At 43.1% G+C, this 108,347-nt stretch overlaps 4 protein-coding genes across 7 annotated transcripts; 2 read left to right on the top strand and 2 right to left on the bottom strand.

Moving 5' to 3' along the window:
* Positions 1-2,421: 2,421 nt before the first annotated feature.
* On the top strand, positions 2,422-38,609 carry LOC139537773 (protein Shroom1-like). Of its 2 annotated transcripts, none has more exons than XM_071339539.1 (8): positions 2,422-2,614; positions 28,030-30,782; positions 30,944-30,996; positions 31,318-31,947; positions 33,480-34,073; positions 35,143-35,248; positions 36,144-36,416; positions 36,766-38,609. In XM_071339539.1, the coding sequence occupies exons 2-8, from the start codon at positions 28,167-28,169 to the stop codon at positions 37,018-37,020; spliced, it is 4,527 nt and encodes a 1,508-aa protein (XP_071195640.1). In that variant the 5' UTR covers positions 2,422-2,614; positions 28,030-28,166; the 3' UTR covers positions 37,021-38,609. The 2 variants fall into 2 exon arrangements, with proteins under 2 accessions (XP_071195640.1, XP_071195639.1); XM_071339538.1 differs by having other exon boundaries at positions 33,477-34,073.
* LOC139536737 (uncharacterized) lies at positions 23,941-25,682 on the bottom strand. Its single transcript, XM_071337334.1, has 2 exons — positions 25,627-25,682; positions 23,941-24,934 (listed from the first exon to the last, which is right to left on the bottom strand). The coding sequence occupies exons 1-2, from the start codon at positions 25,680-25,682 to the stop codon at positions 23,941-23,943; spliced, it is 1,050 nt and encodes a 349-aa protein (XP_071193435.1).
* An 8,358-nt stretch (positions 38,610-46,967) lies between the features above and the next one.
* Positions 46,968-49,629, bottom strand: LOC139537788 (ankyrin repeat domain-containing protein SOWAHA). Its single transcript, XM_071339570.1, has one exon. It carries the CDS (start codon positions 49,343-49,345, stop codon positions 47,903-47,905), a length of 1,443 nt encoding a protein of 480 aa, XP_071195671.1. The 5' UTR covers positions 49,346-49,629; the 3' UTR covers positions 46,968-47,902.
* Positions 49,629-92,231, top strand: LOC139537787 (septin-8-A). 3 transcript variants are annotated; one of them, XM_071339566.1, is made up of 11 exons: positions 49,629-50,293; positions 62,328-62,442; positions 62,736-62,931; positions 63,780-63,966; positions 75,752-75,913; positions 76,851-76,947; positions 79,044-79,212; positions 80,236-80,368; positions 83,303-83,472; positions 88,789-88,872; positions 90,111-92,231. In XM_071339566.1, the coding sequence occupies exons 1-11, from the start codon at positions 50,264-50,266 to the stop codon at positions 90,271-90,273; spliced, it is 1,506 nt and encodes a 501-aa protein (XP_071195667.1). In that variant the 5' UTR covers positions 49,629-50,263; the 3' UTR covers positions 90,274-92,231. The 3 variants fall into 3 exon arrangements, with proteins under 3 accessions (XP_071195667.1, XP_071195668.1, XP_071195670.1); XM_071339567.1 differs by lacking the exon at positions 88,789-88,872; XM_071339569.1 differs by lacking the exons at positions 88,789-88,872; positions 90,111-92,231 and adding an exon at positions 85,620-87,879.
* Positions 92,232-108,347: the final 16,116 nt, after the last annotated feature.

Genomic DNA, 108,347 nt, shown 5'->3' with positions numbered 1-108,347 from the left:
AAACATATCCACAGCCAAAGAGCTGCATCTGCATGGTTACTTTCTCTGTAAGTTATTTAACAATATTGTTGGGTCCTCAGCATTACAGCGTGTGTTTAACTATAACAAAGTATTCACAGTAGTTTGTATAGCTCTAGTGTACAAAAGCTCTTAAAATAATTAGCTTTCAACCCACATTTCTCTGGTTGGAGAACAGTAACCCTTTTGTGCCAAGGGAATAGACGCTGATGTTCAGATGCTATGTTCACATTTCCCTATCATATAAAAGCCCAGTACATCAATGGGGCTGTGCTCCCTGCCATCCAGGACCTATATATCAGGTTGTGTGAAAGGAAGGCCCGGAAAATCGTTAGACTCCAGCCACCCAAGCCATAGACTGTTCTCTCTGCTTCCGCACGGCAGGTGGTACCGGTGCCTCAAGTCGGACACCAACAGGTTCCTGAACAGCTTCTATCCCCAAGCCATAAGACTGCTGAATAGCTAACAAAATGTCTACACAGACAATCTGAGTTGACCCATGTATTGTATTTTTTGCACTGTCTTTATGCACATTCCCAGGACTCTACACACTCAAGCACACTGACACACACATAACATACACACACATTTATACTGAATACACACACACATACAATCATCCTATATTCTGCTGCTACTCTGTTTATCATATATCCTGATGCCTAGTCACCTTACCTTACGTCATTGTAAATAACAATGTTCTTAACTGACTTGCCTAGTTAAATAAAGGTTCAATTAAATGACCCCTATACATTTCTACAGTGCCTTCAGACTTTTTTCAGACCTTGACTTTTTTCACATTTTGTTGTGTTACAGCCTGAATTTAAAATAGTTTAAATTGAGAATGTGTGTCACCGGTCTACACAAAATAACCCATAATGTCATGGAATTATGTTTTCAGAAATGTTTACAAATGAATGAAAATGGATAAACTGAAATGTCTTGAATAAATAAGTATTCAACCCCTTTCTTATGGCAAACCTAAATAAGTTCAGGAGTAAAATATTTCTTAAGCCATATAAGTTGCATGGACTCACTCTGTGTGCAATAATAGTGATTTCTGAATGACTACCTCAGGAAACTGCTCAGGGATTTCACCATGAAGCCAATGGTGACTTTAAAACAGTTACAGAGTTTAATGGCTGTGATAGTAGAAAACTGAGGATGGATCAACAGCATTGTAGTTACTCCACAATATTAACCTAAATGACAGTGAAAAGAAGGAAGCCTGTACGGAATAAAAAATATTCCAAAACGTACATCCTGTTTGCAATAAGGCACTAAAGTCAAACTGTAAAACATGTGGCAAGGAAATTAACTTTATGTCCTGAATACAAAGCGTAGTGTTTGGAGCAAATCCAACAGCAGAACAATAACCTAAAACACAAGGCCAAATATATTCTGGAGTTGCTTACCAAGATGACATTAAATGTTCCTGAGTGGCCTGGTACAGTTCTGACTCAAATATGCTTGAAAGTCTATGGCAAGACTTGAAAATGGCTGTCGAGCAATGATCAACAACTAACTTGACAGAGCTTGAATAATTGTAAAAATAATAATATGCAAATATTGTACAATCTTGGTGTGCGAAGCTCTTAGAGACTTACCCATAAAGACTAATTGCCAAAGGTGATTGTAACGTGTATTGAGTCTGGTGGGAATACTTATGTGGGTGAGATATTTCTGTATTTAATTTTCAATAAATGGTTTCACTTCGTCATTATGGAGTATTGTGTGCAGATAGATGAGTTGAAAGAAAAACATCTATTTAATCAAATTTGAATTCAGACGGTAACACAACAAAATGTGGAATAAGTCATGGGGTATGTATGAATACTTTCTGAAGGCACTGTACCTCTACCACTCTAGTATCTCTGCACATTGTAAATATTGTATTGGAACTGACCCTGTAAATATCTTACTTCTCATGTTCTTATTTTTCGTGTGTTTTTGTTCTACCTTATGTTATTTTTAGTAATACATTGATATTGATTACTACATTGTTGGGTTTAGAGCTAGCAAGAAAGGCATTTGACTGTACTTGTGCACGCAACATTAAAACTGGAAACCTTGACTACAGTTGTTTTTTTGTTATGGTGTGTAAGAAACCTGCAGTCATTGCTTATTATACAAACATCCCATAGGCATTTCATAAAACCATTCGCTTTTATAACCTATTTATATGGGTTGGAGATAAAGAACATCTAAACTAACTCCCCTTTATGTTTGAATAAGTTATTTGAAATAAGATAGTTCAATTCTAAGTCATACTTCATGACTTGCAATCAATTTGTAAAGGGAAGATTTAATAAAAGGACTAATATTCAGAAAGCTCCGCCCACTCATCTGCCCATTGGTTGGGCTGGAATTCTATTACCTTTCAGACTTTGCTGTGTGGCTGTTAAATGTAGCCAGTAGCTATACGGGAAGCGTATTAGCTGTGGTTTGTTCCTCAAAAACCGTTTGTCGATTTATTTCATATTTGAAATGAGGGGAAACGGTTTTGTTTTTATTCAGTTTGAGTCAAAAAATAAGAAGGTGAATCATACCTGAGCGACGCAAGGATTCGCAGATGCCTTCAACGTCGATCACCCAGGTATGTGTGTTATTATGAAGTTTAGCAGGTGTGCCGGTTTCGCTGTACTCTCTACCAACCTGTTACAGTTTCGGTCCTGGTCAGGAAATTCTTTGCAGGTTAGCGGTTTTCGTCATGAATCTGGTTCTGGAGGCAGCTCTGCAGAGTGGTCACTAGTTGGCACAGCCACAAAGTCTTAGAATCTGATATTTAACCTAACCATACAGTTTGACTATAGCTCCCAAAAATGACACTTGTTGTATCATCAGTTGTGAAATGCTTTCGGGAATATTTCCCAAACTGTATATACATAAATATAATGTAGCGTTTTAGTTATAGTGATGTTTATTAAATCGTGAAATTACAGAACTACATTGTGTAATTGTAACCATCCAAGTAAAACTTTTCGTTTTATAGCTAGGCAGATGTCTTACAGTATTTTCAGATCTGCTAATGTGGCTTTTTAATAAGACCGAGATCATAGCCTGATTGATAGCACTAAGACATTTGAGATCGATAATTCATTGTGCAAAGGAAGCATATTTGTAATAGTCTGGTTGACACCAGCTCTCGAGTAGTCACGTGGTTCGCGTCAGCCAGGCTATTTGTAAATCACCCCAAAACAATATATTGATCACCGTCACTATACCATTTGCTTATTTGGGGTTCACAGCGAAGCTGTTATTGTTAGACTTTTTTTTCCCTTGACATGGTCAAATAACTGAAGCATAGATTGGTAACTTTTTTCTTCTTCTAATTTGCCACACAAAAACAAGAGGCCATGAGTAAATTCCAGACACGAAACTACCTTGAACTTTCTTCATACTGGACACAGACATAAAATGGTATCCACAATTACAGAGTAAGCCTGTCCGATGGCTTACACAGCCTACCCACCCGTGAGTAAGTGTGGTCTCTGACGGGTAGGATTAGGGCCACGATCTGGAGAGCTTGGTGGGGTAAAGCCTCACCTTCAGTTAGCTCATTTTTTAATTCTGCACCCCTTGCCCGTAGGCCTGGACTATGATCCAGCTCATCTAGGTGAGTGTATGGCGTGTTCTGGTTTGTTGTCTGCTCTGCTATGTGCAGATCCACCTGACTACGATGATAGAGGGAGCCACCGACATCTACCAGGTAAAAACATGGTGCAACTCTCTGTAGGCATGTGCCCAGCCTCCAAAGTCCTGTGTGGTCTCCCGGCAGAGGTTTCATCCATATCGTTTCACCCACTTTCACGGCCCCTCTGCATTGCAGGGGCGGTTCCTCCTGCAGGCAGAGGAGGGTCGCTAGTGATTGGAGCCACCTGGGCTCTGGGTATTTAAGCTGCTTCACTAATCACCTCTCTCTCTCTGCTCCTCCAGGTATGATCCTGTTTTGTTTGTTCCTTTGTAGTTTTGCATAGTTTTCACTCAGTCATGTTCACACACACAGATTCACACATCCATGCACTTTACATACACCTTACATTATGATACTTCCACACCTCATTCATTTCTTTGTTTAAAGTTAATAGTTTTGTTTAGAATAAAGAACCTTTTTAATTGGCCTATAGGCCAATTAGAGGTTCTTTATTCTAAACAAAACTATTAACTTTAAACAAAGACAAATTAATGAGGTGTGGAAGTATCATAATGTAAGGTGTATGTAAAGTGCATGGATGCGTGAATCTGTGTGTGAATCTGTGTGTGAACATGACTGAGTGAAAACTATACAAAACTACAAAGGAACAAACAAAACAGGATCATACCTGGAGGAGCAGAGAGGGAGAGAGAGAGGTGATTAGTGAAGCAGTTTTTTATACCCTGAGCCCAGGTGGCTCCAATCACTAACGACCCTCTGCCTGCAGGAGGAACCGCCCCTGCAATGCAGAGGGGCCGTGACACCCACCTCCAGCTCTGGTAGGTCTCGAGCAGTCCGGTCGTAGAAGCACTTAGAGAGTTGCTTTCTGTGGCGCCAACCATGACGCAGGGCTCAAGTAGCTTGTTAGCTATGAGGATTGTAGTCTTCAGACGTTTGGACAGAAGGTGTTGCGCTGGGCTGCTGTTACAGTGTTCCTCCACTGTAAGATGGCTTTCCAGGGGTCGTTGCTGTCACACAAGGCCTTGGATAACAGGTTTTTATCAGGGGTTGTTGCTGCCACGCAAGGCCTTGGGTAACAGGTTTTTATCAGGGGTCGTTGCTGTCATGCAAGGCTTTGCGTAAGAGGTTTTTTGTAATCTTGACAGCTGACTCTGCCTTGCCATTTGCTTTTGGGTTCCTTGGAGGGGAGGTCACGTGGTCAAACTCCCATTCTGAGGCAAAACGCTTGAACTGTGCAGTGAATTGTGGGCCATTGTCCATGATGACCTTGTCAGGCTGACCTTGCCTTGCAAACTGCACCTTTCAGTGCTTTATGACCGTCTCTGCAGACAAGTCAGGGAGCAGTTCAATTTCCCAAAAGTCAGAGTAGTGATCAACAATGAGAAGATATTCAGTCACAGACAAAAGGACTAAGTCCATGCTGATGATTTGCCAGGCTCTTGTGGGCAGTTCATATGACATCATGGTTTCCTTTTGCTGTTCATGAGCGTACTTGTTGAATGTGGTACAGCTGCTGACAACGTCTTTAGTTTCTGCATGCATGTTTGGCCAGTATAATGTTTCATGTGCCTGGCGATTAACATGTGTCACCTCAAACGTGACTGGAGTGTATTCGAGCCTGGTTCCTCTAGGTTTCTTCCTAGGTTCCAGCCTTTCTAGGGAGTTCTTTCAAGCCACTGTGCTTCTGCATTGCTTGCTGTTTGGGATTTTAGGCTGGGTTTCTGTACAGCACTTTGCGACATCGGCTGATGTAAAAAGGGCTTCATAAATAAATTTGATTGATCTCTGGACGTAGTGATTTGGGGATAATGACCATTTTGTTCCTGCTGTAGCAAACAGATAAGTGGCCTGTACGTTGTGCTTTTGCCCTGCTCAGTGTGTCGCTGATGTACATCTCTGGTCCTGACGACCTTCAGGCTGTAGTTTTGCAGAGTCAGGAGTATGCTTTGAAGCCTCTTGAACGCCTTGAGGAGAGGTTTAGTGATTATGGCAATGAGTGGTTTGTGGACAGTTTCAGCGTTGATCAGCTCTCGACCATATCAGTAGTGATGTAAGCGATGGCAGGAGAAGACAATGCTGAGGCACTCTTTCTCATCGGGCTAGCTTTCCTGCATAAGACAGCATCCAAGTCCACTTTGGCTGGAGTCATTCTGGATTGTGACAGGCGTCGTAATGTAGTAGCGCAAAACTACCATGGATGAAGTCAGAGATTTCATTTCCTGCACCGTGGCCTCTTGTTTGGGTAGCCAGTGCCATGGTGTGTCTTTGTCCAGCAACCGGCGCAGAGGCTCATGGACTGCCGATAGGTGTGGCATGAACTTTGCAAGATAATTTGCGAAGCCGATGAGACTCTGCACTCGTTTTGCATCAGACGAGTTTGGCATGTTGACGATTGCTCTGACTTTGTTTGGGTCCGGCTTCAGGCCTTTGGCCGAGAGAATGTGGGCATGGAAGTGGACGTCTTAAACCGTGAACTGTAGCTCTTCAGGCCAATGCGCAGCTTAACTGATCGGCAGCACTCCATCTGTGCCAAGTCATTCTGGATTGTGACCGGCGTCGTAATGTAGTAGCGCAACACTACCATGGATGAAGTCAGAGATTTCATTTCCTGCACCGTGGCCTCTTGTTTGGGTAGCCAGTGCCATGGTGTGTCTTTGTCCAGCAACCGGCGCAGAGGCTCATGGACTGCCGATAGGTGTGGCATGAACTTTGCAAGATAATTTGCGAAGCCGATGAGACGCTGCACTCCTTTTGCATCAGATGAGTTTGGCATGTTGACGATTGCTCTGACTTTGTTTGGGTCCGGGCTTCAGGCCTTTGGCCGAGAGAATGTGGGCATGGAATCATGCCCACATTCCCTGAGGATTCTGATGCAATCTGCTGCTACTGGTAATTGTGTGGCGAGTCAGACTGGCATGAGTTGAGGCACACCTTCCCCATCGGATTCCATTACAACCACAATCGTTGTGGGAAGCTCGATGGTGATAGATTTTGGCCTGCCTGTTGTCCAACCAAGGTCCACTGTTGCCCAGGCGCCCGTGTCCAATACATCAACTCCCTCCTGCCCACCGTTCAAGCCAACTACTCTAACATTGGCAACATTGTCACTCGCATAGGATTTAACAGCATTCGCTTTCGGCGAACTGAAGGACGACTACAACATTTCTTTGAACACCCTTGTTTGCACAGGGAAGAGAACAATCATCTCTGACCCCCTGCCGTGCTATAGAAACGGTTCGGAACGTTACAGCTACTGCGCTGCCAAACCCAGACCGTCAGAAACTCTATAAAGACAGGAAGGTCTTCTTTTGTGACTATTTTGACTTGCTGTGGGAGAACTCTTTAAAAGAGATGGGATTCACGCTAACTGCAGGGCTCCAGGATTATCTCCATCAACATGGTGAACTGTTTAAGAGACTTGATGGTGTGGGATTGGTAACATTCCTGTCCTCCCAGTCACTATAACAAACAAAGGACATGGAAATCGTATTATATACCAGAGAAATAGAAGTGCAGTAAATTAAAGTAACCCAATCTATGTTCCTTTTAACTGTAAGCTCCGAGGGTATTGTCTGCTGTCTGTCAAGGAAGAAGCCCACTGTGGGCAGCCCACTCGGTACCATTGACTCAAAAGGAAATGTCACTGACATGTCTACCTCAGAATAGCACTAAAAACCAATCAGCCTGTTACAAGTGCTTAGCAAACTTTTGGGAAAAATTGTTTGATCAAATACAAAGTTTTTTTACAGAACTTATTGACAAGACTTTCAGCATGCTTATAGGGAAGGACACTCAATGTGGTCGGCAACGGGGTTATGGATTTGCATCCTCTGCCTTATTATGGATTGAGAGTTGCATATCTAATAGAACACAGAGGGTTTTTGTTAATGGAAGCCTCTGAGACACTTAACATAGAGCAAGAGGACAAGTACGCCTCACAAGTCCTCAACTGGCAGCTTCATTAAATAGTACCCGCAAAACACCAGTCTCAATGTCAACAGTGAAGAGGCGACTCCGGGATGCTGGCCTTCTAGGCAGAGTTCCTCTTTCCAGTGTCTGTTCTTTTGCCTATCTTAAGATTTTATTTTTATTGGCCTATTTTTATTATTCTTAGATTTGCAAAAAAAAAAGCCATATCTCAGACTGGCAAATAAAATCTTAAGATGGGCAAAAGAAAAATTACACTGGAAAGAGGATGAAGCTGCCAGTTGAGGACTTGTGAGGCGTCTGTTTCTCAAACTAGACACACTAATGTACTTGTCCTCTTACTCAGTTGTGCGGGGCCTCCCACTCCTCTTTCTATTCTGGTTAGAGCCAGTTTGCGCTGTTCTGTGAAGGGAGTAGTACACCGCGTTGTACGAGATCTTCAGTTTCTTGGCAATTTCTCGCATGGAATAGCCTTAATTTCTCAGAACAAGAATAGACTGAAGAGTTTCAGAAGAAAGGTCTTTGTTTCTGGCCATTTTGAGCCTGTAATCGAACCCAAAAATGCTGAGGCTCCAGATACTCAACCAGTCTAAAGAAGGCCAGTTTTATTGCTTCTTTGATCAGGACAACAGTTTTCAGCTGTGCTAAGATCATTGCAAAAGGGTTTTCTAATGATCAATTAGCCTTTTTAAAATTATGAACTTGGATTAGCTAACACAACGTACCATTGGAACACAGGAGTGATGGTTGCTGATCGTGGACCTCTGTACGCCTACAGTTGAAGTCGGAAGTTTACATACAGTTAGGTTGGATTCATTAACTCGTTTTTCAACCACTCCACAAATTTCTTGACAACAAACTGTAGTTTTGGCAAGTTGGTTAAGACATCAAGTTGGTCATCATCATTTTTCCAACAAATGTTTACAGACAGATTATTTCACTTATAATTCACTTTCACAATTCCAGTGGGTCAGAAGTTTACATACACTAAGTTGACTGTGCCTTTATAAACAGCTTGGAAATTCCAGAAAATTATGTCATTAGAAGCTTCTGATAGGCTAATTGACATAATTTGAGTCAATTGGAGGTGTACCTGTGTATGTATTTCAAGGCCTACCTTCAAATCCAGTGCCTCTTTGCTTGACATCATGGGAAAATCAAAAGAAATCAGCCAAGGAATTGTAGAGCACGTCTGGGACCTGTTGGATTGGAGGGTGAGGGCTGCCCCCCCCCACCAGAAATGTCCAGGAACTTGCAGGTGCCTTGGTGGAAGAGTGGGGTAACATCTCACAGCAAGAACTGGCAAATCTGGTGCAGTCCATGAGGAGGAGATGCACTGCAGTACTTAATGCAGCTGGTGGCCACACCAGATTCTGACTGTTACAGCCCCCCCCCCCCCCCCCTTTGTTCAGGGACACATTATTCCATTTCTGTTAGTCACATGTCTGTGGAACTTATTAAGTTCGTCTGTTGAATCTTGTTACGTTCATACAAATATTTACACATGTTAAGTTTGCTGAAAATAAACGCAGTTGACAGAGGACGTTTCTTTTTTTGCTGAGTTTATTTACAGTCACTGTGGGGACGATGTCGTCAATGCACTTATTAATGAAGCTGACTACTGATGTGGTAAACTCCTTAATATTAATGGGTGAATCTCTGAACATATTCCAGTCTATGCTAGCAAAACAGTCCTGTAGCTTCGCATCCGCTTCATCGGACCACTTCCCTATTGATCACGTCACTAGTACTTCCTGTTTAAGGTTTTGCTTGTAAGCGGGAGATATGATTTGCCAAATGGAGGGCAAAGAGAGCCTTGTTTGGGTTTGTAAAGTGATCTAGAGTTTTGTCGCCTCTAGTTGCACAGGTGACATGCCGGTAAAAAAAAAAACGGATTTCAGTTTCCATGCATTAAAATCACAGGCCATGAGAAACGCTACCACTGGATATGCATTTTCTTGTTTGCTTATGGCCCTATACAGCGCGAGTGAGAGAGAATAGGAGGAAGAAAGACCACTGATTTGAACGTTAGATGTCAGTGGAAATGGAGGGCTGCAAAGCAGTGACATGAGAAATGGAACTTCACTGTGGACATGTGACACGAGGCTTGACCCTGCAGATCACATGAAGGGTCCTTTGGGTACAAAGGTGGCTCCATGTGTGTGGCTCTCATGATAACCTAAAGAAACACAGGTCTCGCACTGATGACTGATAATCTCACCTGGCAGGGTCTTTGTTTACTCCATGTACATTTGTTCCACGAGACATAAGAACCCTTTTTTTTTTTTTTTATCACAAAGGGGATTTGACAACAAGCCAGCCTTAATCTAGATGAGAGCCTGAGTCCTACGGCAAAGGGGAACTATGATTTTAAAGATGAGGAAGGGCTGCAGGGATCTTCAATGAGACACAGACTCTTTTGAGAAGCACAGTGCTCCCTGAGATAACTGTAGGTTGTGGTAGACTTTCTCCTGTCTCCCAAGCGTGTATGGCATGTCAGACATCCTGGTCTCCTCCAGCGTGCCTCTGTCAGTCCCAATCTCTCTCGGGGAGGTACACTTAACACTGCACTCTGGAGAAATTTCCCCATACTGCACCTTGTCAGAACCAAGCAAGAATCAGCAAGAGCTGCCGTTAGGGTCTGTCATATTCCTGCAGTGAGGTGTCATGGAAGTGAGATGACTCGATATCATCCTCAACACACAAGACCATTTTGGACAGTTACATTGATCCCCTATCATCATTTGAGTGAGTTTATTACAAATCTAGTGGCTGCTAGTAGAGCACTCTTAACAACTGTCGTAATCAATCTTATCTTGGTTTTCCTCCTTATGCCAGTCAAGTAATGTGCAATGGCAGATGCCGTGAGTACATCAATATTGTGTCAACCATGTCATCAAAGACCCGGTCCATTATACATGTTTCACAAACAAGCAGCCTTCTACATTCCACTCTGTTTCCAATAGCTAATCTTCGCTTCTTCTAACTCTAAAGGAGAACAATCACCAAAACGATTGTCGGTCTGCACAGTACAGGGCCGTTTGTTTGCTTGCTGTCGGCGCGGTGTGTTACAGGGACCACCCACCATTAGCGACCGATAGACGTCATTTTCGCCCTTTTCTAAATATAGAATCTGTTTGAACTCGGTTTGCTTTTAAAAGGTAGGAAGCATGAGTTTTTACTCACCAATGGAACAACAGTGTGGTCAAATACTTAGTAACTTTAGTTGTATTCATGATCTGGTTACCTATACTTACAAACAGTTATGTTTTTGGGTTATTACATATTTATTAACCTACGGATATCTTCTAAACTACCCACAATGCACTATTTCTTGGATGGGCCCCAGCCATCAATTTATTAGTCTCTGCTCTCTCTTTGCTTTGATCCGTGGTTGTGTTTTTAGTAGATTTGTGTTAGTTGTGTTCAAGCTGGTCTCCAGTAGTTGGGCTCTAGCTTGCCGACCATATCCGTGGTGGTTGGCTAGGCTAATAGCTACGCCACATGACCAAAAGTATGTGGACACCTGCTCCTCAAACATCTCATACACGCTGACATGGTCGCCAGGTGTACGGTGTTTCCTCTGACACATTGGTGTGGCTGGCTTCCGGGTTAAGCGGGCATTGTGTCAAGAAGCAGTGCGGCTTGGTTGGGTCGTGTTTCGGAGGCTCGTGGGTCGTGTTTCATGGCTCTTGACCTTCGCCTCTCCAGAGTCCGTACGGGAGTTGCAGCGATGAGACAAGACTGTAACTACCAATTGGATACCACGAAATTGGGGTGTTAAATATATAAGTAAAATATAACGCTGCTGGGTTTTCTCATGCTCAACAGTTTTCCGTGTCTATCAAGAATGGTCCACCACCCGAAGGACATCCAGCCAACTTAACACAACTGTGGGAAGCATTGGAGTCAACATGGGCCATCATCCCTGTGGAACGCTTTCGACAGCTTGTAGAGTCCATGCCCTGATGAATTTAGACTGTTTTGAGGGCAAAAGGGGGGGATGCAACTCAATATTAGGAAGGTGTTCTTAATGTTTTCTACACTAAGTGTATTATGCACATAGCTACCTCGATGACCTCACACCTGCACATTGACTCCGTACTGGTACGTCGAGTATGTAGCCATGTTATTTTCTACTTCCTGTATATAGCCATGTTTTCTACTTCCTGTACATAGCTATGTTATTTTTACTCTTTATTGTTATTCCTCGTCAGTATTTATGTTTTTCTAAATGTTTTATCTTTTAACTCTGTTGGTAAAGTACCAGTTAAGTATTTAACTGTTAGTCTACAACTGTTTACCAACAACGTGACAAACTCAATTTAGATTTTATTTCCCCCCTATTTTTCTAACCTCTTCTCATCTGTTGTCTCGTTTTCACTTCAGGTTACACAGTTCAGGCGGTGTTGCATTGTGGTAATGCTGTGGGGTGAAGTTTAATCTCTTTATGGGTTCTGTTTCACAGCCTTCTCCCTCTCTTTGCCTGGGCTCTGTATGAAGGAACCCAGTCAAAATTAGCCACGGTGGCAGACTGCACACAATGGAGATTACAAATCACTTGACTCTTCAGAACGATGGTTAAGATTTTTTATTAAAGAAGCCATTATGTGGCTTGAAGGAGTCTAATTTCATCATATGATGGTTTTACAGTGGAGTTGGCGGCATACAATGGGAATAAATTGAGAATCAGGACTGTGGTTGGAGGTGGAGCTGTAATTAAGGGGACACCATTGTCATTTTTTCTGGAGTCTGATTGTGATGGGGGTGTGATTAAGCACAGCTTTATCGCTAATGAATAAGTACTATTGAACAGTGGCCAACTGAGCACAAGAATCCCTGCTTATATCCTCGTGACGAGTGGCCAACAATCGCAGGAATTCTGCTTCTCATCAGGAAGCAGACTGACGATGTAAAAACAGCATGTCAATATGTTGAGACAATACATTGAAGTCCATCCCATTATGTCATCCGTTGTCAAGAGGAAAGAGGTCTGTTTCAGCCATCGAAAGGAGGGTCCGTTTGAGTTGTAGCTGGAGGATGTCACCTGGATGGACAACAGTTGATGGGTACCCTGAGCGACTGGACTTCTTTCTTGTTGTTGTTGATGAAGGCTAGGTAGGGTTACCCTGCGCCATTTTACCATTAGGGCTGTTGGGATTTACACTAGTATTTGTAGTCCCATCTCCCAGTGAAGATGTTAAATGGAGATATATGACATAATACAACCTGTACCAGTAGAGCCTATTTGCTGTACCTGTCAGCTTTATCAAGCACATTTCTTTCCATGTGTGCAGTAATTGCCACTGCTAGTGCTCCTGGCTAAAGAGGCCACTGCTAGTGCTCCTGGCTAAAGTGTCCGTGATAAGGAGTGGGTGCCATGAATGCGATCATGCACATGCCATTGCAGCGTTAACAAAGAACACCCTGTCAGACAGCCACCGGACCAGAGGTTGTCACAACTTTGATTTGGGTTTCTGTTGTCCTCTGGGTTTCACTGACTAGGGACACAGTGGAATTGAATCATCTAATCTCTCTTGAGGATTACATACATGGTTGTGTTAAAGAGGTCTTGGTGTGTTGTTAACAATGTAACCGTTGTGTTATTCCGTTCTTCAAAAGTACATTATTGTTTTACATAGCTTTCCTTTACCACCTCCTGAGAGTGAAGGAGAGGTTGTCATCCCGGGCCTAAAATGGCTGTCTCTGAATACAGGTTATTGGAGGGAGCTAGACAGTGACCTTGATCTCCTGGCAATAAGGGGAAAGGGGGACACCTAGTGTATTCAACTGAAATGTGTCTTCCGCATTTAACCTAACCCCTCTGAATCACAATAAGGTCACTTAGGCTGTGTTTACATAGGCAGACCAATTCTGATAATTGTTTCACTCATTGTTATTTTGACCAATCAGACCAGCTCTGAAAAAGATCTGATGTGATTGGTCAAAATACCAATTTGTGGGGGGGAGCTGAATTGGGCTGCGTTTACACTGTGTAAACACAGCCTAGCACCTTGCCCAAACCGGCTGCGCACGTGCGCTATCGTGCGCTATCGTGCATACATTTATTTTGCCCACACCAAACGCGATCACGACACGCAGGTTAAAATATCAAAACAAACTCTGAACCAATGACATTAATTTGGGGACAGGTCGAAAAGCATTAAACATGTATGGTAATTTAGCTAGTTAGCTTGCACTTGCTAGCTAACGTTAATTTGTCCTATTTAGCTAGCTTGCTGTTGCTAGCTAATTTGTCCTGGGATATAAACATTGAGTTGTTATTTTACCTGAAATGCACAAGGATCTCTACTCCGACAATTAATCCACACATAAAACGGCCAACCGAATCGTTTCTAGTCATCTCTCCTCCTTCCAGGCTTTTTCATCGTTTAAATTATATGGTGATTGGCATCTAAACTTTCATTGTATTACCACGACTACCGGCAAAACAGTTCGTCTTTCTATCACCCACGTGGGTATAACCAATGAGGAGATGGCACGTGGGTACCTGCTTCTATAAACCAATGAGGAAATGGCACGTGGGTACCTGCTTCTATAAACCAATGAGGAGATGGGAGAGGCAGGACTTGCAGCGCGATCTGCGTCAGAAATAGGAATGAGTTCGATTTTAGCCCTTGGCGTCGCAGACGCTCGCTGGCGCAATAATTGAATAACATGGATTTCTAAATTTATTTTGCGACGCTCGCGCACGCGATGTGTCCGGTCTGGTCAGCATGTAAGGCTCCCACCTCTGACAAAGGAAAATGTGAAATCCCAAATGTGATGTACTATTGTGAAAGTGATTATGGTGAATGTGCCAGATTTGATCATATTTGGGAGCTCTCTCCTCTTGTCAGAAATCTAGGCTACTCCTATTTTAGCTTTCCTACTTTTGGTATTTTATTACTTTGTCGTGAAGGGAGAACTGCAATTACTAAATGCCTTCTGCCTTAAATCTTGGCTCACTTTGACTGCAGTCTCTCTGTTAAAAGGCCTGCACATTGAATATGCTTCCAATTACCACCTGTATTGACCAATGTTTCGATCCACAAGGATCTTCGTGAGGTCAAACTGTTGTTTTAAAATGTGCAGTATACTTCATTATCCCCGTTTTTTTTAAGGGTGTGCGTATGACCATCTGTATTACATGTAATCATTAAAACTAGGCCTGTAAGGGCTTTTGTCAATCCCATAACGGTATCGAACCTCTTGTCTTTTCAGTTTGCTGCATCTAGCGACTGGAATGAGCTGCAACTAACACTCAAACTGGACAGTTTTATCTCAATCTCTTCATTCAAAGACTCAATCATGGACACTCTTAATGACAGTTGAGGCTGCTTTGCGTGATGTATTGTAGTTTCTACCTTGCCCTTGGTGCTGTTGTCTGTGCCCAATAATGTTTACACCATGTTTTGTGTTGCTACCATGTTGTGTTGCTACCATGCTGTGTTGTCATGTGTTGTTGCCTTAGGTCTCTACGTAGTGCTGTGGTGTCTCTCTTGTCGTGATGTGTGTTTTGTCCTATATTATGTCATTTATTTTTAATCCCAGCCCCCGTCCCTGCAGGAGGTCTTTTGCCTTTTTGTAGGCCGTCATTTTAAATAACAATTTGTTCTTAACTGACTTGCCTAGTTAAATAAATGTAGTGTCATAGCTTTCACAGTCCTGCATTGGCATAATTCATTTCCCCTCCCACTTTGGCTTAATCGTGGAACGTATCATGCATATTCGTCCAACTGAAAGAACATTGCTTCTAATGGATGATAAGTATACCATTTAATGAGGAAAATATTGTATTTTGTGAGAGCTAGTTACATATTTTACATAGGACATATTTCTTCCACAGTCTATATACAATCTCTAATGTGATAATTTGATGAGCTCTGATAGGGGCTTCTGTCTCTAATGGGTTTGGGTGGTGAGGTAAGATGTTCTATCTAGGAGTATCCTATTCACTGACTAGCCTGTCATAAATTCTCTGGGAAGTCAGGCATACTACGGCAGGCACAATGGCAGGGTCTGGGCCATCGGGGGGGGGGGGGTTGTGTAAATGCTCAGAGACCGCTATAGAGAGGACTCTCCCATACTTTCTGAATTGGACTGGTTCTGTAGAGGCTATGGCACAACATTGTCGTAGGAAGGAGTTTGGGAAGGACGGGACTGCTGTGAGGTCTTGAGAAAAAGACAAGCCAGCAGAGCAACTTTTTTCAGCCTCCTGTCAGGAAGTGGTTCCACTGCCTGCCGTTATTTCTCCCCCCTCACACATTCCGTAGCTTCTGTCACTGCTGTTGTGTCACCTCTAGTTCATAAGTAACGTGCTTCTACACCTGCATTGCTTGCTGTTTGGGGTTTTAGGCTGGGTTTCTGTACAGCACTTTGAGATATCAGCTGATGTAAAAAGGGCTATATAAATACATTTGATTTGATAAGGTTATGCGTAATGTTGACGCTGTCATTATTTATTTAATCCAGTGTATGAAATGGTGAATGATCTGCCCAGGGTTGTGTGTTCTTCAGCGTTTCACCGAACCAAGTGAAGACACCATTGTACTTTCTATGTTTCCCTCAAGATGGCCTAATTCTGTGTGGCTGGTTGACACAAGTCCTATAGGGCTAGGTTGTTACCCTAAATAAACACACTGAACATGGCCTGCCCCGCAGCTTCACATTGTTTCTACTGAGTACAATGTCTAGGTTTACCCCCTTTGTAGTGTCATATTGCTAGTTTTCTGCCTCGGGCTCTTAATACAAATTTAACTCTATATTTTTCTGTACATGAAAGTAACAAGATGTAATAACTGACATGCCTAGTTAAATAAAAAAGGGTTAAGAACAAATTCTTATTTACAATGACGTCCTAGGAACAGTGGGTTAAATGCCTTGTTCAGGGGCAGAAAGACAGATTTGTACCTTTTCAGCTTGGGGATTTGATCTAGCAACCTTCCGGTTACTGACCCAACGCTCCAACCACTAAGCTACAGCCCTGCTCTTGTTTCATCCATAAGCTCTGGGGGAGGAGGCTTTACAAGTTAATGTTTGACCAGCTTTGGGATGAGTCAGAATGCTTAACTGTGGTATTTTTGTAGTGCAGAATGTTCTAACTTGCTCTCTGTGCTAAAAAGGTAAAATATCAACTGGTACTGGGCACTCATACCAGTGTGGACAGGGATTGTCCCACAGCGTCAAGCTGTCCCCCGCCATGCTTGGTGGGCACATTCCAATATTAATTTGTGAGAATGTGGTGCTTATTAGAGCCTGTTAGCCTGTCACTATCACCCAGGGTCTGGTGACGTTTTGTGGACGGCCTAGTGACATTTCCCACTGACTGCTCTGCAGTAACTGAATATCTCCACCTTTTCACAAAGCTCTTCCTCTCAACGTTTGTTTGATTTGTCTTAACGGTGACATTCTCTCTCACCTTGGGACCTTGAGGAAAGTCCTGGAACTAAGGATAAGCAAATCTGCATCTCCAATTTCTTTGTGTCTCTTAATGTGTGTCAGGGTTTTTCCCTTGTTGACACCCATTTTTGTGAGGCCACAGTTGTTGGGCCCATTCTCGACCTCGGCACTAAAATGGAGGTCATGCTGAAAAGAATACGTATCTGAAATGCACATACACGGGCTTGCAGTCAAATGTTCTTCCTGAGGTTTTTAACCCCTCCCTAATAAGCAACCTCCCTCTCTCGCTCTGTCTTTCCCTAATTAAACGCCTGTCTATGATTGGGTGCAATGGAGATTAGTTGCCAGGTATAAAATGGTTTGTTACCATGTGAAGTAGACTAAGTATGTCCTGAATGGTGCCACATACAGTATAGCTGCCATATAGTTCATTGGGAAAGTATTCAGACCCTTTTCCACATTTAGTTATGTTACATCCTTCTAAAATAGATATTTTTTAAACAGCCAATTGTTGACATATTTGCAAATGTATTACAAATAAAGAACAGAAATATCTTATTTATGCATCGCAGTGCTTGAGGCGTTACTAGAGACCCGGGTTCGATCCCGGGTTATGTTGCAGCCGGCCGTGACCGGGAAACGCATGAGGCGGCGCACAATTGGCCCAGTGTCTTCTGGGTTAGGGGAGGGTTTGACCGGCCGGGATGTCCTTGTCCCATCGCGTTCTAGCGACTCCTGTGGCGGGCCGGGTGCATGCACTCTGGCACGGTCGCCAGTTGTAAGGTTTTTCCTCCAACACATTGGTGCCGCTGGCTTCCAGGTTAAGCCAGCAGTGTGTCAAGAAGCAGTGCGGCTTGGCAGGGTCGTGTTTTGGAGGATGCATGGCTCTTGACCTTTGCCTCTCCCGAGTCTGTACAGGAGTTGCAGTCTTGTCCCATTGCGTGAAATTGAGCCCAGGTGCATCCTGTTTCCATTGATCATCCTTGAGATGTTTCTACAACTTGATTGGAGTCCACCTGTGATAAATTGATTGGACATGATTTGAAAAGGCACACACATGTCTATATAAGGTCTCACAGTTGACAATGCATGTCAGAGCTAAAACCAAGCCATGAGATTGAAGGAATTGTCCGTAGAGCTCCGAGACAGGATTGTGTCGAGGCACAGATCTGGGGAAGGGTACCAAAACATTTCTACAGCATTGAAGGTCCCCAAGAACACAGTGGCCTCCATTCTTAAATGGAAGACGTTTGGAACCAGCAAGACTCTTCCTAGAGTTGTTCGCCCGCCTAAACTGAGCATTCTGGGGAGAAGGGCCTTGGTCAGGTAGGTGACCAAGAACCCGATGGTCACTCTTACAGAGCTCCAGAGTTCCTCTGTGCAGATGGGTGATCCTTCCAGAAGGACAACTATCCCTGCAGTACTCCACCAATCAGCCCTTTATGGCGGAGGGGCCAGACGGAAGCCAATCCTCAGTAAAAGGCACATGACAGGCCGCTTGGAGTTTGCCAAAAGGCACCTAAAGGATGCTATGGGGATGTTTTTCAGCGGAAGGGACTATGAGATTAGTCAGGATCGCGGGATAAATAAAAGGCTAAATAATTTAACAAGGCAAGTCCGTTAAGAACAAATTCTTATTTACAATGACAGCCTACCCCAGCCAAACCCGGACAATGCTGGGCAAATTGTGCGCCACCCTATGACCCTCAGCCTGGTACAGCCTGGAATCGAACCATGGTCTGTAGTGACACCTCCAGCATTGAGATGCAGTATCTTAGACCGCTGCAAAGATGAATGGAGCAAAGTACAGAGAGATCCTTGATGAAAACCTGCACCAGAGTGCTCAGACTGGGGCGAAGGTTCACATTCCAACAGGACAACGACCCTAAGCACACAGCCAAGACAACACAGGAGTGGCTTCGGGACAAGTCTCTGAATGTCCTTGAGTGGCCCAGCTAGAGCCCGGACTTGAACCCGAATGAATATCTCTGGAGAGAACTGAAAATATATGTGCAGCTCCCCATCCAACCTGACAAAGCTTGAGAGGATCTGCAGATAAGAATGGGGGAAACTACCCAAATACAGGTGTGCCAAGCTTGTAGCATCATACCCAAGAAGACTCGATGTTAGCGCAGTGTGCGCTAACAAAGGGGGGCCAGGTGCACGGTGTTTCCTCCGACACATTGGTGCGGCTGGCTTCCGGGTTGGAGGCGCGCTGTGTTAAGAAGCAGTGCGGCTTGGTTGGGTTGTGCTTCGGAGGACGCATGACTTTCGACCTTCGTCTCTCCCGAGCCCGTACGGGAGTTGTAGCGATGAGACAAGATAGTAATTACTAGCGATTGGATACCACGAAAATTGGGGAGAAAAGGGGGTAAAAAAATAAAAATAAATAAATAACGCTAAAACACAGTCTTGGAGAAGAAAGTAAAAGTGCAATATGTGCCATGTAAGAAAACTAACGTTTAAGTTTCTTGCTCAGAACACGAGAATATATGAAAGCTGGTGGTTCAATATTCCCAGTTAAGACGTTTTAGGTTGTAGTTATTATAGGAATTATGACGCGTTGACTTTCTCTATACCATTTGTATTTCATATACCTTTTTGACTATTGGATGTTCTAATAGACACTTTAGTATTGCCGGCCTAATCTCAGGAGTTGATAGGCTTGAAGTCATAAACAGCGCTGTGTATCAAGCATTGCTAAGAGCTGGTGGCAAACACAGTAAAGTTTGAATGAATGCTTACGAGCCTGCTGCTGCCTACCACCGCTCAATCTAATATCAAATCATAGACTTAATTATTATATAATAAACACAGAAATACAAGCCTTTGGTCATTAGTATGCTCAAATCCGGAAACTATAATTTCGAAAACAAAACGTTTATTCTTTCAGTGAAATACGGAACTGTTCCGTATTTTATTGAACGGGTGGCAACCCTAAAATATTGCTGTCATGTCATAATTATGTAAAATTCTGGCAAATTAGTTCAACGACCCAGGTGGCCCAAACTGTTGCATATACCCTGACTCTGCATGCAATGAACGCAAGAGAAGTAACACAATTTCCCTAGTTAATATTGCCTGCTAACATGAATTTCTTTTAACTAAATATGCAGGTTTAAAAAAAATAATACTTCTGTGTATTGATTTTAAGAAAGGCATTGATGTTTATGGTTAGGTACATTCTTGCAACGATTGGGCTTTTTTCGCGAATGCACTTTTGTTAAAACATCACCCGTTTGGCGAAGTAGGCTGTGATTCGATGATAAATTAACAGGCACTGCGTTGATTATATGCAACGCAGGACAAGCTAGTTGACCTAGTAATATCATCAACCATGTGTAGTTTGTTTTTTATAAGATAAGTTTAATGCTAGCTAGCAACTTACCTCGGCTCCTTGCTGAACTCGTGTAACAGGTGGTCAGCCTGCCACGCAGTTTCCTCGTGGAATGCAATGTAATTGGCGTCCAAAAATGCCAGTGAACATGAAATTGGCCCTAATCGGCCAGGCCAACTTCTAGTCTGAATACTTATGTAAATGTGATATTTCATAACTTTATTTTTATTTTTATACATTTGCAAACATTTCTAAAAACCTGTTTTTGCTTTGGCATTATGGGGCATTGTGTGTAGATTGAGGGGGGGGAAACATTTTTAATACCTTATTCAACCTTATTCTAAAATGTAACAATGTGGGAAAAAGTAAAGGTGTCTGAATACCTTCTGAATGCACTGCATCAGTCCCACATCAAGTCACTGCAGGGTCTTAAACTGCATCAGTCCCACATCAAGTCACTGCAGGGTCTTAAACTGCATCACTTAAAATGTTGATTTGAACTTGCCTTTCAGTGTGTGTGTGTGTGTCAATACTCAATACAATAGTCATGTGCATACTTGCACAAAAACATGTAGATGTGCTGGGTCTGTCAGAGTGGTGGATGTTAAGAATAGCCCTGCTCTCCTGTGTTTGGCCTTTGACTCATTCAGTTGGTTGACAGGTGGGAATGGCAGCAGGTCACAGAGGTGACCATAACAACAGAGCACCTAACACCACCCCTTAGACCAGACGCTTCCAGCATGAACCAAAATATTAAGCATCACAACCAAGTTATCATCAGATAAATACACACAGGCCACTATCATACAGTAAAAAAGCCTACATCTCTAGACTAGCTGTGAGTTTGCACTGTTGACCATTTATTCTTTTTATTTTTTTTTCACCTTTATTTAACCAGGTAGGCAAATTGAGAACACGTTCTCATTTACAATTGTGACCTGGCCAAGATAAAGCAAAGCAGTTCGACACATACAACAACACATAGTTACACATGGAGTAAAACAAACATACAGTCAATAATACAGTGAAAAATAAGTCTATATACAATGTGAGCAAGTGAGGTGAGATAAGGGAGGTGAAGGCAAACAAAATATATATATAAATAAATAAAAATATAAAAAGGCCATGGTGGCGAAGTAAATACAATATAGCAAGTAAAAAAAATATTTAAAAAACACTGGAATGGTTGGTTTGCAGTGGAAGAAAGTGTAAAGTAGAGATAGAAATAATGGGGTGCAAAGGAGCAAAATAAATAAATAAATACAGTAGGTAAAGAGGTAGTTGTTTGGGCTAAATTATAGATGGGCTATGTACAGGTGCAGTAATCTATGAGCTGCTCTGACAGCTGGTGCTTAAAGCTAGTGAGGGATATAAGTGTTTCCAGTTTCAGAGATTTTTGTAGTTCGTTCCAGTCATTGGCAGCAGAGAACTGGAAGGAGAGGCGGCCAAAGGAAGAATTGGTTTTGGGGGTGACCAGAGAGATATACCTGCTGGAGCGCGTGCTACAGGTAGGTGCTGCTATGGTGACCAGCGAGCTGAGATAAGGGGGGACTTTACCTAGCAGGGTCTTGTAGATGACCTGGAGCCAGTGGGTTTGGCGACGAGTATGAAGCGAGGGCCAGCCAACGAGAGTGTACAGGTCGCAGTGGTGGGTAGTATATGGGGCTTTGGTGACAAAACGGATGGCACTGTGATAGACTGCATCCAATTTATTGAGTAGGGTTTTGGAGGCTATTTTGTAAATGACATCACCGAAGTCGAGGATTGGTAGGATGGTCAGTTTTACAAGGGTATGTTTGGCAGCATGAGTGAAGGATGCTTTGTTGCGGAATAGGAAGCCAATTCTAGATTTAACTTTGGATTGGAGATGTTTGATGTGAGTCTGGAAGGAGAGTTTACAGTCTAACCAGACACCTAGGTATTTGTAGTTGTCCACATATTCTAAGTCAGAGCCGTCCAGAGTAGTGATGTTGGACAGGCGGGCAGGTGCAGGCAGCGATCGGTTGAAGAGCATGCATTTAGTTTTACTTTGATGAAAGCTGGTGAAATGGGTCTAGATGCTTAGCAGTCAGGCAATGAACATAATGTCATAGCATCTGCATGACCTTGCTCTGACACAAGTGAGCCACAACTAACTTCTAGGCCCAATGTATTTGGAAATTAAAACAAATGTTTGGTTGTTTGGGGCCTGCAATAGAGGGGAGAGGATGGAAAATGGTGTTGGGGTCCTCCTGGTTGTCGGTCTTTGAGTGTTTGGGCGAGAGCAGCACCCACCCCTGCTGCTTGGCTGCTGTCCATGTGCCTAGGACCCTGGGAATGAATCGTGCCTGGGCCCTGTCTTTCTTTGAAGCCAGCGAGGAATGCATGGCCTTTTTTTCCCAGACAGCACTAGCTATCTGCGGTGAAATGTTCCCTCTGCCACAGAGCTCATTGTGCATCAGCAAGGCGGACAGACGTCACAGGCATGCGATCGCCGCCTCTCTGCTTGGTCTTGGGGGGAGAAGGACTCTTTTCTCTGGAACTTTTCTTTACATCTCCTCCTGGTAACTTGTTTTTTTGTTTTGGTCCTTCATTTTCCTCATTAGATATTTTCTAATCCTAATAGTTTTATCTAAAAGTCAAATGTTTAACTTGGACTTTTTTTTTCTTCTCTCATATGGAATCAAAAACGTGAACAACAAATTGGTCAGTGGATTTGGTAAGTTGTTTCCGTCTGGTGCTCTTCAAAGAGAATTCTGTTTTAGATCTGGTATGAGTTGAGGTGACTCTAATTGAAGTCACTGTGATGGTTTATCCAGCAAATCAGTTCAGTTTGCTGGTGTGCGTGTTAGTGTATTTGTCTGGGACATTCAACCTCTGTCCTCTCTGTACATTTTGTCACCGGCTGTCCTTCCCATCAATTCCACATGAGCGCTGGCCTGTTTGGTTCCGTTAATGTGTTCTAGCTAGCAGTTCAGGACTGGGGAGAAGCCTGGCAGGCCCAGGCAGCCGCTGCACATGGAGAAACAGGTGTCCCTCCACAACACACACAAACAAACCCCTTTTAACATCACTAACTAGACCTGGGAGGTCCGTATACGTGTGCATGTATGCCTGGTAGCTGGAGATTTTCATACAGTCAGCTGCAAACCAGGGGACTAGGGTGAGATCTATCACACTTTGGGGTGTGGTGTGACGTAGAACAAAGCTACCTCAGCCATTTTGAATGGTGGTTATTTGACCAATTTGTTTGTTTATCTGTGTTGGCCTATGAGGGAGTGAACCCTGGTCGGCATGGAGGACTGTGGTGCTCATTGGCTTGTCTTTGTGTTGGCCACACTGATCTGTTTGTATGTGTGACTGTAATCACCAAGAGGCCTGCATTCTTCTTAGTCTACCATCACCCCACATTAAGGCCGCCTGTTGGTGGACTTTATATCATTATTTTGATGTTGGGTAATATCTGTATTGTAAACACCATTTTGGGCAGAAAGACAAGTTTCACTGTTACTGAAAGCTTAGTGAATCTCTTCCGTTGCAGGAACATAAACAAGGCCAACATGAAACGAAAAATATTTAAGTTATTGGAGAAAGTTATTTTGGAACTTCTTATTGCTTCCTGCTACAGAATGAGGAAAATGTCCTTGATTGTTATCAGTGAGAAATTGGATGGTTGAGGGGCAGCTCTCGAGGGGAACTGGGGGGGGGGTCTTGGATGGTTGAGGGGCAGCTCTCGAGGGGAACTGGGGGGGGGGTCTTGGATGGTTGAGGGGCAGCTCTCGAGGGGAACTGGGGGAGGGGTCTTGGATGGTTGAGGGGCAGCTCTCGAGGGGAATTGGGGGGGGGGGGGGGTCTTGGATGGTTGAGGGGCAGCTCTCGAGGGGAACTGGGGGGGGGGGGTCTTGGATGGTTGAGGGGCAGCTCTCGAGGGGAACTTGGGGAGGGGTCTTGGATGGTTGAGGGGCAGCTCTCGAGGGGAACTGGGGGAGGGGTCTTGGATGGTTGAGGGGCAGCTCTCGAGCGGAACTGGGGGGGGGGATCTCGGATGGTTGAGGGGCAGCTCTCGAGCGGAACTGGGGGGGGGGATCTCGGATGGTTGAGGGGCAGCTCTCGAGGGGAACTGGGGGGGGGATCTCGGATGGTTGAGGGGCAGCTCTCGAGCGGAACTGGGGGGGGGGATCTCGGATGGTTGAGGGGCAGCTCTCGAGGGGAACTGGGGGGGGGATCTCGGATGGTTGAGGGGCAGCTCTCGAGGGGAATTGGGGGGGAGATATTGGATGGTTGAGGGGCAGCTCTCGAAGGGGGGGGGGTCTTGGATGGTTGAGGGGCAGCTCTCGAGGGGAACTTGGGGAGGGGTCTTGGATGGTTGAGGGGCAGCTCTCGAGGGGAACTGGGGGAGGGGTCTTGGATGGTTGAGGGGCAGCTCTCGAGGGGAACTGGGGAGGTTCTTGGATGGTTGAGAGGCAGCTCTCGAACTGGGGGGGGGGGGGGGTCTTGGATGGTTGAGGGGCAGCGCTCGAGGGGAACTGGGGGGGAGGATCTCGGATGGTTGAGGGGCAGCTCTCGAGGGGAACTGGGGGGGTCTTGGATGGTTGAGGGGCAGCTCTCGAGGGGAACTGGGGGGGAGATATTGGATGGTTGAGGGGCAGCTCTCGAAGGGGGGGGGGGGGGTCTTGGATGGTTGAGGCAGCTCTCGAGGAGAACTGGGGGGGGGGGGGATCTTAGATGGTTGAGGGGCAGCTCTCAAGGGGAACTTGTATTTTTATAAAATTATATTAAAACAATAAAATAAACCACAGATTACTACACGGGCTCCTAAGTGTTGCAGTGGTCTCTGTGCAAAAGGCATCACTACAGTCCCTGGTTCGAATCCAGGCTGTATCACATCCGGCCGTGATTGGGAGTCCCATAGGGTGGCGCAATTGGCCCAGCGTCGTCCGGGGTAGGCCGTCATTGTAAATATGAATTTGTTCTTAACTGATTTACCTTGTTAAACAAATACGTGTTTTTAAATCCTTTCTGTATCTAACACCAAACACTCAACATATTATATAATTTCAGTTTTTAAAACCTTTTAATGTGGTCAGTATGTTTTTCATTAGGTCTAGTCATTCAAACACATAAATTGAGTACGGTGTATGTGCTTGGTTGGTTTCCAGATAAGTTAAACCAACACACAGTGATACATGCAGTGCTCTAGTTGTGGATAACCATAAAATAGTTATCACACACATGACTAATCCCCAAATACAGTATGTTTGCAAAGTAGATATGGAATTCCAGGCATTTTCTGTGTGCTGTGATGTACACCTCAAAGTTGTAATTAGGGTCTGGTTTCACAGGCACCTCTAACAGGTGTTCCATGCTGTACAGTGCATTCGGAAAGTATTCAGACACCTTGATTTTACACATTTTGTAGATTACAGCCTTATTCTAAAATTTATTCAACTGTTTCCCCCCCTGAATCTACACACAATACCCTAAATAACAAAGCAAAAACGGGTTTAGACAATTTTACTAATTTATTACAAATAAAAAAAATATTACATTTACACAAGTATTCAGACTCTTTACTCAGTACTTTGTTGAAGAACTTTTGGCAGTGATTACAGCGTTGTCTTTGGTATGACGCTACAAGCTTGGTACACCTGTATTTTATTCTTCTCTGCAGGTTTCCTCCAGACGTGGTGCTTGGCATTCAGGCCAAATAGTTCAATCTTGGTTTCATCAGACCAGTGAATCTTGTTTCTCATGGTCTGAGAGTCTTGACTCCAAGCTGGCTGTCATGTGCCTTTTACTGAGGAGTGGCTTCCGTCTGGCCTCTACCATAAAGGCCTGATTGGTGTAGTGATGCAGAGATGGTTGTCCTTCTGGAAGGTTGCTCACCTCCCTGACCAAGGCCCTTCTCCCCCGATTGCTCAGTTTGGCCGGGCGGTGGTTCCAAACTTCTTCCATTTAAGAATGATGGAGGCCACTGTGTTCTTGGGGACCTTCAATGTTGCAGAAATGTTTGGGTACCCTTCCCCAGATCTGTGCCTCGACACAATCCTGTCTCTGAGCTCTACGGACAATTCCTTCGACCTCATGGCTTGGTTTTTGCTCTGACATGCACTGTCAACTGTGGAACCTTAAAAGGTGTGTGTGTACGCCTTTCCAAATCATGTCCAATCAATTGAATTTACCACAGGTGGACTCCAAGTTGTAGAAACATCTCCAGGATGATCAATGGAAACAGGATGCGCCTGAGCTCGTTTTCGAGTCTCACAGCAAAGGGTCTGAATACTTATGTAAATAAGGTATTTCTGTTTTTCTATATTAAATAGTACCTGCAAAACACCAGTCTCAACGTCAACAATGAAGAGACGACTCCGGGATGCTGGCCTTCTAGGCAGAGTTGCAAAGAAAAAGCCGGATCTCAGACTGGCCAATAAAAATAAAATCTAAAGATGGGCAAAAGAACACAGACACTGGACAGAGGAACTCTGGCTAGAAGGCCAGCATCCCGGAGTCGCCTCTTCACTGTTGACATTGAGACTGGTGTTTTGCGGATACTATTTAATGAAGCTGTCAGTTGAGGACTTGTGAGGCGTCTGTTTCTCAAACTAGACACACTAATGTACTTGTCCTCTTACTCAGTTGTGCACCGGAACCTCCCACTCCTCTTTCTATTCTGGTTAGAGCCAGTTCACACTGTTCTGTGAAGGGAGTAGTACACAGCGTTGTACCTGATCTTCAGTTTCTTGGCAATTTCTCGCATGGAATAGCCTTAATTTCTCAGAACAAGAATAGACTGACGAGTTTCAGAAGAAAGGTCTTTGTTTCTGGGCATTTTGAGCCTGTAATCGAACCCAAAAATGCTGAGGCTCCAGATTCTCAACCAGTCTAAAGAAGGCCAGTTTTTATTCTTCTTTTATTCTTTGATCAGGACAACAGTTTTCAGCTGTGCTACGATAATTGCAAAAGGGTTTTCTAATGATCAATTAGCCTTTTTAAAATTATAAACTTGGATTAGCTAACACAACGTGCCATTGGAACACAGGAGTGATGGTTGCTGATAATGGGCCTCTGTATGCCTATGTAGATATTCCATTTGAAAAATCAGCCGTTTCCAGCTACAATAGTCATTTACGACATTAACAATGTCTACACTGTATTTCTGATCAATTTGGTGTTATTTTAATGGACAAAAAATGTGCTATTCTTTTAAAAACAAGGACATTTCTAAGTGACCCCAAACTTTTGAACGGGTATGTATAAATATTTTTTGGAGTACTGTTAAATGAATATAGGGAATAGGGAAACACTGCACCCCTGATAGAAATGTGTCCTATCCAAGTGTTACACCGTAAAAAAAAATATATGTATAATTATGAAATTGTATGCAGAAAAACCCTGCAATCCTCTGAGAACTTCTTTAATTGCGTGTAGATTAAAGGCTCTGTGGTTGTACCTTTTGATCTAGCGGTGTTGTTGCCCCAGTTGACATGCCATGTTGAGAATCTAACACAAACATAGTATTAGTAGTCAACACAGTCCGCTACGCTGAGAAAGCAGCTCATTTCCTATGAGTTTTCTGTTGGCAAGAAAAAACTATATTTGGGTTGGGTTTTCCACACCTCCCAGCTGTAGGAGGAGGAAAAGGAGCATGTTAAATAACATTTAATTTCTGTTAAGATAACCCTTCTGTTTTTGCTCTTCTTTGTTTTCCAAGAGTTATTCAAGAAGCACACTACTGAAGAATCTTAGAAGGCAGAAAATGACCCTGAGTTCTCAAGTGAAAGACTGAAGGTGAATGTGTCAGTGTCACCTCCATTTCACCTGTGTCCACGCTTCAGTTTCCAAAGCCAGATGGATTCCTATAATTTAAACTTGGAGAAAATGAGCAACCTGGACCTGCACCCTCTGAGCCTACCATTGAGTCGGCTCTCCCCAGCCAAGTCCACCAGCAGCATCGACCAGTTCACATACCACCACGGCAAGGGCGACTCGGCCTACAGCTCCTTCTCTGGGGGCTCCAACGCCCCAGACTTCCTTCCAGATGACCTCCAGCACCACAGCCTGCACTATGCCGACCTGAAGTATGTGAAGGCCATCTACCACCCCAACGTCCTCGACTCTGACGCCAAGAGCATGGATCAGCTCTACCGCTCCATGGAGGCCATCTCAAACCAGTATCGAAACAACAATGGCTGCCTGAGTGCAACACAGTACTGTGATCAGAATCAAGAAAAGCCGCCACTCCCTCCTCAGCCGCCTCAGCCCCCCGACCGCCTGGACAGCTTCATAGCCACAAGGAACCTGGAGAACTGCAGGGCGCAGCACAGTCCCGAGGGCCAGCTGGCAGACAGGTCTCCTCCACGACTCCGGACAGCTAATCCTGATGCTGCCTGTCTCAGGCCTGACCTAATCTATGGTCGTCGGGCCTCACAGCCCTTTCACAGGGACCCAGTCAACTCTGACCACACGGATATGAACCCTGAGCAGCAAACGTCAGCAAACGTCTTAAGCCGATCACCCCCTCGCACGAGTCAGCCTGAGCAGCACCCTAATCAGCAGGCTGGTAGTGCCGGTGGCGGCCATTCGGAGAGTCACCGTAAGAGAGTGCAAGAGCCCCGCGGGTCCCTCCTGCCGGAGCCACCACAATCTGCCATCCCCTTGCATGTGGCACAGAACATGGTCAACAGCAGCATCCAACACAAGGGCCAGTTCTACTTCGTTACAGGTGTTTGTAAGTCGTCAGAGTCCAGTCTGAAGCATGGCTCTCTGTGTGTGTCAGAGGAAGGCAGTGAGAGCCCTGTGTCCGAGCCTGTGGACAGGGAGAGGTTGCACAGCACCATGGACCACATGTTCAGGAACACCCAACAGAGGCACTCTATCACCCATGACACCACAACAACCGATGTCAGGGAGTTTTACACCAAGAGTCAAGATATAAACTCCAGAAGCCAAGATGAGGCGAAACAGACTCAGAGTAGGATTTCATATGGCCCCTCTCACATTTTAAACCAGCGCTCCCGCAGTTCCGATGCTTTACAACAAAGTCTCAAGGTCCAGAGCAGAGAGATCGGCAGGCATCACAGCCCCAACCACCACATCTTCTCCTGCGGCCCAGAGGAGAACTGTCCGCTGTTATCAAATTCCCACAACCAGGAAGTCCCTCCACCAATCAGCATGGGGCATGCCACCCACCACAAGAGAGACGAACAAGTCAACGCAGGGAGGAGGCGGCCATTAGGAGGCGTTGCCAGCCAGAAGATCAACAAGGAAAACACCCCGCTGCTGTACCACCTCACTGGAGCCAACAGGGCGGCCCTAAATTTGAATTTGAAGCCCAAAAATGACATTGAGGTCGGTATGCAAGGTGAAGATGCAGGCCTCAATGCTGCTCATCAGGAAAGGCAAGCTCCCGTTAGCTGTAGTGATAGGACATCACAGGGTGAAACATCCAAGGAGGAGAGCGCGGAGGCTATCACCCACCCCTGCAACACGCTGGACGACTCCTTTAAGAAGTACTACAAGGAGAAACTGAAGGGGGCCCAAGATAAGGTCCTCAGGGAGACCTCCTTTAAGAGGAGTGACCTGCAGCTGTCCTGGCCCCACAGAGGGAGGCAGAGGCCTGAGCTCAGGCCCACGGTACTTCACACAGTCTCCTCTTCACAGGACTCTGAGACCTCAGCAGACACACTCACCCCCTCCCCAACACACTCCGAGGGGACAGATAAGGAGGACATAAAGGAAATGCTGAAGGAGGTTGAGAAAGAGAGTGTGGTGGAGGACTGTGAAAAGGAGAACGGGAAGCCAGCGAACGTTGCCCAGCCTCAGTTGGCTCGTATCGGGAGCAGGAGGCGTCTGACTCCAGAGCAGAAGAAGCTGTGCTACTCAGAGCCGGAGAAGCTGAACCAGCTGGGTGACTCGGGTGAAGTAGGATTGCTGGTACTCTCAGGCGATGAGGAGGAGCTGGGAGAACAGGGCCTGGTGGCAGCTAGGAGGAAGATGTTTGAGACCAAAGGCAGGGCCCTGTCCACCTCCAGCCTCTCCAAGACCTCCCTGCAGCACCTCCATCACAAGGCCCTGGTGGCCTACATGGAGCGCAAGACGGGCCTCAAGGTGGCTGAGCCCCAGCAGCCTGCCCCTCAAGCCTCTCAATCCCCCAAACAGAGGCACTCCATGGCTGGGAAGCCATCTGACTGGGGTCCCAAGCCTCAGTCTGGGAATAAAGGAGGCCCCAAGAGGAAGCTGTACAGGCCCCATTCCGCTGGATGCGTCCTGGACTCGACCTCCAGCTCCATGAAGTATGCCCAGTTCAGCTCCTCTCAGTCCGGAGGTCATTCCCACCAGGCTAGCTGGAGAGAGTCACCCAGCCCCTCTCAGGGGAAGTCTGCCTCTGAGGAGAGTCTTCTGGACCAACCAGAACCACCTGAGTTGTTCAGAAACCACTTCACCTCAACACCTCATGCATTTCAGGTAAGCCTCATCAGTACTCTTGATATTATTGCATTTAAAATAATTTAATAGGATTTGTAGGATTGTATTGAGTTTTATAGAGGACCATGTCACTTTACTGAATGTAACACAGATGTTCAAAGGGTGTTATGAATGGGGATTCTTGGTATGTTTGGCTACAGGGTCACAACTACATGAATGATCCATCACCAGTCAATACTATGGACACGTCCAGGTATGTTGCCCTCGATTGTTTGTGAAAGTGGGAGTATCTGCGCCTGTAAGATTTACTGTATGCCATGCTGTTGAACATGGATGTTTTCTCAGATGTGATTTATTGCAGCACTGAACGTGAACACCCATATACCAACATTCCATTCTAAACTTCATTTCAGCTATGTTCAGGGAGTCTTTTTTTCATCAGCTATGTTCAGGGATTATTTTTTTCATCAGCTATGGTTAGGGTAAGATAAAGGCATAGAATATCTGAGTGGAACCAGGAACGTAAATCTCCAAAGCATCTCTAGCTCATCACAATCTCTGTATAACTTTTCAGTGCTCAGACTCAGAGGCCAGTGGATGAGGAGAGTGTGGTGGTAAGGAGAGACCAAGCGATGTTAGTCCCTGAGGGTCAGCGGGTCCGGGTGATGGGTCGGCGGGTCCGGATGGTGGTCAAGCGGGGAAAGTCCATGGAGGAGTTGGGTGTGTCCCAGGTCAGCAGCTCCTCAGTACTCAGTAAGAGCTCGGAGCAGCTCCACCGCAGGCAGGGGGCCCCAGGACCAGTCCAGGAAAAAAGCAGCGTATCGTCCTTCAGCGAGAGCCAGGAGAGAGCCCAGGGGCAGACCCAGAGGAAGCCCCTCTTCAAGCAGGACTCTGCACCACAGCTGGGCAGTAGGGAGAAAAGTAGGGAGATGACAAAAAGCACCAGGGAGTCCACTACGGCTAACTCCCCAGTATCAAACACCTCGTCTCAGGTCAGGGCTCGTTCAGATGGGTCCCCTGGATCATACAACTTTGTCCCTTTGGTTAAAGAGGTGGTGGAGACCACTGGGCTCTCCTGCGATGTCCCACTCCCACCGTCCCCTAATGGTCAGCAGTCCAGTGAGAGATTGGTCAAGTCCACCTCAACTTTTCCCTCCATACATACCCATCCCAGGGGCACTGGCGAGAGCAAGACTGGCTCCAAGTATGTGACTATATTATGATAAAGTGACCCTCGCTCTCCAAACAAAATTCTCATTAAGTCAATGTTAATGTACAGTGCCCTCTACTTATATTGGCACCATTGGTAAATATGAGCATAACGGGCTGTAAAAAAAAATGTCTTTGCTGTTTATCCTCTTGGTCTTCATTCAAAAAATCAAACCTTTTTAATTGAAGTAAAATGATTGAAAAAAAAGAAATGTGAAATAAATATTTTTCTCCAAAACATGTGTGCCACAATTATTGGCACCCATAAAAATGATTATGCGTAAAATCTAACTAAAGTATATTCACATTCTTATTTTATGTTTTTAAGTTCACTTGAGTGATTAGGAATACTTAAGTGGTAAGCCATGACATCCTGTTTCACTGGGGTATAAATATGAGGTGACATACAGGCCAAGTTCCCATAGGCATCCATCACTATGCGAAAGAACCGAGAATAAGGTAATGATGTGCGACAAAAGGTTGTTGAGCTGCACAGATCAGGAAATGGCTATGAGAAAATTGCTCAGCGGTTGAAAACACACATTTCCACTATCAGGGCAATAATTTAAGAAGTTTAAAGCAACTGGAGATGTTAACAATCGGCCTGGAGAATTGCAGACGTTAGTTGGGTCTTGGGGTCAGAAAGTCTCAAACTACAATCAGACGCCACCTACGTAACCACAAGATGTTTGGGAGGGTTGCCATAAAAACAAACTCAAGCGCCTACAGTTTGCCAAACGTTACTGGAACTTTCAATGGGACCAGGTTCTATGGTCAGATGAGACCAAAATAGAGCTTTTTGGAAACAAACACCAGAGGTGAGTTTGGAGTAGACCGAAAGATATCCATGCAGAAAAGTACCTCATCCCTACTGTGAAGTATGGTGGTTTATCTTTGTTGTGGGCATGTTTTTCTTCCAAAGGACCTTGACAACTTGTTAGGAAACATAATATCATGGACTCCAAGTACCAGCAGATATTAAATCAAAACCTGACTGCCTCTGCTAGGAAGGTTTAACTGGGCCTTGGTTCGATCTTCCAGCAGGACAATGAACCAAAGCACACCTCCACATCAACACAAAAATGGTTCACTGACCACAGAATCAAGGTTTTGCCATCCCAGTCCCCTGACCTAAACCCCATAGATAACCTGTGGGATGAGCTGAGGAGAGTCCTAAAGCGGGGACCTCGGAGTCTGAAGGATCTGGAGATTCTGTATGGAGGAATGGTCTCAGATCCCTTGCCATGTGTTCTCCAACCTCATTACCCATTACAGGAGAAAATAATTGTGGCACACATATTTGAGAAAAATATTTGTTTTATGTTAAGAATTTATTTTTAAAAGTTAGACTTTTGTGAAGATTTTGAATGGAAAGACCAAGAAGATAAACAAACAGATTTGTTTTACAGCCTGTTTTGCTCATATTTACCAAGGGTGCCAATATTAGTGGAGGGCACTGTATAAAGTAACAATGGCTATTGATCACTGTTGATATTCCGTTTTCTAATATCTCTCTTATTCCAGCAGTGTGAAAACTGCCCCTCCTATACAACACACTGTGGAGAGAGAGCAGTCAGTGGACGAGCCCATTGAGACTCCTCAGCCCGAGGCCTCTCAAGAAGTCTCCCTGAGCTGTGGAGTCACCACAGACCCGACTCTGTGCGTCATACCACCTGAACCAGGGAGCCAAGTGGAGGACGAGGGCCCAGCCCTTTCTGATAATCTGACCGCGGGAGAGACTCCAACTCTAGCCCGTGCTCCAGCAGCTAGTGAGCCCCTTACAACTTCCTCCACCACACCAGTCCCTGACACCTGCCAGAGTGGAGAGGGCCAACACCCAGGAGAAGACATGGAAACCAAGAAGGAGGAGGAGGAGGAGACCCCAGCAGGAGAGACGGCGAGCCCAGAAAAGACACCCACCACCGAGGAGACAAAGTGGAAAGAGCTGGTGGAGGTGGTGGTCACAGCGGACCAATCGCTGGCACGGGTGCTGTACCCGTTGACCAATCGTAAGACGGCGCTGATGCTGATGGAGCATCTACTGTCAGAAGACACTCTGCTGATGGAGGAGCACTATAAGAAGAAGCAGAGAGACAGCATGACACTGCATGCTGCTGACGGGTGAGTATCTCAGTGTTACGTTGTACTGTTCAGGTGTCTGATGGCCACGTCCTGGATCAGCAGGTGTTACGTTGTACTGTTCAGGTGTCTGGTGGCCACGTCCTGGATCAGCAGGTGTTACGTTGTACTGTTCAGGTGTCTGATGGCCACGTCCTGGATCAGCAGGTGTTACGTTGTACTGTTCAGGTGTCTGATGGCCACGTCCTGGATCAGCAGGTGTTACGTTGTACTGTTCAGGTGTCTGATGGCCACGTCCTGGATCAGCAGGTGTTACGTTGTACTGTTCAGGTGTCTGATGGCCACGTCCTGGATCAGCAGGTGTTACGTTGTACTGTTCAGGTGTCTGATGGCCACGTCCTGGATCAGCAGGTGTTACGTTGTACTGTTCAGGTGTCTGATGGCCACGTCCTGGATCAGCAGGTGTTACGTTGTACTGTTCAGGTGTCTGATGGCCACGTCCTGGATCAGCAGGTGTTACGTTGTACTGTTCAGGTGTCTGATGGCCACGTCCTGGATCAGCAGGTGTTACGTTGTACTGTTCAGGTGTCTGATGGCCACGTCCTGGATCAGCAGGTGTTACGTTGTACTGTTCAGGTGTCTGATGGCCACGTCCTGGATCAGCAGGTGTTACGTTGTACTGTTCAGGTGTCTGATGGCCACGTCCTGGATCAGCAGGTGTTACGTTGTACTGTTCAGGTGTCTGGTGGCCACGTCCTGGATCAGCAGGTGTTACGTTGTACTGTTCAGGTGTCTGGTGGCCACGTCCTGGATCAGCAGGTGTTACGTTGTACTGTTCAGGTGTCTGGTGGCCACGTCCTGGATCAGCAGGTGTTACGTTGTACTGTTCAGGTGTCTGGTGGCCACGTCCTGGATCAGCAGGTGTTACGTTGTACTGTTCAGGTGTCTGATGGCCACGTCCTGGATCAGCAGGTGTTACGTCACTGCACCTGGATAGATTAAAAGACACGTGTCCATGTAAAGACAAATGCATGGCTAAAGATGCATGGACATTATTCCAAGGTTGATCTCATCCATATACATCAATATCACTGTGTGTGTCTTCCTAAAGCTCTAAAACAGTGGATGATCCTGAAGCACCTCCCACATCTCCTGTTGATGAGAAAGTCCAACCCCAACCAGAGCCACTAAGCAAGATGGATGTCACAGAGAAGAAGGTAATTTAGCTCTGCATTTTTGTTGTTGTTGTTGTAATAGAAGTGTATTTACTTGATCTCTTCCAGTTGATGTCATCTGAATCAGTGGAGTCTGCCGAGGGGAGAACGGATCATAATAATGTCTGGAACGGAGCCAATGGAATGGCAGCAAACACCTGGAAACCATGGAAACCATGTGTTTGATAACATTCCACTTTTTCTGCTCCAGATACCAACCTCATGTGATCTGAATATCATCAGGGCCCAGTTTTTCAAAAGTTTTCCAATCGGATAGGATTAAAGGTTAGAATTGGGTTTTTCAAAACTGAAAAGTTATATTCTGATCCTCTGGATAGGATAACGATTTGGTAATCCAATCTGAGCTTTAATCAGGATTGTATGTTTTTTTTAAATATATATTTTTATCAACCTTTATTCATGTAGTTGAATCAGCTTTGTTTTGTTGAGTTGGAAAGTAGTACCACAACCTGCCCAGTAGATGGCGAGGTGGAGGCCTGTTCAAAACTGAAAATGTGGATTGTGTGATATTGTGGTGTCTGGGTCAGAAAGGATCCTATCGGGTTATTTCTCAAACTGGCTCAAAATGCCAGATGGTGCTGATCTTGGATAGCAAAAAAGAGGATTACAGAATCTGTATCATTCTGGATAAAACATTTTGAAAACTGTGCCCTGGATGCAGTTTAACTATGTTTGGCATCAGCTTAACGTCTGACCAGATTATTGAGATGCCAGAAACTGTCAGACTCCTACCTTATATCCTGTTTGTTTTGAGTTGACCGTGACAAGCCTTATGTCTCCTCTCTTTCTCTTGCACAAATCACACACCCACAAGCAGACTGTATTGTAATGTATAGTGTTCTCTCTCAAACTCCCCAATTCCCTCCCCTTCCTACAGAGGCTGCTAGTGGCATGTATTGAGGAGCGCCTGCTGGCCTTGGGGGAGCCCCGTGGTGCCCTGCAGGTGGAGGTGGAGGAGAACGGGATGCGTGGCGAGGCCGTGGAGGCCCTGGTTCGGGAGCACTGTACAGCGGTGGAGGTGGAGCGCTACAGCCTGTTCGTAGGAGACTTGGAGCGCGTGGTTAGCCTGCTGCTGTGTCTGTCCGCCCGGCTAGCCCGCGTGCAGAACGCCTTGAGTACCGTGGACCAGCACACAGACGCAGAGGAGAAAGTGAGAGAGACTGTAGTCATGCTTTGAACAGATGTGCATTCAATAGGCTCATAGTTGAATTATTTTCTGTGAATTTCACATTGACTGTCCTGTTTATTGAGTGTGTTTTAGTGCATTGTATTTTCTGCTGCTATCAGCAGTGCTGGTATTTACATTGAGTCACTGAAACTCAACCAGTTTCCATGCACATTTCTATCTGCCCTGCCCTCTGTTGACCTAAAGAAATACTGCACCATGAACAGCAAAACGCCTTTCCATTTACACTACTAGTACACATTGGATAATGATTAAACATTTTAGGGAATGTTGTGCTTAATTTCATCCAATCTTTTTTTTTATCCCTTGGCAGGATTCTCTGGACAGCCGTCACCGTCTACTGTGTAAGCAGCGGGAGGACGCCAAAGACCTGAAGGACAACCTGGACAGACGGGAGCAGATGGTGTGTAACTTCCTGTCTCGCTGCCTGACAGCCGAGCAGCTCCAGGACTACCGGCGCTTCGTCCAGACCAAGGCCTCGCTCCTCATCAGGATGAAGGACCTAGATGAGACGCAGCGTCTGGGGGAAGAGCAGCTGGAGTCCCTGCTCAACACCCTCCCTCCATGAGGACCACCACTAGGTCCCCACTCTACTCATCTCCCCCAGCCATCCATCACCTCTCTGGGCTTATAGAGCCCTGAATCCCCTCTGCTTCCTCCATCCTGGGTTGTTACCAGCCAGCACAATCACATGGGTGTCCATATGTATAGTATGTATAAGGAATATATGTGTCTTAGAAGGGTGTTGAAGTTAGGACTACAATGTGGAATGTCCTGTACATCACCTTTTATCACTTTTCATTTCATGTCCTTTTCACCTCTGCCTGCAATTTAAAAAAACATATATATATATAAAATAAGCTTTAGGATTGTATTCTGGCCTTGTGGTCTTGTTCATCATTCATACTAGACTGTATGTGTCTGTCAGAGCCTGAAAGAGGGTGATAAATGCTGTATATCTGTCAAAATAAGCGGTAGATTTAATCTCCATATATTTGTAGTTTTTTTTTTATGCATTTAAAATGAAGGCACTATAGATAAAAACCAAAAAGGTGAATGAAAAAAAAGCACTTTGATATGTAACTGCACATTTCTGTTTTCTTTTGAAAATACTTATTTCAAGCGCTAAGCTTACTCCAGCCAATGTTATTTTTTTCAACTGATTTGTAGAGGAATTTTCCGCCTTATGGGGTTTTATATGGTACATAAGCACATTCAACGAGGCCGATTATGTACAGTATTACCATTGCTATTTAGGCTACAGTCATGTATTGTGGTCTCATGATGACAAAGTTCCACTAAAGAGGTAAACCTCTTTAAAATGAAGCATTTCCAATCCAGATTATTTGCTTGAAATATCCTTTGTGTCTCACAAACTATGCTGACTTTAAATGATTCAAAATGAAATGCCCAAGAACCCTGTCGGTCCTCTACCTCCTTCCACCAGATGTTTTTATTTTTTAGGCTGTCTCACTGCACTCAAGAAGCAGTGGATCTGTTCTCGCTCTAATAATATGGAATCCCTATGGTGGTCTTCAATGTCAGCCTTACCCAGAAAAAGCCCTCATGAGGGAGCGTATTTATTTGTTTTGACTTGTGTGGCATTGCACTACAATAAATCTTCATTTTAGACATTATTTCCATAATAATTAATGTCTTGTGTGATGTCGTTCTGTTTCGATATGATCAATGTTGTTGTTTTAATTTCTATTGAATATTTGACCAAGTGAACGCACAGAGAGCTGTTATTATTCTGTGTTTAATGATGATCCAGCAAGGCTTACTTGCAGCACTCTGATATGTGTTCATTGTGAGGGGATTAGGATGAGAGAAGCCTTTTCCTGTTGCGTAACAGTACCGTGGGTTTTCTTTGTGTTTGGTCCTTGTTTGTTTTCCCAATCCTATTAATTTACAGATAAATATTGTATTGCTCTCCTCATAATCTACATACAGCTAGTTGAGAGAATGCCAAGAGTGTGCAAAGCTGTCATCAAGGCGAAGGGTAACTATTTGAAGAATCTCAAATGTAAAATATATTTTGCTTTGTTAAACACTTTTTTGGGTTACTACCTGATTCCGTATGTGTGATTTCATAGCTTTGATGTCTTAACTATTATTCTAGTTGTAATAATAAAGGAAAAACCCTTGGAAAACCTACTCATTCTTTTGGCTAAATCAAGCACACAGCCATGCAATCTCCATAGAAGAAAATTGACAGTAGAATGGCCTTACTGAAGAGCTCAGTGACTTTCAATGTGGCACCGTCATAGGATGCCACCTTTCCAACATGTCAGTTTGTCAAATTTCTGCCTTGCTAGAGCTGGAAGTACTGATAATGTGAAGTGGAAATGTGTAGGAGCAACAACGGCTCAGCCACAAAGTGGTAGGTCACAGAACAGCCTAGTGCTATAGTGCGTAAAAATGGTCTGTCCTTGGTTGCACACTCCACTACCGAGTTCCACACTGTCTCTGGAAGCAACGTCAACACAATAACTGTTTGTCTGGAGCTTCATGAAATGGGTTTCCATGCCTGAGCAGCTGCACACAAGCCTAAAATCACCATGGTATAAAGCTCGCAGCCATTGAACTATGGAGCAGTGGAAACGCGTTCTCTGAAATTATGAATCACTCTTCTGACATTGTGATGGACGAATCTGGATTTGGCAGATGCCAGGAGAATGCTATCTGCCCCAATGCGTAGTGCCAACTGTAAAGTTTGGTGGAGGAGGAATAATGGTCTGGGGCTGTTTTCCATGGTTTGGGCCAGGCCCCTTAATTCCAGTAAAGGGAAATCTTGGGGAAGGCCCTTTCCTGTTTCAGTATGACAATGCCATTGTGCACAAAGCGAGGTGCATACATAAATGGTTTGTTGAGATCGGTGTGGAAGAACTTGACTGGCCTGCTCAGAGCCCTGACCTCAACCCCAGCGAACACCTTTGTGATGAATTGGAACGCCGACTGCGAGACAGGCCTAATCGCCCTACCTCACTAATGCCCTTGTGGCTGAATGGAAGCAAGTCTCCGCAGCAATGTTCCAACATCTAGTGGAAAGCCTTCCCATAAGAGTGGAGGCTGTTATAGCAGCAAAGGGGCAACCAACTCCATATTAATGGCCATGATTTTGGAATGAGATGTTCACTTTTGGTCATGTAGTGTACATGTGCTCATGTACTATATCAAATAAAATGGTATTAATCACATGCGCCAAATACAACAGGTATAGACCTTACAGTCAAATGCTTACTTACGAGCCCCTAACCAACAATGCAGTTTAAAAAAAAATACGGATAAGAATAAGAAACAAGTAATTAAAGAGCAGCAGTGAAATAACAATGTGAGACTATATATCACGTTCACCCATGTGTGGATCTTCTGTTTGAGGACTCCCTCAGGCAGTGATGGTAGCAGAACTGAAAATCCAGTTTTGAGCAACAACAAAAAAGACATTCAATGTACTGTTTATCAACAGAATGGTGTGAATTGTTTTGTGAAATGTCAAATGATTGGAGAGAAGAGAACGCAAACATACATTTCCACAAAATATTAAGATTTATACGGCTCAACTCTCACCCTAAACATTTCTTTGGAGATTTACGGCGATGTCCATTTCGGTTTGGTAAACAAACTTTGTACAGGGGACGGCCTCAACGGTTAAGTGAGTGGGACTCTGCCTCAGACGTCTTGTTTCTATGGCCTGAAGGAATTCCTGAGGCATGCGAAAGACCAATGGTAGGGAACAGAGAGACAGCATAGGACCAACAGAAGTGCACATTCTTACGTTTAACAGACCCATGCTATTTCCTGTTATGTATGTAAACATGCGTTATTGTTTAACTTATCACTTTTATCCATTTGTCAAAACGTTTTTTCAAATCCCACAAAAGGGCTGTTTTTGAAAGAGGTATTGTTTGTTTAGTAGGGGTAGGGTTTTGTAACTGAAACAGAGACCCTATTAAAGAGAGAGATGATCACAATGAATGACACGTTCATTGGTTTTCAATCAATCCCAGTCTTGTGATGACAATGAGCCTTTGTACTTGCATTTCCTCTGGCTGTCTTCATTGTGTCTGACTGACTGTCGCCTCTCTGTTTTGTGTTTTCTTTGCCTTGTGGAGAGTGCTTCATTTGTTGCTTGGAATTTTGAATTCCATGATGTTTGTTATATTGTGAATACATTAAACTTTCTCCTTCCACCAAACCGTGAGTTTGCTATCTCTAAATAAAAATGTCCTGAAGTACATTTGACTAGTTTAGACGTTTTGAAACAACTCGAACAGATTCACACTGTTAATAGAAGTTAATAACAGTTATTGCTGTATCTCTTCCATAATATGTTACATGTTATATGGAGAGAGGCTGTGTTGCTCTAATTCAGTGGGATTGGATCGGCGTGTTGAAGAGAGGCATCGCCCCATGTTCTCTGGCCTCGTTAGCATCTCTGCTGGAATGCTACCAAGTTTGTTAGTGAACAACAACAAATGCCTATTATGAGGTGCTGAATGTCAGAAAAAAAATCTGGATTTTTTTGGGGCACGTCACTCTAGAAACCAAGGGGAAGGAGAGACACCAGAATACACCAACCACTATCTCACTTCCCATCACAAAGTACCTTTCATCTGACTCCCACGGTTACCAGAGGAGATCACACTAAGCGTAGACCTACGGTAGCAAACAGGACATACAACTAACTGGGATTCTGCACTGACAAACACAATGCATACAAGGATGGCAACACCTGTGTGATACAGTACATTTCAGAGACTGAGATCTCATATTCAAGCTACTGGGGGTGACGGTTGGACTGTGGGTAGAGGTCCAGTGAATGGTGTGTATTAAACAGCACCCAGTACTGTGTCCTTCTTGCCCCTGGCCTTGCTGCAGTGGAAACATTTGCTCTGACCACGGGGTGAGAACTGGCTTGGCACAGAGGGAGGTGACATCATGAAAATGCCAGGAACATAGCTTGTGTAAGCCTGTTCACTTCTCATCTCTTCAGCCTCAGGGTCCACGCTCAGTTAGCTGAATCACAATCTCGTGCTGCCTGTATGAAGCCACGAAACCAACAGGGAGACATTTCACATGCTGATATTTGGGATTCCTGAGTTCAGTAGATGGTTGTATCTACAGTGCCTTCAGAAAGTATTCATACCCCTTAACTTATTCCACATTTAGTTGTTACAGCCCAAATTCTAAATAAATGTAATATATTTGTTTCTCACCCATCTACACACAATCCCCCATAATGACAAAGTGAAAACATGTTTTTAGAAATATTAGCAAATTTATTGGAGAAAAAAGACAGAAAAGGATGGATACATTTACATAATGTGTACCTGGAAGAAAATGGGGGAGGGTCATGTTTTTTAATTTCAGTTAAGGGGAGGGTTGAGTATTTTTTTTAAATCTAGTCCAGGAGAGGGTCATGCCATTTGTAATTGATGAAATGTCAATATTCCTCAGTGTTTTAGAATTAGTTGCTTATTAGGCTATATATCGATGCCACCCCTAATCTCTGAATCTCCACTGGGCGCACAATATCAAGTGCACCTATAAGCTATTTAGTGTGGTCTCAAATGATCCATAGCCTATAGGCTAAGAAGTGCATGCTCGAAGAAACACAGAGCAAAGTTATATTTCTAAGATAGCTGCTGGGATGGTGTAAATAAAACTAGGCTGCATTAAACACTGCAATGGATATTCCAAACCTGAGCCCCGGCCTGCTCTGCTCTTCTGATCAAAAACTTTTTTGTGTGCTGCCTAACCAATGGCTTTGCTGTGTAGGACTATGGTGGCAGTTCAGGAGGAGAGTCAAAGGCTTGTTGATTCGGCTTAGTCTTGCGTGGGGACTAGCCTATAGCCTATGTTTTGTTCAGTTTGATAAGGAGAGCCAAAGATTAGAAGAGGACCGGAGGTCAACTTTGATAGCTTGCTACTTCTATAATTTTTTAAATTAAAAACAAGATGTTTATTGCCCATGATGTAGGCCTATTTATCAGAGTTATTGACCTCAAAATAAACCAGATTTGAGTAAATTACGTTGTGGTGCTGAAACTTGAAGCAGCAGCCGTGCCACAATCAATCAGAAATGGACAGCTCATGGTGCTGAAAGTAGGACAATTCGAGTAGGCATAATTCATTTCAACCATCTTCATTTTAATTAGACTTTACTAACAACAAGAGGGCTTTGTGTTGGAGCCTATTTATTCCTATTTAAGAAATAAGAGCTAGGCCCATCGTTACCTGTTCGACAGACGGCAGGGAAGGGCAGTTAAGTTAAAACCAAGACTCGAATTAAGGGAGTATGAGAGGGTATGCCATAGGCCTACTTTTTATTGTAGAAAATTGCAAAAAGCACAGGCCTACCCCTAGTTAGCTGAAGACTTTGATTAATATAAAACGGATCCGATTATATAATGTGATCTATAACAGCGCTTTGGTCCGCGATGCTTTATGCTGGAAACAAGCAATAAAATACTTGGGAAAGACATGATTCCGATGCATATGGGATATAATTGTTTCACTTATTTGACATTCAGAGGCTGAGACAAACAATTGACTTTGCTTGGGAAGTAATCGAATTCTGTCACTATCATTTGATTAAGTTAGGCTATTCGATTTCTGTACAATAGAAGATGTTTAAACCCAGACCTATTTTAAAGAAACACTTGTGACCTTCTCTCGTTGGGTTCAGCCACGAAAGAAGAGTAGCCAGCAGTTAAAGCTTCCATTTTTCTGTTTCGGTAGACCTACTCTGTCTGGAGTGGAAAGGTAGGCCTACTCTGTCTGGGGTGGAAAGGTAGATCTACTCTGTCTGGATGGAAAGGTAGGCCTACTCTGTCTGGGGTGGAAAGGTAGGCCTACTCTGTCTGGAGTGGAAAGGTAGGCCTACTCTGTCTGGACTGGAAAGGTAGGCCTACTCTGTCTGGGTTGGAAAGGTAGACCTACTCTGTCTGGAGTGGAAAGGTAGGCCTACTCTGTCTGGGGTGGAAAGGTAGATCTACTCTGTCTGGAGTGGAAAGGTAGGCCTACTCTGTCTGGAGTGGAAAGGTAGACCTACTCTGTCTGGAGTGGAAAGGTAGGCCTACTCTGTCTGGGGTGGAAAGGTAGATCTACTCTGTCTGGAGTGGAAAGGTAGGCCTACTCTGTCTGGAGTGGAAAGGTAGGCCTACTCTGTCTGGGTTGGAAAGGTAGACCTACTCTGTCTGGAGTGGAAAGGTAGGTCTACTCTGTCTGGAGTGGAAAGGTAGGTCTACTCTGTCTGGAGTGGAAAGGTAGGCCTACTCTGTCTGGAGTGGAAAGGTAGACCTACTCTGTCTGGAGTGGAAAGGTAGGCTACTCTGTCTGGAGTGGAAAGGTAGGTCTACTCTGTCTGGGGTGGAAAGGTAGGCCTACTCTGTCTGGAGTGGAAAGGTAGGCCTACTCTGTCTGGAGTGGAAAGGTAGGCCTACTCTGTCTGGGGTGGAAAGGTAGGTCTACTCTGTCTGGGGTGGAAAGGTAGGCCTACTCTGTCTGGAGTGGAAAGGTAGGTCTACTCTGTCTGGAGTGGAAAGGTAGGCCTACTCTGTCTGGAGTGGAAAGGTAGGTCTACTCTGTCTGGGTTGGAAAGGTAGGTCTACTCTGTCTGGAGTGGAAAGGTAGACCTACTCTGTCTGGAGTGGAAAGGTAGGCCTACTCTGTCTGGAGTGGAAAGGTAGGTCTACTCTGTCTGGGTTGGAAAGGTAGGTCTACTCTGTCTGGAGTGGAAAGGTAGGCCTACTCTGTCTGGAGTGGAAAGGTAGGTCTACTCTGTCTGGAGTGGAAAGGTAGACCTACTCTGTCTGGAGTGGAAAGGTAGGCCTACTCTGTCTGGAGTGGAAAGGTAGTTCTACTCTGTCTGGGTTGGAAAGGTAGGCCTACTCTGTCTGGAGTGGAAAGGTAGGCCTACTCTGTCTGGAGTGGAAAGGTAGGCCTACTCTGTCTGGAGTGGAAAGGTAGGCCTACTCTGTCTGGAGTGGAAAGGTAGGCCTACTCTGTCTGGAGTGGAAAGGTAGGCCTACTCTGTCTGGAGTGGAAAGGTAGGCCTACTCTGTCTGGAGTGGAAAGGTAGGCCTACTCTGTCTGGAGTGGAAAGGTAGGCCTACTCTGTCTGGAGTGGAAAGGTAGGTCTACTCTGTCTGGAGTGGAAAGGTAGGCCTACTCTGTCTGGAGTGGAAAGGTGGGCCTACTTTGTCTGGAGTGGAAAGGTAGGCCTACTCTGTCTGGGTTGGAAAGGTAGGCCTATTCTGTCTGGGTTGGAAAGGTAGGCCTATTCTGTCTGGGTTGGAAAGGTAGGCCTACTCTGTCTGGGTTGGAAAGGTAGGCCTACTCTGTCTGGAGTGGAAAGGTAGGCCTAATCTGTCTGGGGTGGAAAGATAGGCCTACTCTGTCTGGAGTGGAAAGGTAGGCCTAATCTGTCTGGGGTGGAAAGATAGGCCTACTCTGTCTGGGTGGAAAGGTGGGCCTAACTTTTGAAAGTACCAAGCTCAGAATCCTAATGATGTCTCAGATTGAATTATTTGCTAACAGAGACAGTTTTGATGCAAACAAGACACTGATTTAGCATTGGAGAAATATGATAAAGTGAATGATAAGATGAACACGTAGGCCTATCTCTTTATCCATTCTTAGTAATTTCAGGAATTTGTGTGGTATTAAAAAAGATTCTGCTAATATGTAAAATGACATAGAATTGCATGAAATGTTTAGAAAAGGCCTTGCCATTTAATGTTTGCCATGTAGTGCTTATACGATGAAGAACAGTTTCTAACTACATATCTAAGGCTCTGGTCTGTCCAAGAAATGAGGGTAAACGGTAGGTATGTTCTCTGCTATCCACTTTGTTTTAATTATTATTTTGGGTATAGGGGAGGGTCACTTTTTTTCAAGTGTTCAGGAAGGGTTTAGATAAAATATATTTTGCTGAAGGGAAGGCCATCCATTTTCATTTCAGACAGGTCCGATTTTCTCCATGTAATCCTTATTAGAAATAATGTTCACTCCCTTAGAATCACATTTGTCAGTGATTACAGCTGTGAGTCTTTCTGGGTAAGTCTCTAAGAGCTTTGCACACCTGGATTCTACAATATTTGCACATTCTTCAAAAAATTCTTCAAGCTCTGTTAAATTGGTTGTTGATCATTGCTAGACAGCCATTTGCAAGCCGATTTAAGAATAAAATGTAACTAGGCCACTCAGTGCCGTCTTGGTAAGCAACTCCAGTGTATATTTGGCCTTGTGTTTTAGGTTATTGTCCTGCTGAAAGGTGAAATTGTCTCCCAAAATCTGTTGGAAAGCAGACTGAACCAGGTTTTCGCCTGTGCTTAGCTCTATTCTGTTCAGCCACCACCATGCTTGAATATATGAAGAGTGGTGCTCAGTGATTTATTAGATTTGCCCCACATAACACATTGTATTCTGTACAGCCTTCCTTTTTTCACTCTGTCATTTAGGTAAGTATTGTTTAGGGGATACCTAGTCAGTTGTACAACTGAATGTTTTACGCATTTAACTCAACCCCTCTGAATCAGAGACGTGCGGGGGTTGCCATAATCGACATCCACGGCGCCCGGGGAACAGTGGGTTCACTGCCTTGCTCAGGGACACAACAGATTTTTACATTGTCAGCTCAGGGATTCGATCCAGTGACCTTTCGGTTACTGGCCCAACGGTCTAACCACTTGGCTACCTGCCGCCCCAGGAATAACTACAATGTTGTTGATCCGACCTCAGTTTTCTCCTATCACAGCCATTAAACTCTGTAACTATTTTTAAGTCACCAGTTGCCTCATGGTCAAATCCCTTACCGGTTTCCTTATTTTCTGGCAACTGAGTTAGGAAGGACGCCTGCATCTTTGTAGTGACTGGGTGTATTGAACCACCAGCCATGGAGTAATGAATAACTTCACCATGCTCAAGAGGCTCCCGAGTGGCATAGTGGAGCTAGAGCTGTCACTTCAGACCCTGGTTTGCTTCCAGGCTGTATCACAACTGGCCGTGATTGGGAATCCCATAGGGTGTCGCACAACTGGCCCAGTGTTGTCGGGGTTAGGGTTTGGCTGGGGTAGGCTGTCATTGAATATATTTCATTTTTGAATTAACCTTTACTTAACAAGGAAAGTCAGTTAAGAACAAATTCTTATTTACAATGTCTGCTTTTTATCTATACCATTAGGTGCCCTTCTTTGTGAGGAATTGAAAAACTTCCCTGGTGTTTTTGGTTGAATCTGTTTGAAATTCACTGCTCGACTGAGGGACCTTACAGATAATTAAATGTGTTGGGTACAGAGATGAGGTAGTCATTCAAAAATCATGTTATACACTATTATTGCACACAGAGGGAGTTTGTGCAACTTATAAGTGACTTGTTAAGCACATTTGTAGTACTGAATTTATTTAGGCTTATAACCAAAGGGGTTGAATACTTATAGACTCAAGACATTTCAGCTTTACATTTATATTAATTTGTAAACATTTCTAAAAACATAATTCCACATTGGGTATTGTGTGTAGGCCAGTGGCACAAAATCTCAATTTAATCCATTTTAAATTCAGGCTGTAAAATAACAAAATGTGGAAAAAGTCAAGGGGTGTGAATACTTTCTGAAGGCACTGTACATCAAACAATGTTTTTTTACTAACACTAACAAATTACATTATTACTAAAGTATCTATTGTATAAGACATGGAAGAAAGACAAGATGCATGTGACTTGAAAATCACAGATAAATATTTCATAGTATATCTTTGCATTTCACCAAATCAATCCTTTAAACAATGTATCAATATTCACTCATCATAACACATTCATACTACAGGAATCTTAAACAGCAAGGCCACATAGTATTGTTCACTTTCATAATTATTCAGTACTGCGGCAACCTCTTCAAACAAATGTGTTTCTTAGACAGAAAATCTATCTAAAAAGATGACACAAATGACAACCCCTAAGAGTGAAGGCAGTGTTAATGTCCAGACATGAAGCCATATTCATCTCTTATGAAAAGGTTTAGTACAGGGACACATACTTTAATGTGTTAATGGATTTTTTTTATCTGCTGGATCTGCTGAAATTGATGTTAAATCCCATCGAGCAAAAAATGCATTACCTCGTATATGAAGTCATGCATTAACTTATTCAACATTAACACGATTAGATACATTATAAATGATATTGATTACATGACACAGAGAGAGTAGCACATTTGATACTATACCTTCCATACTAGTAATATGTGTTTGTTTGATTAAAAAAGGAGTAATGAAATTATGATGGTTGCACTTGTTGATTTATAAAAAACAAAGTTCAACACAACTGAATGTTCCTCTCATAACCCCATATATTTGTATCTATATCAGAGTAAAAACCCTGAAAAGCTAAATAGATTTTATGCAAAATATCAAAATGTTTTATTGTATTTCACATCAGACTCATGTTACTTAAATGCATCTGAGGTCTCTCTGTGATTGGATGAACTCTCATCTCTCTCATCCCTCGGGTCGACACCCAGCGAATAGACAGAGGGTCTTTGCTTGTGCTTTTTCTTTTTCTCCACATGGGGATTGAAGAGGCGACTTATCGTATGCAAGCCTTTGGAGAGTTCTGGGAAGATATCTAGCTCCTCCCTTTCCGGTTGGAGAACTTCCTGGGGCTGGACCTTAGGTTCACCAAGCAGCTCCCTCACCTCAGAAGAAATCCCTTTGCGCAGGTAGTGATATGGCTTCTTTCCACAATTGTCCCTTATATTCACATCCGCTCCGTATTCATGCACCAGCATGGCCAACACAAACTCCTGGTCATGCAAAGCAGCAATGTGCAGTGGCGTGTACCCTCCATATGTTCTGGCATTGACGTCGAGGTCCATTCCACCTTGCCTGGATATGTTGATGATACTACCCACCATCTCACTGTTACCACACTTGGCCGCCCAGTGAAGGGCTGTGAGGCCGGACATGAAGTCCTTCTTCTCTGCCAGCTGTGTGTCTCTGAGGAGCAGGCCGTACACCCGTCTCCAGTGTCCAGCAGCAGAACTCACCAGCCACTCGTGCTCTGCCTCTTCCAGGGGGACTGTGGATGTGTACTTGGGCTCTTCAGAAGGTTTGGTGATCTTGACAGCCCTCCTTGGTAGCGGAGAGCTTAACCCCACACTCCTAGTGGATGGGCTTCTCTTGGTTCTAGAGGAGCAGTGTGCATCTTGGTCAGTGGATCCAGCTCTCTTTGGAGGGCCATCATCATCCTCAGATTTGAGTTTATGGATCTCTATTCTGGTCACGTTTGGAGGCATTCGTAAAGGCAGTGCAAATGGCTTCTGCACACTAGGGTTCTTTGTCTTCCCAGGATACACAGCACCCCCAGAGGGGATATATTCTCTCTGCGCATCAGAAGTATGGTCTAGGTTGAAATTAAGTGACCTTTTTGGTTTGAAATCCACTTTTTCTTTAAATGCCAGCTCTATAAATGAATGCATGTCACTGTCATTTGAGACGCATTCACCGACACTTGTAATAACAGGTTCTTGGACCTTTTCAGAACTTATCTCACTTCTTCCATTTTGAGAATGTGCATTGTTCTCGCTGTTCCATACAGGTGAGGGTTCACCTGGCTCGGGGACCTCTTCACTTTCAGACTTTTGAACATCCTCTGTTTCTTGTAACAAATGCTGATATGCTTTCTTTAGTACAATATACCTGACATCTTCAATTTCTTTCACGACAGCAACAGTGTTCACAAACCTTTTGAATAGATCCCTGTTCTGTTTCTTCTCTGCGGGATCAGTGCAGTTCAGGGAATCTTTGAATTTAGTCAGCAACTCGGAATTCTTCAACTTCCCCCCTTCTTCTATCAACAGCGAGATAATAGCTTCTTGAGTCAAATCCATTTTGAGCACCCTACAACCAAAAATGTCAATTCAGAAGGAACAACCGAAAGTGAAAAGTCTTATCATACATATAATCCGCGATACCTGTCAAAAACTATACCTTCGCCCTACCTGCAGTTTCCGGAGACACGTGGCATTAATTTGAATAATGTATGCAGACTTCTGTCTTGGGGCGGTGCTCAGAGGTGTCCTGGGGAGTAGACTGTAGTCGTCTAACATTAACTGTTACTCATTATTCATTAACTGTTACTGTAGCTAACAAAAAGTTACCCCGGAGTAGCTGACCATTCTCATATTTATTTCACATATCATATGCATAGAATGATAAACATTGATACAATTATGCGTTACAATATTTAAGGAAAAGGCGATACAATGTTTCAAAAAGAAATGCCAGGTTACACTGTTTCAAGACCTCAGACCTGGCTCACATCACTTTTTCTGAAGTGGTGTAGAATGCGAGGAATCGTTTTTAGGCAATATTTTTTAGGGTTAATGTCTCGATATTCACATTTTGTAACTCAATATAGGTTAATCGTTTTTAAAGTACCCAAAACAAAACGTTGACTTTAAAAAGGCAGCTAAGGCTCCGCAAACTACAAATCCCATGAGTAACCTACGAGGCAATATAGTTCATCGATGGCTTTTCATATCATCAGCGCGTAAACGTCAATGATACAGTAGTGCAAATTGTCAAAGATGATTTAATTACAACCGTCAGAACGTTCCATATTTTCAACGCGCAGTCCTGTCCTTCTGGATTGTGTAGCTCCGAAGGCAAATGGGAGTTTCCAGGAAGTAGCCATATTGGAAGCGCAATCAAGCTTGTTCCACTGTGTCAGCTAGCTTACAGAGAGAGTGAGACGAGGGCAGTTTCCTTTCGCCTAGCTCGGCATTAAAACACATACATTTCGCACCATGGCTGCTACGGACGTAGACATATTTTCTGTAAGTACACACTGATATAATGTTCCGCCTATGAGTAATATACAGCTATATAACGTACATTATAATTATTCCTGGAAGTGTGGACTATCAATAGGGATTCACGTTGGTTGGTCCTGATGGGGTTCTGCTCAGGATATGGATTATTAATTATTTGCGAGCTTCTGAATGAATAGGCCTACATATAGAGGCATCGATAGTTAATACCGGCAGTATAAAATGTGCATTGGTATCATTCCTCATTGAGTTGCACCAACTGTTTATTGGTGCTCATATAGTCTACCACCGTATGGTACAGACAATTGTAGTTTTCCCATTTCTCCTATGTCAAACATTTAGCCTACCCCACACCGGCTACAATGTAGCAACATTGTTTTACTAATCATTAGTTGTTTTTTTGTTTTACGTGGTTCCTTTGAAAAACAAAGGTGTTGACATGTGGTTACATTTTAACTTCCTGTTTAAGCAGTCTAAAATTATGCTTATAGGCTAACCAACGTACTAACTATGTCAACGTTGTGATGGAGATTTAGCTGCTATTTACTCACAGCAAGTCAGTCTAATAATTTGAAGAAGAAACAAGGTTGGCATCTTTCTGTTCAGTAATTCAAAATACTCAGAACATAGCCATTTTTATGATTTTTTTCCCAATTTATTTTTGTTCATCGTTTAATTTAATATTTTATTTAACTAGGCAGGTCTTTTAAGAACTAATTATTATTTACAATGACGGCCTACCCCAGCCAAACCCTAACCCGGACGACGCTGTGCCAATTGTGCGCCACCCTATGGGATTCCCAATCACGGCCAGTTGTGATACAGCCTGGAATCGACCCAGGGTCTGTAGTGATGCCTCTAGCACTGAGAGTGCCTTAGACCGCTGCGCAACTCGGGAGCCTTTGGTCTGAATACAACACTAAACCTAAACCATGCTTATGATTGCATGTATGATAGTCAAAAAATGATGCCACAAAGACTACACAAGATGGTGTGATAAGCATTTTCTTGCTTATAAAAACAAACGAGATCCACAGTGTTAATTCACTTTTAGCGAATCCATATGGAGATTCCTTGAGTTGTTGACTTGGACAGTAAGCACTATGATTCTGGGATAAATAGATGAGCCACTCCTTCAAATTGTCACAACATTTGTTTTAGTGAAGGGAGATAATTCACCATCAAGAGAGATAACACCCCCCAAATTACAGATTGCATGCTGACACTGTACTCCCCAAAGGCTCTATTGTATTGCCCAGTAGACAGTGATTACAGAATTAAATTATTGCCTAGATTTTAGTAGGGGATGCACTGAAATTAGTGTGAGGGAACACAGTAGCATTCCCATTGACTATCCAAGTTTTAGAAGATGAAAAACAATTGAGGCAATGTTGTAGGCTTTTTTTTGTACGCAGGACTTTGTTTAAAGGGCACTCTGTTCTTTGTGACTGGTTTTTGATAGTGAGGATGTCTGGTTGAACACAGCAGGGTGCACATAGCTATGGGAAACAATCAATGTGTCCAAACAATAAAAGGAGTAGTAGGGGTGCATCGATTGTATTCTACTATAGAGATCTATTTTGGCCTTGATTCATGTAATGAATTGCCCGTAGCCGCTGTAGCATGTTTGATTCTTACTGACCCCTAAGAACATCAGCTGTATCATGAGGCCTACATGATATTCATGCAATTAGACCCAAACACATTGCCTTGAGGTGGAAGGTATGCTTATGAGTTTTATTGCCACAATATTCCTTGGAACGTAGTTAATTTTGCCTTAAATTTGTATAATAATGGCTTTATTGATACATATGATACTAGATTCAATGATATGTGAAGTACCACAAGTTAGTGTGAGATTTTTTGTTGTTGACATGAGACAATCTCTAAAGAAAATCATCCGCTTGGAAAACCAGTACCATTATTGTCTTGGAAATGTACTATTTCTTCGACACTCTTATATCCCCATTTCAAACAGTCTCTGGATAAAGATTGTGAGGACAGCTTCTTGTTGTTGCGTCATCAGTCTTTTATTTACCACAGGACAGTCTGGAGGCAGGGCTGTCACATCCACTGTCGGAAAACCTGGATTAGCTCAGGCTGTGTGTATTGGGAGTCAGTGATCTGTGTTGTCTTGTGGAGGCTATCACTCCCCCTCCGATGTTATAGCTACACATGTGCTCCAATGAAAATGTGCTTTGTGACCCGTGTTATAATTCTCTCCATTTGTATTTTGTGACACCTACAGATTGGTGTGCTTCTGTCTCGTAAAATGGCCTCTGCTGGCTCTTGTCTTGTTTCTGTTTTTCCTGTTGGGCAGAGGCGTGTGACGGGAGACAGACGGAGAAGTTGCTGTCAGACAGACGGCTCTGTGCGCGAGTGTGTTTGATCAAAAGAAAAGATGGACTTCTCTTCTGTCTCTTTCCTTGGATGCCTGGTGCCATGCGATGACCACAATCTTAACCATCTACATATGTACTGGCAAAAAAATAAATGTTAAGATTTCTCCATTAGACTCAGTGCCAGTAGCAGTAGCAACAGCAGTAGTAGTAGTAGCCTTGTGGTTAGAGTGTTGGGCCAGTAACCGAAAGGTTGCTGGACTGAATCCCCGAGCTGACAAGGTAAACATCTGTCATTCTGCCCCTGAGCAAGGCAGTTAACCTACTGTTCTCTGGGCACCGAAGACAGTGATGTCGACTATGGCAGCCCACCGCCCCTCTGATTCAGAGGGGTTGGGTTAGTCAGTTGTACAGCTGACTAGGTATCCCCTTTCCCCTAGTAGTAGCAGCGCTAGTAGTAGCAGTAGCAGCGCTAGTAGTAGCAGTAGCAGCGCTAGTAGTAGCAGTAGCAGCGCTAGTAGTAGCAGTAGCAGCGCTAGCAGCAGTAGCAGTAGCAGCACTAGTAGTAGTAGCGCTAGTAGTAGCAGTAGCAGCGCTAGTAGTAGAAGTAGTAGCACTGGTAGTAGTAGTTACAGCAATTTCAGCACTAGTAGCAGCAGCACTAGTAGTATCAGTAGTAGCAGCACTAGTAGTAGCAGCACTAGTAGTAGTAGCAGTAGTAGCAGCACTAGTAGTAGCAGCACTAGTAGTAGTAGCAGTAGTAGCAGCACTAGTAGTAGCAGCACTAGTAGTAGCAGCACTAGTAGTAGCAGCACTAGCAGTAGTAGCAGCACTAGTAGTAGCAGCACTAGTAGTAGTAGCAGTAGTAGCAGCACTAGTAGTAGCAGCACTAGCAACAGCAATTTTAGCACAAGCAGTAGCAGCAGCGGCACGAGCAGCAGCGGCACGAGCAGCAGAACTAGCGGTAGCAGTAGTAGTAGCAGCAGTGGTAGTAGCAGTACTAGTAGCAGCACTAGCAGCAACAACACTAGCAGCAGCAATTTCAGCACTAGCACTACTAGCAGTAGTAGTAGCAGCAGCAGCACTAGTAGTAGTAGTAGCGGTACTAGTCGCACTAGCAGCAGCAGCACTAGCAGTAGTAGTAGCAGCAGCACTAGCAGTAGTAGCAGCAGCACTAGCAGCAGCAATTTCAGCACTAGCACTACTAGCAGTAGTAGTAGCAGCAGCACTAGTAGTAGCAGTAGCGGTACTAGTCACACTAGCAGCAGCAGCACTAGTAGTAGTAGCAGCAGCACTAGCAGTAGTAGCAGTAGCAGCAGCACTAGCAGTAGTAGCAGCAGCATAGCAGCAGCAGTAGTAGTAGCAGTAGTAGTAGCAGCAGTGGTAGTAGCAGTACTAGTAGCAGCACTAGCAGCAGCAACACTAGCAGCAGCAATTTCAGCACTAGCACTACTAGCAGTAGTAGTAGTAGCAGCACTAGTAGTAGCAGTAGCGGTACTAGTCGCTCTAGCAGCAGCAGCACTAGTAGTAGTAGCAGCAGCACTAGCAGTAGTAGTAGCAGCAGCACTAGCAGTAGTAGTAGCAGCAGCAGTAGCAGTAGCACTAGCAGTAGTAGTAGTAGTAGCAGCAGTAGTAGTAGTAGTAGCAGCAGTAATAGTAGTAGCAGCAGCAGCAGTAATAGTAGTAGCAGCAGCAGCAGTAATAGTAGTAGCAGCAGCACTAGCAGTAGTAGCAGCAGCACTAGCAGTAGTAGCAGTAGCAGCAGCACTAGCAGTAGTAGTAGTAGTAGCAGCAGCACTAGCAGTAGTAGCAGCAGCACTAGCAGTAGTAGCAGTAGTTGTAGCAGCAACTTCAGCACTAGCAGTAGTTGTAGCAGCAATTTCAGCACTAGCAGCACTAGCAGCACTAGCAGCAGTAGTAGTAGTAGTAGCAGCAGTAGTACTACTAGCACTAGCACTAACAGCAGTAGCAGCAGTAGTAGCAGCACTAGCCGTAGTAGTAGTAGCAGCAGCAGTAGTACTACTAGCAGTAGCATAGCAGTAGTAGCAGCACTAGCAGTAGGGAAGAGAGGGAGGGAAGAGATGATAGGATGGAAGAGGAGAGAGTAGTGGGGGAGAGAGCGAAGGTTGGGACGGCGCGATACCATCCGAGTAGGGGCAGTGTTGGATGAGAGCGAGAGGGAAAAGGATACACGGTAGTGGTCGGAGACTTGGAGGGGAGTTGCAATGAGATTAGTGGAAGAACAGCATCTAGTAAAGATGAGGTCAAGCGTATTGCCTGCCTTGTGAGTAGGGGGGGAAGGTGAGAGGGTGAGGTCAAAATAATAATAAGCTATAGACTTGTTCATGAAGGAAACATTTAATTGCTGGGAGTTTATACATGGAGTGTGCGACTCTTTTTTTTGATAGTAGTAGTAGCAGTATTGACAGTGATAGTAGTAGAATTAGTAGTAGCTGGAGTGACAGTAGTAGTAGTGACTGTAGTAGTCTTAGTAGTAGTGACTGTCTTAGTAGTAGTGACTGTAGTAATCTTAGTAGTAGTGACAGCAGTAGTAGTGACAGCAGTAGTAGTAGTAGTGACAGCAGTAGTAGTAGTAGTGACAGCAGCAGTAGTAGTAGTAGTAGTAGTGACAGCAGCAGTAGTAGTAGTAGTAGTAGTGACAGCCGCAGCAGTAGTAGTAGTAGTAGTAGTGACAGCAGCAGTAGTGACAGTAGTAGTAGTGACAGTAGTAGTGACAGTAGTGACAGTAGTAGTAGTAGTGACAGCAGTAGTAGTAGTGACAGTAGTAGTAGTAGTAGTGACAGTAGTAGTAGTGACAGTGACAGTAGTAGTAGCAGTAGTGACAGTAGTAGTAGTAGTGGCAGTAGCAGTAGTAGTAGTGACAGTAGTAGTGACAGTAGTAGTGACAGTAGTAGTAGCAGTAGTAGCAGTAGTAGTAGCAGTAGTAGTAGCAGTAGTAGTAGTGACAGTAGTAGTGACAGTAGTAGTAGTGACAGTAGTAGCAGTAGTAGTAGTGACAGTAGTAGCAGTAGTAGTAGTGGCAGCAGTAGTGGCAGTGGCAGCAGTAGTAGTAGTGGCAGCAGCAGCAGTAGTAGTAGTGACAGTAGTAGCAGTAGTAGTAGTGGCAGCAGCAGCAGTAGTAGTAGTGACAGCAGCAGTAGTAGTAGTGGCAGCAGCAGCAGTAGTAGTAGTGACAGCAGCAGTAGTAGTAGTGGCAGTAGTGACAGCAGCAGTAGTAGTAGTAGTAGTGACAGCAGCAGTAGTAGTAGTAGTAGTGACAGCAGCAGCAGCAGTAGTAGTGACAGCAGCAGTAGTAGTAGTGGCAGCAGCAGCAGTAGTAATAGTGACAGTAGTAGCAGTAGTAGTAGTGGCAGCAGCAGCAGTAGTAGTAGTGACAGCAGCAGTAGTAGTAGTAGTAGTAGTGACAGCAGCAGTAGTAGTAGTAGTGACAGCAGCAGCAGTAGTAGTAGTGACAGCAGTAGTAGTAGTGACAGCAGCAGCAGCAGTAGTAGTGACAGCAGCAGTAGTAGTAAAGGTAGTAGTAGCAGTAGCAACACTAGTAGTAGTAGTCGCAGTAGTAGTGACAGTTTGTATGATGGCAATTTGCATATACTCCAGAATGTTATGAAGAGTGATCAGATGAATTGCAAAGTCCCTCTTTGCCATGCAAATGAACTGAATCCCCCAAAAACATTTCCACTGCATTTCAGCCCTGCCACAAAAGGACCAGCTGACATCATGTCAGTGATTCTCTCGTTAACACAGGTGTGAGTGTTGACGAGAACAAGGCTGGAGTTCACTCTGTCATGCTGATTGAGTTCGAATAACAGACTGGAAGCTTCAAAAGGAGGGTGGTGTTTGGAATCATTGTTCTTCATCTGTGTACCATGGTTACCTGCAAGGAAACACGTGCCGCCATCATTGCTTTGCACAAAAAGGGCTTCACAGGCAAGGATATTGCTGCCAGTAAGATTGCACCTAAATCAACCATTTATTGGATCATCAAGAACTTCAAGGAGAGCGGTTCAAATGTTGTGAAGAAGGCTTCAGGGTGCCCAAGAAAGTCCAGCAAGCGCCAGGACCGTCTCCTAAAGTTGATTCAGCTGTGGGATCGGGGCACAACCAGTACAGAGCTTGCTCAGGAATGGCAGCAGGCAGGTGTGAGTGCATCTGCACGCACAGGGAGGTGAAGACTTTTGGAGGATGGCCTGGTGTCAAGAAGGGCAGCAAAGAAGCCACTTCTCTCCTGGAAAACCATCAGGGACAGACTGATATTCTGCAAAAGGTACAGGGATTGTACTGCTGAGAACTGGGGTAAAGTCATTTTCTCTGAATCCCTTTTCCGATTGTTTGGGACATCCGGAAAAAAGCTTGTCCGGAGAAGACAAGGTGAGCGCTACCATCAGTCCTGTGTCATGCCAACAGTAAAGCATCCTGAGACCATTCATGTGTGGGGTTGCTTCTCAGCCAAGGGAGTGGGCTCACTCACAATTCTGCCTAAGAACGCAGTCATGAATAAAGAATGGTACCAACACATCCTCCGAGAGCAACGTCTCCCAACCATCCAGGAACAGTTTGGTGACGAACAATGCCTTTTCCAGCATGATGGAGCACCTTGCCATAAGGAAAAAGTGATAACTAAGTGGCTCGGGGAACAAAACATTGATATTTTGGGTCCATGGCCAGGGAACTCCCCAGACCTTAATCCCATTGAGAACTTGTGGTCAATCCTCAAGAGGAGGGTGGACAAATAAAAACCAAAAAATTCTGACAAAGTCCAAGCATTGATTATGCAAGAATGGGCTGCCATCAGTAAGGATGTGGCCCAGAAGTTAATTGACAGCATGCTAGGGTGGATTGCAGAGGTCTTGAAAAAGAAGGGTCAACACTGCAAATATTGACTATTTGCATCAACTTCATGTAATTGTCAATAAAAGCCTTTGACACTTATGAAATGCTTGTAATTATATTTCAGTATTCCATAGTAACATCTGACAAAAATATCTAAAGACACTGAAGCAGCAAACTTTGTGATAATTAATATTTGTGTCATTCTCAAAACTTTTGGCCACGACTGTAGAATTAGTAGTAGTAGTGACAGTGGCTGGAGTGACAGTAGTAGTAGTGACAGTGGCTGGAGTGACAGTAGTTAGTAGTAGTGACTGTAGTAGTAGTGGTATTGATAGTAGTAGAATTAGTAGTGACAGTGGCTGGAGTGACAGTAGTTAGTAGTAGTAGTGACAGTAGTAGTGACAGTAAATGTCGTGGTAGTAGCTGCAATAGTATTGGTGGTAGTAGTAGTGACTGTAGCAGTAGTGACTGTAGTGGTAGTAGCATTGGTGGTGGTAGTAGTAGTGTCAGTAGTGACAGTAGTAGTGATATTGACAGTAGTAGTGATATTGACAGTAGTAGAATTAGTAGTAGTGACAGTGGCTGTAGCATTAGTAGCTGCAATAGTATTAGTGATGGTGGAAGTAGCAGTGATGGTGGTAGTAGTAGTAGTAGTAGTGATGGTGGTAGCAGTAGTGATGGTGGTAGTAGTAGTAGTGGTGGTAGTAGTATTAGTAGTAGTAGTAGGAGTGATGGTAGTAGTAGTGATGGTAGTAGTAGTAGTAGTGATGGTAGTAGTGATGGTGGTGGTAGTAGTAGTGATGGTGATAGTAGTAGTGGTGGTGGTAGTAGTAGTGATGGTGGTAGTAGTAGTATTAGTAGTGATGGTAGTAGTATTAGTAGTAGTGGTAGTGATGGTAGTAGTAGTGGTAGTAGTATTAGTAGTGATGGTAGTAGTATTAGTAGTGATGGTAATAGTGGTGGTAGTAGTATTAGTAGTGATGGTAGTAGTGGTGGTAGTAGTATTAGTAGTGATGGTAGTAGTGGTGGTAGTAGTATTAGTAGTGGTGGTAGTAGTATTAGTAGTGGTGGTAGTAGTATTAGTAGTGGTGGTAGTAGTATTAGTAGTGATGGTAGTAGTATTAGTAGTGGTAGTATTAGTAGTGATGGTAGTAGTATTAGTAGTGATGGTAGTAGTGGTGGTGGTAGTAGTGATGGTAGTAGTGGTGGTGGTAGTAGTATTAGTAGTGGTGGTGGTAGTAGTATTAGTAGTAGTGGTGGTAGTAGTATTAGTAGTGATGGTAGTAGTATTAGTAGTGGTGGTAGTAGTGGTGGTAGTAGTATTAGTAGTGATGGTAGTAGTATTAGTAGTGATGGTAATAGTGGTGGTAGTAGTATTAGTAGTGATGGTAGTAGTGGTGGTAGTAGTATTAGTAGTGATGGTAGTAGTATTAGTAGTGATGGTAGTAGTGGTGGTAGTAGTATTAGTAGTGATGGTAGTAGTATTAGTAGTGATGGTAGTAGTGGTGGTAGTAGTATTAGTAGTGATGGTAGTAGTGGTGGTAGTAGTATTAGTAGTGATGGTAGTAGTGGTGGTAGTAGTATTAGTAGTGGTGGTAGTAGTATTAGTAGTGGTGGTAGTAGTATTAGTAGTGATGGTAGTAGTATTAGTAGTGGTAGTATTAGTAGTGATGGTAGTAGTATTAGTAGTGATGGTAGTAGTGGTGGTGGTAGTAGTGATGGTAGTAGTGGTGGTGGTAGTAGTATTAGTAGTGGTGGTGGTAGTAGTATTAGTAGTAGTGGTGGTAGTAGTATTAGTAGTGATGGTAGTAGTATTAGTAGTGGTGGTAGTAGTATTAGTAGTGGTGGTAGTAGTGGTGGTAGTAGTATTAGTAGTGATGGTAGTAGTATTAGTAGTGATGGTAATAGTGGTGGTAGTAGTATTAGTAGTGATGGTAGTAGTGGTGGTAGTAGTATTAGTAGTGATGGTAGTAGTATTAGTAGTGATGGTAGTAGTGGTGGTAGTAGTATTAGTAGTGATGGTAGTAGTGGTGGTAGTAGTATTAGTAGTGATATTAGTAGTGATGGTAGTAGTATTAGTAGTGATGGTAATAGTGGTGGTAGTAGTATTAGTAGTGATGGTAGTAGTGGTGGTAGTAGTATTAGTAGTGATGGTAGTAGTATTAGTAGTGATGGTAGTAGTGGTGGTAGTAGTATTAGTAGTGATGGTAGTAGTATTAGTAGTGATGGTAGTAGTGGTGGTAGTAGTATTAGTAGTGGTGGTGGTGGTGGTATTAGTAGTAGTGGTGGTAGTAGTATTAGTAGTGGTGGTAGTAGTATTAGTAGTGGTGGTAGTAGTATTAGTAGTGGTGGTAGTAGTATTAGTAGTGGTGGTAGTAGTATTAGTAGTGGTGGTGGTAGTAGTATTAGTAGTGGTGGTAGTAGTGGTGGTAGTAGTATTAGTAGTGATGGTAGTAGTGGTGGTGGTAGTAGTGGTGGTGGTAGTAGTATTAGTAGTAGTGGTGGTAGTAGTATTAGTAGTGGTGGTAGTAGTATTAGTAGTGGTGGTAGTAGTATTAGTAGTGATGGTAGTAGTGGTGGTAGTAGTATTAGTAGTGATGGTAGTAGTATTAGTAGTGATATTAGTAGTGATGGTAGTAGTATTAGTAGTGATGGTAATAGTGGTGGTAGTAGTATTAGTAGTGATGGTAGTAGTGGTGGTAGTAGTATTAGTAGTGATGGTAGTAGTATTAGTAGTGATGGTAGTAGTGGTGGTAGTAGTATTAGTAGTGATGGTAGTAGTATTAGTAGTGATGGTAGTAGTAGTGGTGGTAGTAGTATTAGTAGTGGTGGTGGTATTAGTAGTAGTAGTGGTGGTAGTAGTATTAGTAGTGATGGTAGTAGTATTAGTAGTGGTGGTAGTAGTATTAGTAGTGGTGGTAGTAGTATTAGTAGTGGTGGTGGTAGTAGTATTAGTAGTGGTGGTGGTAGTAGTATTAGTAGTGGTGGTGGTGGTAGTAGTAGTGATGGTAGTAGTATTAGTAGTAGTGATGGTAGTAGTATTAGTAGTAGTGGTGGTAGTAGTATTAGTAGTGATGGTAGTAGTATTAGTAGTGATGGTAGTAGTATTAGTAGTGGTGGTAGTAGTGATGGTAGTAGTGGTGGTAGTAGTATTAGTGGTAGTAGTATTAGTAGTGGTGGTATTAGTAGTGGTGGTAGTAGTATTAGTAGTGGTGGTGGTAGTAGTAGTGATGGTAGTAGTGGTAGTAATGGTGGTAGTAGTGGTGGTGGTAGTATTAGTAGTGGTGGTGGTGGTAGTAGTAGTGATGGTAGTAGGGGTGGTGGTAGTAGTATTAGTAGGGGTGGTGGTAGTAGTATTAGTAGTGATGGTAGTAGTATTAGTAGTGATGGTAGTAGTATTAGTAGTGAATGGTAGTAGTATTAGTAGTGATGGTAGTAGTATTAGTAGTGGTGGTAGTAGTATTAGTAGTGGTGGTAGTAGTGGTGGTAGTAGTATTAGTAGTGGTGGTAGTAGTATTAGTAGTGGTGGTAGTAGTAGTAGTAGTAGTGGTGGTAGTAGTGATGGTAGTAGTGGTAGTAGTGATGGTAGTAGTGGTAGTAGTATTAGTAGTGGTGGTAGTAGTAGTAGTAGTGATGGTAGTAGTATTAGTAGTGGTGGTAGTAGTGATGGTAGTAGTAGTAGTAGTGGTGGTAGTAGTGATGGTAGTGGTAGTAGTAGTGGTGTCAGGATGTTGCTGATGGGTTGTGTTTCAGTTCACTGAAGCAGAGAGACTTCAGCTGGGGATGGAAATTAGTTTTTCAGGTCAGGCCTACTCTACTGCAGGTCTCTGTCAGTCTGTCTGGTTCAAAGATCCAGGTTTTGCCCTTTTTTCAGTTCTTTGTAATTTGTGTAATATATTCTCACAGATGAAGCAAGGGACTGTACAAAGTTTCCCATAAAGGAGCATTTACATTTTTTGGCACTGTTTACGCTCAGCTATTTCTCTGTGATCCAGTGATTCACATGGGAAGTGTTGTTTTCTTACCTACAGACTTTTTTTATACTTTGTACTCCTATACTGACCTCTGTCCTTTACTATATAGCAAGGATGGATGCCTCTGTCTCAGCTTTTCTGACGTAATTCAATCAGAGTTCATATCTGGGGAGTTTGTGTCCACGTCCTCAGTTTTGCACGATCCTTGAGATGACACACTGGGGCAGGTTTTGTGTGTGCATTTCTTTTGTGGCCCTCAGTCGATTCTAGTTACACATTGGCCTGCCTGCCTGCACCGCTCAGGTCTCAGGCTGTGTCCGGTGACATCAGCTCCCAAATATGCAGCCTTAGTGGGAAAGGCTAAGCCAGACATGCTGGGATGGACCCATTGATCTCAAGGTGCTATCCATCTGAGATGAGCAAGATGAGGGACTACATTATTGCTTCCCCACAAATCACCCATAATTAGAGATGTGCTGTTCACATGAGAGTAGCAGGCTAACTTCCTTTGCGGGGGACAGATTTCTTTGGTATGACCTCAATTAATCCGAAGTCATTTGACTGTTGGAATCTCTGGTGCCTGTTCTCAGTGCAGAGATGTCAGCTCCTGTTTTGAAGGATTTTTCCACCAACCTCAGCTCCTCGGCCAGAGGGCTCATCTCGTAATTGAAGGCACATTATGAAGAGCTACATGTCTGTAGAATTAATTATAAGAACATTTCATATGCACAGGGAAACAATTTAGCGTGGCAGTAGTATTCCATAATCCTTAAGTCCTCGATTCAGTACTACCGTCCATTTACTCTGTGTTTTCCCCCTCGCGTATCTCCAGCTTTGCCGTCATTTTTGATTTGTTTAATCTTGTATTTTTTTCAGAATGAAGAAAAGCGTAATCTCAGTTTGGGTGGCCATGTTGGTTTTGACAGCCTTCCCGATCAGTTGGTCAGTAAATCAGTGACACAGGGTTTCTGCTTCAATATCCTCTGTGTAGGTGAGTATCGAACCACATGGTAGTACACTAACAGTAACACTGTGTGTCTCACGGGCTGTATCCCAAATGGCACCGTATTTCCTACTATATTTAGTGCACTACCTATAGGGCTTTGGTCAAAGGTAATTCACTATGTAGGGGATAGGGTGCCATTTGGTATGCAGCCAGGGTTGTTTCTGCCCTTGACTCAAAAGAGAACAAATGACTTTGCTGCTGTGAAGAGGCTGTAATCAGAATGTCCCTCCTGAGAGTTACTGAGACCTAACAACACTTTTCTCTCTCATGCTTTCTAGGGGAAACGGGTATTGGCAAGTCGACGTTAATGAATACGCTTTTTAACACAATGTTTGAGAATGAGGAGGCCAGCCACTACCAGAATGGCGTGTGTATGCGGCCCAGAACATATGACCTTCAGGAGAGCAACGTCCACCTCAAGCTGACTATTGTGGACACTGTGGGGTTTGGGGACCAGATCAACAAAGAGGAGAGGTAAGCAGCTGATGCTGAGAATCAGATATTCAGCTGATAAATAGTTGGAAGTATTGAGTCTCTTTTATCATGTGCATACTCTCCCAGTGCATGATAATATGCCATCTTTTGGAGTAAATTGCTTACATTGCCTGGAATGTAGACAAGACGAGCACAGTTAAACTGTAATTTTGAGGACTTGATCTCCCCCCTGAATGGAGGGGGGTGTAGAATGATGATGAGGAGGACATTCTTGGTTTGAACTACAGCGGTCGGACTGAGTGTTTGTGTAACCTCCGCAGCAAGAGGGCTCACACCCCCCCTGAATGATACAGTGGGAGGAACAGGCCGTAACTCATCGTGTTTGGGAAAATACTGCTGCAGCGAAGCATCCCAAACAGCCTTTTTAAAGGTCATCAATGATGCATTTTGGGAAAATAGCTCAGAGATGTAAAGAGGGGAAGGTTAAACATTGTACATATGTTCTTGGAAAGCCTCCATATTATTTACCTTCTCTCCAAGCTACAGTATAATGATGGACACAGGGATGGCTAATACTTTAGGTTTTTGATTTCATCTGATTTCCAGGGTTGATCAGTGACTTTCTATGTTATTTGTCTCACTTCATCTGTAGAATGCTAGACTAAACACACTGGCATATTAAATGTTCACCTCTGTGACCTCTTAAGTATTTACAATTTGTGATACTTGATAGTGTAAGGTCAGATTAACCTGAGTAGATGCAGGTTATTTCTGTACACACACAGGCATCTGATATCCCCACTGGCAACTTTGAAAGAAACAATGAAAGAACATGAGATACTGGGACCAAAATGTCAACCCAATAACCACTTATTTTATTTTTTCAGTTATAAACCGATAGTGGACTATATCGACACACAGTTTGAAAACTACCTCCAGGAAGAGCTGAAAATCAAGCGCTCCCTCTTCAACTACCACGACGGGAGGGTCCACATCTGTCTGTACTTCATTGCTCCCACGGGGCATTCGCTGAAGTCTTTGGATTTAGTTACCATGAAGAAACTGGACAGCAAGGTAAAGGATCACTACCACCAATGCCTTATGGGCAAAAAACAGACACCATCCTATTGTTTGACTTGTATAGATGCTGAAATCCTTTGACTGGTGTGGATTTCTCACAGTGGAATAGCTAGCTCTTCATGTTGGGGTGGGGACCAGCTGACAGACATTCAAGATCACATGTTATTGGATGGTTCAGGTTCATATCGTTCCCTATTATATTTGGCAGACTGCTTAAGCAAGTATGTTTGTTGTAACTTACGCCTATGAAGATCATTGTATTTCATGTGAATAACTGAGTATTGGGCAGCAGATCCATAGTTTAGGATAATTTTGATTTCATTTAGCTTTTACGTTGTTAAAATAGGCCTACCATTTATTTTTTCCAAAAATATACACTCACTCAAGTAATCTAATACTAACCTCCGTTTGGATATTTGATTAATCGATTAACCGTACCCATCCATAAAATTGACTGTGGTCTATTGGAAACACATGAATGATCATTGCCTCAATTAGTGATCTGGTGCAATGAATCTTGTCACTTTTGCAGTTTAAGCATGAACGAGGGTGAGGGAAAGAGAATGTCACTAGTAGTGCAGTCAAGTTTTATTGACCCCAAAGAGGGCGGGTGAAATCTGTGAAATACTCCGACTGACACTTGACAAACCTGACAATACATCCAGTACTCCAACTCCTATTACGACCCTACCAAGCTCATATATCAGGCCAGTTGTATGGCCTATAAAGCTGTTCTAGGAATGGTGGAGAGGAAATGCCAGGCTTGTTTGTGTCTAGAAATGCGATGACTCATATCAAACAGATGGTATGGTTATGATAGGGTTGGGCGTTATCCAGATTTTCATACCGTCATACTGAGTGTACAAAACATTAGGAACACATTGTAGTTGTCATACTTCCAAAATCACATTGTTGTCACGTCTTCCTTGGAGGTCTGGAGAATTTAGCAACACCATTTTGAATAGTCCGCTTGGAGCGGATGTTACATTTTAAGAACCCTCCCCCCATACGCCCGTTGAATGGTTATTTTTTATTTTATTATTTATTTGTATTATGAACAAAGCAAATACAAACATGTACATAAACCTAACAGACGGGTATTGCATATCAAATACATTTTCATTTTGTCAAAGTTTTATGGTACGTATTGCTTTTTTGTTTTTACACTTACTGATAGAAATGATCTTAAATAATGTGAAGAGAGGTTTGTTCTCTGCCCACTTCATTTTATGGATAACTAATCTGCCAGGAAAAATAAACAAATGAACAATGAAAGTTAAATAATTTGGATCAAAATAAACATAATATCAGAGTCTCTCAAATTAACATTAATAGTCGTTTCTTTTAATATATAATCTTCTAACTCACGCCAATCATCTGACATAAGAACAGTCCCAAAATAAATGGTCAAGAGTTTCTGGGTCACAAGCACAAAATACAAATTTGTTATCAATAGCTATTTAGAATCTGTGTATAATAAAGGTCTTTACAGGGTAGATTCTATGAATGAGTTTGTATGATACTTCTTTCACCTTATTAGATATACAATATTTACCAGATAACAACAAGGCTGCATTCCAGGTCACTTGTCCTAGGGCTGCATTCCAGGTCACTTGTCCTAGGGCTGCATTCCAGGTCACTTGTCCTAGGGCTGCATTCCAGTTCACTTGTCCTAGGGCTGCATTCCAGTTCACTTGTCCTAGGGCTGCATTCCAGTTCACTTGTCCTAGGGCTGCATTCCAATTCACTTGTCCTAGGGCTGCATTCCAGTACATTTTAGCAGAGGGAATAGCAAAATTTTGACACTTTTTCTTATATATATGTTATTACATTTATAGTTCAAAATGTAAATTTCTTCTAGTTGTATTGAGGCTACAAAATCCTCAACAGTTGCGCTTTGAGTACTGTTATATTCTCTTAAAAGAAGAATAGCACCTTTTAGGGACAGCTCTAACAACAATTTGATACTCCTCAGGAGTGAATGTAACGTTGTGTGTTCTCATGAGTTCTGGATAATCATATAGTTGTCCATCGTTATTCAATAATTGTTTAACCCAAATAATGTTGTTGTCAAACCAGTTCTGGAAAAATATAGACTTGTTTTTGTATTTTATGTCTTTATTATTCCAGATTGTTTATCTATGTGGGGGAAAATTATGTTTGTACTTGAGGTTCCAAGTTAGAAATCAAATGTTATTGGTCACATACACGTGTTTAGCAGATGTTAATGCTTGTGAAGAACTTGTTTATGAAAGTTAGCAAGCTTAATAGGGATCTTACCCACATCAAAGTTGCATTTGAGTAAGAATTCTAGACCACCAATCTGTTGGAATGTTAATTTAGGGATTATATTCCAAATGCAATCCTTATTTCCTAAATAGTTTTGTATCCACTTGATCTTAAAGATTATATTAGAGGTTTTAAAATCCAGAGCATTCAACCCTCCCTCACTTTGGGTGCTACATATTACCGCTTTTCTTAAATAGTGAGGTTTATTCCTCCATATGAAGTTAAATAATTTAGTATCAACCATTTTAGTTACATCCAAGGGAGGTATACATTTATCTGGACAGACCTTCAGATTTTGACAAAAGTACATGTCCAGATAAAGAAAGATCTCTTAATAACCAGGAGTAAAATCTCTTTCCAATTTTCTCTACAATAGGAGAGACATTTAAGTTGGCCCCTTCTTTCTGATCTTTGCTAACTTTAATACCAAAAAAATGTGATCACATCTTTTATAGGGATATTACATACTGAGTTTAAGTCACATCTTTTCAACGCAAATGATTCACATTTCCTAATATTCAGAGATAAACCAGATTTGAAAATATTGACCAAAACCCAAAAATCTCAATGCAACAGGCCATGCAGCTACAGATCCATTATGTTTTATTGTTTGTTTGTTGTCCCAGTATTAATCATTATGATAAGTCTATGAAGTGTAAAGGTCAAACAGTGTTGCATGAGTCTCAAAAATGTGAGTATTACAGAAATTAGGCCTTGTGTCATAGAAACAGGCAGGAACCCTAAATCAATTGCCTCCTTAAAAATATTTATAGATTTCACTAAATGCCATCATTCCCTGGAGATTTGTTCTCTTAACTTGCTGATACATTTTTTTTATTTCATGAATAGAAATAAATTCATCACAAGACTTTTGGAAGTCTTCATCTGTTCATTTTAAATAGTCTTTTACAGAGTCTAGAAAGGCAGATATGTCACTAGTAGGACAGGCGAAAAGATGACCATAGAATTTTGAAACATATTTTGAAATATATCTTTGGGGTTTTCATTTTCTTTGCCATCTATATTGAGTTTATGAATAGAGGTAAATTCAGATAAAAAAATTCTCTCTCTAAATTGCTAAAGTATTTAGTTTTTTTCACCTTCCTCCAACCATCTCCTTGATCTTACAAATGGCCCTTTTACTCTCTCTTCAAACATTCGGTCCATTTCTAGTTGTAAAGAAAATAACTGACCCTTTCCTTCTTCACCAAGGTCCTCCATAGAGATTAGAGAAAGTATTTCAAACATACGTTTATCTTCCCTCAATCTTTTAAGTTCAGCAATTTCTTTACCTCTCTTCATGGCTGTTTGTCTTATTTCATACTTCATTAATTCCCAGTTTTTCCCATGAGACTTAAATAGTTGGGCTTTCCTCCAATTGTCTTGTATAATATCTTTGGCATCCATCTTGAAATGATCATCTTCCAACAGTCTACTATTGAGTTTCCAATAACTCTGATTCAGTTTAACTTCAGATCCATTCATATTTAAAGATAGCAATATAACTTTATGATCAGTAACAATTGATGCTTCAATGGATACCTTGACTACAGTGTTATCTAATGAATTATAAATCAACCAGAAGTCAATTCTTGACTGTCTGGACATGTCCTTGTTACTCCAAGTGAAGTCCTTTTTATCAGGATATTTAGAGGGTGGTATGTGTTCGTCACTGTTTTCCAACCGGGTAGGACACATTTTGTATAAAGTTGTTTTGTATGCTAGCTAGTTTTCACATTGGAGGAAAAATTGTATTCTGTTTTGCCAGAAGTGTGCTTTATTATACACAACATCGAATCAATGAAGGCATTATAACTCCTCTGCTTGAACACTCTATTAAAGAAAATATACATTTTGTTGTGTCTAGCTACAGGCTATGGTACAAGTTTAGTGTATTAATTGTGGCCGACAGTCTGCGATTTATTGAAAGTGGAGAAATCAATGGTAATAGTAGTTCTCTGAAGTCAATAATCGAGGATCAGGTTCGTGTTCTGAACTCTCAAGGAATTGCTGCTGTTTTCACTGGTCAAAGTGAGATGGACGAGAAAATTGCCAAGGGTGAATACACGATTGTCTTCCGGTATCCTGAAACTTTTGTTGGCTCAGAGAAATGGTGAGGCCTACTTCAAGCATCATTGATCTGCGAGCGTCTCATTGGAATGGGTGTCGATGTGGTTCAATGGTGAGTTATTTGTGTGGAACTAAAATGTGTTGAGCATCTTTTTGGCTAAGTTGACTAAAACTGTCTCATCGATATCGGGAGAGAGGAGGGGTGATGGAGGTGCAGCTATGTGGGGAGAGCAGGAGAAGGGGATGTGGGTTGGGGTGGGAGACATGCCATGTGTTTTTATTACCATGTGGTGTATGTGTGTTAGAGGTCGACCGATTATGATTTTTCGACACCGATACCAATTATTGGAGGACCAAAAAAATTGACAACAGTCTGAGCACAATTCCCTTACTTTTCTGAATTGGGGGGGATCCGCTCTGTCTATCATCACTGATGTTTTTGGGGATGATGAACACCTTGAGTGATGATTATTATAATGACGATTCAGTGTTGGGACAGCTTGGGGCTTTTGCAAACATGACTGAGTATACTACATGAGTCCTTTTAGATGCTATGTTGAAAAACACTGTAGGTATTGTCTCATCTGCTTAAAAGACAATATTATTGTTGTGGAAACAGGCCCTTTTGCCATTGAGCTGTATGGAATAGTAGAATGTATGCCGTACACACACACACACACACACACACACACACACACACACACACAGTACATTTTATAATTTAGCTTAAAGATTTGTTCTAATACACATTTTCAGTTGGGCCCTATCTAAAGTATAGAGTGGGTCAAGATGTAACCTGTCACCCATAGTTACTTGTTTATAAACTGCATTTCGTAACCTTCACTTTTCTCCTTCACTTGACTTCAATAAATAATCCAGATTTGGAAACATCAATGCTCAGATGATTGTATGACTTTATTGTAAATTAGCTTGTAGTTGCCTTTTTTGGATGAAATAAGTAACAACTTGAAAAGTAGAAAAGGTGTGGGCTTTCCAGTGTTGGCCCAGAGAATTTGGAAAAGGCTAGACTATAGCAGTTGTTACTGCTCTGACACGCTTTACACATCACAGCCCATAAAACCTATTCCTATATACAGTTATTCAGATAGGAACAGCAGGAAGAAAGTTAACTGTACATAACATTGTAATAAAAGTAATTACACAAATCATAAAAAAAAAAAAGGTACATAGAATATTTTCAGTTAAAGTAATTACACAAATAAATGCAACAAAGAATGTAACGTTATAAAAGTAAATATAAGTTTTGTGCATCTACATTGTCATTGGTGACAGTACTACATGTTTCCTCTTGTATTACTTCTCTGACTGTGGCATATAACATAATGTCCATTCTAGGGTCTCAGCACTACAGCTGAAATCAACTGTCAATGTTTGTGCCTCTGTCTGCGATCCAAACGAGCACATGGTTTATTCTTCTCTCGGTTTAAGTTGGGTTTGTGGTAGCTGATCCAAAACACTATATGGTTGATATCCTCAGATCTACTTGAGATTGAGTGCTTTCCAGACTCTGGCTTCAGCTCACAGTCTTTATCAAATCGCTGCATGAGGTCTGTCTGCTCTCTGACGGTCCTGCTGACTTTTTATGTCAAACTGGACATGGGATGATGTTGGATGAGGTCTTTTGTGAGGCGCACATGGTTTTAGCAGTTCTTTCATCAAATACTTTGTTATTGCGCTAGGCTGATTTACTTGTATTTGTGGTGTGGTTTTCATATCAGCCCCTTTGGTCTTCCAACCTCACCTGCACGGTTTTTACCAGTTTTTATCTGCACTGTTTTGTCTTTCACTTTTTCTGTGGTAAAAAAATAAAAATACAGAAGTACTGTAGTTGTAACCGTGACCTTACATAAAGGGAAAATAAGGTTTTAATATCTGAAATGGTCGTCATGCATTATGCAACACATTTTCAATAATTAACTTTGTGCAACATAAAATGGGCTTTATCAGTGACTTCATTGTCAAGGAAAAAAACAAACTGCATAAATTATCTAGGCTACAATTGGTACTATTATCAACTGGAGATATTAAATGTTAAATAGATATTAGATATTAAATACAGACGTGAGCCTGTATGACTTATGCAACACTGTTTTCGACCTTTACACTTCATAGACTTATCATAATGATTAATACTGGGACAACAAACAAACAATAAAACATAATGGATCTGTAGCTGCATGGCCTGTTGCATTGACAAAAGTGAGTTTTAGATAGACAGACATGTTGTTCCAAGGTAGAGCATTTACTTGACCTATCCGCTGATCACTTTAGTTGTCACCTACAACCCATGATGCACCAAAAACCGCTGCTTGTAGTGATTCAATTCAAAAAGTCCGGTCGCAATAAAGGCAATTTCCCTTGCAAAAGGCTGTTTGTTCCTGTTACAATTGTACGTTTCACCACAAACACGGCATACATCAACATATTTTGATGTTGTTTCAATTGTCGATTTCATGGCCGTCCTCACGCACTGTTGAACCTACGACACTAATCTAGTGAGCACCTCCGTCCAAGTAAAGAATTTGATTGGTTTGACATGTTGCGAGGCTTCACTGATTCACACTAGGTTCCCTTTTTTAGCTGATTTTGTACCATGGACTTCACCAGGCTTTGCGGGCGTACCCCACAAAGTATTGGGACAGTGACACATTTTTTGTTGTTTTGGCTCTACTCCAGCACTTAGTCATTGTATCATTTCAAATTTACATTTACATTACATTTAAGTCATTTAGCAGACGCTCTTATCCAGAGCGACTTACAAATTGGTGCATTCACCTTATGATATCCAGTGGAACAACCACTTTACAATAGTGCATCTAACTCTTTTAAGGGGGAGGGGGGGGTTAGAAGGATTACTTTATCCTATCCTAGGTATTCCTTAAAGAGGTGTGGTTTCAGGTGTCTCCGGAAGGTGGTGATTGACTCCGCTGACCTTGCGTCGTGAGGGAGTTTGTTCCACCATTGGGGTGCCAGAGCAGCGAACAGTTTTGACTGGGCTGAGCGGGAACTGTACTTCCTCAGAGGTAGGGAGGCGAGCAGGCCAGAGGTGGATGAACGCAGTGCCCTTGTTTGGGTGTAGGGCCTGATCAGAGCCTGAAGGTACGGAGGTGCCGTTCCCCTCACAGCTCCGTAGGCAAGCTCCATGGTCTTGTAGCGGATGCGAGCTTCAACTGGAAGCCAGTGGAGAGAGCGGAGGAGCGGGGTGACGTGAGAGAACTTGGGAAGGTTGAACACCAGACGGGCTGCGGCGTTCTGGATGAGTTGTAGGGGTTTAATAGCACAGGCAGGGAGCCCAGCTAACAGCGAGTTGCAGTAATCCAGACGGGAGATGACAAGTGCCTGGATTAGGACCTGCGCCGCTTCCTGTGTGAGGCAGGGTCGTACTCTGCGAATGTTGTAGAGCATGAACCTACAGGAACGGGTCACCGCCTTGATGTGAGTTGAGAACGACAGGGTGTTGTCCAGGATCACGCCAAGGTTCTTAGCACTCTGGGAGGAGGACACAATGGAGTTGTCAACCGTGATGGCGAGATCATGGAACGGGCAGTCCTTCCCCGGGAGGAAGAGCAGCTCCGTCTTGCCGAGGTTCAGCTTGAGGTGGTGATCCGTCATCCACACTGATATGTCTGCCAGACATGCAGAGATGCGATTCGCCACCTGGTTATCAGAGGGGGGAAAGGAGAAGATTAATTGTGTGTCTGCATAGCAATGATAGGAGAGACCATGTGAGGATATGACAGAGCCAAGTGACTTGGTGTATAGCGAGAATAGGAGAGGGCCTAGAACAGAGCCCTGGGGGACACCAGTGGTGAGAGCACGTGGTGCGGAGACAGATTCTCGCCACGCCACCTGGTAGTAGCGACCTGTCAGGTAGGACGCAATCCAAGCGTGGGCCGCGCCGGAGATGCCCAGCTCGGAGAGGGTGGAGAGGAGGATCTGATGGTTCACAGTATCAAAGGCAGCCGATAGGTCTAGAAGGATGAGAGCAGAGGAGAGAGAGTTAGCTTTAGCAGTGCGGAGCGCCTCCGTGACACAGAGAAGAGCAGTCTCAGTTGAATGACTAGTCTTGAAACCTGACTGATTTGGATCAAGAAGGTCATTCTGAGAGAGATAGCAGGAGAGCTGGCCAAGGACGGCACGTTCAAGAGTTTTGGAGAGAAAAGAAAGAAGGGATACTGGTCTGTAGTTGTTGACATCGGAGGGATCGAGTGTAGGTTTTCAATCCAATGACTGTCAGCTTTAATTTGCAGGTATTTTCATCCATATAGGGTGAACCACTAAAAAAAAGTACAGCAGCTTTATGTACGTAGTCCCCCCATTTTAGGAGACCAAAAGTATTGGGACAAATTCACTTATGTGTATTAAAGTAGTCAGAAGTTTAGTATTTGGTCCCATATTCCTAGCACGCAATTACTACATCAAGCTTGTGACTATAAACTTGTTGGATGCATTTGCTGTTTGTTTTGGTTGTGTTTCAGATTATTTTGTGCCCAATAGAAATTAATGGTAAATAATGTATTGTGTCATTTTGGAGTCACTTATATTGTAAATAAGAATAGAATATATTTCTAAACACTTCTACATTCATGTGGATGCTACCATTATTCCAGATAATCCTCAATGAATTGTGAATAATGAGTGAGAAAGCTACAGACGCACAAATATCATACCTCCAAGACATGCTAACCGCTCACCATTACAATTACAGGGGAGGTTAGCATTTTTTGAGGGGATATGTTTATGAAGAGTCTTGGTGGTTCCAAACTTCTTCCATTTAAGAATGATGGAGGCCACTGTGTTCTTGGGGACCTTCAATGTTGTAGAAATGTCTGGGTACCCTTCCCCAGAGCTGTGCCTCGACCTATCCTGCCTCTGAGCTCTACGGACAATTCCTTCGACCTCATGGCTTGGTTTTTGCTCTGACATGCACTGTCAACTGTGGGACCGTATATTGACAGGTGTGTGCCTTTTCAAATCATGTCCAATCAATTGAATTTACCACAGGTGGACTCCAATCAAGTTGTAGAAACATCTCAAGGATGATCAATGGAAACAGGATGCACCTGAGCTCAATTTCGAGTCTCATAGCAAAGGGTCTGAATACTTATGTAAATAAGGTATTTCTGTTTTTTATTTTGAATGCATTTGCTAACATTTCTAAAAACCTGTTCTCGCTTTGTCAATATAGAGTATTGTGTGTAGATTGAGGAAAAACATTTTATTCAAGACATTTCAGAATGAGGCTGTAGAAAAAGGCTGTAACTTAACAAAATGTAGAAAAAGTCAAGGGGTCTGAATACTTTCGAAATGCACTGTATAGAAGTTTGGAACCACCAAGACTCAGAGCTGGCCAAACTGAGAAATCGGGGGAGAAGCGCCTTGATCGGGGAGGTGACCAAGAAACCGATGTGGAGATGGGAGAACCTTCCAGAAGGACAACCATCTCTGCAGCACTCCACCAATCAGGCCTTTATGGTAGAGTGGCCGGATGGAAGCCACTCCTCAGTAAAAGGCACATGACAGCCAACTTGGCGGTTGCCAACAGGCACCAAAAGGACTCTCAGACCATGAGATACAAGAGTCTCTGGTCTGATGAAACCAAGATTGAACTCCTTTGCATCAAGCGTCACGTCTGGAGGAAACCTGGCACCATCCCTACGGAGAAGCGTGGGTGGCAGCATCATGCTGTGTGGATATTTTTCAGCGGCAGGGACTGGGAGACTAGTCAGGATCGAGGGAAAGATGAACGGAGCAAAGTACAGATGAAAACCTGCTCCAGAGCGCTCAGGATCTCAGACTGTGGCGAAGGTTCACCTTCCAACAGGACAACGACCCTAAGCACACAGCCAAGACAATGCAGGAGTGGCTTCGGGACAAGTCTCAATGTCCTTGAGTGGCCCAGCCAGAGCCTGGACTTGAACCCGATCTAACATCTCTGGAGAGACCTGAAAATAGCTGTGCTGTGACACTCCCCATCCAACCTGACAGAGCTTGAGAGAATCTGCAGAGAAGAATGGGAGAAACTCCCCAAATACAGGTGTGCCAAGCTTGTAGCGTCATACCCAAGAAGACTCGGCTGTAATTGCTGCCAAAGATGCTTCAACAAAGTACTGAGTAAAGGGTCATAATACTTATGTAAATGTGATATTTTTTTATTTTTAATACGTTTGCTAAAATGTCTAAACCTGTTTTTGCTTTATCATTATGGGGTATTGTGTGTAGATTGTATATTTTTAGTCCATTTTAGAATAAGGCTGTAACCTAACAAAATGTGTAAAACGTTCAGGGGGTCCGAATACTTTCCAATGCACTGTATACTGTGTATATAACATTTAGTTTTTTTTAAACAGTATTGAAAATCATACGGTCTGTATTTTTAAATACCCCTGTATAAATCTGGATATCGCCCAAGTCTAGGCCAATAACTCAGCCAACAGCATGGTAGCTTACCTCAGCCAACAGCATGGCAGCTTACCTCAGCCAACAGCATGGCAGCTTACCTCAGCCAAAAGCATGGCAGCTTACCTCAGCCAACAGCATGGCAGCTTACCTCAGCCAACAGCATGGCAGCTTACCTCAGCCAACAGCATGGCAGCATCGCTCTCTGAGCTGTCACTAATGAGCCATTTCACAGGGGACACAGGGCAGACTGAAAATCAGCCTATATGTCTATGATGTAAAGCAGACCGGCAATGGGGTTTAACTTCTACTTCCATAAAGACTATTGAGGCGGAACGGTGACAGTTTCACAGCACTGAGGGACCTATACCTAAAATAGAGTATTGTAAGGTGCTCTTGTTTAGGGATGAGATGAGCCTCTGCTGTTTTACCTCAATAGACTTTGTGTAAAGGACGGCGGCATCTATGCAAAACAACCATGACATCTGCTTTGTAGCAAAATTCTGCTGAATGGTTACATCAAATAAGGCCTCCTTTTTGACCCTAACAAATTGTCTCTCATCACCTCCTGGCTATAGGACGTCAGTGACTTTAATCTATGATAATTATCTACATCGTCCCAGTACTCTGAGGAGCCAAAGCAATACTGTCACATGAATGTGTTTATTTACCATCTGTTTTAGTGCTGAGATGGGACCCCGTTCAGTTTGTTTTCTTAATTGCTGTTTGTTTTATTGCTCTGTGTGGGTTCGACTGAGATCAACCCGGCGTGGTTGCATATGGCGACATTCAGTACTTCAAGTATTTGTTGATGATACTCTGACAAATTAAGATTCTCTGATATGCATTGATCTTTAACTTTAAGATACAACCGCCATGAAACCTTTTTCTAAATCATAGCAGAATTTCTAAAGATGTACAATTTGTAGAAAAACCTAAAAAGCAAACCAGATGGAGTTTATCCTAATGGCCAGAATGATCTCCTTTCTCTCCTTTTTAGGTGAATATAATCCCCATCATCGCTAAAGCCGATACAATCTCCAAGAGCGAGCTCCATAAATTCAAGATTAAAATCATGAGTGAGCTGGTGAGCAACGGAGTGCAGATCTATCAGTTCCCCACAGATGACCACGCAGTCACAGAGATCAACTCCTCCATGAATGTGAGTCACTCACTCACTCACTCACTCACTCACTGTTTTTCCCTCACTATAGGAATATATGGTTTTAATAGCTGCACATAGTTTCCTCCCTTTGAAACTTCCTCTGTGTACTGCATTGATGGAGAACTGGTAGAGCAGCAAATCAGTTGATCCGACAGAGAACTGGGCTGGTCTGTCTGGCCTGTGTAGTGTCTACGGGACCCACCCTATAGCTCTGTGTTCAGGCTAGATGACCTCATTACCTGGGCTCTAGACAGTTCTGGCTTACCACTTCATTCTTGAGGTTGCTTTGGTGAACGTGTTTTTCTCATGATGTAGGATCTCACTGGCCAAAGTAATTCTGGGAGAAATACAGAACCATATTATTAATCAGGCCAACAAGACATGGCCATCTTGCCTCCTGAGTGGCGCAGTGGTCTAAGGCACTGCATCGCAGTGCTAGCTGTGCCACTAGAGATCCTGGTTCGGTGCACAATTTGGTCCAGCATCGTCCTGGTTAGGGGAGGGTTTGGCCGGCAGGGATGTTCCTGTCCCATCGCACACTAGCGACTCCTGTGGTGCACAATGCACGCTGACACGTTCGCCAGGTGTACGGTGCTTCCACCGACACATTGGTGCAGCTGGCTTCCGGGTTAAGCGGGCGTTGTGTCAAGAAGCAGTGCGGCTTGGCTGGGTTGTGTTTCGAAGGATGCACGGCTCTCGACCGTCGCCTCTCCCGAGTCCACAGATGGGACAGGACTGTAATTACCAATTTGATACTACAAAATTGGGGAGAAAAAGGGGTAAAAAAAATTCAAACATGGCCATCTGTCTAAGCAGTTAGACCTGCCTAATATGTTGACTAAGCTGTAAGGAAGGAGTGTAACCTGTGTGAGAGACAGATTGTTGTTTGAAAGCAGCTTCTGGTCAGAGCTGTTGACCTTTTGAACTCTTTCAGGCTCACCTCCCCTTCGCTGTGGTGGGGAGCGTCGAGGAGGTTAAAGTGGGAAACAAAACGGTGAGGGCCAGGCAGTACCCCTGGGGAGTAGTACAAGGTGAGTATCTCTCCTCTTTCTGTACCTCTTGGCTCCTCTTTCCGTTTCAGGAGAGAACTGCTGCTCAGACAGAGTCCCTAGTGTGTTGGGGAAATGGCATAGGCCGATGAATGCACTATTGGTAGTATTACTACAGGGACACTGCTACAGTACTTTGTGTTGCTTTGTTTATAGACGTTCAGCTGTGGTTGACAGGGACTCTAAACATTCTAATTAGATTATGTCACAGGGCACTGCTGGTAGAATATTTGAACCCAGCTGGGAGTTTTCAGATTCAGAACGGTCTCTCCATTATCCTGTGCCCGTTGTTTCCATTCCCCAATCCTCCCAGGACAGTGGTCTAGTTTTATTTATAAACCCGGTCTCGTAGGAGAGCATTCCAATAAGTCGTTCCATGTCATTTCAGCAAACTATGACGCCCACCAACTGATTGTTCAAAAATGGTTTCTGTAGTTAGAAACAAGTAAGATTGGCATTCCTAGAAACATTATTTTGTTGAAATGTAGTTTTATATCAGAGAAATTAGGCTAATTGAATGCACCCATATAATATTCAATAAATATAGTACACAACATCTGATTTGGACTCAACTGTTTACAACCAATGAATAAGACATTAGGAATCCATTTTTTGTCAAAAGCCACCCACGTACCCCCCACACTCCATGCCAATCCCACCTCAACAACCAGTACACAGTATCAGTTCTCTGAATACATTACATAGTATGTAGATGCAATACTCCAAGCCACAGCTTCATTATACTTGTCAAACATGGAGAACTGATACTGTATACTGGTTGTTGGTGTGGGATTGGTTGTGGAGGGTCTGGTCCGTGGGTGGCTTTTGCCCCCCCCCCCTCCCCAAAAAATGTATTCTGTCTTACTCATTGGTAGGAAGAAGTTTGGTCCAATTTGGATGTTGGTACTATATTTATTGAATATTATCTGAATCCTATAAATTCAAATGGCCAATTCAGGAGCAATCAATTAACTTAAATTATCAAATAATATTTGAACAAAATAATGTTTCATGAATGCTAATTGTATATGAGATAGTGGGTGTCGAAATCATGTTATGTTGTGTTTACTTGATTGAATCTGCATCGCTAAGATAAAGTCAGTTTTAGTCCGAACCCCCTACCCCATAGGAAAACAATCAAAACAGTTTTCCTAAGTCATTTGTGGGTTATTATAACCCAGAAACAGAGAAAGTCTTTACAAAAACAAAAATGACTTTTGAGGGCTTTTACTAATCTCACTGCTGTTTTTTGTGACGCCCAGACGACTATGACAGATAGCAGACCGCTGGTATTTCTTCCCTCCCAGCTATTTCTGTACAGTGTGTGTAATGTGTGAATCCCCTGCCCTGGCGGCTAAGGGTTTCTGGGGGCTTTGGGCAGGGGTCATCACCTCAGATCTCAGCGGGGAGAGTTTACCAGATGTCATCAACCATTTTTCCTCCTCAAATTCTTCAAAGTGGAGGTCATTTGTTTGTGTGTCATTTCTCCCTCACGGTGTAGTGGCTATCATGTGGAATGTAAACATGTTCCGTGCGAAATGCCTCTCTAATTGGCACTATGTTTAACAGCATCCTTACATTCAGCACAGCGCTCACAGCTGGGGTTGATATGTAGTTCCACTATATCCTACAGTATACCACTGTAGCCCATGTGCTCCCTCTGGTCTTCTCCAGGGCAAATTCTTCCCCACTCATGTCAGTCAGGAAGCAGGAAATGCTTCCTGTTCCAGTCCACACGATGAGATGCATGAGAGAGCTTTTTCTCAGAGTTAGTGGAACATAAACGTCCAGAAGTGTAATAATTAATGTACACTACCCTCTAGCCAAAGGGGGGGGGGGGATTACGGCCCGCCGGGCACTTCAATCCGGCCCGCGAGACATTAATAAAAACAAATACATATTTGTCTCCCTTTTTTCTCCCCAATTTCGTTGTATCCAATTGGTAGTTAGTCTTGTCTTATCGCTGCAACTCCCGTACAGATTCGGGAGAGGTGAAGGTCAAGAGCCATGCGTCCCCCGAAAGATATTAGTAAAATAGGCTCATTGACATTGTATTGTCTCTGTGCTGTCCCGTTCAGTGGAGAACGAGAGCCACTGTGACTTTGTGAAGCTGCGTGAGATGCTGATCAGGGTGAACATGGAAGATCTGAGAGAGCAGACTCACGCCAGACACTACGAGCTCTACCGCCGCTGCAAACTGGAGGAGATGGGATTCACAGATACAGACCCTGACTGTCAGCCATTCAGGTGAGGCAGCAAGGCTGAGAACAGAACACAAAAACAAAAATCAAATCAAATGTTATTGGTCACATACACATGGTTAGCAGATGTTAATGCGAGTGTAGCGAAATGCGTGTGCTTCTAGTTCCGACAGTGCAGTAATATCTAACAATTCACCAACAACTACCTAATACACACAAATCTAAAGGGGTGAATGAGAATATGTACATATAAGTATATGGATGAGCGATGTCTGAACGGCATAGGCAAGGTGCAATAGATGCTATAAAATACAGTATATACATGTGATATGAGTAATGTAAGATATGTAAACATTATTAAAGTGGCATTGTTTAAAGTGACTAGTGATCCATTTATTAAAGTGTCCAGTGATTGGGTCTCAATGTAGGCAGCAGCCTCTCTGTGATAGTGATTAATGTTTAGCAGTCTGATGGCCTTGAAATTGAAAAACAGCTTCTATCTCTGTCCCAGCTTTGATGCACCTGTACTGACCTTGCCTTCTGGATGGTAACAGTGTGAACAGGCAGTGGCTCAGGTGGTTGTTGTCGATGATCTTTTTGGCCTTCCTGTGGCATCAGGTGCTGTAGGTGTCATGGAGGGCAGGTAGTTTGCCCCCGGTGATGCATTGTGTAGACCTCACCACCCTCTGGAGAGCCTTGTGGTTGAGGGCGGTGCAGTTGCCGTACCAGGCGGTGATACAGCCGACAGGTTGTTCTCGATTGTGCATCTGTAAAAGTTTGTCAGGGTTTTGGGTGACAAGCCAAATTTCTTCAGCCTCCTGAGGTTGAAGAGGCGCTGTTGCGCTTTCTCCACCACACTGTTTGTGTGGGTGGACAATTTCAGTTTGTCTGTGAAATTAACAATTAAGCTAGTCATATGTTACTGGGGAAGCGGACCAATTAATCTCAGTTCAGCATGTAAAGATGCTCTTTCTGTGAGTGATTTAAACCCTGTGTTAGTCAGAGGTGTACTGTAGTTAGGCTCAGATGTAGTAATCCATTTCTCTTTCTCTCTCTGCCTTGTCCACAGTCTCCAGGAGACCTATGAGGCCAAGAGGAAAGAGTTCATGGGAGACCTGCAGAAGAAAGAGGAGGAGATGCGACAGATGTTTGTCAACAAAGTGAAGGAGACTGAGGCAGAGCTGAAAGAGAAGGAGAGAGAGGTGAGGGTGTGGCTGCTGGCTGGGAATGGGGGATTGTGGGGGGTGAAGTATTTCAGTAAATGGGTTTGCTGCCTTATTGAGGATTCAGTTCCATATACTGTAAATATGTCAGTGGTGTGCATACAGGTAACTGCCAAAATAATGGGAACATTATTTTGGCAGTAAATGAGGGATACAAAGTATATTGAAAGCAGGTGCGGTTCCTGAGTTAAGTAATTAACATACCATCATGCTTAGGGTCATGTATAAAAATGCTGGGCAGGCCATTATTTTGGCCATCATGGCTATGCCCTCATCCACAGGGCACAAGTGGTCACTGAATGGTTTGATGAGCATGAAAACGATGTAAACCATATGCCATGGACATCTCAGTCACCAGATCTCAAACCAATTGAACACTTATGGGAGATACTGGAGGGGCGCCTGAGACAGCGGCAGCTGAGACCACCATCAACAAAAACACAAAATTATGAAATTTATTGTGTAAAGAATCCCTCCAATAGAGTTCCAGACACTTGTAGAATGTATGGTAAGATACATTGAAGCTGTTCTGACTTGTGGTGGCCCAATGCCCTCTTAAGACGCTTTATGTTGGTGTTTCCTTTATTTTGTCAGTTACATGTAGATAAGGTGAGCTTGACATTGAAACATACACTGCCTTCAGAAAGTATTTACACCTCTTGACTTTTTCCACATTTTGTTGTGTTTCAGCCTGAATTTGAAGTTCATTAAATTGAGATTTGGTGTCACTGATCTACACACAATACCCTATAACGTCAAAGTGGAATTGTGTTTTTAGAAATGTTTATAAATTAATAAAAAATGAAAAGCTGAAATGTCTTGGGTCAATAAGTATTCAACCCTTTTGTTTTGGCAAGGCCTAAATAAGTTCAGGAGTAAAAATGTGCTTAACAAGTCACATAAGTTGCATGGACTCACTATTAGCGGCGGCAGGTAGCCTAGTGGTTAGAGCGTTGGGCCAGTAACCGAAAGGTTGCTGGATCAAATCCCCGAGATGACAAGGTAAAATTCTGTCGCTCTGCCCCTGAACGAGGGGAGGGCTGTCATTGTAAATCGAAATGTGTTCTTAAAACTGACTTTCCTAGTTAAATAAAGAGTACATTTTAAAAATATATATAATAATAAAAAAATTAATTTTGAATGACTACCTCATCTCTGTACCCCACACATATGTAAGGTAAGTTCACGCAGTGAGTGGTTCGCAATGAAGGTCACCAATTGGTAGAAGGGTCAAAAATAAAATAACAGACATTGACTATCCTTCTGTGCATGGTAAAGTTGTCAATTACACTTTGGATGGTGTATAAATACACCCGGTCACTACAAAGATACAGGCATCCTTCCTAACTCAGTTTCCAGAGTGGAAGGAAACCGCTCAGGGATTTCACCAATGGTGACTTTAAAACAGTTAGAGTTTAATGGCTGTGATAGGAGAGAACTGAGGATGGATCAACAGCATTGAAGGAAGCCTGTACAGAACACACATATTCCAAAACATGCATCCTGTTTGCAATAAGGCACTGATTCCAAGAACACAGGATGAGATGTTACTATCCTTTGTGCAAGCACTTCCAAGAGTTCATGAACAGTGAGACTGGTGAAATTTGGGGAGCGCATCGTCAGTAGTGTACCTTTGGTTCCTAGGGTGTTTCGGCCTTTCACACTATACACCCTCCCCAAAGGCGGCCAGCGACAGGGTGATCAATCCTACGCTTGCGTCCCATTCCCAATTAGTCAAAGGAGTTGCCTTGTTGTTGATAGCCAACATCCCATGGGACTATGCATGCCTTGGGCGTCTTCCTCCCTGAGTCAAGCATTGTTGACCGCATACCTCCTGGCCCTCTCACTTCGGGGCCCAGCTGGGGTCTTTCTAAAGTAATACTGCACTAAAGTACTAAAGTAATACTGCAAAAAATGTGGCAAAATAAATGAACTTTTTGTCCTGAATAAAAAGCGTTATGTTTTTTGGGGGGTCCTGAGTGGTGCAGCGGTCTAAGGCACTGCATCTCAGTGATTCCTGGTTTTATTCCAGAACCGGCTGTGATTGGGAGTCCCATGATGCGGTGGACAATTGGCCCAGTGTTGTCCAGGTTAGGGTTTGGCCGGGGTAGGCCATCATTGTAAATAAGAATCTGTTCTTGACTGAATTTCCTAGTTAAATAAAGGTTAAAAAGAAAAAAAGGACAAGGGAGTTTTTTTTAAGGATTAAAATAAACGGAAAAGGGCTAATCACAGGCAAAATCCTAGAGGAAAACCTGGTTCAGTCTGCTTTCCAACAGACACTGGGAGACAAATTCACATTTCAGCAGGACAATAACCTAAAACACAAGGCCAAATATACAGTAGAGTTGCTTACCAAGATGACATTGAATGTTCCTGAGTGGCCTAGTTAGTTTTGACTTAAATCGTCTTGAAAATCTATGGCAAGACTTGAAAATGGTTTTCTAGCAATGATCAACAACCAACTTGACAGAGCATGAATAATTTTTTAAAGAATAATGGGCAAATATTGTACAATCCAGTGGTGCAAAGCTCTTAAAGACGTACAGCTGTAATTGCAGCCAAATGTGATTCTAACATGTCTTGACTCAGGAGGTTGAACATTTATCTAATCAAGATATGAGTTTTATTTTCTGTTAATAAAAAATAGTGAAACATTTTCTGCCACTTTGACATTAGAGTATTTTGTGTAGATCGTTGATTAAAAAAAGTCAATTAAATCCATTTTAATCACACTTTAACACAGGAAAATGTGGAAAAAGTCAAGGAGTGTGAATACTTTCTGAAGGCACTGTACATACAGTCAAATGTAACAGTGCATGTTCATACCTGTGCAGAACTTTCAATATGTGATTGGATTGTGGATCAGGTTTTAGCTCTTGGCCTGATAGCATCTCTTTCTGCCGCTATCAGTTACACAACAAGTTTGAGCAGCTGAAGCACATGCACCAGGAGGAGAAGAGGAAGGTGGAGGAGAAGAGGCGAGACCTGGAGGATGAAATGAACGCCTTCAACCGCAGGAAGGTGGCAGCTGAGACATTGTCCTTAGCCCAGCCACTTAAGAAGGACAAGGACAAAAAAAAGTAAGTGCTTTCCATTCATCTCTTTTCATCTCCCTCCCTCTATTCCTCCCAAACCTCAACCTCTCTTACGTTAGTTTAGCTTTCACTTCCTTTTTCCCCAAGAGGCGTGAATTGAGATCGCAGGGAGTAGTGGATTGACTTAAACTATGTGAGAAGCAGAAGCTGTAAAGAGCTGGCTGAGTCCATGTCCGGATCATATGTAGTATTCTTCTCTGCTCCCCCTGAGTTCCATACCAGGATGCAGTGTTTGTTGTATACTGAAATTAGAGTTATGTGAATATGAGCAGATGTGGAAAATACCTCGACTTTGCAGCTCCTGGCTGGAGAGGCAGGTTTTCTGTGAGGCAGTCACAGAAATGTTTTAGCTTCAACAGGCAACATCTAGTAGTGGATAATACAATGTGGTGTACCTAATAAACGGGCCACTGAGTGTTTTATGTACACTATATTTACAAGTATGTGGACTTCCTTTCAAATTAATGGATTAATGGACTTTGCAGCTCCTGGCTGGAGAGGCAGGTTCTTTGTGAGGCAGTCACAGAAATGTTTTAGCTTCAACAGGCAACATCTAGTAGTGGATAATACAATGTGGTGTACCTAATAAACGGGCCACTGAGTGTTTTATGTACACTATATTTACAAGTATGTGGAACGGCCACTGTCTACTGGTGTGGCTATGTCAGCCACACCAGTTGCTGACAGGTGTATAAAATCTAGCACAAAGCCATGCAATCTCCATAGCTAAACATTGGCAGTAGAATGGCCCGTACTGAAGAGCTCAGTGACTTTCAACTTGGCACTGTCATAAGATGCCACCTTTCCAACAAGTCAGTTTGTCACATTTCTGGCCTGCTCGAGATGCACCGGTCATTTGTAAGGGCTGTTATTGTGAAGTGGAAACTTCTAGGAGGAACAGCGGCTCAGCCGTGAAGTGGTAGGCCACACAACAGGACCGCTGTTCTCGGTTGCAACACTGACTACCGAGTTCCAAACTGCCGCTGGAAGCAACATCAGCACAAGAAATGTTTGTTGGGAGCTTTGTGAGCAGCCGCACACAAGCCTAAGTTCACAATGCGCAATGTCAAGCGTTGGCTGGAGTGGCGTAAAGCTCACCGCAATTGGACTCTAGAGCAGTGGAAACGTGTTCTCTGGAGTGATGAATCACGCTACCTGCCCCAATGCATAGTGCCAACTGTACCGTTTGGTGGAGGGGGAATAATGGTCTGGGGCTATTGGTCATGGTTCGGACTAGGCCCCCTTAGTTCCAGTAAAGGGAAATCTTTACGCTTCAGCATACAATGACATTCTAGATGATTCTGTTTGGGGAAGGCCTTTTCCTGTTTCAGCATCACAATGCCCCAGTGCACAAAGCGAGGTCCATACAGAAGTGGTTTGTCGAGATTGGTGTAGAAGAACTTGGCTGGCCTGCACAGAATCCTGACCTCAACCCCATCGAACACCTTTGGGATGAATTGGAACGTCGACTGTGAGCCAGGACTAATCGCCCAACATCAGTGCCCGACCTCACTAATGCTCTTGTGGCTGAATGGAAGCATATTCCCACATCTAGGTGAAAACCTTCCCAGAACAGTGGAGGCTGTGATAGCAGCAAATGGCAGACCAACTCCATATTAATGCCCAAGATTTTGGAATGAGATGTTCGACGAGCAGGTGTCTGCATACTTTGGGCCATGTAGTGTATGTGCATTGGCAGTTAGTGTATGTGTGTATGTAGTGTATGTGCATTGGGGTGAGTCTGACAGATTCTCTAGTTCCAGAGGTAGTGCTTGGATTTTTTTAACTACATTATTGTAGACCAAAGGAATGTTTAGTTGAGAAACCCCATTTTCATGTTAGAACTTTACATTTACAGTGCTATAAAAAGTGTTTTTCTTCACAATGGGTTTGAAGGGCTCTCTCCCTTGACAGCTCTGAGAATTGCCACTCTTTCATTTATTCTGCTGTCTTGAAGTTATGATCCTCTGAGGGACAATCCACTTATTTTCTCTATTCTTTCATTATACTTTACCTTCATGAAGTCAGACATTTTTCTGAAAGAATGTGAATGTGGTATGCATTTTCACTGCAGTGTTTTCGTTCACTTTATTTTGTCATTGTTTGTCATTTCCTTTGTCATTTTCTTTCAGTTAATATATGGGCCCAAGCCAACCATGGATTTGTCTTCCATCATCATAGCGACGTCAACATTTTTGTTTTGTTTTTATACATTCCTTCATGACATTGTGCACATGGACCAAAGATGCTGATGGGACAGGATATGAAGAGATTGAGCGAGAGAGAGCTGACTCGCTGAGTGGCCATTCCCTTCTAGGATCATTCATGTTATGATTTTGTCTTTTTTTTATACATTTTGTTTGTTTTTTTACGCTATCTGACGTTAGACAGTGGCCATACACCAGTGTTCCGCTATCTGACGTTAGACAGTGGCCGTACACCAGTGTTACGCTATCTGACGTTAGACAGTGGCCGTACACCAGTGTTCCGCTATCTGACGTTAGACAGTGGCCATACACCAGTGTTCTGCTATCTGACGTTAGACAGTGGCCGTACACCAGTGTTCCGCTATCTGACGTTAGACAGTGGCCATACACCAGTGTTACGCTATCTGACGTTAGACAGTGGCCGTACACCAGTGTTCCGCTATCTGACGTTAGACAGTGGCCGTACACCAGTGTTCCGCTATCTGACGTTAGACAGTGGCCGTACACCAGTGTTCCGCTATCTGACGTTAGACAGTGGCCGTACACCAGTGTTCCGCTATCTGACGTTAGACAGTGGCCGTACACCAGTGTTCCGCTATCTGACGTTAGACAGTGGCCGTACACCAGTGTTCCGCTATCTGACGTTAGACAGTGGCCGTACACCAGTGTTCCGCTATCTGACGTTAGACAGTGGCCGTACACCAGTGTTCTGCTATCTGACGTTAGACAGTGGCCGTACACCAGTGTTACGCTATCTGACGTTAGACAGTGGCCGTACACCAGTGTTCTGCTATCTGACGTTAGACAGTGGCCGTACACCAGTGTTCCGCTATCTGACGTTAGACAGTGGCCGTACACCAGTGTTCCGCTATCTGACGTTAGACAGTGGCCGTACACCAGTGTTCCGCTATCTGACGTTAGACAGTGGCCGTACACCAGTGTTACGCTATCTGACGTTAGACAGTGGCCGTACACCAGTGTTCTGCTATCTGACGTTAGACAGTGGCCGTACACCAGTGTTCCGCTATCTGACGTTAGACAGTGGCCGTACACCAGTGTTCCGCTATCTGACGTTAGACAGTGGCCGTACACCAGTGTTCCGCTATCTGACGTTAGACAGTGGCCGTACACCAGTGTTCCGCTATCTGACGTTAGACAGTGGCCGTACACCAGTGTTACGCTATCTGACGTTAGACAGTGGCCGTACACCAGTGTTACGCTATCTGACGTTAGACAGTGGCCGTACACCAGTGTTCCGCTATCTGACGTTAGACAGTGGCCGTACACCAGTGTTCCGCTATCTGACGTTAGACAGTGGCCGTACACCAGTGTTCCGCTATCTGACGTTAGACAGTGGCCGTACACCAGTGTTACGCTATCTGACGTTAGACAGTGGCCGTACACCAGTGTTACGCTATCTGACGTTAGACAGTGGCCGTACACCAGTGTTCCGCTATCTGACGTTAGACAGTGGCCGTACACCAGTGTTCCGCTATCTGACGTTAGACAGTGGCCGTACACCAGTGTTACGCTATCTGACGTTAGACAGTGGCCGTACACCAGTGTTACGCTATCTGACGTTAGACAGTGGCCGTACACCAGTGTTCCGCTATCTGACGTTAGACAGTGGCCGTACACCAGTGTTCTGCTATCTGACGTTAGACAGTGGCCGTACACCAGTGTTCCGCTATCTGACGTTAGACAGTGGCCGTACACCAGTGTTCCGCTATCTGACGTTAGACAGTGGCCATACACCTTATAGAGTGGGGTCTGAATTCTGCGCCAAACTAGGCCAGACCTTAGTCATGAATAGTAATAACAAAACTGATATAAGTACAATACCTGTATATTTATATTTTTGCAAACACGTAAATGTAGGTACCATCGAGTAAACTAGTCCTATAAAATATACAATAAATACTGGTGCTGTTTTATATTCATCCAGAAACATGTATGTGAATATTTTGAGCTTACTTGGCTTTATTAAAATGTATATGATAAAGCACATAATGCTGTATGTTTGTGATGTACCATAAGCCATTGACGTGAGTAGTCAGTTTACACTACCCATATGCAATGCAGCGTCTAATAGAGGCCACGACTTACAGTAGAAATGTTTACATCGAAAGACTAGAAGAAAGATGTACTCAGTTTTTATTGGAAATAAATGCAAGCCCTCGCCTTGGATGAGTCCCTATCCCATGATTTATTTGATTGTTAAGAGAACTAGTGTGTAGTTCGAGAGAGACGCCAGCTGTTGATGTTTTTGCACACCTGCTCAATACCCCCTTTGAGAAGTTGTTCATTAGGTAAGTTTAGGCCAATAGAAATGGAGAGCTCATGGTATCCATGTAGTAAGGATTAGCCCTCTGGTTTTAACCTTGACCTTTCGGGAAATGGGCCCTGACCAATGGTTGAAAGAGGATGTTACTCTGTGCTCTACCCCACCACATGCTGACCTCTGCAGTGGGTTAGCCTTCAGCTGCTGGGTGAGGTTCGTGCTGTGCCATCCAGACAGTTACAGCTACCTGATGACCCTGTCATACTTTCTTTTAACCACTTCATTTGAAAAAATATAATTTGTTAGGCCTTTATGAGCAAATGTCAATTTCATCCGAAGGCTTTTGTTGGCATAACTCCATGTAATTTGCTTTAAGCTGCTGCCTTTTCAAATCACAAGTTGCATTATGATGGGATGAAAGCTGTGCTTTGTACATGTCTAATTGGATTGGGAGGGGGAACATTTATTTACTGGATTGGGAGGGGGAACATTTATTTACTGGATTGGGAGGGGGGACATTTATTTACTGGATTGGGAGGGGGAACATTTATTTACTGGATTGGGAGGGGGAACATTTATTTACTGGATTGGGAGGGGGAACATTTATTTACTGGATTGGGAGGGGGAACATTTATTTACTGGATTGGGAGGGGGAACATTTATTTACTGGATTGGGAGGGGGAACATTTATTTACTGGATTGGGAGGGGGAACATTGGGGGGGGGGGGGGGACTTCAGTCTTTTTGTCCCCGCTGACCTCCAGAGCCAACACTTCATTGTATAGGCACCTAAAACATCCCAGTCTCCCTGCAGGCCCCCTCATCATCCTGGTGCTGCTTGGTCATATTCAAATATGTACACTGCTTTGGCTGGCAGGGAGAACTCCAGGCTGGTGAGGTACTGTATTATTTGTCAACCATCTCCTTGCAGTGGATGCTCTGAATCTGGCGCAGAAAAACAAACATCACAAGTGATTTTGTCAAATGAAAACACATTATGACAGATGTAGTCAATTGTGTGGGTTCCATGTTTTAAACTCAACTGTAAAAAATAATAAAATAAATTGATAGACATACAGTATGTTATGAACCAACCAGGAACATAGACAGACCTGTCTTATTGATAAAGTGAGAACAAAGGTGTTATTGTGAACTGAATATATATATACACACAGTACCAGTCAAAAGTTTGGACACAGCTACTCATTCAAGGGCTTTTCTTTATTTTTACTATTTTCTACATTGTAGAATAATAGTGAAGACATCAAAACAACACATATGGAATAATGTAGTAACCAAGAAAGTGTTAAACAAAAGAAACAAGCATTTATTTGGGCTGCAATCTGAGGCTGGTAACTCTAATGAACTGATCCTCTGCAGCAGAGGTAACTCTGGGTCTTCATTTCCTGTGGCGGTCCTCATGAGAGCCAGTTTCATCACAGCGCTTGATGGTTTTTGCGACTGTACTTGAAGAAACTTTCAAAGTTCTTGACATTTTCCAGATTGACTGACCTTCATGTCTTAAAGTAATGGACTGTCATTTCTCTTTGCTTATTTGAGCTGTTCTTGACATAATATGGAGTTGGTCTTTTACCAAATATGGCTATCTTCTGTATACCACCCCTACCTTGTCACAACAACTGATTGGCTGAAACGCATTAAGGAAATAAATTCCAGATATTAACTTTTAATAAGGAACACCTATTAACTGAAATGCCTTCCCGGTGACTACCTCATGAAGCTGCTTGAGAGAATGCCAAGAGTGTGCAAAGCTGTCATCAAGGCAAAGGGTGGCTACTTTGAAGAATCTCAAATATATTTTGATTTGTTTAACACTTTCTTGGTTACTGTGTTATTTCATAGTATTGATGTCTTCACTATTATTCTACAATGTAGAAAATAGTAAAAATAAAGAAAAACACTGGAATGAGTAGGTTTGGACAAACTGGTACTGGTACTGTATAAATACTTTACCTCTAACATACTTTCCTAATATTTACTTACATGAGCACCAACTTGGTCAAATAATTACACAGCAAACACTAAAGCACAACACCAAACAGTCTCAAGCGTTTTGAACAGTGTGTGGGGTGGCGATAGCGGCGTTGCGTGTCTTACCTGTGTTTTCGTCAGCAGATCGGTGAAGACGGAGAACCAGTCTGGGGTGAGTCTCTCCAACTCCAAGGTAATGATGGCCAAGGCCAGTGTGGAGCCTTTGAAATGCAACAGCTGGTGGCAGGCCATACAGTGCTGCACCTGCCTGGTCCACAATGCCACCTGGAAGCAAGGCCTCTTCTGAGTCTCAGCACCCATGGTGGGAAGGTGGGGATGACTAGAGATCAACAGGGCATGGAACTGCAATCATACAGAAAAATGGAGACCAAAATTATTACATATCCACCCACCGTTGAATTATTTTCAATCATCACCAATTCATATCGATCATGGACAATTTTCCACTTCTTCCCTTTACCAGCCATTCCCATATTACATTGCAATCTTAGTAACCCCCCCCCCCAATGTGTTACGGTGGAAAGTATGTGCCAACATCAACATAGATAGTACCCATTGTGGTTTGAAAGACAATGGAGACATGACTACACCAAATCAAATTTTATTGGTTGCATACACTTTATTTAAGTTCAATTTAAGGTACATTTTCAGGGGAATGTAATTGTGAAATACTTATTGTTGGAAAGTATTTATTTGAAAAGTATTAAGAGGACATTTATTTGTATTTTACTAGAATTCTTTTTATGTATCATGTTTCTTTTTTAAATTCTACAATACTTTTTGTATTTTGTAATAATATGACCTATTGTGAGCTAGGACAATATGGGATAGTTCTTATGGATTACACTATAATCTACACACAACTGGTGTTCATCAACCTCTGAAATATTTTAGTATTCAGCGCAATGTTATGTTGTTATGATTTGAGTACATTTTTCCTTTGGCCCTGGTTTGAAACAACACTAAACACTAATTCACACAGACAGAATTATTCTCCAGAGTGTTTTTGCCAATGGTTGTGGTTTGTGAAGATAACATTGCAGAGACGTCTTACATTAAAACAAAGAAAGATTTAAGATGGATATAACTATTACTAAAGGATGAAATATGTCTGGTAGTGCAATTAGTATTTAACGCTTATTTGACTTCCAGTTTGTAGTATAAAGTATGGATCTTTCCAAGAAGTCAAACTCCAGTGTGCCAAATCTGAAAATATGCAGCATGGAATTTAACTACACTAAATGTGCATACCTGAAGGCATGGTAATATTCCAGTTCATCTAGGCCAGTGTTATTTGAAGTCTGGGTCGTGACCCCAGGGGGAACTGCAGTGGGGTTGCCAAAATTATGATATATATATTTTTTTGATCAAAAAACGAAGAGTACAGATTATTGTATGGGACAATATACAAATGTTTTAGAGAAAGATAATTAGACAAATGCTATTTTATTTAGTAAATATATTCATAGATTTCTTTTCATTTTGATAAGAGATGAAAATGTAATGAATTAAAGGTTATTGGTTGATGTAAAAATTGGAATATACCGATTTTAAGGTCGCGTCATTAGATATGGGGTGGGTTTGCAAGTCATTCTTAGAGAAAAAAAATGGGGTCCCTAGAAATTCTGGCTGAAAAAAAAAATGGGGTTCCCACTGAAAAAGTTTGAATACCACTGATCTAGGTTATGCGTTTTGTTAAGATTGTACTTGGGAGTGGGTTAGACAAATTCTATATCAAATGGCTCTCCCTTTGTTAGCAACCAGGGTTCTACTTTACAGTCAGATAAGTGCCTTGGCCTGATCTATGATCTACAGAGCACTTAATCCCCATGTTTTAGATGACAGCTTTCCAATGGTGTCAAGTGTGGACAGAGACATATCACAGGGGGGCACAAGTCAAATCAATGCACAATTTATAGGACCAATACTCCAAGGGGGGGAGAAGTTAACAATGGACATCTTTGACGAGATGAAGTGTGTGTGTCCCTTGTGCTTTTCTACTGCTGTGTGAGCCCGTCAAAGCAGCGAGGACGTTTTAACGGCTACTTACCATGCAAAGGAAGTCGATTGGTGTCGTGGCGTACAGGTCCCAGTTCAGCTCATCTAGTATAAAACTCTCCATGCAAAGAATCTCAGCTATTGAAAAGTTGCATCCGCTCTGCACAACAAGGTCCTTGACTGACCCAATCACCTGCTTCAACAGACAGCAACAAGGAAGCCAATAAATGTATTGTATTAAACAAACATTGTGTTGTTTTTTGATCGATTATAAGAAAGAATACACGTGTTCTGTGTTCACTATGTTAAATTTACAAGAGATTTAAAAAATCCCACCTCATCCTCCTTGTAGATTCTAATCTTAAAGACTGGCACTTTACAGCGGCCCCTCACCCTGACCAGTGCACCCTCCAATAAAGCCATCAAAACGTTGCTTCTCTGAAGCTCCTGGGTTCTTCACCGTGACCTTGGTGCTGGCCAGGCTTCTCCACCACCTGAGGGACACAGTTTAGTGTTACAGGCCATGACATTTACAATGAGATTATGATATGCGTCACAGAGTAGCTAAACACTATTGAAGATTTCAAAAAATCATAGGCTACATTGAAAATCCACGTCATAGATACTTTGTAACAAAACCCTGTATGAAATTTATTAGGTTACAGTGTCCAATCAAAAATACTACTAGTATTTGTTTTCTTCCTCGCAAAAGGTTCATCTTGTCACTTGTCCCACGCTGGAGATTTCAAGTTTGGATAGAGTGAATACACAATTCTAAACACCTGATTTCTGAACAGAATATACCCACTGAATGGATTGTGGATAAGGGCCGAAGTGTTTTGTCAACAGTGTAGCTACAAGCTCATAAAGCGCTCCATTGATGGATTGAATACAGGAAATCAAGAAATACGCGTTATATTTTTGTAAACAATGCACGCCATTTTCTGCTTTTTTTGCGCGCGGTGTACAAAAACATTGCACATTTTTACAATTTTAAAGTAATTTACTCTTAAGTTCTGCGCAAAGCTACTTTGGCTTGTTATGCACAAAACAGAACACACAATATGTGGGATAGTGAGCAGCTGGTCGCAGCTACAGCCAATTATTGCATGCTGAGCTCTTTCTACCTATTTCTTCAATCAATCAGTCTTCCTACCTCTTCCTTTCAAAATGCAGGCATGTTATTATTTGACAACAGGCGTATTTATGTTCAGGTTTTAATCTTCCATGTTTACCATAGCACAATTATTAAATCAAACAAGATGGAATGTTGTCAATAAAATATTTCAGGATAGCTCATACTTAATTCCATGCAGTCTTATACGGACAATTAAACACAAAAAACCGGCATAAACACGGGAAAAATACATAAAGCCACCACAATAAGAGAGAACCTAAATCCAGCCCCTGACTCTGCCTACCTTTTCGTCTTGTCGGGGTCAAAGATACGAGATCCGTTATATAAAACGGTCGAGCCTCCACCGAAAATGGACCTACAAAATGTACTGTAATAAAAGTATCAAATATAATATTATTTGAACTACTTTTTGTATGTGCAGGTGTAACGGATGTGAAATGGCTAGCTAGTTAGCGCTAGTCGCGCTAGTTTTCAATCAGTTACGTCACTTGCTCTGAAGGGCCGCGGCCTTTGTGGAGCGATGGGTAACGATGCTTCGTGGGCGACCGTTGTTGATGTGTGCAGAAGGTCCCTGGTTCGCGCCCGGGTATGGGCGAGGGGACGGTCTAAAGTTATACTGTTACACAGGAAATCAAGTTATTATTCTGAACATTGTTTTCAAACAATGAAACCTAAATCAGGTTGTTTTCCTTCAGAACTCTTGAGAGTACAGAAAATGGGGACATTACATTATAAAGGGGCCTACAGTGGGCAGTAGGCTATGCTTACCTGCTTTGGTTGTTCTCCCTCAACCACTATTCTGAAATTACAACCATTTTGTATTATTTAGATTCACAGAAATACAACACAAAACAACTGCAGCAAACAACTGCTTAGGCTTAGATGCAAGCATATACATGTTGAGTGTTCGGCTACGGCATAGGATGGAAATAATTTGACCATCTACAGACATGGCATAGATCAGTGATACCACAAAACAAGTAGGCCTAATACCACTTTTGCAGAAATGCTGACAATGCATATTTCCCACCGATAACATGGCTTTACATGACAGTCAGTACTTTTGGTGAATAGGTCTTCTTCCCACGCTCATCTCTGGATATCCTCACAAAACACCCACTGACACTGATAAGTTGCGGTAGTTGAGGTCAGCCTTGAATTTGATAAGACAATATATACACTTCTGCTCAAACGTTTGGGGTCACTTAGAAATGTCCTTGTTTTCCATGAAAACATACATGAAATGAATTGCAAAATGAAAAGCAAATATAGTCAAGATGTTGACAAGGTTATAAGTAATGATTTTTAATTGAAATAGTAATGGGGTCTTTTAAACTTTGCTTTCGTCAAAGAATACTCCAATTGCAGCAATTACAGCCTTGCAGACCTTTGGCATTCTAGTTGTCAATTTGTTGAAGTAATCTGAAGAGATTTAACCCCATGCTTCCTGAAGCATCTCCCACAAATTGGATTGGCTTGATGGGCACTTCTTACATACCATATGGTCAAGCTGCTCCCACAACATCTCAATAGGGTTGAGATCCGGTGACTGTGCTGGCCACTCCATTATAGACAGAATACCAGCTGACTGCTTCTTCCCTAAATAGTTATTGCATATTTTGGAGCTGTGCTTTGGGTCATTGTCCTGTTGTAGGAGGAAATTGGCTCCAATTAAGCACCATCCACAGGGTATGGCATGGTGTTGCAAAATGGAGTGATAGCCTTCCTCCTTCAAGATCCCTTTTACCCTGTACAAATCTCCCACTTTACCACCACCAAAGCACCCCCAGACCATCACATTGCCTCCACCATGCTTGACAGATGGCGTCAAGCACTCCTCCAGCATCTTTTAATTTTTTCTGCGTCTCACGAATGTTCTTCTTTGTGATCCGAACACCTCAAACTTAGATTCGTCTGTCAATAACACTTTCATCCAATCTTCCTCTGTCCAGTGTCTGTGTTCTTTTGCCCATCTTAATATTTTATTTTTTATTGGCCAGTCTGAGATATGGCTTTTTCTTTGCAACTCTGCCTAGAAGGCCAGCCTCCCGGAGTTGCCTCTTCACTGTTGACGTTGAGACCGGTGTTTTGCTGGTACTATTTAATAAAGCTGCCAGATGAAGACTTGTGAGGCTTCTGTTTCTCAAACTAGACACTAATGTACTTGTCCTCTTGCTCAGTTGTGCACTGGGGCCTCCCACTCCTCTTTCTATTCTGGTTAGAGCCAGTTTGCACTGTTCTGTGAAGGGAGTAGCACACAACGTTGTAACGAGATCTTCAGTTTTTTGGCAACGTCTCACATGGTATAGCCTTCATTTCTCAGAACAAGAATAGACTGACGAGTTTCAGAAGAAAGTCCTTTGTTTCTGGCCATTTTGAGCCTGTAATCAAACCCACAAATGCTGATGCTCCAGATACTCAACTAGTCTGAAAAAAGAAGGCCAGTTTTATTGCTTCTTTAATTAGCACAACAGTTTTCAGCTGTGCTAACATAATTGAAAAAGTGTTTTCTAATGATCAATTAACCTTTTAAAATGATAAACTTGGATTAGCTAACACAATGTGCCATTGGAACACAGGAGTGATGGTTGCTGATAATGGGCCTCTGTACACCTATGTAGATATTCCATTAAACAAATCAGCCGTTTCCAGCTACAATAGTCATTTACAACATTAATAATGTCTACACTGTATTTCTGATCAATTTGATGTTGTTTTAATGGACCAAAAATTAGCTCTTCTTTTTCAAAAACAAGGACATTTCTAAGTGATCCCAAACTTTTGAATGGTAGTGGACATATCCATCGATCTATCGATCTATCGTTCTGCCTGTTCACACAGTGTACCAACACAACAGACAGAATAGCTGATAATGTATATTTTCCAGCAACACACTGTATTTGGCATAATTGTAAACTTGGAACGTGAAATCTGAATCTGGTCCTTCTCACAGCAAAACGTCTCAATTTATTTTACATACCAACTAGAAAATAAGCAGCTGTAAAAGTGGAAATGGAAAACAAAATGGAAATGAAAAGGCCTGATGGTGGCTCTAGAGGAAAGGTCAAGAGGTCACCAAATCAATAGGTTTCTTCCACTTGGGGTCTTGATTGTGAACAACAGATTTTATGGCAATCCAGGCATTACTTTGAGATATATCTTGTTCTCAGTCTGTTCTCTGTCTTGTTCTCAGCCTGTGGGCATCATGTGTGTAGTGATCCAGTATCCAAAGCTATGCCATTTGACAGTTATCACTGGCCCTTGTTCAGCCTTACTCACAAAGAGCCCAGTGCCGAGCCTTCTTGCTAGCAAAGTCACTGATCAGCTTGTTTTTCTACTTCCCCACTTTGTCTGTCTCTTTCTGTGCACCTTCTCTCATTTGCTCCATCCTCATCGTCTGCATTGGTACTGCCGGCACTGTCTTTCACCTCTTCCTCCCCTTCCACACTCCTCCCTGACGGAACTGTATCAGGGTCCTGGCTCTGTAGACTGTACATGACACATATGATAATATATCCTATAATATAATACCATTTGTAATAACATCATAAACAAAATTTCAGTTACTACATTGTGTTGACTTAAATGAACTGCATGCACCACGGAAAAAATTTAACAGCACTGAATCCTGCAGAATATTGACCTAAATTACCTGCAGTTGCGTATCACCACCAGTAGATGTCAGTAAATGACCGTATTTCAGTCTGCATCAAAACCATGGAGACATACCTTGGCCATATGACTTTAATTAAAGTATTATTTTAACATTGGCTGTCACAGTTGAAGTTGGAAGTTTACATACACTTAGGTTGGAGTCATTAAAACTAGTTTTTCAACCACTCCACAAATTTCTTGTTAATAAACTATAGTTTTGGCAAGTCGGTTAGGACATCTACTTTGTGCATGACACAAGTAATTTTTCCAACAATTATTTCGATACAGATTATTTCACTTATAATTCACTGTATCACAATTCCAGAGGGTCAGAAGTTTACATACACTAAGTTGACTGTGACTTTAAACAGCTTGGAAATTTCCAGAAAATGATATCATACCTTTAGAAGCTTCTGATAGGCTAATTGACATAATTTGAGTCAATTGGAGGTGTACCTGTGGGTGTATTTCAAGGCCTACCTTCAAACTCAGTGCCTCTTTGCTTGACATCATGAGGGAAAATCAAAAGAAATCAGCCGACCTCAGAAAAAAAATTGGAGACTTCCACAAGTCCGGTTCAACCTTGGGAGCAATTTCCAAACGCCTGAAGGTACCACGTTCATCTGTACAAACAATAGTACGCAAGTATAAACACCATAGGACCACTCAGCCGTCATACCGCTCAGGAAGGAGACGCGTTCTGTCTCCTAGTGATGAACGTACTTTGGTGCGAAAAGTGCAAATCAATCCCAGAACAACAGCAAAGGATCTTGTGAAGATGCTGGAGGAAACAGGTACAAAGGTATGTATATCCACAGTAAAACCAGTTCTATATCAACATAACCTGAAAGGCCGCTCAGCAAGGAAGAAGCCACTGCTCCAAAACCGCCATAAAAAAGCCAGACTACGGTTTGCAACTGCACTTTGGGACAAAGATCGTACTTTTTGGAGAAATGTCCTCTGGTCTGATGAAACAAAAATAGAGCTGTTTGGCCATAATGACCATTGTTTTGTTTGGAGGAAAAAGGGGGAGGCTTGCAAGCCGAAGAACACCATCCCAACCGTGAAGCACGGGAGTGGCAGCATCATGTTGTGAGGGTGCTTTGCTGCAGGAGGGACTGGTGCACTTCACAAACTAGATGGCATCATGAGGAGGGACAATTATGTGGATATATTGAAGCAACATCTCAAGACGTCATTCAGGGAAGTTAAAGCTTGGTCGCAAATGGGTCTTCCAAATGGACAATGACCCCAAGCATACTTCCAAAGTTGTGGCAAAATGGCTTAAGGACAACAAAGTCAAGGTATTGGAGTGGCCATCACAAAGCCCTGACCTCAAGCCTATAGAAAATTTGTGGTCAGAACTGAAAAAGCGTGTGCGAGCAAGGAGGCTTACAAATCTGACTCAGTTACACCAGCTCTGTCAGGAGGAATGGGCCAAAATTCACCCAACTTATTGTGGGAAGCTTGTGGAAGGCTACCCAAACCGTTTGACCCAAGTTAAGCAATTTAAAGGCAATTCTACCAAATACTAATTGAGTGTATGTAAACTTCTGATCCACTGGGAATGTGATGAAAGAAAGAAATGCGGAAATAAATCATTCTCTCTACTATTATTCTGACATTTCACATTCTTAAAATAAAGTGGTGATCTTAACTGACCTAAGACAGGGAATTTTTACTAGGATTAAATGTCAGGAATTGTGAAAAACTGAGTTTACATGTATTTGGCTAAGACGTATGTAAACTTCTGACTTCAACTGTATACAGACTGAGTCACTCAATGCTTCAAACTGTCCAGGATCCAATGCAGTCTATAGGCTGTTTTTGTTTCCTATAATTATCATTCCAGAGGGCAATACAGAGGCTCTAATAGGCTGGTAGCCTATGACCCGCTTCATACATGGAAAATCATGGCGCTCATGAGTTCAGCAACACATTATGATATGGCACAATACACTTCTATGGATCAAATTCCACCCACGTAATAAATGAAGCAGTCAGCCTACCATAAACACGTTTCCAATACGTACAGTTCCATTTACAACCACGAAAATCAATAGGCTACCAGCCTATATAGGCCTATTTATTTGTCAAGACAGCTGTGTGGCTGCATCTCATTGTAGGCTGTTTTGGTTATTTGGGTCTCCATTCACTTTTTGTTTACTGTGCTTGTTAACGGTTAATGTCATTTGCCATAATATATATTTTGCCATGCCTTTATCGATCTGATATTTTGTTTACTAGGCCTATTAGTATCGATCTGCTATTTTGTTCTGTTCTCATTCATTCGTTCGCATTAGCAGTTGTGTCGGTATTCTAAGCCAAACTGCTATTCAGTATTTTTGTTAGCATGCATGAATCCCTAGGCTATTACTTTCAGCATTTAGTTTGCATTATTTTGGTAAGGCAGCTGTGTGTACGGCTGCATTCACAAAGGCTGTTTGTACTATGTGAATTACCCTATCTATTTTGTAGCATATATTAGTTACCAAAACGGCCTCGCTTTAGTGTGTAGGGCGCTGTCCAGTGTGCTGATACAGTGCAGCAGAGATAGGCTGCATATTTCGCGATTGCATGTGGATTCATGCTTGGTCTCAGACGCTAAAGCTTTTTGATGAAACCTATGTACTTTCAGTTTGCTAGATCTCCTCAGGAATAACCACAGTTAGGAAAGTATTATCACATTGTTAAGGGGGAGGGTCAACTGTGTGTAATACTTTGGATTAGTAGAATTCCCGCTGTTCTGTAAGCGTCTGGTAGACAGATAATATCATTCCAGGATGCTGCTTATTCTATCGGTTCTTGGTGATTGGCAGGCAGTCAATAAAGCAACCTGTCCCCTGAGGTTGGAAACATTAGAAGGAGCTGTTTTCACCTCGGCAGTTTGTAAGAGCTGTTCACTCTACCGCACGTTCACGCTGGCTGTTGCCCTTGAAGTAACTCTGTAAAGGCTCATTGCAACGTCAGATAGGGCGCTGAGCGTGAAATGTCACGTATGAATAATGTAATATTAGTCTTGTGTGTACAGAGATGGACGAGGTAGGTGGCATGCTGTCCTGCATTTAATAGGAATGCTTTAGATCCAGCTGGCATGTCAGACGTTGGTTCTTAGAGGTCCACCATGATGAAGAAAGTCAAGCAAAATAGTTTTTTGCTCATTGTCAAGCTTCTTTGATTTAGGACTTTCTGTCATGTAGATTTAATGATTTATTTGATGAAGAATGTATTATTTCTGGCAGCGTTTAGGAGTACTACATCCAACCAACCACTTGAGGGAGACATCATCCAGACAATAAATACAAGGCCGTCATTTTTCAACACTATCCATAAATCTTAACTTGGTTTGCCAAAAATGTTATCAATCACACATTTGACTCTCTAGGGGCCTTCTCATTGAACTTAGTGCTGCTCCATTAGCCATGTGAGCCAGGGGGCACGCTCCGTTTAGGGGCTGATGGAGATCATGACTGGTGACACATTCAGCCTATTTTCCCTCAGTGAAGCAGATGTGCATGTTGCCTGGGGCGAGGCTGAGACATTTGCTTAACTCACTAACTCTGGAAAATCAAAATGGTTTGTCATTGTGTCATTAATTCGATTTTTTTTCAATAACTGACTCTTCCTTTCCTGGGGAGGGAATACAGTGAATTGGGAAAGTACTCAGACCTCTTGACCTTTTCCTAATTTTTGTTACGTTACAGCCTTAAAAAATGTATTTAATCCATTTTAGAATAAGGCTGTAATGTAACTGTGGAAAAAGTAAAGGGGTCTGATTACTTTCCGAATGAACTGTATAATAATCATCATTTCTCACTGCTGCAAACTGTCCCTAAAAGACACGCTGTCCAACTTGGATTATAGAAGCCTTGTAGCATCATCAACACTGTCCTGTTCCCTATAGCATCCAGCTGGCAGTGTACAGTACAGTCTGGAGGACGGCTATGAATAGGTTGTGGTTGAATGTGCGTAGCTCTGCTTTGGGACAATGGAGATAAGATGGTTGTTCTGTACACAGATACATGATTTACTCCATGTTATAGTAGAGAAGGTCATGTACGGAATGTTTCTCTGATATTGTTATTTTCCGCTTCAAAATGCTGATTACTTCCAGGGAGTGTTTATATTTCCCTCTAGCCATGAGTCTATGTATATTATTAAAGTTGCAATCAGACTCAATTCTACCAATGACCTCAATCATTTATTGTGAAGATCAACATAGCCCCTGTTTGTTATCTACCCGCAGATTACATTTCAGTATTTTTTGTTGTTTATTTTTCATGTCATTTTACATTATTCACTCTAGAGTTGATTTCTTAGCCTTCACTGCCACACCATGGCTGTAAAATAGATGCAGATGGGAAGGAGTTCTTCTGCGGAGGAGGAGTGTGGGAGAGAGTGCAGTACATTACTCCTCTAATGGATGGCAGTGTTGGTGCACAGAAACCTTGTCCTATGGTATTCATCATTATTATCACCACTGAGGACATCTCTAAGCAAACAGCATATTATATAACGATATCATGACTGATGCAGAGGTGCATCAGTGAGGAACTTCTGAAATGCCAAACCATCCTTTTAGTCGCTGCCCAGCTCTGCCAGTGTGGGTATACAGTAACTCACACTGAAAGTATTTTGGAGGCTTTTAAGTGCTACCTTTTTACTCCAAGCTTATTGAATTAGTCCACTACCCCTTTTCGGTTATGTCATGGTAATTGGAGTCAATAGAGCTTGGACATTTAGATGTTTAGGTACTAAATCACTTGCTACAGTGACTCAGTGGTGCTATGGGTGGATCCATTTTCAGAGCAATCACATGATTTGGTTTAAACAAAGGTATGTGTCCCACTTCAAAATCAGCTGGCTCTGTCCTTACAAGCCTTTCTCAGTACTTTTTTGTGCAATCTTCATCTCTGTAATATAAACATGTCAAGGAGATTTAAGGATGATGAAAAACGTAACGTTATAACTATAACTACTGTTCCCTGAAGGAGGGAAACGAGGTAGAACATGCTATGGGGATTTCTCTCACGGCTTAGGTTGAAGTATTTTAATTCACACCTGACAAGGCCAATGAAATCCCTTCAATGCCGCTTTTCTCCAAGCCCAGGTGAAGGGGGTAAACTAGTGTTTACCCTTCAGAGTACAGTAGTTATAGTCTTGACGCTACGTTCCCTTTCAGTCAGTCAACTTCGGCAAAACATACTATGGGGAAATAAAGTCACGCCCCAAGCTGACCCCAAAGGATACTAAATGAAAGGGCCCATGACAGACCACCCAGACCTGACCCACAAGAAGCAGCAATCTGGGTATTGTGCACTTCACTGTGCGCTGCCTTGTGACTCTCCCATATCCCAGCTGTAAGCACACTAGAAGCAGTAACATCCAAGCATAAATCCTCACAAAGTGTGTGGTGATGCCCAACTTTAAATAACGCCCAAGGCGCTGCCAGACCCATGGTGGAGTGGGAGAGTACACAGCTAGGTAACCTTTGACCCTGCGATATGCCAGGGAGATTACTTAGAGAGCGCCCTGTCTCGAGCTGGATTAGCAAAACATATGAAAAGATTGTCACATAAACGGATATTCCGAGACCGCTCAATGAATGTGCGTAAAGCGTGTACCGAACACAAGGCATCTAAATTCTGTTGCTCTTCAGACGCAAAAGAAGGAGGGAAATATCTCAAAAGACAAGATCCTTCAGGAAATAAGCAACGTCACCTTAGAGTCGCCCGGGCGAACTGAGTACAGGGAGGGTGTATGGATAATGCGTGGAGGTCCCCCACACACATATCCAATGCCAAAGCCACGAGCAGGGAGGTCTTGTAGGAGAGGATACTCAGATCCACAGACCCCAGTGGTTCAAAGGGGGCCTCACACAGAGCACCCTAAATCCCTAGTGGGCTCAATAGAGTTAGAGACCGGTCTGAGGCCCCACACACCCTTTTAGGAACCGCACCACAAGGGGATGAGTCCCTGGAGTTGCGCCATCAATTCCCACGTGACATGCTGAAATAGCTGCCATGTACACTTTTCATGTGGAATGCCTGCCCCTGCTCAAAAAGCTCCTGTAGGAACACAAGGATGTCCTTCAGAGCTAGTTCATTTTCAGTGCTCTCTATCTTGGCACCAGAGCTCAAACACCTTTCACTTGATACGCATACCCCCCCCCATCCTTAAAGACTGAATAGTAGAAGTAACATTTGGAAATAGCCCCCTAGCCATCAGATTGGCCCTCTCAGGCATGGGCAAGTTTGGCCAGGCCCATAGGAACTAAATCCCTGGCCAAACCTGCCCATGCCAAACCTGCCCGTGCTCCTGTGCAATGGGAGTTGCCATGGATTCCCACAAACTTCTTAAGAACAACTTCCAGACAACTTCCGGTGAAACTGGAGGGTGCACAATTCAAATAAATAATAATCACAATTATGGATATTAAACATGTAGGTACATACAAGTTTCTTATATCGGTTGAAAGCTTAAATTCTTGTTAATCTAACTGCACTGTCCGATTTACAGTAGCCATTACAGCGAAAGCATGCCATGCGATTTTGTTTAGGACGGCGCCCCACATCAAAATATTTGTCCACCGGCACAGGTTTCATAAATTCAAAAATAGCGATTAAAAATGCACTTACTTTTTGAAAATCTTCCTCTGATTTGTCATCCAAAGGGTACCAGTTATAACATGTAGTGTCGTTTTGTTAGATTAAATCCTTCTTTATATCCCAAAAAGTCTGTTTAGGAATCCAAAAAAAGGAATCCAAAAATCTACCACTAAACTTTGTTAAAACAAGTCAAAATATGTTTCTATTGACTCCTCAGATACTCTAAAATGTAATCAAACTATAATATTTCTTACGGAAAGAAGTATGTTCAATAGGAAAATGATATTAGCAGGTGCATCTTGTCTTCATCGCCCGCACATACACAAATTTCCAATAGTGTGTCCTAGTACTAAAACTCATTATTCTTACTCGTTTTGGAAGAAACAAGCCTGAAACCTTGAACATGGAGTGCTGAAACCCTGTGGAAGCCATAGGGATTGCATACTGGAGATTTAATTATTTCCCTATACTTTCCATTGTAAGAGCATGGGCTCTCAAAAAAAAAAAGTTGGTTTTTCTTTGGATTTCCTCCTACCATATCTATTGTGTTATAATCTCCTACATTATTTTAACATTTCTACAAACTTCAAAGTGTCTTCTTTCCAATGGTACCAATTATATGCATATCCTGGCGTCAGGGCCTGAGCAACAGGCAGTTTACTTTGGGCACGTCAGTCAGGCGGAAATTTAGAAAAAAGGACCCTAGCCCTAAGAAGTTTTAAAAAGGAGAATGATCTCTGTGAACTGAGGTTTCTTAGGCCAACGAGGAGCCACAAGAATCAACAACAAGCCCTCTAGGTGCACCCTCTCCAGGTGGGCTGAACCAGGTCCATGGTGCTCTAGTGGGTCCGTTGCCAATGAAGCGCTTGAGTCCCTCATCGAGAGAAACGGACAACAAAGTGCACTTCCTTGTGATGCATAAAGATCTATTTTGTCCCTGCCGAACATTTCCCATATTTGGGAGACGACCCAGGGTTGTACCCACCACTCCTAACAGAGAGGGCCCCACCTGGATAGAAGGCTCGACAGGGACCCGTAGGCTCGACAGGGACATCCAAAACGATCGGCTGTGAGACGCTTCTAGTGCTGGAAAGGCTGCAACAACAATAGCCCCAAGGGAAATGGCTTCTATCACAGAAGTCATCTTCCCCGGTAGGTGTAGGCACTGGTGAAAACACATTGCGTGACCCTGCCGAAATTGCTCTAATCAGAGCCAGAACCTGGACACCCCTATGGGGATAAACTCACTCGGAAATCACTCTTTTCTAACTCGAGACCCAGAAACAAAATGCGCTGAGATGGAGTCAGACAGCTCTATTTCTGGTTTCCTATGAAGCCTAAAGACTGAGTATGGGACACCAACATGTATGTGTGTAGCACTGCTTGCCCCCAACCCGACCGTCGACTGTAATATCCGGCTACTCGTGAGCATTCTGAATTCATTTAAACCTTGAACTTGGCGTAAAGTCCCGACCCCTTTTCAGAACCAGGAAATACCGGCTGTACCAGGCGTCCTGGATCCAACATAGAAACCACTCAGATTGCCCACGTCTGGAGACGGGAGGATATTCCCTCCCTCAAATAGGACACTGTGCGGGTATATCAATCCCCCAGTTAGCCATGATGAGGCTTCTAGTTTAAGCTGTTAGCTAGCCTCTTTGACCACAGCACGGTCCGTTTAGAATAACCAAACTAGCTACATATACTAAACAAACTACCAAAGCAATTCCACCGTTAGGTAGCCAGAATAGCTAGCGGTTGCTAGCTCACCTCCGCGAGATAGCTAACCTGGCTAGCACAATATGCAGAGCTTGTTAGCTAGCTAGCCTGGTCTCAAAAGTCCCCCCAAGGGCATGTGGAGAAATGTGTGGGAATTGTGGGAAGGTGAGCAGCGAAAACCCTGCTAGCGGAGCGGTAGAAAAAGTTGAGCTCTGCTCTAATTTATGCAAATTTCTAGCAAATTGTTGGAGCGAAGCGTTGTCAAGAGGAGGTGCCACCTCTGGTCAAAACCCACCGTCACGCTTATCATCTTTGGAAGGCGTGGCTTCCAGCGAGGTGCGGATTTCATTGGCCTTGTCAGGCGTGATTTTAGATCCTACAACCAGTCCAGCAAGAGTGCGACTCCCCATACATAGTATGTTGTACCGAAGTTGACTGACTGGTAGGAAACACAATGATTATGGTACCTTGTAAATGAAGGGAGTGGCGCAGGGGGTCTAAGGCACTGTATCTCAGTGTAAGAGGCGTCACTACAAACCCTGGTTCAAATCCAGGCTGTATCACATCTGGCCGTGATTGGGAGTCCCATAGGGCGGCGCACAATTGGCCCAGCATTGTCCGTGTTTGGCCTGGGTAGGCCGTCATTGTAAATAGGAATTTGTTCTTAACTGACTTGCCTAGTTAAATAAAAAAAAAAATGATTAATTCTGATAGTTTGTGCTGGAAAAGGTGACAGGAAGACAAAACATGAAGCTAACAATATTACTCCAATGAATATGCTAATCTTTCACATCTATGCTCTTGAAAAGCTACCACGAATCACGTAACTGTTATTTTCTCTCTCTGACTCAAAATGTATTACAACATGCCTGAACAGTATGTACAGTTCATGTTCTAAATTACATATACATATATATAATACATAACAATTGAACAGACATGGTTGCTTAGTTCCAATAACCTTGAAAACAGATCCTTTGTGTAGATGATGTCATCAGCTTTCTGAGACAAAGCTGAGGTCACAATAAACCACGCAGCTATGTGGGAGGAGACCAAGGTGTCAGAACTGAACCCAAAACATTTTTATAACATGAATAGCTAGTCTCCATATGAAGCAGTCTCTGAAATATGAATGCCTCCCTTGTTACTCCCACCTTATAATTAGGCTACAGCTGTCATCATAATTTCTCATCTCTGTGGATGGAGTAGAGCAACACAGTCCTCATCATTGCAGTACCTGCCTGCAAGGTGCTCATTAATGATCCGATGGACTCTGATGTTGTAAAGGGTTTAGATAACCCTGTTTACTCTGCTTGCTCAAATAGTTGTTTTTCATCATTTCCTGAAATGAGGAAAAGTTTTTGTAGGGGTGGGCTGAAATGCTGCTGGTTGCGGCTCTTGAACAGTGACTTGTCACAGACAGCCAGACACAGGGATCATGTTGAATAGAGAGCTTGATGTTTAAATTGCCATGCAGAATTTATTTTGGGAAGTTGGATAAACAAATTCAAATGTCATTGTCACAATGGACGTATTGACAGAGTTTCAGCAGTGTCATCTGCAAGGTTGACTGTGGGGGATGAGAGGGTTCATTTGGAATCCTGGTGATGGATCCCTACAAAGGCTGATTAGGAACTGATGGAAACGATCCAGGACAGATCATACACAGGCACTAATCTCCAGCCATGCACCGCCAATGCGATTTAGTCGTGTTTGTCTTGGCTGTGGCGAACCTCCACACAGAGCCAGTTTCAGGGTAAGGCTGGCCAGCAGTGTGCTAGGTAGCAGCCGGTTAACAGAGATCAAATCATACATGTGTTTGAGGAATGCAAATGTACATGCACATTACAGAGTACTGTCCATATGGAGGAGTTAGCTATTGTGAGGTCAGAATGATTTGACGCATACCGTAAAACAGGGCAGTTTTACGGTGGTTTCAGATGCCAGCTGCTTGAAGAGGCAGACAGGGTTGTTGTTTTTTCTTCACGTGCTGAAGAAACCTTTTTGTCCTTGTCTAGCTTGGCTAGATACCCAACCACAGCCCTCGTTTGTAGAAGGGTGTTTAAAATAAGTACATCAGTGTTTCCCCTAAGATTTTTTCAGTAGTGGTGGCAAGGGGGGTGCATTGCTGCTAGAGTTAGCGCAAGGACATGCTAGCTGTTGCCATAGACTTCCAGTCATTGAGCCAATGACTACGCATTAAAATGCGAGTCTCGGGAGAAAAATATATACAGTACCAGTCAAAAGTTTGGACACACCTACTCATTCAAGGGTTTTTCTTTATTTATACATTGTAGAATAATAGTGAAGACATCAAAACTATGAAATAACACATATGGAATCAAATATGGAATCAAAAAAGTGTTAAACAAAATCAAAATATATTTTATATTTGAGATTCTTCAAAGTAGCCACTGTTTGCCTTGACAGCTTTGCACACTCTTGGCATTCTCTCAACCAGCTTCACCTGGAATACTTGTCCAACAGTCTTGAAGGAGTTCCCACATATCCTGAGCACTTCTTGGCTGCTTTTCCTTCACTCTGTGGTCCAACTCATCCCAAACCATCTCAATTGGGTTGATGTCGGGTGATTGTGGAGGCTAGGTCATCTGATGCAGCACGCCATCACTCTCCTTCTTGGTCAAATAGCCCTTACACAGCCTGGAGGTGTGTTGGGTCATTGTCCTGTTGAAAAACAAATAGTCCCACTAAGCGCAATCCAGATGGGATGGCGTATCGATGCAAAATGCTGTAGTAGACATGCTGGTTAAGTGTAACTTGAATTCTAAATAAATCACTGACAGTGTCATCAGCAAAGCAACCCCACACCATCACACCTCCTTCTCCATGCTTCACAGTGGGAACTACACATGCAGAGATAATCTGTTCACCTACTCTACGTCTCACAAAGACACGGCTGTTGGAACCAAAAATCTCAAATATGTTCTCATCAGACCAAAGGACAGATTTCTACTGGTCTAATGTCCATTGCTCGTGTTTCTTGGCCCAAGCAAGTCTCTTCTTCTTATTGATGTCCTTTAGTAGTGGTTTCTTTGCAGCAATTCGACCACGAAGGCCTGATTTCATGCAGTCTCCTCTGAACAGTTGATGTTGAGATGTGTCTGTTACTTGAACTCTGAAGCATTTAGTTGGGCTGCAATTTCTGAGGCTGGTAACTCTAATGAACTTTTCCTCTGAAGAAGAGGTAGCTCTGGGCCTTCCATTCCTGTGGCGGTCCTCATG

This window comes from Salvelinus alpinus, chromosome 13, assembly GCF_045679555.1.
Source record: "Salvelinus alpinus chromosome 13, SLU_Salpinus.1, whole genome shotgun sequence".
Lineage (NCBI taxonomy): Eukaryota > Metazoa > Chordata > Actinopteri > Salmoniformes > Salmonidae > Salvelinus > Salvelinus alpinus.
This window is presented reverse-complemented; position numbering and strand designations above follow the sequence as displayed.

What these genes read in the sequence shown, in the direction of transcription:
- LOC139536737 (XM_071337334.1), bottom strand. Translation starts at nt 25,682, where the DNA reads ATGGAACACCTGTTAGAGGTGCCTGTGAAACCAGACCCTAATTACAAC. An exon ending in CCTAATTACAACTTTGAGGT is followed by an intron (nt 24,935 to 25,626) that starts GTACATCACAGC and finishes TCTCCCCCCCAG; the next exon opens with TTCCCCTCGAGAGCTGCCCC.
- LOC139537773 (XM_071339538.1), top strand. Translation starts at nt 28,167, where the DNA reads ATGGATTCCTATAATTTAAACTTGGAGAAAATGAGCAACCTGGACCTG. An exon ending in TGGATGTCACAGAGAAGAAG is followed by an intron (nt 35,249 to 36,143) that starts GTAATTTAGCTC and finishes CCCTTCCTACAG; the next exon opens with AGGCTGCTAGTGGCATGTAT. An exon ending in ACACAGACGCAGAGGAGAAA is followed by an intron (nt 36,417 to 36,765) that starts GTGAGAGAGACT and finishes ATCCCTTGGCAG; the next exon opens with GATTCTCTGGACAGCCGTCA.
- LOC139537788 (XM_071339570.1), bottom strand. Translation starts at nt 49,345, where the DNA reads ATGGATTTGACTCAAGAAGCTATTATCTCGCTGTTGATAGAAGAAGGG.
- LOC139537787 (XM_071339566.1), top strand. Translation starts at nt 50,264, where the DNA reads ATGGCTGCTACGGACGTAGACATATTTTCT. An exon ending in AAGGACAAGGACAAAAAAAA is followed by an intron (nt 83,473 to 88,788) that starts GTAAGTGCTTTC and finishes GTCTCCCTGCAG; the next exon opens with GCCCCCTCATCATCCTGGTG. An exon ending in GAGAACTCCAGGCTGGTGAG is followed by an intron (nt 88,873 to 90,110) that starts GTACTGTATTAT and finishes TTTCGTCAGCAG; the next exon opens with ATCGGTGAAGACGGAGAACC.